Here is a 144,179-nt window from a genome sequence, read left to right as displayed (position 1 = left end):
CAGCTAAAGCAATACAGTGACTCTAAATCTAGTGTTCCAACTTTCTCCAGACTTTTTTTCTTTCCACTTTTTTTTTTTTTTTTTTTTTTTTTAACTGAAAGAACATTTTGAATATTTTAGATTAGGTAAGTGTATCAACCTTGATACTAACATGGGAAGGGCTATTTTATCTTCTCAGATAAGCCCTTTAAAAAAAAAAATAAAAAAAATATAACAACAGAAAACTGACAACACAAAGCAGAAGGTATGAAAGCCTCCATCCCCTTAGATGAAATATGGAAGCAATAACAATCCTCTGAAGAAAACTAGACTGTTGGTTGCTTTGAGGGATTTTCTGGAGGAAGATGGGAAATAGAGGTAGAGTATTTTATGGTAACTATACATCTATCACTATCTCTCAACTGATTCAGCAACAGGGTATGTTCCTCACGATAACCTGGGAAAGTATAAGCTACAGTTTATATATCTTTAATTGCTAAGCATAACATTTTACCGCTGAGGACGTTGTAATTCCAGGCATAACCAAACTCTGGCTGTTGCAGCCACCATCCAGTTCTTGTGAATCTTTATCATTTTTCTGCAATTGTATCTCGAAGAGATAATTGTTGCTCATTAGTTCATTAGGGTCAGAGGTCTTCTCAGGTAGTTTACAGGAGCTCAGTGATCTTCCCGCAGTCTTTAGTTCGATAGTGTCCTTTTGTTCTGCATTTCTTTCAAGAACATTGCAGACAACCATTTTTCCTACAAGAGTAAAAACAAAATTGTACCTTTTTTTTTTCTTAAATGGAAACTGCTATGAATTACAATCTGCAAGTCTACTATATTTTATGAGATTAGAATACGAAACCTCCATTCAAACTTTACATTTTAATTTTCATAGAGCTTTCATTATGGCATAAAATAAAAAGAACAGTTAATATTCATCAGCTTCCTGACTGATATCCTGAGATGCTAACATACCCAGAGCAGACTTACCAGCTAGTAGGACCTGTTCCATATCTAATGCATGTGTTCCCATACATCACTGTTCATGAAAAGAGTAAATCTTGATAATACTCTTAACATACTTCCAACTAGTCCACGATAATACATTATAGTTACCATTATAGTCTAGGTAGAGTCAACACAAAAACTCCAATAATAGCAATTTTGAAATATTTCTTTAAAAATTGTAATAATGGTTTGAAATACATTTTATTAGACTGTGAATAATTCTACATACTGCTTTGCTTTGTTTATACAAGACATAGCCATTTTACTTTTTATCCTGTGACAAAATAGTAATTTATATAGTAAAAATAGTTTTCAAAATTTACCATGCAAAATTTCTTCAGAAGAAACAGGATTTCTGTTAAGAGGAAGATGTAAAAGATACGGAGTGTCAGCTGTGGCAGTTAAATGACACGATGACTTTCTCATCGTGCCCACAGTTTCTTCTGGCAAAAGGTCTAGTAGTGTGTTGTTCTGACTTGCAACTGCTGGAAAACTTTGAAACAGACGAAGCAGGAAAGATCAGAAGAGCAAAAGAAAATATAGCACATCTTATCATGAATATATTGTGGCATGTCAGAAGAATCACACGTATCATTTAAAATGACAGTCAATATTAGGGCTCTAAGTTTAACTAAAATTAGTTATATGAGTATCAGTGCATAACACTGACATGTTACATATTTGCCTGTATGTAGCCCCTGCTCCTACTTAGTTAAGAGCACACAGAAGAGTAATTTTACCTTTAATTCCAAACATATGAAGGAATATATCTTAGACGGTTTAACAGGAAGGAATATATCTTAGATGGTTTAACATTTGGAGTGATCAGGTAAATAAAATAAATTTCAAAGTGATATATCTCCAGTTACAGACAGTTAATAGTATAGTCATCATATCATTGGGTCACTCAAATGACAAGAAAACTAAGAGAGAGTAGATTTAAATTAGATAATAGGAAGCAATTATTTACTATGAGGGAGGTGAGGCACTGGAATAGGTTGCCCAGAGAAGTTGTAGATGTCCCACCCCTGGAAGTGTTCAAGGCCAGGCTGGATGGGGCTTTGGGCAGCCTGATCTAGAGGAAGGTGTCCCTGTCCATGGCAGGGGATTGGAACTGGATTGGATTTAAAGTCCCTTCCAATCCAAACCAGTCTGTGATTCTGAAATGGAGGAGGAGGTGGAGAGAACAACTTTCAAGGACAACAAACAGCATTCAGAAAGTATCTTGGAAGAAATGTAAAGGAAGGGAAAGTAATAACTGACAGTGTCATGACACTGCCAAAGACTGTGTCTTGTGACGAGGATGAGCAGACATATATTTTAACTGTGCTTTAAAACAATTTACAATCAAGGATTCTCCCCATTCATATGAAGTATGATTGTCTGAAAAGAAAAGAACCTGCTACTTAGGAATATAACTAAATCAGAAGTTAGGATTACTTCCTTTCCTGTTCCAAATAATCTCTGTATTTCTCATACCTTTCAAACTCTTCAAGTGGTTCAGTTTTTCTTTGGTTATTCGTTTCTATAGCCCCAGCTTCCATCACCAAAAAGTTACATGATTCTTCCAAGTCCGTGCAATAAGACTAAGTTATAAAAATATATATTCAGCAATTGATTATGATTACAAAAAGGAATATGAACTCAAGTGATTAAAAGTGTATAGATTTTTTTTTTTATAATTTCTATACATTAAGAGTCCATGGACACAACAGGAGAAAACTATTGTAAAAGGGAACAGGTATGTATAGATAGATATATATTTTATTTAGAAATTATTTAACTGTTGTTAATTTAAGTTTTTAATAGATCACTACTTGAACAAACCATTTAAGATCACTCTGAAGATCCATGAAGTTCTTGACTACATACTTACATCATCAAGAAATTCAATTTTCAGAGTGGGCTCTGCACTTTCAGGAACAGTTTCAGGAACAGTTTTAGGTACCGGCTCTCTAAGTACAGATGTCCAATATCTCTTCACCTCTTCAACTATGAAATATAAAAATTTGATGCATTTTTTTAATTTTTTCTCACCTATGATACCCTTAAAAAAGGCAAAACTTTTATTTTTCTACTTTCTTCATTATTGTTACTCTTTTTTTTAAAGGTAGAAAGGGCTTAAGTAACTGTTCAGAAATCATACTCAAAAAAAATTCCCCCCAAAATATTTAATAGTTAGTTTCAATAAAAAAAAAAAACTATTATACCTGTTAAATCATTGACATCATCATCATCATCTCCTTTTTCGCCTCCTCCAATTACAGCCTGATGTGGCACTGTCTGTGTTTGCATAAGTTTTAAATCTTTAATGCAACTACCAGATATTTCATCAACAGCAGCTCTAAAAAAAAAAAAAAAAAAAAAAAAGAAAAGAAAAAAAAACAGATTAAAAAAAAAAGTCTTTTTATGTCATTAAAGAAAATCCACACTATTTACTGCATCGGTATTTACCACTGCTAAAAAGCAGCAACTCCTAATTTCCGTGCAATGACCTCACACCTCAGGGACTAACAAAGTAACTCTGCTATATTTATGGAAGTATCATGAAGATCTTCCTTCTTTTTCTCTATAAAACTCTTGTAGCAAAAACAGGCTTCCAAATATCATTATTGCTCTTCAAATTCTACAACACACTGATAGCAGAGAGAATCTCTCCAAATATTCCCTCTGCTGTAATTCTGATACACGAAGTCATCAACTCTGGCTATAATTATTACTTTTTAAGATCAAGTATTTTGTCACCTTCATTAACTCTTGGTAATATAGCTAATATTAAAAAGTTTCAATGCAATTTTGTTAATGCTATAAAGCGTTTCTGACCTTCACCAGCACCAGCAACTTCTACAATACCTTCTGTATTTCTTAAGCAAGAGTTTCTCCATGTAGCTCAGGCCACCCTCCTTGAATTGAATTTGGAAACGTTCTTTCACACTAGTCAGATTGGTCTGTACCTCACAAATTCCAATAGACTCTAGTAGAATTATTTAAAAAAAAAAAAAAAAAAAAAAAAAAAAAGGTTCAAATTTATAAACCTGCTATTTAGATACATTATTTTTGAATGAATGTCACATTAGTAGCTTATGCCTAGCTAAGTCTTTGCATAATTCTAAAATTTAAAGTGTCAGGATAATTCTAGTAGACAAAAAGAAACAGGGAGTTTGGAGTCACATAAATAATTTGCAAACTTGTTTGGATTTACTGGATTCAGCTGGAAAGAATTCACGGACTGTCAGAATCTGCAGAAAATATGGTCTTCGCTTAGATTTAGATAGGACTGCATATCTAAAGGTTACCCAGCTTCTCCTTTTATGACTAAAAGGTCAGTAAATAAATTTCAAGACACACATAAATATTCTACAGATAAGCAGCAACATATGCAAGCATTCCTTGCACCTAATGATATATAACACATTTCTCATTGCACCTGTAAATCCTTTGACATATACGATTGCCTTTAATTCACAGAAATCTACTTTCTAGATGCATGAGATCTTAAAAAACATATTTACACAAAATATTTAGCAGTAGCAGTAGCCAGTAAAACCTCATTCCTTGCAACTTCGCATATAAAGGGAGACTACTACAAACTGGGGAAAGCCAAAACAGTGCAGGGGGAAACAACGGTATTGTGTATTTTTGTACGAAAATCCAAGAATGAAGACAATGAACGAAGACAAATGAATGAAGACAATTTGCACAAATCCAATCGGACAAGAGTTATTTTGTATTTTTCCATGAATACTTGAAGTGATTGCATCTTTTCACTGGAACAAAGAAATATTAGGAGCCTGTGGAATGTAAACAGAAAATATACTTTGATACAACATACAAAGTCCCAAGCCACGCACGTTCTTTGTCTTAGTTAAAAACTTGGACTTTATGGTTTGGCATTACCATTCACATTAAATTCTTAAATGAGAAAAAAATGCTATAGAAAAGTATAGACACAGATTGAACAATCTGGCTAAGGTAACAGTTAATTACAAAAATTCTAATACAACAACAACATGTACATTATATATATCTAGGAAAAAAAAATAATAATAAAAAAAAATAAAACTTCAGAGGTTGATGGTAATATATAACAAAATGCAGAGAAAAAAAAAGAAAAAAAAATAAGAAGAAAAAACATTTACTACTCTAACAGAACACCTATCTTCACTAGCTGCTAACTAGCTGCTAACTCATCAAAATGGCCACTCGAGTTTTTAATGTGCAATTAAAATACAAAAATTCATACCTGATAGGACCTTGCCAGCATGCTGTTCTTTTCTGTGATCACAACTACCCTTTCTCCATTGAATCAAAGCTTCCTGAAAAGACTTTGCAGATTCCTCCTCATTAAATGTACCATTTAGTAATAACCCTTTGTCCTGATCGTCAAGGCCTGTCCAGGCTGATTCCGAGAAGAGTTCCTAAATCAGTTCCACAACATAATTAATACAGCACTTCTAATGATCCTCTCCCCAGCACCAACATTTTTATTAGCTATAGAAATGGAGCACCCTGTTTTCTGGCCTTAGTTTAGCTACCCTGGTAAACAGAGTCACTCGATTTTCAAGTGATCTTGCTCATGACTGAATTGCAATGTTCTATCAAGAGCAAAAAAAGCAAAACAAACAAACAAACAAAAAAAAAAACTGGTATAAGCACATAAAAGTATATATTTAAATACTTTTAGTAGGCAGAAAGCAGTAGTCACAGGTAGCCTACATCCTATGTATAGGATAGATATTATGCCTAGAGACATAAACAGAGGTTAACAGACTGAGCAAGTCTGATAGCCTGATCCATCATTTGGTACAATGTGAGAAACCTAAGACCACTCTGTTTAAGATGTCACAAACATTGACAATATTTTTATTTTTTGTTTCTGAACTGTGTACTACCTCAGCACTGCTCACTGACACTGGCAAAGATGAAAATCTGTTTGAAGTGACCTGATGTTTGCAGTTTACTTTCTTCTCCTCATGATTAATTTTAGATTCATTCAGATTTACTTCGTTGGTGAAGTGATGGACAACTTTCAATTTTCCAAAATGCATATTGGCTTCTGTCTGTTGATAGAATATTACAAAACCTTTAATTTAATATAAATATAATCCAACTTTCCACCAAACAGCAAAATAGAAGGTAGCAAGAGAACTGCATATTGAAAACAGAATGATGGCAATGCAAACACATACTAATTTTAATAATCCCAGTGCAAAAACGTGAACAAAAGTCAATAATCTGAATACTCCACTGGGTATGACACAGGACAAACCAACTGGAATATCAGTTCGCACTTAAAAATCCAGGAAAGTCCTAGGAAGAACTAGATAACTGACTAAAAATTGCTACAGAACAAGAGTTTTGCTCCACTGGAACTTCACTGATGTGTAACCTATAGTAGAACAAAAAAAAAAATTACTGTTAAAATGTAATGTGAAGATTTTGATTACCAACTCTTGAATGATTATCAAGCAGGAATGAAAATTATTTTATGTCAATCCTTTCTACACACAGAGAAAGGCCAAAAGGGAAGATAATTTGTCTATAAAGTCAAAGTAAAGCATGGCACATACTCTTACCACCAAAACACATGAGCAGAAGAGGTACAGGCAGAACGTTTAATCTTAAAGAGTCACAAGATGTCAAGCAGTCATTGCAAAACTAGAATTTACTCACATCTTCTCATTTCCACCTACTCTACACTATAATCGACCCAGCAACTTTGCAATTGCTGGTTACGCATTAAATGGTACTTTGACATACCAGCGAGCATGCCAGGACACTAACTGCTTCAAATAGCTGTTACTTTTTTCCTTTTGCTGTCTTACTCTGTTCCTTATACTGCACTTCTGGATTAATAAGTTTCAATGGCTACTGTATGAACATGCATGTTTTGTCATGTTCCTTAATCATGATTGTTTTTTCACCAACATGTTGCTAAAACACATAAAGATGACAAACATACACTAAAGGAGAAACAGTTAAATTTGTCTCTGTAATTGCCGTTCTCCTTGTCTCATTCTGTTTTCTAATGTACATGCATCCAAAAGTACACAGCTAAAGATTGTGTTGATTTCTTTTTCACCACATGAAGAAAATAATCTTAGACTACAGTAGAATTCAGAAGTCACGTTTGAAGGAAATAGTTTTACTGATGTAGCTTTATGCAACTACTCTCCTTGAGAAAGAACAGTTGCATTATGTATGGATCTTTTTGGTAGTCTAGCACACAGTATGTAATAATTGATCAATGTTTGTAAGACTTAGCTTGCTGCATTATTTATTTAAACAACATGGCATTTTAATTCACATACTGCTCAATTGCTTCAAAAAAGAAGCTAGATTTTGCAATTTGTAAGAATTGCAAAGCTGATTTGTTTTGGCCTCATGTTAAACTGCCCAGCAGCTGAACTCAGGTGCTAATTTTCTCCCAGTATGATGCCAAACCAACACAGGTATCAAATTCTCCCGAAGTACCAGGAGTAAGGGGACAAGAAAGAGAGGCAGCAGCAATGGGACCCATAAAGAAATTTAGAAAACACGATTCTAGATTCTCACTAGACTGACTGCCTTTAAATTTTCTGCTGTGTAATTTCTCTAAAAACATCCAATACTCCTCAATTATACAGCTAAAATTATAGATTAATAATTGCAGAATCTCACTTGGGCTGCAATAATCTTTCTCCCTACGAAAAACTGAATTATAGCTACTGTTTTCTATTCCAAATGCAAATGCAAAAAAAAAAAAAAAAAAAAAAAAAAAAAAACACTTTTTGCATCTGTGCAAAACTGCAGTGTTGTTTTGTTAGCTCCCTTTATTAATAGAAACAATTACTAATTAGTTTCAGAGTAGGATTGGAAAGAAGAGGGAAGAAGACAAGTAAAAGGGGAAAAAAAAAATCAAGACAATTAAGGTGAAACTCTCCTCACACAGATGAAGTGTTCACAGCACTCTATGACTCTCATTTTAAATCCTTGTATTCTTCCATCAAACTGCTGCATGACCTTTAATCCCCACAAATATACTTCCAACATCTCAATTCAGTTTGTTTACCGCTAAAAAATGAGATAAATAGCATTTCCTTTTAAAAACGCATCTAAAAAAGAATGCATTACAAATGTCAAGATATATCATTGTTATCTTACTACTGCTACCACCCAGTTTTCAGTTCTAGGTTCAAAAGACCTGCTACAGTAGATTAAAAATAATAATAATCCTAAAGAGCCTGCCTTTAAGTATGTGTGGTGAAATACTTTTATAACTCAGTATAACATGTCATGCCAAAAATATTATTTATTGCTGGCATTTCTATACTCAGTAGATGTTGTAACCTTCTGTAACTGCCTTAAATTCCACCTGAATTTTTTGTACCAAATGATGTCATCTTTCTTCTAAAATACTGTAAGCAAGTATCCTTTTGACAGGGATGTATTTATCAGACCAACGACTTTTATAATTTACTGCATTACTGAAAGGACTACCTCTCTAGGAAGAAGGAATAAAACAAACAAATTTTAGAGGAATAACAGGACACTATATCAAGTGATAATTGAAAAGCAAAATCTGTCTTCGTGAAAACCTCATATTGTAGAACAGAAAGAGTTAATTTGGCTTGCGCTCAGTCAAGCCCCTACCAACATTTTCTCTATTTTTGTTACTTTTATTCTCGCAATAAAGTAACCTTGATTCTTTCTAATCACAATTTTTAACTGTAAAAGTTACTAGTGGAAAAGAAACTCACATTCAATAGTGTCAAAGTAATGCCTTTGTAACCTAAGGTGTGATAAAACACCACCTTGCTATCCACCCGCTTTGTCTTCAAAGCCAGTGGTAGCACAGGAGACCTCCTGGGATCAGGAGCTGAGCGCTCTGAAGCACAGCTCCAGGTGAATTTAGGGAGGCGGGAAAAGCAAGCAGTAGTTTCACTCATCCCAGAAGCAAGGATTTCTAGCTCAGGGACAATTTCAAATATTTCTGAGGTGAAAGAGCTGCTGCCTCAGACACACACACACAACCACACTCAGGCATTCAGGGCGGGCCGGGCCGGGGCCTGCCCGGCGGCGGCAGCACCGTGGAGCCGCAGCGGCCCCTGGCGGCCCGGCCCGGCCCCGCCGCCCCTGAGGGAGCCCTGAGGGGCTGGGGGCAGCCGGAGCCGGCCGGCTCCCCACACCCAGCCGCTGAAGAGGGAGGAAAGGGGAAGGGGAAGCAGTCAAAGAATCCAAGGGAGCAAAACGCAGGTGGCTTTGGTGCGCAGGGATCTTCACGGGGATTTCAAATCCACACGTGTTTTTTTCCCAAAGGAAGCGGAAAAAAAAAAAAAAAAAAAAAAAAAGGTGTTTTCCTTTTGAGAACTAGCAGCTCCAAGTGTTCTAATTTGCCATAAAAGTGATTCAAATATATTGTAGCATGTATTACATGAAGAAAAAAAAAAATACTGCATTCTTTAAAAGAAAGTGTCATTTCCTCATTCGACAACAGATCTACTCTCTTTCCACAAACTACTTCAGAAATTAAATAACTGAATAGTAAGGGGCTATCATATTTTGGAGGCTAGGCTTTCTATGTACACTTGCTAAGAGGCAAACTCTCTTTATTAAATAAAAATAACCTCATACTCGATAATACTAATTTCCACTGTAACATAGCCAGAAAATACCAGCTCAGAAAGCAGCCAGAATTAACCACTTGCCCTGGTGCTTATCAAAGTACTTTAAATTACAGAGTGTGCACAGACTATTCAATTTGCCCTATTTGCCTGCAACCCTACAGCTTATTTTAAACACATGGTGTGGTCTTAGTCTTCTTCAGCTACATTCACATGCTGAGTTAATTAAAAAAAAAAAACAACTTAAAGAAACACCCTGTTAAAGAACAGATAACAGTTATTTATCTGTTTCTTTGCCATTCATGAGATCAGGATGTAAAACTTTCCTTTACCTCATGTGAACTAAGTAGTTATCACTGAGGAATCATAAAATTAACATGGATATAATCATATAGAACATACAAAAATATTTTGACAAACAAGTGAAAAAAAAATTACTGTAACTTCAATTCCAGCAAGGTAAGGTTATATTAAATAAAGTATGATCAAAATAGTTTCAAAAATTTTAACTATATTTTTCCTCTTTTTAAATTGCTGTGCATCTAATAGCTGAATTTGGCAGCTCAAATGGACCTTTTTAAGAGAATTAGAGAATCCTTTTAATGACTTACTTGTCCCAGCAGCTGAACAAAAGGCAAAAATAAAGTATAAAAATCTTGCATTAGCCTTACCTTCTCTGGTGAAAAGTTCAGACCAGTTCCCTGACATTATAATTTCAAAGTGGCAACACTGTCATTAAAATAATTCCTTTTAATAAAAGGGCAGGAGGCAACTAATACAACTTCCATTAACTACCATAGTACAAGCACAATGTACAAAAAAGCTAGCACACGCAACACTAACATAACATTTAGACTTGCCCTTGTGTTTTAGGTGTATACGTACATATTTTCATGAAGGAGCCTGAAAGTGAATCCCACGTCAGATGACTTGTCTCTGTAGACTACATACAGTTTGCAGCTTAGAAAAATCCAAGATAAATCATTTTGCTATACATTATAAGTACGTCTGGATACTACTACACAGCTATTATGTATACTCTGTAGCAGCAGAATATAGTGTGTAATTTACTTACCAGCAGCGTGCTCTTAGTTTCACATTGTCCACGTGCTAGCTCCTTCACTTCAGATTTCTCATGAGCTACAGAATTTGACATTTCATGCTTAAATGGTTCTTTCACTGGCTCTGGAAAAAAAATATATATATATATATTTATATATATAAAAATAAAAATGATTCCAATCTCTGATTTCCTCCTTATTATTTAATTGCAGCAACCTCCCAGAATCAAACACTATCAGAATTTTGTGAGTTTTAATTTAACAAAGATGCCTTTACCTTTCGTCTGTTCTTTCAGTATTTGCAACTTCACTTTTCCTGAAGAAACCTATATGAAAAAATATTTATGTACATTTATATAAACATTAAGGTATTAGAGTATGAATATTAAAAAGAAGCTTAAGGTGCTAATGAAAATGAATGCACGTATAACTTATAAAATCAAAAAATTACTGTTTCTAGGAAAATAGCTAGGCACGTACTAGGTACACAGCAAGTGTATTCCACATGTACAGACCTGCAGAACTTTCACAACCGTAGTGACCTAACCTCAAAATTCAACCAGTGAAGTCATTTGCACAGACTGAAAATCTGTCCAGCCATCTGCACATATACCTACCTATAGATCTTGGGGGCCGGAAGGGAGGAATTAGATGGTTTTCATTCTGCTTCCCTTCATCATCCTTCCAAGATTTTGCACCCCAGTAACTGATCATTTTCAACATTTTTTTTTTCCTTCCACAGGGTCCACACTGCACCCTCACCCCTCTACCCCCACCCCCCTGTGAATCTGCAGGCATTTTAATTTTGAAAGTTTTGCCTCTTCTCCTTTGCCAACACAGCTGAAATCTGAAGACTTTGAAGTAGTAACAGCTCTAAGCTACTTGTCTCAGAGAAGTGGAAGGAGAAAGAGGTGGGTTAAAGAAAACCCTTTCATTCCAATCCTCTCTCTTCTACTCAGAGGCAAGTAGGCAATTTTATTGAAATTGAGTGCATTGGCTGAAAAAGACCTTCACACCAAACTGCTGCTGCTTCAAAAGACTTCAAATAGCAACTGTGATGGCTTAGTCTGAAGTTGTCATTGTCTGCTTTTCTTTTAAGACTTACACAGGCTTCATTTCAGCCAGTTTTGAATGGTCTCCCTTAATTAACAGCTCCCATTTCACCACAACATACATAGCATAGCTTCCAGAAAAAAAATCATAAAGCTCTCTTTTTATGTCCCATTCAGACCTATTGTGCCTCTTCAGACACATCAATGTCTGCTAAAGGAAATAGGAAGTATCTCTAAATTGAAGTAGTTTGGATTGGAAATCTCCTACAGATTTTTCACACTAATTCAGGGAATGAGTAAAAACCATCAGTTCTGTTATCATAATTGGTATTTTAACAGCATTCATGAACATTGTTTGATCGTGGATATACCTAATGCTTGCTTCCAGGATGTATAAAGCTTCAAGGACAAAAGCCTAAGCTATTAAAGTGATGATTTTATTTCACCACAGAAGGAAATATTGAGAGTAGGTTATTGCAGTTTGAAGTGATAACACTGTCTGAAAGGCTGCTTATAAATTTGACCAACTTTACTCACTTTCAGCTCAAGTTTCTTAAGACACATCTGCTTTATGCTTAATATGTTTGGAGAGTTTCTGCAAAATTGCCCTAGCCATTTTAAAAAAGAAATAAGGAAATACCCTATTTTGTACATATAAAAAAGCAAACGTCTTTCAATGGCTGACTAGAAAAGTTCTACACCCCTCTCCAGGGCCGAGCGAGGACCTCATAGAACAAGACTCCATAGACAAATTTAATCCACATTTCAAAATATCCAGTCTTTGTTGGCCCTTGTTAAAAAGAATGCTTCAGAGATCTGGTTAGCCTGCATTTGACCCATTAGCATCAGTCCTCAAGGGACAAATGTAGGAATCCTACCATGTACTATGGACCACATGACAAGTTGTGTTCCCCTTCTGTGCTTACTGAGAAGGAAGAAATGCAGAAGCATCTTAAGACATACAGAAGTGGGGGAAAAAAAAAAAAAAAAGAAAAAAAAAGAACCACATTTCACTATGCCATTCATATGACAGTACTACTTTACACAGTGACTGAGGAAAATAAAAAGATGTACCTGTAGTATTTTTAAATATGGTGTGCCTTTCTCAGAGTTAATATCTGTGAAGATCGTAAACTTGTGCTCAAAACTTCACATGGAGTCTTTTATTACAGATTCACAATAGACACTAGACAAGGCCTAATTAATTTGAAAGACAGGCTCCCGATGACTTCCACCAGTACCAAATTAAACTCTTACAATAGCAAATAATCATTACTTCTACCAATTCAGTATCTATTACAATCAAAAAACAACAGATCACCAAACAGAACTTGATGTTCCTCCAGCTCAAAGGGAAACATAAGATTGGCATGGAAAAATAAACAGCTACAAATTCTACTCAGAATTGCTCAATCTTTTATTTTTACAGTATTTAAAATTACCGTATTTTGTGGCATTTATTTTCTAAACCTTCTTTTGTTTAAAATAGCTTTATCTGCGAATACACTGATAGCCTTTTACCTTATTCTTTCTTTCTTTGCTTTGTGACAAAACTCGGGCTTGGATGGTCATTGGTCCTGCCTGTCCAGATTTCCAGTGATAAGCGCTTGATTTCCTATGAAGCAAGGCAAGAAAGAGTTTACTCATCATGTCTTCTGGAAACAAGAGAAGCATATACATTTTCTTTGGGGATTTTAAACAAGAACAGAGCATCACAAAAAACACTGGTTTATACAGTCACCAATTACCCATAACACAAGACCCTCCCTTCCACTGAATTTTAACTGATGAATAAACATGTAACAGAAGTGCATTTTAGATAAGTCTTCATTATCCCAATTTACCCTAGGGCATTCATCCAGCACAGCTGAAACACAACATCTTTTAACAAGCCATGCATACACACCTAAAATACAGATTTCAGGGAATGTCAGTTTAGATATTAACTACTATGACTAATGTGGAAGACAGTGGGGAAGAATTTAAGACTAAGGGAGGTGAGATGGTATTTTTCAGCTTTAGCACACTGTTGCATAAAAGATGTTAGGACAGGTTCACTCACAAAGAGATTTATTAGCAGACTCCATAGCTGATGGCAGCCACCAACTCTAATAGTAAAGGTTACTTTGGGAACATATGACATATATTTATATATGTGACATATATATATTTAAAAGGGAGAAGAAAAAGGACAGGGAAAAAACTTTTTTGGGGGGCCAGCTGAGAAGAACAGTACCAAGGTCCCCAGAGGAACTGGTCGTGAGGGTGTTGATTATTTTCAGCCTGCTTTTTCCTACTGCTGTATACTTTTCATCATTCCCATTTACAGTGCTATTTGCACTGTAGTATGCTAGTTGAGCACAAGTTCTTCACATTCATGGGGTTTTAAGCTTCAATGCAGATACACTACTGCATAATATTTTTCAGGTATTTAAATGACTATAATCTACCTTGTTTTACATTGTGTTTGGTTTCCTGTAAAATAATAATAAAGCATACAAAACAAGAAGGCAAACTTATTGGAGGGGAAAGAAACAATCTTCCCAGCTGTGGTGCAAATGCCAATGATTCCTATCATTTGAACTCACCGTAACAACACCATCAGGGTTTGCAGGTACAAGGCCAGGAAAACAATATGGGGAAAAACAATGCCACACACTATCTGGAAAACATTGCTTCAACAGCAAAATTAAAAGCTAACGGAGCTGCCAAAAGCAAGTCTTTAGAATTACCAAGACTAAGGCACTAATGTATCCAAGGCACTGTGCAACAGTAGGTGTGCCTCCAGGGTCAAAATACATCAGAAAGAAATACAAAGAAGCAGAAGCAGATGTTGCAGAGATTCGCTAACATTTAGAGTGCGTCAGTAACACGGCCAACGCTTAAAACTTCCACCCTAGCACTTGCATCATTACATTATGCTTACTTTCTGAGCCATGTTTTCCATCACACAGAAAACAGCTTTCCGAGATGCATGCAAAACAGGATTAAAGCAATATTAAGAACAGGATCCTCTCCAGAAATGTCAAAAGACAGGAATAGTGCAAGAGCAACAACTTTTTGTATCCTTCTTTAAAACCAAGTTGACAAATCCAATGGCACATGGAAAAAAGAAGAAAATAAAATAGATGAGGAAAAGGGATCTCTGCCTCTGAAGGAATATCCCTGTTGGGAATTTGTTAATTTACTTCTAAAAAATCAAAGTTTCACATGGGAGTTTAAAAATAGCAAGTTTATCACTGAAAAAGAAAGATTGGAGAGAGGAGACTGAATACCATTGTGAATTCTACACTTTGCAAAAGATCCTGTCTGGGAGGGATGCAAAGGCAGCACCACATTGGATTCCATCTTTTAAACAGAAATTTCACCTACTTTCTCTCTTCTTTTTCTCTGCTCATGTTGGATTGCAGTTGCTGTAATTTCTTCTCCATCTCTTTATTCTCCATTTCTAACTGCACCTTCTCCAACCGCAATTCTCGAACAGTTCTAGAAAAGTTAAAATGATTAAATATGCAATAGAAATTATGTGAAAGACAGTAAGATAGCTGAAAGAGTTTAAAGCAGCAAGACGAAAAAAAAAAAATGTTATTAAAGGCAGGACACCTTTCTGACTGAAAACAACAAAGGAAAATGAACTGCAGGTCAGGTGCAAAATCCTTGCACCCAAGAATACCTCGTCACAGAGCGGTTTTTACAGTTCAAATGGCACAGTCATCCTATTAGACAGACAAGCTAAGTTTCTGCCAAGTTGCATGCCCTCTCACGATATAGACATAGGAACAGAAAGATTATACAGCAAAACCCACACTGCTATAAAGATATTTGTGGTTTGTTGGTGTTTGTTCTGTTTGTTTCTGGTTTAGGTTTTTTTTTTGTTTGGTTTGTTTTTCACAGTGATAATGGCTCCTCCAATATAAACTTATAGTGCCAATGTAAAGTGATGTAATTGTGTCTGTATTCAGAAAGACTTGTTGCTTAATGATGATGAAATAAACTATCCCAGTCAATGCTTTATTAGTATTTCTTTATATATGTTAGCATACAGAGTCATAAGACCTGTACCTTACTCAGAAAGTAGATTAAAACCTAAGAAAGAAGAAAGGCTCAAGCTTAAAAGCATAGGGAAAATGGCAGAAGTGAAACATAAGTGAAGGTTGTAAAGATTGCATGATCAATTTTATGTTTTAATGATAATTCTTTGTGCTCTTACACAAATAAGTTCTTCTACTTTAATGCTTCATTAAAACATATTGAAAATGCTGAAACAATATCTCTATCATATTCAGATAAAATGCACTTACTTTGCTTTTAATCTCACTGAGGTTCCACTTTTTGAACCTGGGAGTATTACGAAACCACTGCTGTTCATGATTCCCAGTACAATCTATTCTGAGAGAGAGAGAAAATTTGAATGATCTACGGTTAGCAACCTGTTGAAATGGGAATTTGATTGAAATTAAAATGGTAAAAATTTGTTACAAAGCAAAGAACTATTAATACACAGAAAGAGAGGAACAAAGAGTAGAAGTGGTTTATATGAAATTCAATAAAAACCTAAACCAACCCTAGATTAAATCTAACTGAAAGAAAAACTTTTTATTACATTTATGGTACCAGGGAAAATATTTACTTGTCTGTTTCTTTTGGGCAATTCCCTAAAGTTCAAAGAAAGCAGATTAATATTAAACAAATTTCAGCTTTCTTGAACCAGACTCATAGAAAGCACAGAGAAGGAGAAAATAGTAACAATGGCTGCAAAACCATCTCATCTGATTTGGAATGACAAATGTCTTCAATCCTATACAAATTGATTCAAAATAGCATAATAACTTGCAGAGCAGACAGAGTTATTACCTACTCTCAAAATTTCAAGACAGTGATGTTTTAAAGATTTTTTTTTCCCCAAGGTTGTAAAATACTCTTCCAACGAGCAAATCTATATAGCAAAGAGTCCAAAACAAAACTTAATATCCATACCCTCCCTGCACTTGAATGTTTGCAGTACAACTAGTACAGGCTAAATAGGCTGCTGGAAGAAACATGCCAACACTCAATTTCAAGCACAGTGCCAAAGTCCAGAGACTTCCAGCTGACAGGCCATTTGGAAACTGTTCTTCAACGGTTGGCTAACAGATTCCAGCTGAAAGCAAGACTTAAATGATGTGGAGAAGCTTAGTATTTGAAATACATCAAATGTATCTGAGCTCAAGAGCAAAAGTTCAGCAGTATGTTCACACCTAAACCTGAAAATGCCCATTAGTGGCCATGCTCACGACACCCCCATTCATGAAGCAAAATGCACATCAATAGTGTATAAACCTAAGTTGAAAGCATCTGGTGGAACCAATGATGTTTCAGCCCAGACAGAAACGTCAGATGTGCACACAAAACATGTTTCTTACTGTGCTGTAAAAAGCAAGCGCTTCCTTCTTCCCCGTCTTCCCAATAACAATTATTCTTTTATTATACTGTAAGATAAAATGAGATTCTATTACCTTAGAACAGAAGGTTCTTCCAGTGTGCTAGCGGGACTAGTGCAGCTAGACAGGCAGGATAATGCTCTGGTTTAGATGTAGCCTGAAAACTACTGAAAAGTAAAAATGGAGGTAAATGACTGGGGCCAGCTTAACAAGCTCAAGGAGGGAAAGACTTATGTCATGAACATTATTTCCATAAACTTTAACATGTTCCATTGGAAGCAAACATTTAAAGAGGTAGCTTTCAAGTTTTGATAGTGTCAGACAGAAAACAATCCACAAAGTTTCAAGAATATTGTAATATTGGTTGAAATAAAAGCATGAAGTTATTGATAGCAGGTCTCATGAACAGACAGTGGGTGATCATAAACCTGAATTGTTCCAAGAAAATACATGAACTCATTTAACCATTATTAAATATTAGTCAATTGTAATAGCAAATGCAACCCTAATGTTCATGAGAACAGCTGTTAAACATTGAATGTTATGGTCTCAATGTAAGAGTCTGAAAGTTAAACATGCACCATTTGGGGAAACACACACCCTCTTAAGCTTGTAGGATGTCCTTAAGTACCCACGCGATGGGCTGTGAGGACTGCCAGAGAACTCCACTGAAAGCAAGTTAAGTACTTCTGTGGAAAACCCAAACTGTAACTCCTCATAAACCAAGCCAGTACCTGCAAACAAAGTTGTAATTCAGAAACAGATGAGAGTTCCCTTTTTCTGAGAGGTTGTTGTCTGCCTATGGATCCCTTCTCTTTCTAACATATAAAACATTTTTTTAGTGAGGCAGAGAGTAAAGCAACTCTTCAATGCAGATAAATCAAGCAGTAAATATCACCTCCTTTCTGCCTGCTCTCGTACACACTCCAGTACTCAAATTTCATCGTTCTAGCAGATTCCTCAGTGCTGCTAATTGATATGCAGTGCAACTGAAGAAAGCAAAAACTGGTGCTTCTGCTAAATGAAGTTTAAGTCTGCAAAGCTAAATGAACACAAACACCGTCTACCCTGTATCTCAGCTTAGCTCAATTTTCTTCCTAATCAAATGATAACTTCATAACTTAAAACAGCTAAAGATTACTGCAGTTTATTTCTAAATACATGAGTTTTACTAGAGCTGATGAAATTCCTACAGCTTTTTCATATCAATAAACCCATAAAATCCAAGAGGATTTTACATGCATACAGTATATGTTATAACTTGCATCTAATTATCATTCCCATGAACACGGATTTCATGCTAGACTGAGTCCTGGCCATTTACCAATAATTCAAACGTCACTATTCTTCATTTATTTTGAAGAATTCTTAATGTAACCAAGATTTTGTCTAACATCACTCATCAGCCACCCATTTGAAGTTAATGTTATCACACACTGGAAAGGTGTCACAGGGACTGAGAAGCAAACACCTGAGAAGCGCGTACCACCTGTGGTATATCTTCACCATTTAAACAAAGAACTACGATTTCAACTTTATTCTAATTCCAAATACAGACCATGCTACCAGGATAGTTTCTCCATGCAGAATTCTCAAAAAATAAAAAATCACCGAGGACATTTCGCGATAACCACCGGCTCATCAGTGTCACAGAGCCCCAGCAAGGGCCCTGTGGGGTCCCTGCAGAGCGGGGACAGCAGGGGTGCGTGAGGGGATGGATGGAGGGCAGCACTTGCCTTGAGCAGCCTGGAGGCTCTGCCAGGCGAGGCTGTTACCCAAAACGTTACCGAACGGCCTTCTTTCTTTGCTCGTTTATTTCGCTACCGGTGGCTCTGGGGTTTGTTTGTCGTCCCACCCCCCGAAGCAAGGCAGCAGCAAACAGCCGCAGCCCTGACCCACGGGCAGGACGCCGGGCCCTGCCCCGACACGGGCTGGGCTCCCCGGCCCCCAGCTCCCTCCCCACCGACCCCCGGCGGCCCGGCCCGGCCCGGTCCCGTCCCTGTCCCCGTCCCTGTCGCCGTTGCCCTGGCAGCGGGACGCGCGGAGGAGGAGAGTCCATTCGGCTGAAGGGGATTGCGGGGAGAGCCTACTGCCTGCAGGGGGGGGCAGGCGGGGCCGCGCTGAGGTGTCCGCCCCTCGGCAAAGAGGGGCCGTGGAAGGGCTGTGGGGCCCTGGTCCTCTGCCATTCGCGATGGGGACGTGTTGGGTTTTAGATAAAGTCACACCCGGGGCCAGCGCTGTGAGCTGCCCCATTCGGCAGCCACCTGTCCGCAGGCTGCGCCATCCATCAGCCCTGCTGATATTTCTATGTGGGGCTCCAGAGCTGGAAGCCCCAGCCACTGAAGAGCGGGGCCCAGCCCTTGTGACACAGATCATAGAATTGTGGTTGGAAAAGACCTCCAAGATCAGTTGGTCCAACCATCACCGTATCACCAATGTCACCCACTAAACCATGTCCCTAAGCACTATGTCCAACCTTTCCTTGAATACCCCCAGGGACGGTGACTCTACCACCTCCCTGGGCAACCTGTTCCAATGCCTGACCACTCTTTTTGAGAATAAATGTTATAATGTCCAACCTTGGTGCCTGGGCCTCTCAGCTTCCCACCCAGGTGGATTAAATTTGGCCCTCAGGGTCCTCTCACATCAAGTAAACCCAGTGCTGGTGTTGGCACACACAGCGGCCACCAGGCCCAGGAGCCAAGAGCAAGGCCCACCAAGAACCCAGAACCACAATAATACTTTCACAGCACTTCTATCCTTTGACTTTCCGAGTTTTCAGGACGTACTTTCTTCACATTTTTTCCCCCACAAGAAGTGCAGAGGTTTCTATTCAGTAAAAACAGAATTATGTGGCAGGTGCTTTTTAGACCACTGAATGAGGTGATATTTCTATTAACTGCCTTCCTCCAAGCAGAAGTGGTAACTTTAGGTACCCTAAAAAGCTTGGCAGCACTGGGATTATCTCAAATTGTATCTGACACAGACTTTCCCTGGGGCAGGGATGCGTGTCTGTGCTGCGAAAGGAGGCCACATCCTCTTCACAACATCCATGCTGTTTATGCCACAAGTGTTCCCATCTCATTTCAGCCATGATACCCTAGGCCCCAATGAAGTATGCCTCATTTATGTTTGAATGTGGACTCTTCCATATTTTCATTCAAAATTATTGTTTATTTAGAACTTCCTCTCTAGAAGAATCAATATACACTTCTTACCGATTAGCTCCATGCTATAAGAAGCTAAACCTAAATCAACCTAGAGCTTCTAAAAACTTTTCATACAAGTTGTCCCATTAGCAGAACCCTGAGAACTATAGGGCTTGCTTGAGACATTTAACTTCTGGGGAAAGTTCTATGCACACACATCCCGTAGATATGTGTAGCCCTAACGTCACGTCTTGGATATTCCAGACCAGGAATTTATGTATCTGCCAGTAAGCAATAACCCCCGAACCATCCCCTCCAAGGATACCTAGAATATATGACAGGATAATCATGTTCTAATCAATCATGTCTTCCAGTTTATTTGCTTTGAGTCTAGCCCTTCCAATATTGGTGGCTAAACCATTATTTATAATGGATGCTCATTTAGGGGAAAAAAAAAAAAAAAACAACAGTCTTTACAGAAAAGCTGGCATTTGAGGAAAAAAAAAAAAAAACACTCTGTTTATGATCCAAGCCAAGCTTTAATAAGTGCAAACTACTATCTGTTTGAAATTTATGTACTCTGAGCTGTACTTCATCTGGAGAATTTGCATTTGTCCCATATGTAGTCAAGCTAGGAGGCACAAAATAAGTTACACAGTTTTTCTTGACTGTATAATCTGTCTGGCAGTAATTTTCCTTCATCATCTTGGTTACAGTACAGTTTTCAAGATTTTACTGTGACAGGCAATTTGTGTTGAGAGCCTGTGGAAACACATATGGATTTTTTGTTCTTGAGAAGGAATCATAGTTTGCATAATATGTGTAAATTTAAAAATATGTCCTAATGCTCTCTTCTCTGAAACAAATTTGGAGATGTTTTCTGTTTCATCAAGGATGTTTTGATGAAAAAGTACAAATAAATTGATATTCATTTTAATAAAATAATTTCAAACTATGCAAACTGTAACTAGTTTAGGCTCTGTTATGACTGCACAGAGCAGGTGTTTCCAGTGCAATATATATCGTTAGCAATAGCTGATGTGTATTCTGGACCATATTTGGAGCACATTTGTAGCATTTAAACACATTCTTTCCTGTAGGAAAATCCTAAGTAGCCACCTAAATACAGTTCTTCATATCACATCTTCTATAATGATGTCTTTCAGTAGCCTGTACATGAGACCCTTAATGTTATTCTAGATGAATTATGTCTGAATCACTGTTACAATGCTCAGGACTACTTTTAATTTCAAAGTTTCCACTCGGAAAAATGCAAAACTTTCAGTTTATATGTAAGATAACTTTCTGCAGAAAAACTGGCATCTTATTTCCAAAATTTAAGTGATTCATACTGACTTCGTGGGCTTTGGATCAAGTACTTTAGCTGGAAGAGTATCAAGAGCCTATTTTGTATGAGACTTGGACCATTAGATTTACATAGATGGGAGATGAAGTAATGCAGAATTTGATGCTGGCATTCTACACATCAACATATTTATAATTAGATTATTTATACTTCAGCCATTTTATGTGTCTTCCCCAGTGTTCAGTTCTATACTTTGTTTTACATAATTAGATCTGATTTTCATAATCAAATATCATTTCATACTTTTGCATTCAACTTTCACAAATGCAGATCACATAGAATAAAGGAGTGGATGCATAGTTTCTCTCAGAGTCACTTGTTTTGGTATTAAACATAAAGTTTATAAGGACAAAAAAACAACTGAAATTCAACTAAAATCCATCTGGTGGAGTTGTGCTATAAGTTATAAACCTTCTCTGTTTCTTAAGGCTCTGCTTGTTACCATTATCTGCCTTTGTACCCATACCGATCTTCTCAACAAGCAAAACCAGATTTGTTAACTTCATAGGTTTTGTCTATTCAATCCATGTTAAAATATTGTGGAACATAATATTTTAAACTCTGTATTTGAAGACACAGTTAGAAAGAATACCTGAGCACAGAGGCAAAATAACCTTACCAACATTTCCATGCAGGGTTTAGTACCAACCCACATTCCTATTTTGCTTTGCAATCCCTTAAATTGGTTTCGGTTTCAAACAAAATCAAATAACGTTTATTCCTGTTGTGGAATAATTGGAAGCAGCTTTAACTAGATCATTACTGAGGAACTCTGAAACTGAAGTCATTTTTAATGGATTTCCCCTGTAGTTTTAGGTAGGATACATAGGACAGCACTCTTATTGCAAAGGCAGAAAGAGCTGGAAGACACATGGTAAATAAAGTAAGGAAGTCTGTTTGGTTCAGTACTGGGCATCTTACACATTGCTAAAAACCAGTTATTTGGGCCTTCCAAGTCAGCTCTCTGCATGACATTGTCTGACCACATTTCCATACCATGAACAAGGCTCAACCCTTGAGACAAATGAATATTAAATGGTTTGTGGCCCTCAGGCTTGATTTGTCCGATTTTACTTCCACCCAGCCTCCTGCCGTTCTCGGAGGAGATGAGTCACTGCATGCAGCTGCACGCCAGTACGGAGAGGTGGGCTGCAGGGGGGAGATGCCAGAGGAGGAGAGGAGGCTCTGCTCCACGAAAGATCCCATCCTCATCCCGCCTGCGTAGCACCGTGTGCCTACAGCAGAGACTGATAAAAACATAGGAGACACTGCCTTCTGTGAAGGCAAGGTCCCAGACCCAAAATTTCAGCCCTGCTGTGCTGGGGAGCGATAAGTTAGGTTAATACTCAAAATGAAGAAAATACCCCTTTTTTTTTTCTTTTTTTTTTCTTTTTTTTTTTTTTTTTCTGAAGATCCCTTTCCACAAGCACTCTTGCAGTTCAAATCCCAGTTTCATGAACCAAAAGCTAGTTTTAAAATCTCATATACAAATATTTGCAGGAAATGAACTTTAAATTTGCTCTGGAACAGCTTGGTCTCATGACCGGGCAAAAAATAGAAATAATTTTGTTTTATTTACCTGACCACGCACTTCTAATACACTTCCAATAAAAGCAGAGTATTTTCAGTCTTCAAGAGTAGACCAGGGTAGTTATGAGTTGTGAATTACTTGTTCCACTTTGTCATACAGCAAGAACCTTGTTTTTCCCCTTCCTCCACCACTGCACCATTTGGGGCTGCAGATAGATGCACGGAATGAAAGATGCCAACCAACCAGCTGTGAAGCATGTTACACTTTTCATCACATCAGATCCCATTTAGGGAGTATTAAAGCTATTTAACTGCCAGCTGACCCCTGAACAGCATTATCCCCTTTGCTTGATGGGTAAGGGCTGGTTAAGTCTGCTGGGAAGCCCAACCAATGCAGGGTGCACATGCAAGGAAGATGGTGGGGGAAACATGCCAGTTATCCAGGGAGCTTACATGACCACTGCGGTCTGTGTGCTGAAACTCACGCTCCTTGTCATAAAATACTCATTCCAGTATTTCAGCTTGTCATTCAGTAAAAACCCTGAGATCAAAGACTATTACATGTTTGGTTTAGTGTCAAAACTGTCCTTCAGACTTCCCCGAACTCCAGGGCTACATTGTCATGTACAATAATTTTTTACCATTCTTCATAAATTGGGATTACCTTGCTTAGGCAGAGCTCCTTGTTCGTTTAAAAAACCTTGGGCTCAGCTAAGCACATTCAGAACTGAACTCAAAACAGCACAGAGGGATGCACATCAAAGCATCTGAGTTTACGTGACAAAAGGAGATATCATTCACCTTGAGGAGTGGTGCGAAGACTAGATAATTAATTTATGCTTATAAATGCCTCAGAGAAGAAAACACTAGTGCTATTATTGGCCTTGCTTCACCCGAAATTCAATCAAAACTATAAAAAACAGCAAGGCTTTGGGTTTGATGTGAGACCAGGTGAGCTTCAGGTTTCATTACAAAGTTTCAGGCAGCTCTGTAATCTGCAGCCTACACATCTGAAAGTAAAGCAGGCTGATACCTAAAAAGAAAAGCACTTTGCAATAATAAATGGAAGGGATTATCTTCAGTGCTTCCTGTGAATACAGCTGCTGGATAGTGTTTTATTTGTTCACTTTGTAAGGATAAAAAAAAAAATGAACTCGTCTTAAGCCATCCAGGTTTAAGACAGGCTTTATCTCCCTGGTTGGAGGGAAAGATTAGTAGTTATTAGAGCCTAATCTTAATCATATCCATTTATAAATAGGGCTTCAAATTGTCTAAAATATTTAAACATGATGAAATGGAAAGACTTAAGACAGCTAAGGTCTTAAGAGGAAAAAAAATCCACAAACCTGAAGATTTATCTACAAAGATTAAAGCAGCTTTCATTGCAAGGCCCTAAGAAAATAAATATATATACATATGTATATTAATAAAATAAAAGATCAAAAGAGTGAAAACAGCAGCCAAAACAGTTTCTTTAGAAGGCAAATTAAGTTATAGATGGCTTAAGAAATTATAAAGGCTTAACCATTTAGTTGCTGTTTCATAGCCAAAGACAACACAAGTGTTTTCTTTGGCTACTCCTTTATTTGTCTGTCTTTAGACAATCTTTCTTTTTCATATAAGAATATTAAAGTAATCAGGCATATTCAAGTATTACAAATAGAAACAGCATTTTTTCTCTCAAGCCATAGGAGAGAGGAAACAGAGCTTCTTGTTTGTACATTGATATTATAGTGGGAAAATCAAGAGTTACTTGCGGAACACATGGTGAGGCGCGTTGGCAGTCATCGCCTTGAAAGATTTCCAAATTTCAGCACCCTGACATTTCCACCTCTGCCTAGAAACACAGCCCCCCCTTTCACTTAAAATCTTCATGGTCAGAGAGGAAAATTCTTTCTTAGGCCCAAACCTCCAAGGAGGCTGGATGGAAAAGGCCTTTTCCTGAAGGCGTTGCAGTGGAGACTGGGTGGGCAGAGCAGGATGGCAAGGTAAGCCCAGTGATACCAGTGGTTGAATGGGGTTTGCTATCACATTCATACCAAAAAATGGCTTTTCCAGGTGTGTGCATCATGCGATGCAGCCAGCCTGGCTGAAGACTACCACGTAAGAACTGTATTCAAACAAGATAGATAGTTTTTTTAATTATTTTTTTTTATTTTCTGGCTAGACACAAAATTGGCAGTTGCATTTCTTAAGGAAGGATAGGGTGAATTTGGTTGTCTCCTTCTCCTTGGTTACTGATCTACACATTTTTTATGTAGTCATTAATACAGGTCCACCTCATGAGTTCAGAGCTGCTGTCACAGCCAAATTTCTCACTCACACAAAATTTCCACAGCCTGAAACCAATGCAACTTTCAGCAGAGGGCCCCAGAGGGTATTGGCAGGAGAGCTTTCTTTTCTCTGTTACAAGATAAGATAAGATAAGTGATAAGATCTTACCTCTTTTACAGCAGTGTTTACCTAAACTGAACTGCGCAATTTGGATGTTTGAAGTGGTTAATAACGTTTTCCTCCAAATTTCACAACTGGAGCAACTTAATTTCTCTCAGTTCTGGAATGAGCAAAACCAGAAGTCAGGAGACACCTTGCCTAAGATGAATTTTGTTTACAAGAACTTCCTAGAAGGATTCAAACTACCAAATCATCAACTGAACATTATATATTGACTTCCACTTGACACAGTTACTGAATGCTCCTCAGTTTTGTAATTTATTTCTGCAATAGTTCCGTAGAGCTTCTTCAAAGTCTTGCCAAGGTATTTCTATGTCATCATCAATATTTTATTCAAAAATTGGATATGAGAAACATTAAGTGAGCTGTATATAGATGAATAATGACTGGTTTTAACAGCAATACCAAGTTATTTCCCTTAGCCCTAGTAGAAATAGCTCCATTTTTTCATACATATAAAAAAGTGAAGGAATAAGACACAGAGGAATGCAGATCACAGTAAAGTTTTACAGCCAGAACGCCAACATATCATCTTTTAAAGAACTTACACTGTCGTTGGTAACAATTTTAAGAAAGTATATCTTATTTAGCAGGTCTGTAGAGAAAGTGAGAGATGCTTCTCTAGAAAAGAAGGTTTTTAATATAATTTTTAAGATAATGCAGTCTTGCAAAAGTTTACAGTTTTGCAATTTTTTATAGACTTTTTTCCTTTACAAGACTGTAGTCTTGCAAACTTTTGCTAGGCTTTTACTATTCACTTATTTCAGCTCCAATGTGCTCAGTACAATGTGTGCAAAATGTCGATAAGGATGGTTGGGTCTGCCTGTATTAAAGCCCTTTCACTGCACAGTCCGTGCAGTGGCATATTGAAATGGGCAAAATCAAAAGCCCAGATCCTGTTTTTCTGGGCTTGTAGGGACATGAGCTCTTAGGAACAAATGTATCTTAGGTCACATTGCTATCATTTCTCACTTGCTGAATAACTTTTAACAAGCTGTTGAGAAAGCGTTGTGATCAACAGACAAATATGACCGCTCACTGACATTGCTACTACTGTTAGGTGGGACAGGAAAGGTGATGGAGCAAAAATTCTGCATTGAGATACCAATTTTTGCATTGCCAAAGTCTTTGTTATATTAAAGGAAGAACTGGCCTGCTTCCTGTGTTTAAGTTGCTGGGAAACTTTCCATTACAAAGATTTTTAAAAAAATAAAAAAATAAAAATAAAAATCCTTGTTACTTTCCTAGTTCTGTAATTAATTCTTGAATTGTTTGCAGCCAGCCCTCAGCAATCAGAAAGCCTAGAGAAATTACTCTTATTAGTTCTCTACAGGTTTGCAAGATATAAACTTTGGAACATTTTCTCCCCTCTAACTATTTAATAACAGATATGCTTAGCTCCCTTTAGGCTCCCAGAGTGGTATCTCTCCCTGGATAAGATATCTAAATGCAGTACACAATGCATGGGAGAGGCAAGCATCTCAGGCAACCGATCTAAAGCAACAATTATCTGAATTCTTTCATTCTATACAATAATTTCTTCTCATTTTAAGAGTAAGTATATCCACCTCTAAAAATTCTCTGTTTTATATCCCTCCAAAAAAGGAGAAAAAATGTGCCTTGATAATCTCAGTCAAGGAGGTCTCAAATGAACATTTTCCCCTTCCTAAGAGCTCTTCCTTTCCATAATTAGCAATTTAGATAAAAACATTTTGCATTCTTCTATTGGTGTGTGGGTTTTCCCCAGTTTCCTTAAGGCTCTGGTTCTGTGCTTTGTTCTGAGCTGGTGTTGGTGGCTTCTTTTTAAGTGACCAGCTTTATGTTTGTCTAACTGTGCCTGCTTTAATAATGAATAAGAGATTCAGCCAAGGAAATGTTTGGATCCCAGTTATGTTAACCTGATAATGAACATCAAGCTAATCAGACTGGGACACCCCCGAGCAGAGGCTGAACTGAGAACTTTAGTATCAAAGTTAACTATTCATTTTTTGATTATTTTTTTTTAATTATTATTTATAACTTAGGCGTTTCAGTTCTGCCTAAATACCACTATAGATGCCAAAAGCATTTACTGGATAGATATTTTAGATTCATTGCTCTTCACAGAAAACTATTTACAGAATGCCGTAATTGAACATCATCATTCTAATCACCAGTACCCTACAAATGAACCCTCTCTCTGAATAAAATCCTAGCAGAGCCCACAGAAAAAGTACTTACTCATGACTAACTAAGGTCAGGATAGGGGGTGGCTGCTAGCCACACCTATGTTAAAATTACAGCTTTGGTCATGGCCCCACCAGAAACTTAATAGCAAGAAAACAGCATGTGTTAGATATTTGCCTATAAACACAGATCTCTTTATAGTGTAAATGTTGTAGTCTAATTATTGGATCGTTACTGAGAAAAGACAAGACAGAAGATCTATCAGGAAATTGCTGACAATACCACAAATAAAGAAGAAAAAGATTCAAGTGGTGTCTAAAAAAAAAATCAAAAAAATAAACATGCAAGCACAAAACGGCTGTGGTGTTAAGAACAAAAGAAAGAAAGAAAAAGAAGTTTCACTGTAGAAGATCTTCACTGGAGTCCCTTTTTGTCCCAAAAAGCAAAAGCAATAGAATTTAGTCATCTCTGCTGGCATGCCAGAGCTAGAGACTAAAACATTAGTGCTGCAAGTATATACAAGTGAAGATCTCATTGTTAGAAAATTCACAGAAAAGTCATTACAGCAGAGGAATAAGATCAGACATTTTCTTCCAATTCCAGCAAGCTGACAAAAGAAAGAATTAGATATCAAGTCGCAGTGTGCATGAATTAATCAATACAGAGTTCAAATACATCTTCTTGATAGTTGTATTAAGATGAACAAGCAGACAGTTATTGTATGGACAAAGAATAAGCTTCAAGAGAAATATCTTTTTTTATATTATTCTGAACTTCAACATTTCTTACCATTTTAGCATTAAATGAATAAAAGCAGTTCTTAACTATTAATGATCGGATTGTAATTTCAGGAAATTATATCCTTTTAGCTTTATGTGATTACCCCACTTCCCCCTTTATTATCTGGTCAGCTTTTTCAGTGTTCCCCCCAAAAACCACTCGAAGGAGAAGAAAACTTAGTTAAAAGTAAACATTACTGTGAACTTTGTTTTTTCATCAGTTATTAAATTTCCTTGGCATTACAAAATACCATAGTGAAATGTAATGTCACAGAACATTAAAAATTCCATTTCACTTACCAATTAAACTGACCTGCCCTGCCCTTGATATTTATTTGAACAAGAAAATCTAAACGTATAACACGTGTTATAGTCAAACTAGTGTTGCACATCTCTCAAGTTGATGTAAAGTTGTCTGCTTTTGTGCTACCTATTAGGGTTTTTTCAGGTTTTGTTTGGTACAGAACTGCTGTTAAGGTACAATTACTGGCATGTAATTCCTCACGTTGCTCCTTGCTTTCATTACTCCCTGAAGTTTACATTTTTACCGTGTTCTGACTCCAGTTTTCTGACACTGATCAGCATCACCAAAGGCTCTGCTCACAGATACAAGAGGAGATGGACCAACTGTACCATCTGCCTGTTATTTTCCACCCCGAAGTGTGGTGTCTGATCATCATCCTGAGCCACACTTGCATCTGTCAGAGTGCTTCACTCTTCTCTGTGAAGAACACGGAAATTTAGCATTTTGGAGCAGGAAGGTATGGCAGGAAGGAAATGACCAGCGTTGCCCCAATCCTTCAGAACAACCACGCAATGTTAGACACATTCATCTATCTGAATCTATCTGTGATGAGACACATTAGCCCTACATAGTTTCCTAAATGCCTGTCATTACCAGAGACTCTCCATAATTCATTTCTGAAGACACGCCGACAAAAATACCGATTGTGTAATCATTAAAAATAACAGTAATTTCTCTGCTTTTTATGGCAGCCATTTGCATCTCCCATGAATGATCTGTCATTGATTCAAACCCATAATTTAAGAAGTATCTTAGTTTTGACATTTTAAATCCAACGCAGATCATAAAACAGTATAAATTTTCATTAAAGGCATATTGTTAAAAATTGTAGTGTGTAAGGGTGTGGGGAATTTCCTGTTTCCCCCTCCACAGTCATTTGCTGATTGCCATCATATGGTGCTGTGCAGAAGTGCCAGAATTGCTGCCTTCTAGCAGTGAAATAAAGAAATGAAACACGATTACTGCTCCCCAGCTGAGCACTGCCAAACCCTCGCATTAGGATACTACAGTGCTAAAGTTCTTCAACTGTCTCGGGATGAAGAACAAGGAAAGCTGAGATAAGGGATTAGGATTTTTCTTCTGACAAATATTCCAGTATAAGTGCTTGTTTGTTTTAATGCTTAATTGTATTTAGAGAAGGTGAAAAATCTCAGCAGAAGGACAATTCCAAGGAAGAAAAGCTCTCTCAGTCTTTATCTGGATGCTGTGTAACTTGTTTTTTCTTTAAGACCTAGCACAAATAATCATTGATAGTAACTGCCTTAAAATAGCAAACGATTTTAACTTCTTCCACTCAAGACATGGCATTTCATTTTAAAACTTATCCACAGGGCATATTGTAACTATATTCTGCTTTAACTACAGTTATTACTTTCTCTGTAGGCATTTGGCAAATGGAAGGCTTAAAAAGGCCCATTTAAGTGATGAAGGATATGCTCAAGAACAGTGGTTTACAACTGAAAATGTGCTGGTTAAGAATTAAAATTTGATACTGGCAAACTCCATCATTAAAATAAAGTCATGTTATCTCCAGTTCCCTATTAACATCTTCGCTACGTGTAGTAAATCACTTCTCCTGCATTAAAACAAGTTCATGAGCAGCCTAAGGACCAGAAAACTAGAGCAGAAATTAATTTAAATGCAAAATTAACATTCCCAAGGTGTAATACAAAAGTAGTGGCAGCCAACAGAGCTCAGCAGCCCAGGGTTCACTGGTGCTGTGCAGTGCAGGAGAGTTCCTTGTTCCCAGGCTGCAATATTCAGAAGAAAGCAGGGTTTTCTGTGTACACAGAACAGGGGTCCTTGCCTGTCTGGGATGGATGGCAATGAGCCCAGGAGGAACTGGATCTTCTGCTTGCCAAAAACAATGGGAAAGTTCCCATTAAATTCAGAGAAGCAAGATGAGAGCTTGACACCACAAACATCCTCATCATTTCTGTATGTTAGACCTTCTATTTTTACTTACAGGAAAACCAACGAAAGGTAATGGAAAGAAGTACAATACCAAAAATACATCTGGAAGACTTACTTCCAACTCTTCCTCCAGAATTTCAGTAAGCCAGCCTCAAATCAACTGAACTGAAAAATGCGTTTATCTACTACATCTGCAGCTATAGCTGCTGCTGAAGCATTAGGGCTAAGCTGAACTCTTCTTCTTTTGTGGCAGTTCCAAACCCCAACAGCTCTCCTGACAGTCAGAAAAATAGCTAGAATAAAGGCAAAGTGGTATGCCTGGTATTCGGCAATAGTTAATATTTGATATATGTGAAGAACCCCACTTATATTAAAATAGCAGTTTTCATTCTCTGGGGAAAATGCCTCCTTGATACCTCAGCTATGAAGAATTCTTCCTTAATGAAGCTGCTCGCGGGCAGCTTCTGCTCCGACACTGCTTCACTCGCCTGTGAAGTGCACTTCACCGGGACAAGCCTAGCCAGCCCAAATTCCCCACTCAGGATGATTTTCTCATATTAATTTGCCCAGAGAAAGAAAATTTGCAGTCATCTCCTATGGAACAATCACAACAGCATCAGCCGCCGTCTTTTAATGAGAATTAACATCAAAAGCGGATAGTACACAGAGCCTGTCTGCAGGAGTCTGTCACTCCTGCCAGAAGAAAATTTCTCCTTACTCGTGTAAGTGAGCTGAAGTGTTGATACGTGTGAAGAAAACTCATTTGTGCTCATGGCAAGAATTTGCGACACTTGCCAGCACATATCCTTTCAGAGAAGCAGATGATTATCTTTGCATCAGTACCACACCATCTTCCAGAGTTTAAAAACCTTTGACTATAAAGAAAATTTCCCTCCTGAGAGTCAAATCTGGGGTTGCAGTAATGTTCTGGTGCATCCTTAGAAGTCATTTACAGCACGGGCACTCTTTGCATGGTGAGAAGTAACTGTCCCCAGTATCACAACCCCTTAAGCTCTAGGAAATATCATTGGATATAACAGTATTAAGAAATGTTTCAGGTGGCTGAGAATGAAAAGATCATCACTGGTGTTTTCAGAGCAGCTCAGGAGCTCCCCTGTCCTTTACAGATTAGCCACTCATCTGGACAGGTGATGGTGGAAAAAGAGGTGCTGACTTCCAGTCCCACCGAGCAAAGTCTTGAATCTGTCATGGATCACAAATTCATTGTAAAACAAACATTTAGGACATGGGAGAAACTGGCAAAAAATGATTCTGCAAAAGCTGTGGAGAATTTACCATCTGTTTTGTTTTCTATCCAGGTACTTCTGGGCTCTGAGCAAGCTTTTGTGTCTTGGAAATTCACCAGGTTTATAGCCGTCTGAAAAAAAAAGTCCTCGTTGCTATGGCAATGCAATCCTTTCACAATGAATCCTTCTTGAAGGTAGAGGACATTGGCAAGATGAAATGTTAATTTTTTTTAATTTTTTTGTTTGAAGTGTGACAGACAGCAGTGGCTGGAGGGGGACAGTTCCTCACCCCCAAAACATAACTGCTTTGTATCGTCTTCACTGGAACAACATAAAGCAGCTGTGTCAGGGCATTGTTAGCCATACACAAAACCCACTCCATAATCCCCTGAAACTCGCAGTACGGCACCACTAAGGCTGCTCTCAGAATGAGCAGCAACGGGCTGAACATTGCCTTTATGCCAGGAGGTCTGTTTTAATGAAACAAAGTTGAGAGCGATCAATAACGATCTCTCCTTCCAAACAGTACAATCTTTGTAAAGGTGATAGGCAAGGAAATTTGATGTCTGGGGAAACTGGCAACATCCTTGTCTGGTTCACACAAAAGAGGATGCCCTGTCGTTTTCTGGCAGCCCCAGCAGGTGGAAGCTACCTGCAGCTACAGGGAAAGCAACAAAGGCTCAGGAGTGTGAAAAGAATGAGAAAGCAAATGCTTTTTTGTTTGTTTTGCATGCGCTCTCTGCCTGCACACCACCATGCCTCCAGCTGCAAGCACACCGGCTCTGACCCTCACGATGAGCAGCATGACAGAAAGACAGAAGCGGTCAGATTAGCTTTGTCTCCTGGCCCCCACCCAGAGCCCTCCCATAAATACAATCTGATGGCTTCTGAAACCGCTATCGACCCTGCCTGTGTAGAGCGGAAAATGAAATGAAGCCACCCCTTCAGCATTAAGACCTAATCTATCCTTCTGCAACTCAGACATGTGAAGTGATTTATGGCCAAATTCATTCCTCCCCTAAAACGCACTTCACATCACAAGCAGGCGCAGGGACTACTCAGAAAATTAACACACAGCTCAGCATAGGCATGGCAAAGTCTGGCTGGTAACCTGATGAGTTTCTTCAAGGCGCAGTGCTAAATAATAATATGAATAAAACTCATTTCAAAAGCAAAACATGAAAAATGCAACTTAAAGGCAACGTGCCAATTAGATTCCTAGGTTCTGTAATAAATTGATGCTGGGAGCTGAAAATTTCAAGTGTTTGACTGTCTTTGATTGGTTTCCAGTGCATAAAGGTGATTTTTTAAGTCACTTATGTGCTTTGGCTGTCATTGTTGATAATACTTGTATTTTGAAATCCTTACCTTATTGATTACATATTTGATTCTAATTTCTATTTTTGAAGCCTGTATCAGCTGCACTTCCAAAGCACCTCTACTGATGTCACTAGCATTACGGCTAAACTGCCTTATGCCAGTAACTTGGCAGTTCAGCTTATTACAGTATTTTTTCCTCTCTTAAATTCCATCCTCATCTTCTAGTCTTCTGATGCTGTCATTTTATAAGCACACAGGATAAGAAATTCATTTAGTGTGCTGGCCACCTACTGTCAGTGCTCTGTTTGTGCCATGTTGCATCCACAGGCAGCCTGGAAAGGGACCTTCCTGCCAGGGGCTGACTGCGGGGCACTTGGCAGCAGGCGGAGAGGTGGTGTTTAATGCGACTTGTCTGCTGAAATATTTCTGATGGGAACAAGTTATAATAGCTAGTAATCATCTGTCTGAATGAGTAGACTAACATCATGGACCCGATGTCTATGAACACATGACAAAAGCCTTGGCAAGTTATTATTTTTGTGAGTCTAGAAAAGGCAACGGTAGGAAACAGTGGCACTAAACATGCCTCCGACTTTTTATTCCAAGTGCAAATCAGTGACTGTACTTGTTAAGACGGTATTAGAATGATAAAAACTAATTAAAATAGTCTTGTTGTGCTTTCCAAATTTTGAGATTCAAATAGCCCTGCTTTTAAAAACATGAATTCACCTTTTCTATACAGGTTGAAAACAGCAGATCAAGAGATCCTCACCATCATTGCTTCCCAATGTCCTTGGCATCCCAAAGCTCACTTGAAGTGCTCATCCCTCTCGCCCCATTGCCCCACGTGAAGAAGCAGAGTGGCAGGACAGGTGAAGGGCCCAACAGACACCCACAGCCAGGTGCACAGCACTCAGCATCACAGGGCCTGGGATGGTCTCTGAGCCAGGGACGTCGCAACAGCAGTGCAAGCAGAGCTTTGCGATTAAGCACTTGTCATTATAGCGCAGTTTATTGCAGCTTTTTCCCCTCTGAATGATTGAAACAAATTAAATTACTGAAAGCAGAAAAATGACTTTACAGCACTACGCCTGTCTGAGAAAATTAGATAAAATAGTACTGACTTTTCTGAAGCCTTATTGTTCAGTCTTTTTGGCTCACGTGTAAACCCAGTGATAAGGAACCTGTCCACATCTTTTGGGATCATTATCTCTGACCTGGAACAGGACCTTATGTATATCAGCATCTAAAGTAACCTTCTGAATGAAAGTCAGACTTAATCACACAAAAATCCATATAAGTGAAAGTTAAAATTCATATTTATGGCTTTCTTACAAGTATAATTTGCCTTAAGGTAACATACTTCTTCACCCCACTCACTGACACGCTGAAAATAGTCTCTCAACTGGAAGAGAGCTTCTTCCCTGTGGAGAACCGAGTTCAGTGAATGACTTGTTCCCCTGATTTGAGAAGGAAATGCTATGTACACAGATGGTGTATCATTTACATACACAAGAATACCAAGAATATGCATTATTTTAATTATTGTGGAATACTCTGCTGCTAGTGCAGAGCGTCTCCCTTGGCAAATAGGACCCCAGATTTTCAATTGTGTAGTGCTGCTTCCTTCCAGAAATTTTAAATTAAGATGACTAAAGGTTATCGGTATAAAGCTGACCTTACGTGATACTGAAAGGATAAGAATTTTTTAGTTTGGAAGCCCAAGTTAAACTTTCCTGTAGAAATGCTAGTTTCAGATATTGGTTTAGAAGCACACTTCAAAGGGATCACCAACACACCCTTTTCCTCCATTCAAAGAACTGCCTCAGCATATTTACTTTCTTTTATGGGATTCTTACTTTTCACTGGACAAGCACTATACAAAGAAATAGTATCTCTCTCCTGTGTTAACCTAGAGTATAAACTTCAATCACGTTAGGGAGCTGAAGGCAGGAATTTTAAAAGCATCTCACTTCCGCTCTTTTGAGAGTCCTGTACCAAGCCCATAATACTGTTTATCACCTGTTCGGCCCTAAAGGCATCATCTGAAAAGGAATAAAACCAATGGGACTCTTCCCATTTACTTTAATGGGCTTTGGATCAATGCCCAAACATGTTGAGTTTCAGAGATAAATATATATTTAATTCAGTCAAGTTTTCCAAAACAGCTTCTGCTGAGATCAATAGCAAACTTACTGGTCTTCAGGGAAGGCAGAGATTAAGGCTACGCTAACCACTCTGTTGTACTGCTGAAAGCTTAAGCAAAAGTAACTTGGATTTAGGCAGCGATAATACTGAAGACAATTTAAAATATTTAGCTTTCTTGTGTTAATAGCTGTCACTAACTACTGTTGCTAACACTTAAGCTGTCTCATGTGAATAACCATCACTAATACATTAACTGTTCCCAAAAGCCATTTAAAAGATTAACACGTACAACTACCTGGAAAACAGCATTACACCTGCCTACTGTTCAGGGCTGTGTTAAGTTTTAAAATAAGTTTGCCTTGGAAAACAAAGACTAAAAGAAGGACACGGCAATAGTTATCATGAAATCCTATTTGATTGGTGCACCAAGACCGATAGCAGGTGGGCACAGGCTTTGTAACAAGAGGCTGCCTTCCTGAATGCAGCAATATGAGCTGGGTGCCATGCCTTCGGTGAGAACTTAATGGAAGGAACAACATTTGGGTTCAGTGGGATGGCAAAATGGAGCCCGGGGCAAAGCTCTGGGAGCTCCCAATCGCTGGAGGGCAGGGCAGCGTGTCATGGTGCACACCAACACGAAACCACGGCTCTCTCTCCCATCCTTGCCCCCTCCACCTCTTCCCATAGCAAAAAGAACCAGAAGCAACTGCTGTAATCCTCCTTAGTCAGCACAGCAGCTGCAATTCAACTCAGGCCTTTTTACTGCAAATGAAGGAATTTTTCTGCAAATGTAGAAAAATTCCTTAACCTATCACTAGCTGAACAGGCACACATGAACAAAACAGCATTAACCTTAGAGCAATAATCTAAAATGGAGAAATATTGTGACACTAAAAGCACTGGAAATATATGATAGAGCATTTCAAAAGCTTTTAATCTGTGTGAGGTTGAGGTAAGGCTGTTGTGACTTCAAGTCGTCCCACATACATTTCAGCTCAGTAACGTTATCCAGTCTATGTGTGCTGTATCTGTACGTTTTTTGTACATCATTTGTGGATATTTTACTGTGGGAGTATTGCCATGGGGCTCGACAAGCCCCATGGTTGGTGATAACATCGGACTCCTGATGATGAAGCCATGAGGAATGTAAACAAGTCAGAAGAACCAAAGAAGAATGATTCAGGAGACAGCAAGGTGTCTTAAACTGCTTGTTCTCCAACCCTTAAGACATGGAAGTTGCAGAATGTTTGCTGTTGCCAGGCAAAGTTGTTAACCAGTTAATAGTTAGTGGAAAAGTACTGCTGTAGAGTGAATGGTATCAAAAGGGAGCCTGTCCTCAATAAAGAAGTTGAAGTGACTGTCATCAATAAAGGAGTTATTGATTCCTAAAAGAAACCCAGGTGTCCATGTGGTCCATATGCCACATTTTACAAACATTCTTTGTCACTCCACCTTTGTTAAATTCAAGCTTGCTCAAGATTTAAAGGAAGAGAGTGCCATAAGAAAGTTTTTAGAACTTCCTGGGAACGACCAAGAAGGCCTTTCTGTGGATAAAGGTGGTGCTAGTTGAAAGCCCACCATATTGTGATCTCCTAGGACTAAAAGTAGATGTTGTGGAAAGGCAGGAATCTTCTTTGTTCAAGAGTTTAAACATTTTATTTCAAGCCCAGAGGACAGACATAATCAAGCCTAAGCCACAGGTACAGCAAAACTGTTGCCCATTTGCTCCTCAGACCTGCGTAACTCCGATCAGGGGCAGGTGAGCAACAATTGCTTTCCATTTCTGGGAGGCAAGAAAGGGCACTGCTACAGCAGATCGATTTTTAAAAATTGGCCTCTGCTTGAAACTCCTCAGGTTTGAAATTAAGTTTAACTGATATGAAAAGGAAAATGTCTTGTGTGAGCATCAGGCAGTCAAAAGGGAAAGCACCCTTTGCTCCTGCCGTGCGTGCAGATACTTCTTTCTGTCGCCCTTCATAACAATCCTCCGCGCCTCTTCACACCCCTTAACCATGCGGCAGTCAGCCAAAACCTATCTGCTCCTACCCTGCATTTAAGATCCTGTTGATCTTTGCCATACCATTTACAAATCCACCTAAACACTTCTGTATGTGTACAAACTGCTTGTTTCATTTCACTCTGGTATTTGATTACTTTAATTATCTACCTTAGAATTAGAGTTTCTCATAGCAGGGATAATTTTTCACAGCTTAGAAAGCATCAAGCATCTAGTATCTGTGTAACTGAGGTCCTGAAGCCTTTAAGGTAATATTACAGGAGAATGCTAAGAAATTGTAAGAGAAATCACAGGCATGAGATCTGATACAGTTCTGGAGGGGAAGAAAAAAAAAAAAAAAGGAAAAAAAAAAAAACTTTGAAATTCTTATATTCAAGGCTTTGGTTTAATTACTTAACTTTCCTCAGCATGATTTGCTTCATGAAGCTGTCCACTGACTTTTATACCCATGCCAATAGGTGCTAAAATGGCTCTGAGTTAACGAACATATATTTGATATTAACTAGTATCATGTTACCATGTGACTGTGTTCTTGTAGGAGGTTTTATTTACTTTGAAGTTTACACAATACTGGGGAAAAAAATGATGTTGTAAACAGCTATACACTTGAGATATTTTCTTTAAACTTATCTAAATCTGTGTAGTCCTTCTGAATTCAATGCAACCTGTGTCTTAAATCTTTGAAGGATTTGGTCTGGAAAAATGCACATGCAAATTATTCAACAACAGGATATTTTGCAGATTAACTTAAACTTGAGGTTAAGCCAAAATATTAACAATATTTCAGTAAGATATGTAAATTGGTTTGAATAAGGTCCATTTTCTAGTGGGGAAAAGAAAAAAAAAAATCCAGTAGAAACAATAAGGACGAACACACAAGCATATGCTGTAGGATTTCCTGACCAGAAGCTGCAGCTGAGGTTGAAAACCAGGTAGTTGTTTTCTTCCTGTAATCCGACCTTGCTCTGCAATGAACAGCAAATCTCCCAGCGGAGAAAGAATTAGGGCTTGAGTTTAGAGCAAAAGCACCTGTTAAAACAGTTCCCTCAATGTAGCCAAGCATTTGAATAGTCAAGTACTTTCCCCACATTTATCCAGAACAGATATTAAGATAGAAAATGTAGGAAATTCGGTTGTCTACAGAGATTTCTTGGCCTTCAGATTCAAAAAGGAGATTTGAGAAAGAAAAAAAAAAAAAGTGTCAGAATATTGATGCCTTCATACCCAGAAGAAATACAAAATATTTTTTCATTTTTTAATGCAAGGGGAAAAGAGCCATGCTTGGTATGACTGATGTTTTGACACCACCTAATCCAATCAAGCATCCAGTTCAGCTGCTAATTGTCATATGCATATGCCTTCACACATACAAAGGAACGTCTGCTTAGAAGTAGGAGATGAAGTTTGAGTCAGTACTTATTCAGTCTCGATTAATGACTTTCAAACCTTGAGGACAGCACACGCTTAGCAAGAAAATCCTTGTAAACACAAGATTCTTCTGGGGCCTCACACTTTCATTTCTCTTTTTAAGGTCAGAACAGAAACCTCTTACAGAACCCTTGCAGTTGGACAGGGGTAAATAAATACCAAAAACTGTACTGGACCCAAACAGTTTGGTCTAAATCAAATCTGGATTCTGTTGCACTCAGTTTTAAAGCACTCCAAGGACATCAAAATACCTTCATCCGGACTTCAGACAGAAAAAATGATCCAAAACAGACAAAAAAGCATAAAAATAACTTCATTGATCTCAATTACTTCGATGAAGCACACAGAAGCCAGAGAGATGGGGTCCCAGTTCAGACCTAAGAGCTGCCTAAGGCTGAGGTCCCGAGTAATGGCTGGAAATGTTGCCCCTAAGAAAAAAGGGACTGCACTGTAAAAAGTAATAACAGCATGTAGCAAAGGCAATTTTGCTCTGTATGTGGCATTCTTTATACACACCTCCCTTTGTAAGAGAAGGTTTATTTTTCTTCCAGCTTTGCTTGCTTATTTCTTTTTATCTTGCCATCAACTGCACATTCACTCACAGAGTTGCCTTGCCTTTTGTTCATGATCATGAATTTCTTTTGGGAACAGGCTCTTCTCATCAAATAAAACTTTCAAGGCAACAAAACAAGTCTGAACTCCACATCAAACTCAGTTGTGCATTTGTTGAGATGCACTGTGAAAACCAGGCTGTGGGAAGGGAAAGAAATAAAAGAAGCAGACCTGAAGCACTATAATTCATAGAACAACAATGAATTTTCTGCTTCCAGTTCTGCTGACAAGTTTAGCTTTTTGGTAGTTTTCGCCCATTGGGGAAACAAGGCTTGGTCAGTCCTGAGGACTGCGCTGTGTCTGGCTCTCCCTTGCGCTTGAATTCAGGCCAGGCCTAATAAATCTGAAGAAAAAGCTAAGATCTTGGGGAGAACTTAATTCCTACAGAAAGTGAAAATAGATGGACTGGGTGGAAGAGAAAAAGGCTTTCCCCTGGAGAAGCAGAGCAAGCAGGGAGCAGGGGAGGAGGACGCTGCTCTAGGCCCTGCAGAGCCCTCAGGCCGAGCCAGCACCTCGCAAGGCACTGGACTCAGGCCCAGACAATCACAAGGGAGAAATCCCCAGAAGTGGCTTCATGGGTGCTCTTCTACTTGCTTAGTATAATGCATTCCTTCCCCACTTCAATCTGTGTATTAAAATTCAGTCAGAGATCCTGAAGCGATCAAAGGGAGAGGCCTCCCAACCTCCCTGCACACGTTGCTCATAACACCACCCTTCCAACCTGGAGACAACTTTTTACTTCCTCACAGAGGCAGTGAATCCCCCATGTTTTAAATTTATTATAGCTTCTTTCTTGCCACTAAGGACTCATAAAATATCGAATAATCCTCTGTTGAAACAAGAGCATTAAAACTGTTCATTGAACGTCTGCATGACTGAGCAGGTTTACCCTGCAACAATTTATTTACATGCATACGGCAGGCTGATCTTCAGGGATTCCTACAGTCCTGGATTAAGGACAAGGCTCTTCCTTATGCACACATATCCCTCCCACTGAAGACAGACTAGCTTATGAATAAGAATTAAATGATAGTCATGAGCTGTTACTATGACAGCTGATGGTATCTCATTTGAGTAGTGCAGACTGGAAGTCTGAGGAATTAACTTGTTAGGAATTACATACGTGTCTCCTGTTAAGAAAATGATGAGCATTAGCCCATCAGAACACAGATGAGCTGCAGAGATCAAACTTGTTGCAGCCATTTAACCCAAAAGTTTACTTACATCTAACAAGCTATGAGTCCAGTTTGCAAAGGCTGAGTGTAATTCCCAAATGACTGCCAACAGTGTGGAAACCATTAAAAAAATAAAAAAAAAATAAAATAAAAAAAATAAAAGGTTCTCCCAGAGCCCTGCTCATTACTGTGTAGGCAGGAAAGTATATCCTTCATGCAGAATAGGAAAGCAAGGAGCAAAAAATTCAAGACAAGTTTCTGTCAGACTGTGGAATCTCACCTTACAGCTATAATTGCAGGTGCTTAGCTCTTGGGGAAGCGACAGGAGTTTATCTATTGATTTCAGTAAGCTAAGGATGAAACTCTCAGTGATTTAAAGGATTAGAATTTTGAAGGTGTAAACTGCATCTCTGGCTCCAGTTAATTAAAATGTATGTTAAACTCAAAAAAAAAAAAAAAAAAAAAAAAAAAAAAAACAGGCAGCAACAACAAAAAAACAGCTACTTAATACATGAGCAATTTAAACATGCAATTAAATGTGAACACTTTTGACCATGAATTGACGTTAAAGTGAGCTGCAAAACTATTCAAACTGTGCTGTGACACGCTGGTGCGACGTGACAGGTCTGTACCAAAAGTCTGTGTGCTAGCTGTTTCCTCTCTACAGTAGTCACTGAGAAGCCAAATCCACTTAGAAATACAATGCAGATTTACTAGCCCCTGCACTTATTTAGTTTGGTAATGCTGGTGATATTCACACATAGCAATTAAAACCTCATTCGTGTTTTGCTATTAATATTGCACTGCCCACACTATTTTTATGGCATTATCTCTCACTTACCTCTCATTTTGAGCAACTCACAGTAATGTGGAAGTGTAAGACCTGTTCTTTTTTTGCTGGAAGAGAAGGAGTTTTGGATAGTTAAAGCTAAAATAATGGGAAAGTTAGGAAACATTACAAGAACGGTATTTTACACCTTGCCTTTCACAGGAGAGGCAAGAAGAGGTGGGGAGTGAGAGGTACTCTCAGCAAGGAGAGTGCTAATTAAATCCTTGCTGCGAAATAAAATCCCTTGCTCATATGAAAGTGGGCACTTGGTTAAAATAAAAAAAAAAAAAAAAAGGAAAGAAAAAAAAAAAAAAGCTTATATGACAATTAATTGAGTTTCAAAGTATTTAAAGATTGTACGTTTGACCTTGCTGACTCAGCTGCAAAATGTCTAACAATCAGGTTCTTTCACCTCATTTCTTTTCATGAACTTAGCAATTGACCTTTGCTATCTATCTCTCCAAAAGCTGATAGTATCTCACAGAAGAGCACCAAATACTGACCTTCAAATCGCTGATATTTGTATCTATAAGCCATTATCCATTGGCTATTATAAGGTGCATGGTTCAAAGTGTTGTATATTCTTCATAACATAGTCAGATTGTTAGCAGTTATGTAGGAGACTTTGTAAAGAGTAGGGAGAGACTGCAAAACAAGTTGCAAAGCCATCAGAACGTCTCATCAAGGATGCAAAGACACTAATGAATGCACAAATCAGCTACTTTAATGAATCAAATTAAGACCTTGCCGAGAGCCACTTAGACTTGAACAGTAGCAATGTTTCTCTGAACCAAGATAACACCTAGATAGCAAATACCTATTTTGAGATGGATACCATTGACATTTCTTTGGGACTAAATAGGAATGCACATAGCAGAATGTCGTAATGTGTTTGTCTGAAGGTGCTAGGAAAAGATTGATACCAGAAGTAATTGTCTTACACCCACCCTTTTAGTGCTATATTTACTTTTGAATCGTTTCCAACTTTGTTCCGTTCCATTAAAGTTTTCTCTTTAACAAGCCAATTAAGCCATCATCAGTTTGCTTACACATTCAGCACTGGTCAGTGAAAAGAGGAATTGTCCGACGTTGCTGGGTTTCAGCTGTAACTACACTACAGTGAGAATTATTTCTCAAGATTGCTGAAACAGCCTCTTGCCCAGCTATCATTCTCCTATCTTCAGTTTTTTGACAGTTGAATGAAGGTTATTTTCCCCAAATGGACTGAGGGAAGTCTATCATCTTATTAGACATCATACTTCAGCAGAAATCATCCGGTACTATATACAAATACCATTTGTCTCTCAGACTCTTGGATACATTCTTTAAAAATCTGCTTGTGAATTAAAATTCTTCTTTTCTTCTGTCCTAAATTCTGAAGTCAGGATTTCAGATTAATTTTTTCAATTAACTTGTAAAGCCTAATCCAGTGCCTGATGAAAGAAATTCTGATTTTCCAATCAAATTCAGTGGGGTATGGAACATGCCCCTACGAAGTAAGAAGTTGTTGAGATAGGATTATACGTCTTATTACTTACTTGAAGCCTCAGATCAGCAGCTAAGCAATAAATCTTGGAGTTCTCTATTACCTTCATCTCATTTTAGCACAGATGGTAAAAGCTAGTGACCTTTATTTTTTGCCTTTCTGTGCTGAGAGCTGGAGTAATGAGAGTATAATGAAGGTCTACTTATTTTCCAATAGGCTGGGAAGACTCAGGTTTTCAGCGCACCTCTCCTCTATCTTTTCCCTAAAGTGTTTCTCGGGGAGAAGAACAAAGTCAGACTTGTTTGCACCATCAATCTCCTTGAGGGCTCCAATGTTCAAGGCCCTAAACACACCTTAAAACTCCAGGTTTACCAGAAAACTAAATACAATTGTGCTTTTATGATGAGTTAACATTCCTCATCTAATCTTCATAATATTATTCCACCAGGCAGACAATATAGTTAGAGGCAAAAAGCGTTCAGAACCTCTAAACAGATGTGTGGGATAAAACCATGATAATTTTTTAGTCCCTGAGAAATAGTCAATTCCTCAACATCTTTTAGGGGGAAAAAATGCCCTTGTTTCCTAAAAACAGATTGCACTTCAGTTAAAAAGCCAAAACTCTACCTGGCATAGATAAGGTCCTTCCTAAACAAGATGAACCCAGATACTCTGAAATGGGAACATGCAGGAAATTGGGCCAGCCTCTTGAATATAACTAATAGTGTGAATTACTATGGCGTGTTATGAAAATAACTGCATGAAGAAACTTCAGGTGCTGTGCTTCTTTTGTTGAGGAAGAAAAATAAATATTGAGGTGCCATTTGAAACAACAGTCATAAGAGTCAGTTGGGAATCAGTTTGGGCCCATGCTGAAAGCAAAAAAAATGCCTGAGGCACAGCTGAAATAAATCTATACAACCCACAAGTCACATCACTCAAGGAATCCCCGACCAGGGCAAGCCAAACACAAGCATCTCCCTCAAGGTCAGGCTCACAGGAGGAATCTATAAGTATTGATCTGAGGAGCAGCTACCTACCATTTGCCTGCCAACATCTACATTTTGATGTTGTGTGTGCTGTTGTCTTCCATCTTCCCCTAAGCTATAGAAAGGTGAGATTAATCAGTATATAAAAAGATTTTTAGGGGGTAAGAGGGAGCATTTTTAATGTGTATGTACATACAGCATGAAACAGACCTCTAGGGAAGATTGCAGAATAACTTTTACTGCCTGCCAGCCAAGTAGTAAGCTCTCAACACAGCCACAAGGACGCTGCTTTTAGGCAGATACCTTTTATAACATAACCAAAGAACGAGCTTTGAAACCATCCTTCAGTAGAAAAGCTTCTTATTCGTTTGACTTTACCTTTGGTTTTTATTTTTATTTGGAAAGAAAAGTTTAACGTAAGCCCAGAATATTCTGTATTTAGATATGCAGGTGGCTAGGGGAAATTATGTCAAAATAGTTGCTTACCACATCAGAACTTTATGTACTTTTGAGGTGGAAAGCTTTTTTACTCTCGATTTTCTCCACAAAATAAAGCACTCTCTGGCTAAATACAAAATCCAAAGGGTTGCTTGTGCTCTATCATTATCCTGAGGTGGCTACCCCTTGCAGAAATAGCTGCTGCTGTACGATGCAGTGATACAGCACACAAATATATCTGCAAGTCTGCAGCTTCTCTTTCAATGAGCACAAGCAACAGAAGTAGCTGTAGCAATTTATGGTCAGATGAAAAGCCCTTTAAATGTGCTAGAAAGGATCTTTGCAATTTGGGAAGGCTTGAGATCAGGCCAGCAGCCCTTTGCAAATCAGTTGTGAAATGACCCCCTCATGTGCGAATGAATATAAGCAAAATGTTTAGCAAGTGAACCAGAAATTCAACTTATATAAGGCTCCCAATCATCTTTTTTTAATGAAATGTTAATTATGTAAAAGTTAGTAAACCAGTTTAGAGGTTTATACATTACCATAAGTGTCTCCAGAAAAAGTCCATGCTCCAAGAAATGCCTCACTGCAGGATTGGGAACTAGGACACGCTGATGTGATCCCAAAGCAATTTTTACTAAAAACACTATTTCTGAGGAATCTGGCTGTAGTGAAAGAGAGAATCCCTCACAAGGCCACTTTCTAGTAAAATATTTACCAGAACACCCAAAGGCCAGCTTCTTCTTCATGTGCTTGTAAAAATGTAGCAGAAGTGGAACAACTAGATCTATTTATCTTTAGACACTTCTAAGGCTCACACCAAACCCCTCTGCCTTTCCCTCCCTAAAGAGGCCTTCCAAGGCACCTGCCTTGCTGTGAAGTGGAAGAAGGGGCTGGCACCACTCCGTGTCAGAGGCAGCACTTGGGAATTGGCAAAAAATAGCAATTCCTCAGAAAAATGCAGACCCTGCAACCTGACAAGCACAAAGGTTTTGCTGGATGGTTCTGTGCATGACTGAGACGTGTGTGCTCTGCTCACAGAATGGTATCTGTTTAGCAATTTGCTATTTTTCTATAAAAATACTAGAAATGACAGGTGTTGGGCTCAGTTCAGGTCTGATTTGGAACTGCTTTATGAAGCGAAATATGGGGGAATGCTCTGAAATTAGAGTCTAGATCTTAATAGTGTGTTGAAAATAGTATATTAATAGTGTTTTTCACTCTAATACTGATGTTCTTTATCTGCTGCTCGGTCTTTAACAAACACTTTAACCTTTACAGAAATAACTCCAAAAACAACAAAAATCAACTTCAATTTTTATTCATTTTGGTTAGATCATTCAGAGCAAAAAGTACTGCTAAGATTAAATGTATGAATGCTATCCAAGAATTATTTTAATATCGTGCTTCAAGATTTTATGTTCATAAAGTTTCATACAAGAAACTAATTTAGTACAGTTACATCCTACTCTGCTTGTATTCTGTACAGCCTGTGATACAGAAAGTAAGAATGAGGCTCTTAAAAGCATACCAAAGTGATACAGATTAAGACATCATCTTGTCAGCAGGTCAAAGCATTATCTTTCATCATAGCTTTTAACAAACCACACCTTATTTTTGAGGAGTCCATAAATATACTAATTAAGCATTATATTATATTAGCAATGCTCTATATTAACAAGCTGTATTGTTCCCTTTCCATTTGAAGGAGACATTTCCTAGCACGTAGACAAGAAGCTCTCAGCACCTGACATGGAGGCGATGCTGGGAACTTCCATTTGCTCTTTGCACTTGGCCTGAATCCTGTTGCTTACTGGAGGATGGGGAAAGTCAAGCATGAATAAGTTTGAGAAAGTACACAAATTTAGTTTAAAAATAAATTTTATTAGGTTAACAAATATCTCAAATTGTCTCTAGTTTGAACTCTTTAGCATAAAGTATGTAAGGCTTCCAATATGCTCCAAAAAAATTGAACCTGAAGAACCCCATAGTTTTTGGCTTTTTAATCCAGATTTGACATAACGGGTTAAAGTGTACCACCGCAAAACCCCACATTTTGTAAGATACAAGAAAAAACGCTCTTCATCCTTCACAGCAAAATTAGATTTGTTGTCAAGAGAAAGTGTTTTTTCACTGAATCTTCATCCTCTTCTACCTTTTTACTTGTACATTTTTTGGTAACATCCTTCTTTTAGAAGACAATAATATTTTCAATTTGCTGATTTTCTTCTGAAAGCATTGCGCACAGAGTTGCTTGAAGCTTGAATAATTTCTTATAGTCTTCAAATAAAATAGGCAGACTCTCCTCTATATAAAGATAAATATATCAGTTGTCACCATTTTCCTGAAAGAAAAAAAAGACAAAGAAAGCAAGCACATCTCTCCCCTGAGGCACCCACGGAGCTATAGTATTTATTTCTACCTTGGCAGTTTTTAAAAGTGTTGTTTTAAAAGTGAGAGTAACTACCATGCCACAGCTGCTACTTTTTCGCTTTTTGTATTTCATATTTTTACGCAAGCACTGTCTAAGGAGGGGAAAGTCGTTCCTAAAATATTCCACCCTTCCACAGAAAGTGCTAGTACAGCGGAAAACAGAGACCCTGAACATTTCCCCGGTAATACAGAAAGGGCTGTGAAGAAGTAAGGAAGTCACTTATTAAGGAGATGGGAAGTAACCAGGCCATATTTTGCTATTAAAAAATATGTTGATGCATGCAAGTGCTCCCCACATTGTTAAAAGCAGCTCTGCAGCTGCAGAGAGAATGGGTGCAGAGAGGTCTCTCTGCACTCAGGGCTCTGGGGAATGGCAGAACTGGGGTGCCTGGGACACTCTGGGTAGGGGACGTGGCTGGCACCATCTCGCTGGGACCAAGACATCAGTCCTAGCCAAAAAAAGAAAATTTCCAGGCATCCAAATACAGACACGAGGAGTCTGAAAGCTTGCAAAGGGTCATTGCTTACTGCTTGTAATCCTGGCCCTGGAGGATTGATAAGGAAAAGTCTCCTTCTGCTAATCCCTTTTTATGGTTAGCAGGGAGGGGGAAATAGTTTTTCTTTAGCTGACTGGATGAACTCAGGAGAGTCAATAAAGGGCTCCTGTAGACTTTGCGCAGTGGCTTTGACCTGCAGCTTGAAGCATTAAAAAAATAAAAATAAAACCACAAGAAAAACCCAAATTGCTATTCACTTTTCCTATCAAATTAGAGAACAAAAAGAAAGAGTTGACTGATTTCTTGCAGTCTACCTGTATATTCTGTATTTTCACCTGCCCTGCCAGGTCTCCTGTTAGGAGATACTGATTCATTTTATCGGTGGTGAGGTGAGGATCCAGCTGTAGCACCAGCATCGCGCCCTGCTGTCAGCTGCCTCCCCAGGGTACTGCAAAGCCAGGGCTGCCACTGGAAACCAAGTTTGCTCCTCCTAAAACACGAGTGGGGCCAACTGGGCAGGCTGAGCAACTCCGCATTGAAGCAGTAGTCTCTGCTGTGCATAAACTCCTTGTTCCAGCCAATTTTTAAATATTGAAGGGGATAAATCTGCAAATAAATTCCATCCACGAGTATATATTGCAAGTTAGTTGCTAGAAGCATTCATTTCCCAGAGCAATGCAAAATACAGAAGAGTTATAGGACCAAAAATGTACTTTCAGAAATTTAACCTTTATTTTCTATTCATGGATACTGTGATCCAAACTAAATCTGTGTAAACAGTTTTCTTTATAAGAGTGAAAATAACAGTGAAAACAAATATACTTTATAGATGCGGGGAAAAAAAAAAATCAATAGTCCTTTGAAGAGACTTCTTCAATCATAATAAATAAATCCACAGCTTTTCAATTCCTTTTGTCGACGTACAATGCAGATTCAAAGAGTGCCCAGTCAAAGCAACAGGGAATGTGTTTTACATTCTCAAGACAGAAAACAGCAGAAGATACAAGCACAAAAACAAAATGTGCCATCATCTATATCCTACGCAACCTCCCTGACTTTAGAGCATTTTCATGGGCTATAAATCAGTACTTATTATGATTCTGCTTGTTGCCAGACTTTGTTTAGACTGTTTATATTCCCTGTCAGTATCAGTTATGGTCAAATCATTTCACGTAAAAGGAGAAATGGGTCTATAACAAGAATTAATGCTTTGTTGGTTAAAAAAATATTCCAACACAATTAAAAATCTCAAGGTCTCTAACTGAACCTTGCTTTTTAGGAGGAGAAAATTAAAGATCACTGCATGCTTAATAAATTAGAACCATTAATAACTCCCCTTTCCCGAATATTCATTTCATTCATTATAGACAAATTGAGCCAAGGCAGTGTACAGAAAATACTTTAAAACACCTGTCAATGAAATATTCCTTCTATTGTCTAGGAAGAAAAGGCTCATAATATCTTGTTGAAATCAGTGTCAGTCATTAAAATCACCTGCGGGCATGGTGTGCCTTCCAGCAGACATTCTTAAGCGGAGCCACAATGCTGGTTTAGCGATCGGGCACCTGTGAGAGGCATTCCCAGGTATTTTCAAGGAGCTTCTGGTTTGTACATAGGCACTACAAAAACTTTCAGCTAATTTTTCCATTTTTGCACTTATCTGCTTTACGAATCTGAATCTCCTTTTAGGAGAACTTTCACGTTTGTACAATTCTATAATAATGAGCTAAATTCTGCCGTCTTTCATCACAATAAAGAGAATCATATCCCGGAGTTTAATCACTGAATTTCAGCAGAACCATTCACTGACTAACGATCAAACTCAACAAACAAGGTGGCAGATGGTGGCCATACGAGATTATTAGTGCCTTCTTTAATGAGCACAAAACACAGCCTCTGCCTCATTTGCACATCCCAGCCACTACATCAATGAGTTGTCTACACATCAGCAGCTGTCTGAAGGGGAAAAGCATTACCTAATTACGGGGCCAGATCCTCAGCTAACACAAATTGCCCTTGCTCCTTTTAGATCAGCAGAGGTGGAGAATTTCTGCCACCTGAGGGCTGGATGGTGACTTCTGAAGGGTGGCTGTGGGACCAGAGGAACAGCAGTGGTCATGTTCTCCGGGCAGCCCAAGCACCAGCCCCACCAGCACTGGTGTTTCACTCACCCCAACAACCCCATAATGATTTACTTGGGATAACAGCACCAGGCTGAAGACTAGAGCCCTAAAAGCTGAATAATCTCATCATTCCTTTGGCATGGTGGGGATGTTCACAGTGCTATAAGTCTTCCTCATCTAAAATATTTAGCTCTGTAGAAGCAGTCCAACAGAGACGCATCAGAGCCGGTGTACGCACACAGTAGATCACTAATTTATTCCTTACAGCCCTCCTGGGTGCTGTGTGCACGGAGACAACCGCATTCCTGGAAATGGACATAAATATCTGTATTTATTTTCCCATCATACTCACTGGGGAGTCAGGGGAGAGGGAGCCAAAAGAAGAACCTTACAGAGAAAATGGCTTGACAAATACTCTCAATACACTTCATTCAGAGGAGTACTCCACGTTATTTCTCCTCTACTGTGCTATAGTGGAGTATGGGCCATAATTATGGATTTCCAGCTGGCATGAGGATTATTATATATTAGGTGTTAGTCTGGAAAGACTGTCAAACCAATGAAATTTTCAGGTTTTGAGCAGTCTCCAGGGTAGGGCTCTGCAAGGCTCAGCTTCATGAGCAGTTAGTGTTATTTATAGTCTAGGACTAAACAAGGCAGAAATTAAGGGAATGCTCCTCGCTGGAGGTGATGATATGAAAATGCTGATGTAGGTCTGTGACAGTAGACAGAAGCAATAGCCTTGAGAATATATTGAGAGTGAGGAGGTGAATAAAGTGAGCAGCATCTCAAGGCTGCTTTTTGTCACTCTGACAGGACAGCATTGTAAATAATCCCCCCAAGTCTGCACTCAATTATCAGTAATTTAGTAGCACCCAGGATATTATATGCACAGGAGAAGATAGCATGTCACCTCCAGTTCTCAACAAAATCCCTGCGATAGGTTGCTTTTTCTCCTGATTTGGATTGCAGAGGCTTTGGAGGATTGAAGCAAAGTTTAAGGCAGGCAATTTCCATATTGCTATTCCAAACAACTTGTTTACCACAGCTCCCTGGTCTAAACAACACTAACTTTTAATATATCTGCCAATCACATACCAAACTTATAGCATGAAAAAGATTTCTTACCGAAATTCATATATGGACGTGCTATATGAAAGTTCACCTTAAAAAGACGAAGGGAATTTGCATCCCTGTATGGTGCAACACTGGTGACTGCAAAAGAAACAGAGAAAAGGACTCTTTATAAAGATCAGAGTACTGGAATATTGATAAAGGTTTTCTAATGAAGTGAGAAAGGGAACCCAATGGGGCTGTTGCTGTTCTGTGTATCCCTCCCAGCTCCTACTGCCTGCTGCTTTACCCCAATCCTTGGATGGGAAGAGGTTTTATTTCAGGTTTCATCTCACAAGATGACAAGTGTGTTTGATCGAAGGGTAACGTGGAGTTGTGGCATGAACATGAAGCTCTGCATTATGAGGTTTCCATCCAGGAGCACCTCAGAAATGCAGGGTGCCTGGCAGCTTTGGACTGGTGTCCTGCCGGGACTGATTCCTTCAGTCTTTGCGGCAGGTGGATGGAAGAAGCAAGGAGGAGGGAAGCATTTCTCACCATCCCTCTGAGGCCAGAAACACAGCACATTCCCCAGGGCTTTCAGTCCTGCCTCCTCGAAACCAGTGAGAGCTGAGGCTCCTGCCTAATCTCAGTGCCTGTATAACTGCTGATTCTACTAGCAAAGATTGAACTTGCGATCTTCAATATCATAAAACATCCAAATTAAAAGCTTGAATGCTCTACCTGCTCTCTCTGCTACAACGAGCTGCTAAGGAACACATGCCAACTAAGCCAATAAATTATTTAAGCAGCTAAAACGTACAGATTCCAAACGAAACCAATAAGGAATAAAGATTACATATAGCACTATGAAATCCTTCATTTATTTTATTTTTGGGTACACGCTGTACTTTTGTGCACAATGTGCTACACAGCAAACATTATTTTGAAGCCTGTGTGATGCCCTTTCAGTCACTGCACCGTAAATCACACACGTACATACACGCTTTGGGAAAAACAATGCCTACATAAAAAGAAAAAAAATACTTGTCCACAGTGTCCAAACTCAATAGAATAGCTACAGGACGATGTGGTGGTGTCTGTATGGCCTGGACACCAGCCAGCACCGTGGTCTTGCCATCCAGGGCTGCAGCCAGCCCTCGTGCTGCTGATGGCAGGCTCAGGAGGATCTGCAGGCAGTAACCACCCTGCTACCTATACTGAGAGCACCTGGAAGTCAAATGCAGCATGGATGTGATACCAAGACCCCTCCTTTCCCTCTCTCAGCTCAGACAGAAAATCGCTTCATGTTGCTCAGGTGGAAGACTGTAATTAGCCTCATAAAAGATGCGCAAATAAGCCAGTCAGAAGCAAATTAATCTAGTCACACCTTACTACTTCAGAGAAGTGCTTTATCAGTGGTGACTTTAACAGGATTATTATTTCTAATAGGCTATTCTGAATTTTGAACAGAAATGCCATAAAAATGCTGCCTGCTGATGAATCAAAGGAGTCAGTAACTGCCACAGAGGCTGCTTTTCTATTGACATTGAGCACTGCATGTCATGCAGCTGTAATGACCTAACACGATGCGTGTTCTTCTCAGCAGACATATCGGTATTAATTGTGAATATGCCATAACATGTTACCTACAAAGCCCAGTGACATCCCAACTTCAAGTGACGTTCAGATCCACCCCATGGCTGTGCAGACCTGACCACCTGAAGAAGCGGTGTCAATGCTTTTCCAATGAGCAGTGCTCAAGCAGATGTCTGTAATTACACAGGATTTTATGAAAGACAAGGAAATTTCAGCTAAACACTTAATTGATTACATTCTTCACGTTTCTATATCCCTATTGATTAGAAGGCGACAAGCTGAACCAGGTGATAGCTAAAAGTATACCTCCCCCAAGGGGTCAAAATAGCAAAATCATAGAAAAATGGACATGACAAAGGGACTATCAGAGAAACCAGACAACTGTCTTGGTACCATACGGTGACCCATGAGGAGGTACTAGTGAGAGTATGAGGTATTTTTCCCCATTTCCAGTACATTGTATTGAGTGAATTTGTGGCCAAAACCGAAGATTTTGCTCACTCATTTTATATCTTAAAAAGCACAGAAAGACAGTATTTGTACTGAAAGTTTCAAAAAACATCATCAACAACAACAGCAACACAAAAGCAATGTAACCTTTTTTATTCCTCATTTCCCAGTGCTCTGTGTCATTCCTCTTAGGTACAACAACATCTGTATTTTTTTAGTTGCTAAGTTTACAAATGAAACTTTATCAAATTATGTTTTAGTTTTTCATAATATGGTATCAAAAATAGAAGAAAAGTGCTTTCAGATGTATTTACTCTTTCCATTCTTTGATGATCCTGAACCACAGTAAAGTGCACTTTCTCCTCTCCTACAAAACAGAGAGAACAAAGCCTCAGAAAGTCAATATTTGGGCAATCCTAAACTGTAAACACAAATCTTAGAGTAGCCTGAATATGGACTGACCCCTGGCTTGAAACAGGATTTGAGATTCATCGGTGCAGAACTGGTGCCATAGTTTGTAAGAGATATGGGAAGTCATTTCCTCTGCTGGGCTACAACTTTGCAAGCAATATTCTCTCCCCAGTGATGTGCAGCCAGACCTAAATCTTCTTCCTGAACCAAGTTGCCAACCAACCAGTGAGTTACTAAGCTTTGAGAAAATTAGACTTTGATAGATTTTATCTTAAAAAATGAAGCAAACAATACATTTCAATAATATATCTTTTCCTACTTTTTCATATAACATATATATGTACCTGTCACAACCTGCAACCAATATCAGCCCCTTTAGTAGCAGGACCTGAGAGATGACAACTGCTCCGTCCTTTCCAGCACTAAGTTTATGCCAACAGTGAAATCAAACTTCTAATTAAGAAAAAAATGATAATAATTTCCTAGTATAGGCAAAGCAGAAAAATGCTCTAGTAATCTCAGAATCAATAAGGCAATGAAGGAATGCATCTCTCATGTCTCATTTGTTATAAATTAAAGATGATGCATGAAAAACAAAAGGATTAAATGGGAAAAAAATGATACGAGCAAAAAAAAAATAGGTTGTGGGAATTACTATGTCACATCCTACAGCTATCTCGCTCTGTGGACTTTTATCCATCAAGACACAGAAGAAAGTAGTACTGACAGCATGGGCAGTTTAACCAGACAAAACTTAAATTACATGTTGCAGGTCATTAAGACAGTAACAGCGCTGCACATCAGAGGCAGGAGATGAGACAATGATATGGTAGTTAGACAATTTTATCTAAAAAAATTATCCAAATACCCATGGTTGTATTTATACAGTTTAGTGCTTTGAAAGAAACTCCTCTGTTTTTTCAGGTAATCCTATACATATTCAGCTATTCTGACACCTTCAGAATATGGCAGACATTGCTTTTATGCGGAAGCAGCTATTCCGTGTGCAGTAAAATTAATGTACTGGGATATAAGAGATTCAGCATGTGTTGCGTACCTTGTTCTGGCTGGGCACACTGTTCACCTGGGATTGCAGGATACTGCCAGCTCGGTGTGCAGTATAAAACATCATCTGATGGTATACTATTAAGTTAGGAGCCTGCCACAAAAGCAGGAGCGCCAATGGACACTCGTGACCCTTCTGGAGGGCCAATGCCTCACTGTTTTCTCAATCATTGCTCGGAGGACTTCAGAAATACGTACCAATCTCCACTGAGCCCAAGGAAATTCAGGCCATCGATACACCCCCTCCTAGATCAATGCTCAGCTATGCTCCAGCACACTCACCTTGTATGCAATGATTTTTTATTTTATTTCTTTTTCTGTAACTCAGTTCTTTCTGCACTAGCCCAACATCATTCTAAACACCAATAAAGCAGGGTTTGTATGTTGCCACACATATGTGTGTGCTTTTCTTAGCCAGGTATTTGTTAATTTACTCTCTGGCTTCTAGTAATTAGAATAGCTTTTCAAAAGATGCAGTTTGGGGAAATATTGGTAGTACATCTTATTTTAAAAGCAATATAATTCATGCAGCAACAATTTATATTGACAATAATTTCAAATAAGATGTGTTTGCCATTAAAGCTGGAATGTATTTCATCTCTTGCTGTTCCAGCTATGCATATTAAATGGCAGGAATCTATTTCAAAGGTGTTGCATACATTTATTTTATGTAAGTGAGATTCAGGGAGGCTTCATCTTCCACTTTTATTTACAAGACAGAAAATCTGAAACAAGGAATTCCCTTGCTATAATATCCCTGCTGGAAACATTTGACCTCAGCTTCAAGACACTAATTTAAAACTGTGTTCTTGAAAGGTGAACTTTGCTTAGGTTATTCTTTGAAGAACACCACCATTGCACCTGCTTTTTTCTTATCATTACCTAGTTAAAATAGGGCCACAGTTTTGTATTGTTATTTTTAAAAAAGTTAATAAAGAAGACAAAAGAGACCTAATCCTACTATGACATTCCTGCAAGTATAACTCAATCTCTTCCCATAAGGGGGTAAAATATCACGATGTAATTGTGTTGTATCCAGAGTTGTGCATAGCATTTTGGTCACTAAATCTCACTGAAGTGTCAGAATATTTGTAGTTATACAAGTCTTCGTGTAACATTAAGAGAAGCTACGTTTCCAGGAAATGCATATTATTATTATTATTAGGGTGAACTTACTTTGAAGTAACGTTCCTCTAAGAGCACCTCTTAGGCAAAGCCAAGAGTTTACTGCACATCAACCTCAGCGCCAGCATTGTGAATAATAGGGAAAGGCTTAAGGGCATAAGCTTGCCCTTAGGTTACAACAATGAGTCAAGGCAGAACATAGTAATAAAAAAAGTTTGTCATTATATATAGAAGTGGTTTTTTGTTGTTGTTGTTAGTTTGTTTTGTTGTGCCTGTGACATACCAGAAATATATGAACAGGTACGTTTGACTTGGGCTGCCACATTTCCTATAGCTACAGGATGTGCCCCCCTCTTTCAGTGAGTTTGTGGCAGACTTTCAAATCCATCCAATTTTGGTCAATCCCCAGAATAAGCCAGATAGACAGTGTTTGGAGTCAAATCTAGTGACTATCTAAAGCCCAGTAGCAAGGTTAAACATCAGCACGGTCTAGCAAGCAAGCACCGTGTTGGGAACCATCAGATTGATTCCTTGGCCAGCAGCTGCTGAATTTCTGCACTGCTTTTGTTCAGCTCTCACACTTTTCACCCTTTGTTCTGTAGCACTGTGAACTCCCTGCATATGGATATTCTGCTACCATCTCCTGATATACGATGTTTTTTATTACACAACTAGTAAACAGAATGGGATGTGTCAGAGCTGACCCCCTCTGAAGAGGTGACTTTGGTCAGTAAGTTAGAGTTGGGTGTGCCTTCAGGTTAAAAATTAGCAGTGCTGCATACTGGCCAGTTCTTTGCAAAATGTATTTTCACCTGCAGTGTGTACACTCGGGTCCAAGACTAAAGTCTCCGTATGTTGTGAGGTGACTTGCAACATGGCCAAATGTTTGAGAACATTACAGACCTGTTTAATTTTTAATACCTTTTGACACACCAGTTGAACAGACACCGGCAGTATAGAAATTAGCATGTTATCTTTGCCAGCCTAGCTCCCTTTTCAAAACATTTATCTTGTAGTTTTAGCCCTATTAACCAGTTGGTGACACATTGCTCTAAGTGATGAGTACTACAACAAGACATCCTGCTTTGGTTTTTTAAGAGCCTTGTACTACACAGGGCATGGCATATTATAGGGACTGCTGCAGAGCTGAACTAAAGGGAAGCCAGAAGCATTGAGGTCACATCCCCGCATGGTTTCTGATACAGCCTTTTTTTTTTGCTGACTGCAATACTTGAGTAAGAAAAACGGGATTTCTACTGTATATTGCACATTCCTTGGAGCAAGGATTATGTGCCATGGTTTCTGTGTTTATCTAGGGTCTTAGAAGAACGACGACACCAAACTAAACTTTCCAACAGCAGTAAGAATTCATCATCTTTCTTTGCAAGGCAGTGGAAAAATCTGCTATTGTTCTGGCATTTTGTATCAGGATGAGTAAAACTGCAAGAGAAGCCAATTCCTTGACAGGTTAAAGGAGAAGGATGAGCTTTACTACACCCTTACGTTTCCATTTGTGCTCCCAATTAAAAGCCTCATCTCACTTGCATCAGGGCCATAGTGCTAGAAAACTCAGCATTGCCATGACAACTGGTAAACTGTTGGATTTTCTGCCCACTGCCAGTCACCGGGAAGACAGCAGTGGATGCTGTGCTTGAGCTAATTACGTAGGGGAAAACAGAAACTGTGATGAAGAATTAAGTCTTACTATATACGTCTTCATTACAATAATCTTGTACATATTTGCTCCGAACTTGCAGAATTACTAACATCTGAAATGCAAATTGCAGAGCAGTTGGCATTGATTTATTTTTTTTCATTTTCGATTCATTAAAAGATGTCTGATCCCACGCTATTACGGCTCACAGAAAGACAGGTGGCTGGCCCCCTTGGATTAAATCATTAGCTGTGAAACGGCATCCCCACAACACCCACAGTTTGGGAGACACATCTAACACAAGATGTGTGGTGGTTAGACAGACCTTCCTTCTTTCTCCTAGCTAACCAACACCTTGAGCAATGAGTTACCAGCATCTGGACCATGAAATTCAAGGAAACTGAGAAGACAGCAGCAGAGCTTTAGAATTCATCAGTCAAATCAGATTTACAAGTTAGGAGAAAGTTTACATAAAATACACTATGATTGTTTCTTTTCTGTGTTTTGGCCTGTGGACATTGACCTGCTCAGAGATGACAAACTCCTGCTACCATGTGCTGTAAATGGACATCACAGTATCAGGAAATTGAAAAGGCAGTTGTTCTCCCTGTCTGTTATGAGAGAAGGAAAGGGAGAAAAACGATGAGAAAACAAGAACAAGACAGCATCACTTGTGTAATGCTGAAAAAATCAGGAATTAAAATCAGGAATTAAATGATCATACTACTGGTAAGCAGCAGAGGGTAACAGAGGAGAGCAGAGACCGTCATTCACTCATCAAGAGCAAAGTATTTCTCATTTTCTTTCACGGCAGTAAAACAGAAAGAATATATCTTGCTTTTAGCTAGACATTCTCCTAATTAGTTGTCAAGAAGAAACTATTACAGGACGGAGGCAAAGCAGATAGATAATTGTTGGAATTTATTTTTGAAGTGGGAGGGCATTACGGCATTGCAGGTCTGAAAGTGGGCAGAGGTCTGGCTCCACTCCCTCATTTCATTAACTACCTGGATGATAGAAAGAATTGGTGATGTGGACGTGGAGGTACATCCGACCTGCCATTAGAGAATGAATTAGAAATCATGATCATTTTCATACAGATCACATTGGTTATGACAGATATGCTCACATATCTGCAAGACTTCTGAAGAACTAGGAAGGCTTCCAGGGCAACCCTACATCCAGTGCTGGAGAGAGGTCCAAAAAGGATATGGATTGAGGAAATAAATAAGGCAAAGTATAGGATTATTTTAGCATCAAGGAGACCAAAGAAAGATATGATAACGATCTTCAGTTACTAAAGGCTGTTACACTGAAAGAAGGGAATAATCTGTTGTCCGTGACTAGAGGAGGATAAGGCAGGCAGTAGGGACCTTAAATTGCAGGAAGGAAAACGTAGTTAGGCTTTAGAAAAAGCTTTTTAACATTAAGGAGAAAGTAAGACTAGAATAAATCACTTGAGGAATGAAGGGAGCTTCCATTACCAGAAGTTTTTAATGTTAGAACAACTTCTAATGGCCCAGGGCTGCCTCTTGGGACCCCTCTGCTCTTCTGTGGCCTGGGACCGACACACTCAGCGTTACGATTAACTCATTGCAGTGACTTAAACAAGGACTGAGAGGCAGAAAGCCATATCTTGTGATTAAAACGAAGAATAGACACCAAGAAACATAAGCTCTGTTGCTGACTACATTGAGATTGTCAGATAAATGGCACAGCAGACCCAGAAAATGTGGTTGTACCCTAATAAAAAAGCCAGAAAGGAGAGGAAATTAGTTTAGGACCGTGCAGTTACAGGTAAAGCTCCTGACAGTATCTAGAAGCTCAGCACTGAAGTGTCTTCATTGCTCTGGGGAGACTAGATTACAAAAGCAGAAAAATTCAAGATTTACTTGGCCTCACAAGCATCTCACACTAAAGACAGCAGCCTGGCTCCTGCTGTGGAGGAGCCTCTGCAAGCTCACCCCTGATCACTGTGGGAGCAGTTTGGGATATGATCACCGCTCAGGACAGCAAAGGTGGTTTTGAATTTAACATTAAATTCCATGGCTCATTTCCTAGATTTGCAAAGAGCATTTTTCTGGGTGAGAAGTTACAGAAGGATTTTTTCCTCCTTTCTTAACGTATTTCTAATAGGTGTTTTTATTAACCCATTTACTGCTAATTGCAAACAATTTTCAGTGCGTAGCTCCAGAGTTAAATCTTCTCTTTATACCAGGCAGATGTAATATCCTAATGACACCACGCTGGTTTTGCAATACGTGCCAGTGGAAACGGAGCACGCCGTCAAGCTGTGGGGACTGGTGGGGTTGTTCCCATGTAACTGCGGTCCTGCATCTGCCAGTGGGTGATCCTGAACAGGGCACTCCCAGCAGGTGTACTCCTAGGTGCTCCCAGACACTGCTCAGTTCAAGAAAATTAGTATCTATAATTGTATTTAACCTCTGTTATCTTCATACAACACAGCACAGAAGGTATCCAAGGCCCCTACACCAGTGTAAGTGAAGACAGGTGTAAAACTCCGCAAATGCAGGTTTCACAGGTTCTATTTAGCAATAGCACACAAAAGATGCAGGGCAAGATATTAGGTTTAAATCTAAATACTAGCTACCCTCATCAGCTGAGGAAAATCAATCTAGATTACTTGCATTTCTAGATGTGAGACATTAGCTCGATGAAAGAGCCTGATGCATCTAAACAGGCTACCAGACGTGTTTTACACTTTTCTGAGATGATTCTGTTCTCCCTCACACAGGTAATATTTTATTACCAGCTTTCACAAAACGAAATGTTTAATTTCAGAAAAACGGACAACAAATGCAACATTTCCTGTCAAATCCATGATTCTTATTGCAGCCAGAAACAGCTGAGGTATTTAAGCATCAATTCCCAGATCATCATGCAGCAATGTCTTAGCTTGTTCCTCTGAGCGTCTCTAGTAGTTATGTCAAACGTATGCAGAAATAAAAGAGGGATGGGTAAATGTTACGCAGCAAGGGAAAAGTTTTCTAACAGAAAATAGTAACAACCATTTTTCATCACTTCAGATAGGGATTTTTTTCAAATTTTAAATTGAAAAGGTTGGTATCACCTTCTCAACAACAGCTTGTATCATAAATTACTGTCTGTGCTTTGGGTATTTATCTTTTCAGTGTTATCTCAGAATAAATTAATTATCCAAATTCAGACATATGCTGAACTTTTGAATACCACTACCACAAAAGGCTTGTAGATGGTTTTGTCCCTGTAATAAAAGCATCCACTGATGATTCTCTCTTACAGGAATTAGTCATCTGTTCTTTGTGATTCTGATTTTGTGGCTCACAGAGCCTTCAACTTCAACAGCTAAACTGCAAGCATATGTACATTGAAAACAACGTAACTCTAAGGAAATTTTACTAATAATAAAATTAATTTTATACTTAGCATTCCCAATCCTAATTTCTTTTGAAGTCTTTTATAGAAAACATATGGGAATTGGTCCACTGCCCAGAGAAGTTCTGCTGCTACTACGATGAATACGTACCAGTGTTTTATGGCAGCAAGGCAGTAAAGGAAGAACTCTTGGTCAATTATAAACAGAAGAGAACTTGTACAGGCAAAATCCAACAGTCATAGTTGAAAAATGGGCAGGATACCAATGCAAAAGACACTTTTTCGGTAACTTTCCCAGCTATTGCATGGGGCTCAGCTTACCTACCATGTCTGAAAGCTGTTCCCTTCAGCAGCACATTTACCCCAGCATCACGACCAAGCTCTGTACCTCCTCCTTATCAGATCAGACACTGACTTAGTCCATATGGTATAAGATCTTGCAGAATGTTGTTATTGGTTCTTTTGGCTCTAACCTTGCAGAATTGTTTTTTGTTGTGGCATGATGCATCTATACTGAGCTGGAGACAAACAATTTTCTGCTTACATGCTGGCAAGTGACATTTTGATGCAGCTTCCGAAGACAGGAAAAAAACTCTCAAGCGAGCTCGCCTTCCGAGCCCGATCCAAACACAAACAGCAATTGATGATGATGGATTTCAAGCGCACCAAAAGTTGTTGCGGAAAGACAATTCAGACTACAATTTCCCAGCACAAGCTCCAATGATTCCAAGAGCTGTTTTAGCACTGAGCAATGGACAACAAATTGTGAAGGAATAATTGTTAACCATAGGGCTTCTAGGAAGAGGCTACATTAGTGTCCCCATTAATGAAGCAGCCAAATAACTTCTCATAAACAGTTGAAAATAATCTCAAAGCTTTAAGTGAGATGTCTAAGAAGCACTTGTTTCTTTAACCTGAAAACACTCTGTCCAGAGGGAAAGGATTCTGAATATCTGAGTACTTTCAGACAGGTAGGCACAGACAGAGAGAGCTGTGACAGCAAACTAGATCACTAGATGCTTTTCTTTTCCTTTTTTATTATTATTATTATTTTTTTTTTTATTATTTTTCCCCGTTTTTAAATCAGATTGTAGCACTGCTGCCATACTATAAACATTCATTTGCATCAAACGAAGTGATGACAAAAGTCACGATACCCCATATCAGTACACAATATGCTCCAAAGTTTGCATCTCAAACAGGAGATAAAGAACGCTGTTTTGGCTGAGCTCAAGAAAATGTTATTGGAGGCGTTCCCCTGTATAGCAACCATGGCTCTTCATTGAGATGCAGGTAGTGCTTCGATACCAAAGACTGCAGTGCATCATTAAAGTACTGTGAAGACAAACAACACTCATGCTGCATACCAAGTGGTATTACATTTAACTGAATCATTTTATTATGAATACATCCAGGTCTGCCACTGGGAGCCACTTATGTAAAACGTGCTGGCAGAAATGGATCTGCGCTAATTATATTTCATGCACATTTCAGAATTAACCTCAGGGATACGGAAAGGTGGCAATAAAGACGAATTTTATAACTAAGTTCATTTGCAATTGGCAGTCACGTGAAGAGCAGCTTTCCTCAGAGATAACCCTAGAACATCTCACATCAGGGGGTTTGTTTCTGTTATCGGTGTTTCACTGAAGCACAGGACATGTGAAGATTTTGTATCTCTTTGTAACACTGAACCCTTATCATAAACTAAGCCCCATTCAGATGGGAAAGGCTGAAGGACTTCAGCTAGTGCGCCAGTTCAACTCAAATTTAGGAGAAGCAAACTACCCATATTTCCCTCGAGGGAGTGTCAAAAAGCACCACAATTAGGCTTCGTCAGTATGAGATAATTTCCTTTCTGAAGCAAAGGGTTGTTTCTTTCCATCCCTCTGAACTTTTGGAAATCTCTTCTAAGGACACACTTTCAAGCTTTTTAATCAAAGAAATGCAGAAAGGTTGGTTCACTTTCTTCCTTTACCTGCTTCACAGCTAAATCACCCAGCACACAATTAACAACTTTCTTGCTGCCTCTGACCCTTCTACTAGCTTCCTTCTCCTTTTCAGTAACATCAGTCAATTATCAAATGAGATAAAGGGGTACCTCCGAGCTTCATTAAAAGAGAGAGAAGAATGGGATTTCAGATCTCTGGGAACAAGCCAGCAATCTTCTGGATGCACAGCTGATGCTGAATGCCCCCAGATCCTCAACACCTGTGAACATAATAGAGAAATCACCAATTATCTCCAGTTTTTGCTTGAGAATGGGAATCAGAAATGAATATCTCTCTCGGCAGAAGGTCTGCCTTGCTTATTATTTTTCTCATTTACCACTAAATACATTTTGGTTTGCTTTGTAAAGAGTTGTCAATGACCATTTTCTATTATTATTTGTTTTATATCAATAGCCAGGGCCTTGTTGTACTATTTACTATTCATTGTATGAATACAAACTATATTCCAGTGATATCGTGTTCCTACTCTGGCACATTATATTTTGTGGCTTTCACATGCTTTTAGAGAAGATTTTACATTTGCCATATGGAGCAGCTGAGAGGTCTCTGCTAGGATAAATGCAGCAGAGCAGAGGGGACACTTACAACCAAAGTCCTGTTGCCCAGATGCCTGCAATTGCAAGAGAATCAACTCGATGAGCCCAGTTAGCCCTTGCAGTCATTTGTTCTTGAGGCACAGTCTTTGACTGGACAGGCTTATATACTGCGTGTTCAAAGGGCGGACAAAAAGCAAATAGGTGATTTATCCAAGGTCACACAGTAGGTAAAGGGCACGTTTGTAATCAGACCTGCTGCTGATCTCAATAGAATGCAATGTCTCAGCTAATGAATCACATGTATTTTCTTTCCCACAGTTCGTGCCTTTCTCACTTGATGCATCTGCATTGAAACATTTGTTTTATAATCAGGCAAATGAGAGGAAGCAAAATCGTTATTTCTACAAATCTCCTGCTCTTGCATACAGAAAGCAATTAAAGGCAGAGTTACCAGAGAAAACTTTAAACAATTTGCAACTGCATTTTCAGGCCTATGTTTTGCAGGGGCCTCCAGAGATCTGGAAATATTAAACATGAGCTCTGCAGCCAATAATGCAGGTTAGGAAGTGATGCGATAAAAATCTCCTGAGGAATCACACAGGGCCTGCTGCAAAAGACCGACAGCTTAGATGGAAATATCATGGTCTACTGTGCACATAAATGAATAGGTAATTCCTAAACCACTATTTACTTGGTGGGTTGTGAAGGGTTTTTATTAAGCATATGGCTATAACTGTTACAGATTACAGGCCTACTCTCTGTGGCATTCTTGGAAACCTGCAGCTCCAGTGTATCGACAGCCCAACACACTGGGCTCGTCCTGCCCAAGGCCAAAAGAGGCAGAGAATAGAAGCAGAGCTGCCAAGATGCCCAAACTATCAGAAATTCAACCCCAAAAGTCATCAAGATCACACAGAGAAGTCATCAAACAGCTTCCCCTGCGTCACTGTAAGTTCGTGGTGCTTCCACTCTGGGACCTGAGAAATTTTCAGCTGCTGGCAAGTCAGGAAGGCAGGTCACAGCACAGGCCTGTGGCTGCAGGGGCCCGGAGGACACATGTACCTGGGAGCCAGGACAGGGGCACACGCAGCACGACCGCCCACAGCAGCAAACACTTGAGGAGCCTTTTCCATCCTGAACAGCCTCTGCAGGCACTGAGCTCTCCTCTGCAGTTGAAATCCTCCGTGGTGTTTTGGCACCCATCTCCCACTTAGGCTTCTCTTACAATAAGTGGCAGAGAAGCCTTGACGCAGTCTCGACGGTCAGGGTCTGTGTTTGTTCATCCAGCCTTTTGCAGAAGCAGTAAATTCAAGTGTTAGCACACAGCTGTCACCAAGTGAAGACAAGCACATGCTGTCCTCATGTCTCACCTGTAACAAAGCATCACTGACGCCAGTAATTTCTCCCAGGCTGTCAACACCTACGCCTTCTTAGAAGCTGAACTTTGTTGGGAAAAAAGGAAGGAAAACTGTAATGCACAGAGGAAGACTTTAGATGTGGTTTCCTTCTGACAGAAGCTCAAATAACATCCTTCAGAGTGAAGAAGATTGAGACGCAGACCTAGATTCATCAAACAGGCTTGTGTTAGTGCTAAGAACATCACGTACTTGCTACAGTTCAGACAAGTAAAATCTATTAGCCCTACTCTGCTGAAAAGCAAAAAGTCTTTAATATTAGTACTACTTTAAAATGTTACACACTATTGGAAGTGTGTTTTCTTGCCTTTGCATTGGAAAAAGCCTGGATAGAAAAACTATCTGAAGCATTAAGTTTGAAAATATATTGAAATACCTCCTGGGGAGATGATTTTAAGAACACTCAATCTTTTCTGTGGCATGATGCAGTAGGTCTCTTCATATCTTAGCCACATTTGTGCCTTAGTAACCCTAAGGGTCTGCTATTTGCAGCTCTACAAGTGAGCCACTGAGGCAGCTTTTCCCTCTGTGCTGCCACACAGGTGTTCCCTAATTGTTCTCATGAGGCTACACCTGAAAATCTCCATAGTGTGACAGCAAGAAGCAGCCACAGCTGCTGGATAATCACCTCTCTTCCATCCTTCCTTTTCTCCATGTTTGTAGATTTCAGCTTATATTAAAGCAAACACTACATAAACCAGGCAGGAGTAATTTAAATACTCAATAAATATAATCTGACAATATATGTGCGCAGAAGCTGAGCAACCAAATCGAAGGGCAACATTTGCACCCAGCCAGCGTGCTCCAGTCGATGCTAATAGTGTCCTAAATGGGAACATCTATTGCATTGGCTGAGTAGTCTGAGAGCACCAGTAGGCTTTGTCATGACATAGTGGTCCCAAAGATTAATGCCAGCAGTAGCTCTTCAACATCAAAAAGCAAAAGAGATTAAACCAAAATAGATTAAACAAAGAAGGACTCAGGAACAGAGAGGAGGAATTACCTTATTTAATGAACTATCCCATTTCTCAAAAATAATAATAAATAAATATATATATATAAAATAAAATATATACACATTTGCATAGTAAGCTGTCATCCATTTTTATATTAAAATATTTTATTATATATTATATTTATTATAGTGGTAATAGTACATAATTTTTTTTTCTTTTAGTTCCATCTTCAATTACCTGAAACTTCACCAAAGATTTTCCAACCTATCTTTTCTTTTTGCAAGCTGATTTGTCTTTTGAAATCACAGACACTGTTGTAACTGATGTGATAATTCACTCTGATGGGTAATATGCATACAGGTAAAAGAAATATTGGCACAATGCATGATCCTACCCATTGTAATAAATCATGGTAAATTAGTAGAGAGAATTAATTTTGAATATTTTTACCATAAAAATTAAGATGAGTTGAGAATGGAAATTGAAAGCATGAGCTCTTTGGGCAATATTGAAACACATAGTTGTAAAAGAGAGTATTTCTCCCCACACCAGCACATTAATAACAGTGGCTACACTTGAAATAAAGGCATTTAATGAAGAACAACTATGTATTAAAAAAAAAAAAATAGATTCAAGAATCGATCCATACAGAAGTAGGCACATAATTAAGAAAGACCTGTTAAACTTCAGCTACCAAGACTATTAAAAATGTTCCCCACATTGCAAAGAAATGCATTTGTCTTGAATAAATCCCAGAGAGCTGGATCCTGCAAGCTCCCAAACTCTCATGCTGTAAGTCAAAACTGCTCACATGCTTTAGTGCATTTCTGGAGACCCTCTAGGGTTTTTACTATATACTTAATATGACTGGAGAGAACAAGCACATGTACTTGAGCACATGTTGGAAAACATATATTTAGTCCTGTGAGGCATTCAGTGGCATCAACTCTTACGGACTGATGGTTGTAGGATATCCATTGCTCTAGAATGGACCAAGAAAGGAACTGACCGTGGTGAAACACATCGCACTGCTGGGCAGTAAGCACACGTGTACAGTTATGATCCATCCAGAAAGAATGGACGGTGACAACTGACTTGCCATCAACTTGACATGAAAACCACTACCATTTCTTTCCAAACAGGGTTCTGACGTGATTTCTCTTAAATGATCTCAATTTTGTCCACACTGCTAGGCTAGTTATTCTTCACTCAGCAAAGCAAAACCAGCATCTAATGTTTACAATATACACTAATTATTCTTCCACAAATACATGGTTACTCTGCAGTATAATTATGATGGGATCAAAATGCATAAATAGCTGAGAAATCACCATCTTAGTTTTTTGAGTTAATATCCAAATGAATTTTTAATTTTTGCTCTGCAGTCCGTACAGAAAGACAAATGAGAAAGCTTAAAAGCCTCAGACTGTTGCTTGAGGACTCGAATTTGCAAGGTTGTAAGTGGCATTTACGAGAAGTTGTGTTTCACGAGCTTGGTAATTTGCAGTTTGTTACAAAGACATAAACTCGTTTCTGACTAAATTGTATTCTAAGTCATGCTCCTCAGACAATGACTGACTAAAAGGTGATGTTGAAGTAATTTCCATAACATCAAAGTACGCAACAAATTAAAAACTTCATAGAGAAGAAAACTGGGGAAAAGGAGCAGGCTGAGACAGAATTAATTTCTTTATGGCAGTGCTCAAACATCAATTATGGAGGGAAAACTCAAATATTGCTATGAAAACCACAACATCAAATCCACTTTAAAAAGCAGAGCGCTTGATATTCAGCTGTTAGGCAATGTCTTACTTCATTCTTCGAAATCATTTTTCAGAAGTGTCCGGATACTCAGCAAAACCTTCTCTAGGAGCAGACTCCTTGCAGGTATACAGCAGCAGAGCTCCAGTGACTTGCGAGTTTCATTGCGTGGGGATCTGGCCCCCAAGGTCACTGTACTATAAAAAAGCAGAAAATAAGAATAAAAATCTCCCTCGTTCACTGGCCTAGGACATGCATGCAACCTCTACATCTGTAAAATAAGACATAGATATGGCTGTACATCAGTTATATATCCAAGTAAACAGGGGTCTGGTTCAAGATCTATCAAGTTTATGGGCCCTTTCCTACTAAATCTCAGGGCACCTTTCCAAGTAAAATCAATGACAACCGAGATAAACCAGGTTTGACAATGGTTTTTCTCAACATTGCTAGTGCTTGGTTGGTATGGTTCCAGCAGCTGTCGTCTACATCCAGCAGGACCCCATTTAGTAGTACCAGTAGGGCAAAGGATTAGGATATCCATGCCACGGATCCCACACTAACACATTATCTTGGGGTTGTTTTTTTTTTTTTCAGGGGTTTTGGTTGAATTTGCATGTACTCTGGCAATCATAACTGCTCACCTCAATAATGTGACATTGTGGGTGGAAAGATCAGTTGATGACTCAATAAAAAAAAAAACTGCAGCTTTCTTCAGAAGAAGCTGATCATTTCAACGGGGAAATTGGAACTTGTACCTGCCAAAGATCTAACTTGAGGGGAAAAAAAAAAAAAAAAAAAGTTCTGTCAACCTTGACATTTCAAATCAGCACAAGGTAGTTGCACCAAGTGTAGCACGGAGATCCTACCTGATTAACAATTCCTATCTGGCAGCTCTTTACATTTTAGTATGACTGCTACGGCTGTTGTCCTTAATGAGGCAGAAGGGCTTTTGCTTAGGAGGAGAGACTGAAAGACCTAAACATATATAGCCTGGGTATGTGACAAATAAGGGGGGTGACAAAGTGTGAGAGTCATTGAAGGCAGCCAACGTAAATAGAAAAAACTGTTTAGTGTGGTACAATGATTATAAATGTGAGTAATGGCTTGCAGCTAGGATGAGGGTAATTTATCCTGAATGTTAGAAAAAAGCTCTAACAGTGAGGCTGAATTCATGTTCTGTGCTGTCAAGGAAATGGACTAAATGACATGAGAGATCTTTTCTCCTGTAATTTCCATCATCTTATGATTCAGGGAGATATTTCCTGCCTACCTTTGCATTTCATTCAGGTCATGCATAGGTACAGTAATGGAACAAACCTCCTAGGCCAGCGGGTCCAAAGCTCTGAAGCTGCAAGCAAAGTATTATTAAATCTTTTCAGAAATTTAATAATCTGACTAATGTAGTTTGGATAGTTTCTTGCTGCTTGATAGTTTATATTTTCTTTTTAGAGTTCCCAGTGGACAGCTGAACTGAAACTAGCTCCCCTAATGATAATTGCCTACCTAAATCATTCAAGACCGATTTATAAATGTTCTTGTGCCAGTACTGTCCTTTCACCCAACTGTTGTGTTTTGTTTTTTGTTTGTTTGTTTGTTTTTTACTCTTTTTATTAGCTTAAAATGTATATGAATGCAATCATAGCTTCCCTCAGCCTTCAAAGACTTATCAGATAACCTCAGGCTTATTAAAATAAATAAATAAATAAATGCCCATAAATGTGCCAGATTATGACAGCAACGAGGAGCAATGAGGAATGACTTTTAATGTAATGAGAGATTTTTTGTTTTCTTTTAAGCTGAAAAATTAAAAGCTATTACAGAATTTGTGCTGAAATGTTTTTTTATAGCTTGAGACAGAATTGATTCTTCTGGAAACATTCCTGACATTCAGGGAGGAGTTTAATTCCACAGTAAAAAGATTAAACAGACCCAACAACTTGCTAAAATCTACAACTGTGAGGGCAAGACTGAAATTCTTGCATTCTACTCAGCTCAAAAAAAAAAGTAATTCCAACACTTTTCAGTTCCCTGGGGAATGCAGTGGTATTGCCTTCTTTGTGGGCCAGACACTCTGCTGAAACTATGAAAGGTGCAAATTAATTCCAATTCTAATGAGTTTTTTTGAGCTTTGGACACCTGAGACCACAAGCTTATTTCAGATGATCTATTGAATAGCTGTCAGATGGCAGTGATTTGTGGTTGCTGGGCTCAGCCTGATCTGGTGAACTTGGCTGGAAGCTGCTGTATCTTATCAGTAATCTCCTAGGCAATTATCCAAAGCACACATTTTACCTCAATTTCTTCAATTGTCCTTTATCAACAAAAAGTATGTACTTACTCTAGGCCTGGCGGCCTGGGGGAGAGCAGTGGAGAATGAAGTTAGGAATACAATCCCATGTCTATACGACAGATCCCTGTCTAGACTAGCAAGTACTCTTTCCTATTTGTTATCAAATAAAAATAGGAGAGAAAGAAGTGAAATTCAGCTTCATAATATTTATGTAGAAAAATCAGAACTAAAGCTAAGGTCAATTTTATTAATATTTGTTATTACTATTTCTAGAAGTCCATATTTTACATTGATAGTCTAGACTACAAATTATATATTTAATGAATAGCATTTCACTCATAAGAATAAGGACCTCTGCTTCATGAAAAGTAAACAGCCTATTTTCTAAGGTGCACACTAAATGCTTTGCAGGACAATAAGAGCAGAGACAGAATAACTGATGTTGTGGCTTGGTGACTTGAACACGAAATCAAAAGGAAACAAAATCATTTTTCCATTTTGATGTATAAAAAATCCTCCAAACTGAATCATGGGTTTTCTCCTAATAGGCATATTTTAATACAGATTTTTTTTTTTTAAAAAGAAACCTAAAAATTAATTTTCTAAATGTAATTTTTTTTAAAAGGATTAAAACTTTATGTTATTTCTCCTTCAGGTCCCTTTCCAGTTCAAACCACTCTATGGCTCTATGCTTTTTAATAATAATGTTCCTCCCCACCTCCCCCCCCCTTTTTTTTTTTTATTTTTGCTGAACGACAAAACAAACAAACAAACAAACAAACAAAAAACAGGTAGTTTCAAACAATCCAAAGTGGCACGTTTTATTCAAAAAAATTTTGTGCTCTGAAGCTCACTGACCTATACAAGAGAACGGAGCTTCAGTACATCTATTCAGTAGATCACCACACACTCTAAGTCACAGCATCCTTCCTAGAAAGTCACAATTTATAAGACCTTTATAGAAAGATTAAATGGAATTGACATCATCTTATATCCCCAAAGTACATCATATACACATACAAAGTAAGTTGACATTGTCCAGGTGCTTCAATATTTATGCCAATAGGAGCGCCAGCACTACCTGGCTGGCTGCAGGCAAATTAGATAGAAAGTGAGAAAAGCCCAAATATCCCCCGTCACACAGAGACACCAAAAATAATTAAAAAGAAATGACAGCATTTGAGGAAGAGAAAAGTAAATTCCCAGCCCCAGCCAGTGACCAGCAAAAGCCTGTGATGAATGCAGTGCAAATACCGCGTGGAAAGCACTCACCCAACAACCTTTAACCCTCTTGCCTTATGTGTAGATAAGCCTCAGATATTTATAGGCTTCATCTAATTTCCTGTCCCCAGAAGCTCTCGTGCTCGGTTACACAATGTCTTCCAGGAACTCGCTAAATTCCACCTTGATTCTTTTTCCTCATAAGATGTTTGGAGGAACACAAATTCTTCCTCAAGTAAGGAGGAAGTGTTTTTTACACACTTTTAGTAGCTAATAAAACTGCTGTCATCATGTAACTGTAATTTGATCATACAATCATACCAGTTTTTAGCTTAGACTTTTTTTTTTTTATATCTATTGCAAATATTTAAGTAGGAATTCATAATCTCTCTTCTGACCTTGCTAACATTTTGAACAAGCCCAGCCCTTAATCCCTGTTCACAAAAAGATTAATCAACTCCCTCGATCTTCCTAAATACACTTTTCTGGTTCCACTTCCACTGAAGGCAATCTCTTTGAGACATGTATGGTCACCAGAGCCATACATGTACTTTTCCATCATGCATCTAATCACCGTCCCTTACAGTTATAACACACTTCTCTGAGAAAAAATATTAGAGATGCTTCCCCCACTGTTTCACAACAATAATCATGGGACCCTTTCTCAGGTCTTCCTCACGCTGGTGCCCACAGTGTTGAGGCCCACAGTGGTGCCTCAAGCAAGATATCTGCCTAAGATGTTTTGTACTCAAGTAACTCGACCTAGATCTATTAGGATATGAACAAAATCTGCTTCTCTTTCAGCACAGGACCCTCAAAATGTCACCTTCTAGTCTACAGATGGTCGAGCTGCTTAGAAATGACACACTGCAGTATAGAGTAAAAGAGCATTTGGTAGTTACCATGTGAATACTACATGAAGAAAGTATTAGAGCAATAATTTCCCAAGATGTTCACCATTTCATTTTTTATTTTCAAAAGACACAGTATACAAGCCTTTTTAAGCAAAAACATGGATAAGCAACTTGGCATATTCTAAGCACATATTTAGCCACAACGACTGTATGTGCCAAAATGTCCTCAGAATTGGGGCTGTCTGTGTAACCTACAAGGACTCTTAATGTAAAAACATTTCCTTCTGTCCCTTCTGACACTGCCAGCTTCCTCTCACTTTCCACTTTTTTCATCCCGTACTTCGTTACTTAACTTGACTCAATTTCAAAATGTATTTTTTTTTAATGAATACATACAGCAAGATCTGTGCCAGCTCCGGTGAATAGGCTCTGAGGCAGATGATCAGAAACATTGTTCTAACATAGCCAATTTGCCCTACTCTCTGCTATTTTCACCTTGTAATCAGCATGTAATGCTAAGCAAGGATTAAGAGGAGGTAGAGTGTATGACCAGACTACAACTTGAAGTCAAAGGTGAGCCTGTTCTCAACCACCGCCACCTTACATCAAGGGATTTTTATTATTTTTTAAATTTTATATTATACTGCAAATGATATTACTTTTGCATGATTTTCTGTGACTTTCTGTCCTAACAGCCTTTGTTGCTTAAATCAAGCTGTAGGACTTTTTCCCCTTAGAGAGGCAGGTTGGGCTGTAAAGAAGTGACATAATTCAATAGGACAAAAAGCCGGGGCAAAGGAAACCTGGCTTCTGCGTACATTATACCAGGGATCTTTGGCAAAACTCCTTTCTTCCCGATTCTGTGAGTCACACTGTTTTAAACTCCAAGCTCTTTTACCCTTAATTCATCTTGCGTCTCTGCACAAAATGAACCATAACAGGACCCCATTCTGAGCTGACAACTTTTGGTATTACAATACAATAAATTATGTTATATTTCTAGAATAAGTTTGAAATAGAGACCACCTAGGAGTAATTTTTCATAAAGATTAAGAGCTCCTACTGTACTCTTAAAATAGAAAAGATACAAAAGAAATAGGGAAATAAGAGGTGACATTTTAGCTCAAGACATTTTTCAAACAACCTTTGGAAAAAAAGGCGAAGCTTGGAAATTCTCGCTGCCACATAAATGAAACCCATTTAAGCACACAGGAAAGGTGGGTAAGACCATCTCTCCCATTCTCATTCCTCTCTCTCTGCCCAAAGGGTGCTGGCACCCTATAAAGCAGCCCCCCGGTGCTGTCTCAGAGGCTGGTGTGTACCAGTGCTGCCTCCTGAAGCCAGGAGGGTGCACGGGCAGCAGTGAGGTGGCTGCAAGATGCCCCCAAAATGGCACATAGCAGCCCAAAGAACCATGGATCAGTTCCTCCTGGCACCTCTGCAGGTCCTGGTGAACACTCAGCTGGAGAAGGACCAATCTAAGCTGCTGAAGTATCTTAAGTATTCCCTGGAGGAAACCAGGCAGCAGACTTTAATGAAAAAGGAAAGATTTTCATATTTCACACAACCATATTCTGCAAGCTGTGACCATTCTCCCCTAGTATTTGCTTCTCTGATATTCTCTGGCGTGCAGAAAATTATCCGAGCCCTTTAGCTGAAGGACACTAACTTCTCTATTTTACCTCAATTCTAAAATATTTAAAAGATACCATCTAGGTTTTGAATTCTCCCATACTCTAAGTGATTTGCCCTTGCTCACATTAAAATGTTTCTCATTCCAAAGACTATACAGCACTCTAAAATTGTGACAGACTCATTGGCTTGCAAAGCTTTCCTTTATGCTTGGGAAATTTTATTATTATTACAGTAATGTAGCAAAGATCAGGGCCCAATTGTGCGTGCTCCTTAAATAATGTCCAGGGAACTGAGGCACAGAGAAATGAGGCACACTGGGCGAGGTCACACAAAGGGTAGGATCGCTGGAAGCACGACCACCATTTGAAAGAAGCCCGTCCTTGTTCTGACAGTCTTTTCTGAGATGCCAACATCACAGCAAAAGTAGAGACAAAACAACTGGTCCACCACCTCTTTGAAAAGACCTGATGTCAACCATACAGCACAAATAGGAAAAGGGATGAGGTGGGTGCATGCAAGAGCCCGGTACAGAAAGGAAATTTATCTTGAGTGGCCACAGATTTGCTGGCAGGGCCAAGAACTTTGTTCCCTCTCCTCCCCAAGGCATTCAACACACTGGTTACTTTTCTGAGGCCAAGAAAACAAATGCAACAACCAAGTTTTTCATTCAGTTCTACTACACGTTCTCTGTATATTTTTCTGCAAATGTAGAAGTGACAAAAAGTTCTGCATGCAACGTGTACAAGTGGCTGAGGGAAGAGGTTTAAAATTTAGCCTTTATGAAATCGGAAACCCCACAAAGCTGCCAGCTCCGGCACTTTAATTGCAGGCACTTGATTCAGAGTGACAGACTCCAGAGATGAGCAGACATGACTGGTTTGCAGCTGGGCCATTCCCCTAGCAAAATCCATTTATTTTAGGCATTTTTGATGATGAACTTCTCCAGTTGTTCCTAAAGTTAGGCTCGAAGGACAGTGACGAATAGCCTGGAGAAGAACTGAAATTGGAGCTTGCAGGCTGAGCACACAAAAGGAAGCCCAAAGACTGCTGCTATGAAAATAAATGGCAGTATGTAGGTGTACCTTGAACAAATGAACCCCATCCGTTTCAAGCAGCCTCAAAGGCCACAAAAGAGACTGGAAAGAAGTAACAAGTGTGTGCGGAAAGGTATGACACTGAATATACCGGAGGGAGGGCCTTGCACAGCACGGCCACAGAGCGGGGATGCCGGTGCCCTCCCCAGCCTGCCTGCCCTCAGCTCTACACCCAGATAAAGTTCAGTGTTTGCTCTAAACCCAACATCTATGAGGTTGATTTGTGCCCTGTAGAAGTAAATAATGATTTTTGTGCTAAAATTGGTAAATACATGCTCTCTGGGAGTCTGAAAGGTTTGTACCCTATTCTTAGATTCCAGAATTGAAATTATACATATACATGCACGTATGTACGTATGTTTATAAAGCAGAGGAAGAAGCAGTGGCTGCTCACTGAGCATTTCAGGAGTTGGGTGAACAAAAGCAACCTCAGCATGAGGGGGCCGCTGGTTTCCTCCCCCAGTGCAGACGGCAGAAGAGGGAGCATGTCCCGCGGGCCCGGCGTCCTTGCAGATGAAGCGCTGGCACAAGGTTACCCATCACACTTGACACCTCAGTAAATGAGAATTGGCCAAATGGCAGTTTTGATCTCTAATTATTCCAGTACGTCAGCCTCGCAGTTTAATTTGTGTCTAGCAAAGACATGATTACAACAGGGTTTTTTGCACCTCAGCTGTAATTGCCATATGCATTACTCCGCTAATGCAACTTGTTTCCATATATTGGCAGAGAATTACAGCAGCATTATTGCATGTTCATGAGAAACAGCTCCAGCTAGTAAGAGGTCAACAGGCTGAACTTCACTTACTTTGGCATCATCAGCAGTTGTTATTGCTTTTATTTCACAATATACAAGCAATATTTTGCTTTCCTTCTGCTAGAAGGAAAAAAAATAACACTTAGCTTTTATGCTTCAATAATGCCGACGTTTTCTCTTTGGAAAGAACAGCTCAGTTCTCATTTGAGATGTTTCTGTGATAGAAAATATCTTCTTGCACAAGGCTTCACAGTTTGATCTTTCAATTTTTCATACTTAAAGTTTTGCAATGTGAAAAATGTAAGTAAAACTCAGCCCCAGTTTAATTTTCCTTTGCCCCTTAGAACTTGATATTTCATATCAAATAGGATTTTTTTCCCTACTTGCAGCAACCAAAGCTCCGGAAGAACTTTCCTTCGGGACTTTTCTTAAACTTGATTTTGACAAAGCTTCCTGTAAACAAAAGCCTGCTCAGTAGCTCAGAGTGGAAACTTCAGCTTGTACTCTCTACTGCATTTTTACACCTTTTTTTTTTTGCCTCCTAATAGCATTTGGGTGACTTGAGTGATGGCATCTCCAGAGAAAACAGGACCGTTATGCTAGAACCACATAACAATTTTGGAAAGTTCCTCAAGCATCTGCCTTTCCAGTTGTGGCCCATCATTGCCTTTGCAGAAGATAATAAATACCTTTATTGCATGACATCCTTGACAGGAATTTCTGATGTTCCATAACGAACCACTTCAGAAAATTCTGTTTGTCACTCTCATTAAGCAGATGCAGAAAAGCACACAAAATTATTAATACCACATGGCTATGCAAACAGCAATGAAAAATGGTTACCACACTTTCTCGATAAGCAATGCAAAATCCTTCCAATTAACATTTTAATTAGAAAATTCACTTACCATGAAACGGTCCTGCATTTTCTTAAAGGTTATACTCAGTCTGCTTTCAAATTCATCCACAGCATTTTTCACTGTGGCTCTGTCTGAGATTAGATACCCAGCAGCTGAAAGGGAGTTTAAGTGAATTATACTTGTAGCTCATACTTGATTCTCTTTATTTTAAAACTTCAGGCACTCAGGCTTCTATTTCACCCATCACTTGTCCTTGAAGACTAATACAGCTTCAGGAAAAAAGCAATTACCCACTCTGAAAAGCCTGGTAGTTACAATTATGAAATAATAAAATGTCAAAGACAAATGCCTAATTTAGATATAGTGTTTTAAACTTCTTAGTTTAGTGAAATACTACAAAATATTCTCTCCAGTCATTACATCCATCTGGTACAATGATGTCTTTGACTGGCACAGAAAGCAAATTCACAAACATTTGGTGCGGCGCATCTGAGCACGCATTAGAAATCAGCAATTGCAAACCTATTTTGCTCACCTTGTCACCAATAATGCGTTGCTTAGTGCTTTAATTCCAGCTCGTTCTTGAAGACACTCAGTAAGCAGGAACACTCGTGTCTCTAGGGGAAAAAAGTTTAACATTTGCAACAGCAGTTGCTGTGCATCCCTTGCTCTTGGTGCTCACAGGCGTCACAATCCCCAACAATCCCTAAATAAGCGAAGTTTCCTCCACGGCTACCGTTGGTTACTGGTTGAACAATAAGCACCCACGAACCTTTAATGGTGAGAAGAATTCTGGAAGAATAACAGTAGCAAAGTCTAAACAAAGACGGATTTTAAACTGGTACTTTCCAACCAAAGCGATCTTTACATGATGTACATTTCCACAAACAGCAGACTCCAAAAATTACAGATTCTCACTGCTCGTGCTTGCAGGTCAGGTCTTACTGATCTTAGCACAACTTGGGCTGCGATAAAAGCACTGCAAGGTGGCAGAAGGGAAGAGATTAAACCCTTTGTCCTGTTATCGTGTACTCTGATAGTGTCCAGGTATCGTTATCACAGTCCAAGATTTTTATGATGAGGGCAATGCAGGCACAAACAATCCTTGCACCTCAGGTTGGCAAGCTGCATTCCTCATCCTTGCAATGGGTATTAAGAAGAATCGTGTGCTTACAGGTTTTGAAAAAAAAATGTGGAGACAAACAATATGTGCAAAATTAGAGAAGAAAATCACACCTGAGCATCTAGGAGTCAGCCCCAGAGTAAATGAAGAGCTCTTCTCCCAGCACTGCCTGAGTCCTTGATGTGACTGTGCTGCCTGCAGCCCCTGCAGCACAAGTGCTCTGCCTCCTGCCCTGTTTGTAGCAGCTGTATCTGTGTGAAGGCGAAGGAGAAAAAGGCACAAAATGAGACGCTATGGAGACGCTTATGCCACCCAACCGTGTTGTACCTAGCGAGAACTGCTTTGCATTGTCTTAGAAATCAAGCACCATGCCTGCAGGTTCACAAACAAGCTGTGGGGAGGAGACACAGAGCCACTAAGGGATGTCTCAAAATAAGCCAAGCCCTCCTTCTCCACCTCGTGAGGACAAGGTGTTTAATATCAGCCAGGAAGGGGCAAATTTAGCAGGGCCTACGCCTCCACTCTTTTTAGAGAAGGCCAAAAACTTGGGATGGTGTATTTTTAATGTGAGGCCCAAGATGGGATACAATCAGACCCTCATAACACATTAAAAGGCTCAGTGAAGAAGGGGGAAAAGAACAATTGGTTGTGAACAAGGTTAGTGAATTCTTCATCATAAATTAAATTTATGATAGACATTAAGCTTCCATATTTGAAGGCTTCTTTCCCCCCCTTCCATACCATTCTAAAATGATACCTAACAAGAGGAATTAGGACAAGGAAGGTGGTTTAAAATAGAACTTGATAGATTTATGACCAACATTATACGGTAGGTACTTCTTAACTTCGGTAAGAAGCCAAGCTTGATGACCCAGGACCATCTTTCGAGCGCTATTTTTTAGCACTAAGTTTGCAACTCAGACGTGGTTCTGTTCCTGAAGTGCAGTCCCTACAAGTCTCCTCTGAAAGGAAAGCCTGCCCAGAACAGAACAAGGGAAAACCAAAACCATGGAGTGAAAAATGACAAAGTTAGCAAAGACACTGAACCACTACATGAATTGGAAGACCTCCCACAGCTCACAAGCAGGAACTGCCTGCAGTACCCATTTCAGAAGGCGCTGGTTAGCGGTGCTGCAGGGAGACACAGCCAGGCAGTGCCTGGCACAGTGATATTCTCAGGGGGAACAGCCAGCACCTTCTCCACAGGTAAGTGATCATCAGCGCTGTGCCAAATGTGGTGGTTACTATCTCACACCTTAACTGATGTTTATTTTAGCTCCCCTTTAGCTCCTTCCTTTCAGAATGAAGTTACCTAAACCTGAGATTTGTGGCAGGCTTGTCTAGACAACCTTTCCCTTCCCCACCCATTTCTCAAAGCAGCACACATGGTCTTGGCGTAAAGTATACAGACCAGATAACACTTGCAGAATAAACAAGGTGTGTTTTCCCTTGACAGGTCAAAGACCTGAAAAGAACACTAGGAGGGAACACTTCAGCGGTAACCGAGTTAAGACTGCATGAAAAGATGACGGTTAATCAAGGCCGATACTACCTGACCAACTTACTGCCTGCACGAACTGGTGTTCTGGCCTCAACCACTTCTTCCATGACATTTCACACCCACTACCTCAAGTCAGCTCCAGACAAAGCTCTGACTGAAGTTGGGCACCTGACATATCTCACACTTTTAAAGAAAGAAAATTCAGCATTACAACAGCAAGCTGCTAACCAGAAATAAGTCCATGTTTTTCTTCATTTCTTTTTAGATAAAGGACTACCAAAACAAGTGATTAAGACAATGTTGCTTTGCATTATTAACAAATACACAAAGTTTTATTCTGTACGTTAACATTATCATATCAAGTATAACCCACATTCACAGCAGAAGTTTTCTGATACCAATTTGCAACACCAGCTACTGTATTATAAATGCATTAAGAGAAACTTATCTTTAGCTATTTGGGTAACTTGAAGATAAAGTGCAAAACCATAATAAAATTCAGATAAATATATGCCCCAGCTTGTACTCAGTGGAAGATAAAGCAAAGTTTTAAGACTACTAGATATGTATTCATTGCATACAGTAGAAGAGTGTGACCTGGTATCAATTTTCAAGTTTTCCTATCACCAGGCATGGATTACAATAATTTTCCACTACTGAAAAGGTAAAAAAAAAAAAAAAAAAAAAAAAAAAAGTCATGATAAGCTTACAAACAAGACATGTTTGCCAGACTACCTGGAGCTTAGCCCTATACTAGGTAGCTTTATGCAATAAAGGATGAAGGTATAGGAAGAACTGATGGACAGAAACAGTTCATTTCCTGACAGCCTCTTTGATTTTACCATCAAGGAATCAAATAGTAGGACATAGCAAAATCCTTTTTTGAGTCCCCAAGTCATAACATATATATTTTTAAACGACACCTGCAGAACAAGTACATAAGCACAGTATCACCATTCAACTGAAAAAAGGACCGCCAACTGGTCCTCTCAATCCAAGACAAGAAAAAAACTTCAGGTCCAACTCAGAACGTAACCCAAGCTGATGTATTTCTCCTTACAGTCACTGGTACAGCTTCCCCAGTTCCAAACACTCTTTTCAAGTGAAATAAAGTTCCAAAAACTCTGCGTGACTTTCTTTTACCTAGCTAACCATCTAGTGCTACTTTGGAGGCAGCAGGTATGTATAGTTTTTCTTATGTAGAGCATTTAAGCAGATAAATGAATTTGAAGACCCAGCTGGTGTATTCTGGATAAGGCACTCACCCCAGATGAGCAGTACAGCACCAGGCCAGTGCATAAGAGAAGTCTGGCCATATTTATTCATCATTTACACACAAAGAATAGTCCTATAGCATTGTGCTCTTTCAGTTTGAAGTGATCTTCCTGCAACAGTTTCTGCAGCTTTATAAGCTGCTCCATTCTTTCCTAAATTTACTAATTTTGCCCATGTAAGTATTTATAGAACGAAATCCTAAAATTTTTCTAGATTCCTAGTATTTCAAAGTAAAATTGAGGTGCGCCTCAAAGGGGCATGCACGATATTTAGTAGAACTTGCAAAAAGCTACCATGAACTCACAGTGACAAACGTTCAATCTGCCCATCAGCAGTTCTCAACCGTCTATAGAACATTTGTCAAGCTAGGTCTCGTATGATTTAAATCCCTGGAAAAAGTTGCTTTATGGCATGCATAGTAGAGATATCACTAGTGCTTCTTGGAAGACTTCTATTTTCTCTCCTCCTCCCTCCCAAAAGGGTACCAGTTTAAATAAAAAATTGTTCGTAGTTCACCCTTTACTGCACAAAACCCTGGAATAGCAGGAGTAAAAACCTGTTAGCCTACCACCAAAAGATTAAGTTGGATTTAGTCTCTACGAAAAAGCAAAACACACACCTCACTTCTTGGGTTCTTTATTACTTTGTCAGACATTTTGATAGGATTATTCTGGTATTCTGGTCTAGTATTGGATCACAACCAAAATCTCAGTTTTAAGGAAAAACCCTCATTTCATACTGATTTGAACTGCCAGTGACTTTAAGCACCCAGTTTTATTTTTTCCATTTAATGTATGCTCTGCAGTTCTAAAAAGATGAGTTACGCTTTTTTGTTCACATACAAAAAGACAGTCTAACAGATGTAAACTATTTATTGAATATTTGCCACCAATATTGTTAAATACATAATCTTGCAGTTTTCCGCTTTCAAGTTAAAATGTCAGAAACAGAACACCAAATATTTACAATTCTTATAAGGAATGTTACATAATGACACATTAAGGCGTAAATTCTTTTGGCTTATAATTCTGAAAAGAATGATAATAGCAAAAAGTGATGCAAAAAATCTTCGTTGTGAGATTATGATTAAGCTACAATGTTTTACAAAAATATGGTGTAAGATGGCAATAATCCCATTCAAAATCCTGCATTAGGCCCCTAAAGAGGGGCTGATAATTTATACAGTCAACTTTAAAATTTACATATAAAGGTACCCTATTCACCATTGAAAAGTACAACTCTCAACATATACAGTTTTCAGGCCACAGTTTTGAAGGTCTGGAGTATCAAGTTGGTTTGATGAATTAGTCGGTTGGCACTTATGAACACATTTATTGCCCTGGTAGAAAAAACAAAGATATTAGTTGATACACTTTTCAACACTTTGTTCAATAAATACAGCATTAAATCAGGGTAACTAAACATATTGGCATCTAGGCAAATTGGAAACATACTGATGTCTTACCATATTGTGATGTACCTGAAACTTACAGCTGGCAAACAGACTTAGTTGCATAGCTTATTCTAGAAAGACTATGTTTGTTGGCAGGAACTTAAAAGACTTTGGCTCTCTATTTAGTTTTGTGGTTTTAGCTACAAAAAGGAGTAGAGCAACAATCATTAAATGCCTGTTCCTTTCACTCCATCCCCTGATAATTTCAGAATTTGCAACTCTTTCCTCAAATACTTATTATTTCAGTAATCTTTGTTACGAAAAAGTGTGGGGTCACTGAGGTTTTTAATCTCAGAAGTGACACCTGTAAGCAAGACTATTTTGGTTAGTGCTGCTCCTTTCTGGTGGGAGCTGGGTAAATGAACATGTAGTTCAGACAGATGTAAGTTACAAGGAACATGAGTCTTACCTGGGATTTCTTGCAATATTGATAATACCTAAGGCACTGTAAAGCTTATCCCTACAACACATGGCACAGCATTTGCTTCACACAGGACTGAACAGAGCTGGTATCTTTCAGTACGTTTAGGGTAAGTGAACAACATATCAGCCCTTATAACAAAAATCTTGTCTTATTTTCCCTAATCAAACTAGTTAGGCAAACAAGACCTTTTCATTATGTATAAATTTAGTACAAAAGTATACTTACTTTCCATCTTTAAAATAGGTTTTCAGAGTATCACTGAAACTTTTGGAGTATTTTACAAACTCTTTCTTTTGGTGCTCAAGTGCCTAAAAAAAACAAAAACACCAAGAAGGTTATAAGATCACAGACTGGATACAATGAGGGTCTTTACATTAAAGGCAGAAGAAAACAAGCAAACAGTATGCAGATATAGGAATTTTAGGTTAAGGGTGGTAGTATATACATTTTTTTTACATTGCATTTACTTATTTTTAAGAAAGACATGCAGAGAAGTCACCCTCTTCGTAAAAAAAATGCTAAGAATTAGCAAACAATCATGTTAAAACATTATGTCATTGACCAGTTATACTCTCCTATTCATCCTTTGAACAAATGGCTTCCTCTTCTACTATTAAAAACGGTGTATAAAAAAGTTTTCACATACCCTCCGGTTCTGGTATTGGTATTTCTTGAAGACATTATTTACTGTGTCAAGAAGTTCCTTTATTGCACTCGCGATGTCCCTGTTTAACAATGAAAAGAGTTGCAATATCAATAAGCTATACTATTTAAATACTGGAATTTAAACCCCTTTCAACAGCCCTACATCCTATCTGATATTCTTTCCATTGAGATGAAAGAGCTAGACAAGTAACATGGCAACTCAACTTGTTGATTATTTTTAATTTCTGTCTATTAACACAGGGCTCTCATTAAGAATATTCAACTCTATTCACTCATTTATAACCACAGGTCAAGCTTTTTTCCAACAGCAACATTGTGGCTAGCATCTCCCACAGCATTTCAGCATCCAGATATAAATGCAAAGTTTGATCCCCTCAAAATGCAGAAAAATATATAATGCAGCACTTACTTGATTGTCTGAAGAAACCTCACTCTGTCATTGATCTCATCTGGAATCTTACTAAGAATCTGTTTAAGTGCTCGCGCCTTTTCATTCAGATCTTGGAATTCTGGTTCTGGTCTTTCAATCATATATTCTAACAAGAAGGACATATTGAAGAAAAAATAATGGCATTTTTCAGTAAGTTCCTTGTGGCAGCTAAAAAAAAAAACTGCTTCACAAAATGCAGCAGTCTTGCCATGAAGGATTTGAAGGCTGACTGCACAAAAGATAGCCATGACCACAAACCCACAGTAAATACTCTGCATTAACAGAAACACAGCGCAGCAATAACCTTTCTAATTGCAAGTTGGAGATGTTATTTAAAAGAAATGCTGAACACGTTACACTAATTAAACGCAGTACTAAAAGAACTTTAAGCCTACTATACACTGCCCTTCTCTGACAGTGCAACACCTGCTTTTAATTTGAGGCAAACTGCAGAAGGTGAGCTACTTCTAAGTATTATTTTTCTCTTATTAGTCATGTATGTACCTCCAACAGATGTACTCAGAAAGACAACTGTTCCTACTATTCAGCATGGTAGAAGAAATCTATTAACAGAAAACTTCCTCTGAAAATGGGCATAGAGAAATTTGGCACTGTAATTAAGAAAATGCTTATTCAACGTAAGAGACTTGGTATTACCTTCTACATCATCAGCAGCCATACGCAGGAGAGACTCTGTAAAGTTTACATCCACACTTTTTTTCTCCAGAATTTTCATAATAATGTCCTGCGTGAGACCTGGATTTTCTTTTTCAGCCTGCATTGAGAGAGGATTTATTCTTAAAGATGCAATCATAATACTGCAAGGACAAAAGCAGACTTCCAAGTAATTTGCTTCACATACCACAGCAATTTGCTAGAAAATTCTAAGAAGTACAATGGTTTAAAATTAGCATATTACATTGAAAACTGCTCTTCCAGTTTTCTTTTCATAAGTAGTTTTGTATAAGCAACTTTTCCAATAAACCCTTCCACTCCCTTCAATTTGAGTAAGAGATATTTTGTAAAGAAATTCTTTGTATTGTTGTATTCCTGTAAACACTTTGCTTTGAAACAAAGATATTGCACATAACAGAATTTAATTCACTTATTCACAGGTGCAACTCCCCCATCTTCCACATGGCTTTTTTTTTTTTTTTTTTTAAAGTGTGCCTCTTACAAAACACATATGCTCAAACATCTTTGAACTGCCTTTTCACAGAAAACTCCTTTTGACTGATGACATATCTAAATTAAGCTAAGCTAGATTCTAACACTGGACATATTCACAGTACCTGTGCTGCTATCAAAAAAATATTCTGTGTTGAGTACGAATGAGCATGTGTTTTTAGCTAGCACTACCATTTCCTCCAATATCTCAGTTTCTATTATTTGCATTCAGCACAGCCCCTTACCACGAGTTGTAAATAACATTTAACTTCGAAGAGTTCTGACTGTGAGCTGTAGCTGTCTAGGTACACTTAAAGTGGAGAAACAGCAAAGCACTGCTTAGCTACCTTTTATACTACATACACAAGGTGAGATTTTGTTTGAAATTGCTCAATATACTTTAATTAATCAGATTCCAACTCACATGTGCACTCATTTCAAACTTAGTCCACGTGATCATCCACACATTTTTATTTAAGGCTACTGATTAAGGAAGATCCAATCTTCAAACATGACGACACAAGGAAGCAGTTATTTTTAACTTCACCATATCGTTTACCTTTTAAATGACCATTCCTCAATACAAGTAACTTCTCACCTTAATAAAGGCCGCTCTCAGTGTCTGAGCTGCTGATAGATTTACTCTTTCTAGCTGCAATAAAAGTTTAGACTGATTAGCAATTTGAACGTTATCCGAACAAAACAAGTAAAGTATTCATGCCTTGCCTTACATAGCATGATAAAGGTGCTTAGCAGAAGAACTGAAACAGATACAAAGTATGAAGTTTGATCCAAACAAAGGACTTCCTCCCTAAATAACCAAACATGTCACTGGACATGCTTTGCTTTTATTCAGCCTTCATCAGAAGTCTGACAGAAGACTTTAAGAACATCTCGACAGCCTCTGATACTTACAGAAAGACAAGTACCCAATTAAATTATAGCCATTAGCACTTAAAATACACATGCATCAAGCTGCTCACAGGTACATGTTAAACTGCACCTTATTTCCTGTCACAGATTGCACTAGTTCCTAATGCTGTGCTAGGATCTGTGACCATTAGAGCTGAAATAGCTTCGCAAAAAGCCTCGCAAAAAGTTATGTGCACATTTACAGTGATGAAAGGAAAATAAGAACACTGAAATAATCATCTGAAAAGGAACTGCAGCGTCAAGGAAAAAAAAAAAAATCGAATGTTACATACCATTGTTGCTAAAACCCTCTGTAAAAGCTAAGAAAAAAGACCAGGGCCAAGACAACTAGCAACCACTGACGAGCTTCAAATTGTGTTCATGGAAAGTGGGGTGAAAGAGTAAAAAAAGCATAGAAAGAAGGCTGTGTTAAACACTAGAATTTCTCCCCATCAAGCTAAGCTGGCTGTTACTGCCATCGGCTTTCCTGATATAAAAGGATTACTATGTTCTACAGCAAAAGCAGAGAGCTTACCTCGTTAAAGACAGGGTACATAACAGCATAGAGTGGCATGGAAACCATAGAAGTGGTCTCTGCTTCATTCTTCATCTCTTCCATTGTCATCCTCATTCAAAGAACCACTTCTCAAGAAAAATGCTATAGAAGCAAAAAACTCCTCATTCACTGAAACGTTTCTTCTTTTTCCTCGTTGTGCAGGAATATTTGAAGAACTTGAAATATATTGTCCTTATGTCATAGGGAAAAAAAAAAAAAAAACAAAAGAACAATTATGAGTTAGAATGACTAACGATTTCTAAAAAAATGAAAAGCACAGAACGTTATTTCCTGCCCAGAAAGCACGAATTATTTTATGACATCAGCTTAAGTAAATATAGAATTACTACTTCATGCAATTTTAAAGCCTTAATTCTAATTTATTAAGTGAGCAAATATTTTATAGTAGCATACTACCAGAAAATCTTTACTGCAAGTTCTTACATAATTAATTTTCCTGAAAGTAATTTTATTTGATACATGATAAAAAAAATGGTGAATACTACGCCTTTGTTTTTATACAAGCAAGAGTCTTCAGTCATCTTTCCACTCAGGGTGTGTCCAGGACTATGTTAACTCAATGGAAAATTATTGTTCCAGTAACTGAACCTAGCTTTTGGAAGCTCTCCACCCAGTCTAGCTCATCATACACCCAACACAGAGTGATCATTGCTCAGACCCAGGAATTAAGTGGAAAAAAGGAAGGTAGCCCTGCACTTCATAAGCAATCTCTCCAACAGTCTGTGTTTTCTGTTCAACAAGACAAGATTTTGAGAATGTTTTGTATAACATAATGGAGCTTAAAGACTTAACATCCAAAATAGAAATAAAGATGCACAAAAAAAGGTTATTATTATTTATTTAGATTTGCTCAGTATTTAATGTGCTAGAGGAGTTTTTCCATCCCCAAGAACCTTTAGACATCTGGCGTTTGTATGTTCAAGTACTGGATTTTATTGATACTTTAGTGAGAAATGAATAAAATAAAATCTTTGAAAAGAGCAGGAGCTACAACAGTAACCGATATCACTTCCCAGTAGCATCAACAGGGCAAAACATGCTAAGATGCTTCTTCGAGCTATGTTCCCCCTTTTGTTCTGCACTTGCTAGAAATCTTCCGCATTGAACTATTTAAGTAGAAAAACAGATGAACTTTTTGCCCAGGGCAAGTGTATAGTAGTATAGCTGTAATTATAGCTAAGTGAAAGTTGTTATTGATTACAGTAAGCACAAGGAGGAACTTGGATGGCTGCAAATATCACACCCGCCTCACCCGAGCGTGGGATTGGGCAGTATGAACATACCCCAAAGTGATAAACCAAGGGAGGAACCGGACACATTACAGAAATAGCCGACAGTTAAGAAAATATTATTGGAAGTTAAACATAAATATAGCAACAAGCGACAGCTATTTATACAGGCCTGCTGACATGGATTGCAGATTGCAAAATCTCATCTCTATTTCTCTTGGTGTTTGAAACTTTCAGCGTGACGTACACGAGCAGAGTCCCTTAGCCACAAAAAGGGCTTACCCTGACTTTAAATAAAAGGGGTCTGTGTAGAAACCTCAGCATGAGTAGAGCTGCAGAAGGTCAGGGCTCACCATTTTAACACCTACCGGTAGCTGTTTTATTCAAGAACTTGGAAGAATACAATCAAATATTTGTTATTTCTTAAAAAGTTGATTATCTTTAAAGAACTCGATCCAGAGTTACCCAAATTCATGCAAAATCTACTCACAGGGGGGACTCATCTGAACAAGTTTGTCTCCCCAGCACAAGCTCAAGCTGTCCCATCTATTTATTACGCTCATACTGCCTGCACCAAGGACTGTGCATGTAAGGGGCAGGGTGGAAGGCGAGCTGCCTGTTTTGCAGTTTCCTTCTGTGTTTCTGGAAGTTCAGTAAAAATAAACACTCCAGGAAGATCCTACACAAAAAAGTGTCGCTGAAGACAGTGTTCATAGATTAATTGGCTGCAAGTTTTTTTGTTTTTTGTTTTTTTATCTAAAGCACTGTGCTGTCAACATAAAAGTTTTTAAAAACAGGTAAGTGAGCGTTGCTTTAGTCTACCCAAAAGATTTTTGATCATCAGGAGAAGGGCAAAGAAGGACGAAATAACCATTAGATATAATTACTTCGGTTTTATGGGTTATCAGTATCCACAAAGAAAATAAAATACCAACTGAAATGATAGATTTTTATGATGATGAAAGCCTCACCGCTGACTATTGTGAAGAACTCATTTTCTCCTGAAGAGCCATAAGCCACTGTTACTCATCCATGGTGCGGTTAAACACCCCATATAAAAACAATCAGGCACCATCTCCTACCTCCTTACCAGGCACCGACACTCTTCAAACAAAGTAAATAAATCCTGGATGTGTACTAACACAACGTGTACAAGGGCTGTGACTGAAGACAAGGGCTGGCTTTAAATATGTTGTACACACCAAAAAAGTTAAGACTCGAAATCCTTCTGTTGCCAACATATGAAAATATACGTGGGATCTCAATCACACCGGCTGCTCCGTACTCCAGGATCTTTCCTTTGATTCATGCTAACCCCACGTTCCACCCGGTGCATCCGTTTGCTATCACTGCCCCACTCTCTCTTTGCAGCTAGGAATGACTCCACACCTTTTGGGGTAACTTGGATGTGCTGCAGTCTTGGTCAGCCCTGAATAGCAGGGTAAAGGCTTCCCCCAAAACACATTTTCAGTACAGAGACTGTACGGGCTCCAGTGCACCCATGACAAATGCTTCCTAAGAGGTCCTGATTATGACCAAATCCCCATGAAGACAGAAGTCAACTCTATCATTTAGGTGAATTATTAGATATTCTGGTAGCCTTCAAGATGGCTTGGCTAAAGCCACGGTTTAATACACATTATCATGAAGCAAACTCTGAGCTTTCAGCATTTCTTTGGTGTCTGATCAAAAGCAGCCATCTGCTTGGCTGCCAGGCTTTATGGCAACACCGTCTCCTAAAAGCATAAGTTCAGCTCACCAGAATCTCAGGTGGCTTTACTTGAGAGGAATTTACACTGGCTTCACCTGCCAATGGTTTTTTCTCTGAAGACACTCAAAAAAGCTGGAATACGATCCCATAAAGAGATGATCCACTACAACAGCACAGCATAGCCACGTGGCTCAGAAAATCCTGGCAAATTTATATTAGGTGCAAGAAAAGTGCTATTCAGCTGGCAAATTTAACTGCTCTGATGGGGGAGACAAGAAGATAGAAGGAGATACAGCACGGGAAGAGACAGACTGCCAAATATAATTTGCATGTTAGCCTGATTTTTCTTTTTAAACAGTGATCCCACAGATTCAAATGTAGCCTGTTCCCCAGCATATGGAATTAGAAGTCATGCTTCACACTGCATCAGAAGAAATCAACCATCAGGGAGAATAAACAGGACAGATATAGTGAATTTAAAGGTGATTTCAACTTGAAAACAACGCTAAGATGCCACCTAGTACAGTCCTGTCTGCTTAGTGTTAAAATCAAACACATCAAGCTCTGTTCCCTGAGAAGAACTAGCACAGAGTTGGCTACTAGTTTTTCTGTGACACTTTCACTGTCAGTACAAATCTGACATTATAACCTTCACCATTTAGGCACTAAAATACTACCCCAGGTGTTCAGCAGTCACGGAGGGGACTGGCACTTTCTGACAAGGAACAAGTTTTTGACGTGTTCTGTTACAGACCTATTTCCCCATTCCCATCCAATGATGTTTTAAATCATTCAGTTGAACTACGTCAGGGGAAAAAAGCTACATTAAGATAAACTTCCTGGAAACAAAAATGGATAAAAAAGCAAAAACCATCAGATTTCCCCAAATGTACGGCTACCATGCTATGTACCCCAGGTGAAAGCTTGCTTCTCTCTCTCTAACCTGTCACTTACTGACAGACTTTTTGGTCAAGTGCTAAGCATCAAGTAGGAGAAGAACTGAGCTACCTAGTAAGAAAACAACCAGTGAGCACAGCAATCTTCCTCAAACCCACCTCTGTTCACTGGCCAGCGTGAAGACAAGCAAGGAATCTATGAAAGAAAGGCATTTGTTTAGTATTAGCTTCTGGAAGAGTATTTCAAGAGAAGACAGCAGTGTCATGACTGCAACCTTTAAAGACTTTCAAAACAATGGAAACTCTGGCAGGATGTCAGTGGTCACTTATGTCATCAGGAGATCCACCTGCACCACCAGTGCTGTCTCTGCTCTGTTCTCCAGGCTCCATCTACATCAGATGTAGAAAGTTTTAAGCACTTCTAGATGCTCTTTCTTTAATAAAAGCACTAAAGAGGCAGTAATCTACCAGAATGATTAATTCAATGGCTGGCTTATAAGGCAGAACCAAGTCACAGCTCTGCCCCTGCTACAGAAAGGTTATCCTTACTGCCAAGAAGTTTTGTTCCACTCCTTGTGGTGAGGATTCAAGAAGACTGGATTAAAGAAAAAGCCTCCAGGACCCCTGAGTTACCAGAACAACATATTTAAGGTCAGGAAGAAAGGTTGGAGAAGAGCACTTAACATGATGCCTATCTTGATTTTAAGGGCAAAGGTCTTCTTGGCCCTTACGTGTTAAACCAATGGGCACAGCACAAGGGAGCTTAGATATTTGCTTAACTACAGATGCAAATTTTACACAAGAGAAAAAAAATTACAGAGTGTGCTATTTTAACTATACACCTACCCCTTGCACAGCTTGGTGCCTTTAAGTTTCCCTTATTAACCAGTGAAGATGGCGAGAAACTTAGAAAAAGGCACTATACTGCATCGGTTCCCTGTTCTACTAAAACTTGGCAGTTTGAAGAGGTGGCCAAAGGAATACTATCAGAAGATAAGATTGGAGTTTTAAAAGCATCTTTAAATGCCTCTTGCTAGAAGAGACATGCACTCTTCCAACATCTCCATGCACGTGTATCACAGCCACTAACGGTCGGGTTCACTCAGACAACGCATAACTGCTTATGCATTTTATTATTGTGAGGGCAATTTGCGTGACTAATTCACGTCACACGAACCACAGCAAACACAAGATGCCTATTTTTAGGCTCACATCAACTCCAAAACAATTCGAGCCCACACTGAGATCAGGCTGACAATTAATTCACATTGTGAACTTCAGGCTGGGAGTTGTTTAGTCCGCTCTAATACATAAGTGCTGGTTTTGTGTGCCTACAAGAGAAGCTACAGCACCTGGATCAGGCCCCAGTTTCAGTAGTCACCCACTGAGAGCTGTAACACAGCACAAGTGAAAGGGGACAGCGCTCTGCGTGCATATAACCACAGAAATGTTTTCTTGTTTCTTTTTCAAGCTGTTTTCCTCTTCCTTAGGAATCCAAAAGCAAAGCCAGCACAGTGGCTGCGTTACTCCACCAGGCACTAGGAGATAAGACACCAACCCCCACACACACCACCACCCCCCAACGAGCACACAAAGCCCAGGGAGCAGCCCACACCCCCCACAGGGGTCCCCATATCCCTACCTGGCCCAGCCTCAGGTCAGGACCCCCCCCCAAGCCCCCACTAACGGGCGGTCCCCACAGAGCGCCGCCGCCCGTCCCTGAAGGGCCGCCCGCTGCTTCCACCCCAGGGAAGGGCCCGGGACGGCCCTGCCAGCGCCCCTCGCCTCCAGACAGCGCTGCTGGGGGCAGGAGGCCGGGCTGGGAGCCCGAGGGGCCGGGCAGGACCCCCCAAATCCCCCCCGAGCCGCCGCGAGTCCCCCCCGGCCTCTCCCCGCCCGGCCAGGCCCGAGCCGCGCCCGCCGCCTTCCCTCAGCCCTCCGCCACCCCCCGATTCTGGAAGCAGCCTTACGCTCCTTGCGCGGCGCAGCCCCACGGGCAGAGCCAGGCCCTACGCAAACGCCCTAGTGACCCCCACCCGCCCGCCCTGCTTCTCTCATTCCCACCCCAGGCTCAGCCCGCCGCAGGGGGCAGCCCCGGCCTCAGCCCCGTACCTCGGGCGCCCCCCGCCCCGCCGGGCCCACGGAGCTCCCCGGGGGGGCTTCACCGCCGCCGCCGGAAGCGCCCGCAAGGAGGAAGCGCCCGCCGCGGTGAGCGCCCAGCAGGCGTTGTCCGGAACTACCGGGGCGGCCGCGGGGCCCCCTGGGAGTTGTAGTCCTCCGGCCGCAACCACCCGCCCCACAATGCCGCGCGGGCAGAGGGAGGGCGCGAGGAGGAGGAGGCGGCGAATGAGAGCGAGGGGCGGGGCGGGGCGGGGCGGGGCGCTGGGCATAACCCGGCGCGGGAGGCGGCGGCAGCGGCAGTGCCCGCGGCAGGGCGCGGGCGGCGGGTGAGGGGCGGTGCTGCTGGGCGGGCTCGCGCCGGTACCCAGCGGGCGGGCAGGGCGGCGGGCTGGTGAGTGCCCCCCGAAGTGGGGTTGGGCTGAGGGGGCTCCTGTGGGGCTGGGAGCGGTGGGGGGGGAGCCGCCCGGGAGCGGCCGCTGCGGGGTTAGCGTGGGGTGGGGGCGCTGAGGGGAGCCCCCGCTGCTGCCCTCGTGGTGCCCCCTGAGAGGCTCTGCCCAGCTCGGGGGCGCTGAGGGGCTCGGAAGGTGTCAGAGTTAACAACGAGCTCTGGTCTGGGCAGTGCGGCTCCGTTTTGGGTTGGTATCCGCGTTTTTGGTGCGTTGCCGTGTAACTTTTTAACAATTCTGCGTGGCGCGAGTACCTGTGAGCAGAGCTCCAGGTCCCGGCGCCAACCCGCGGGTGGGGAGGGGGAGCTCGGTGCCCACCGAACCGGGCTCCGACCTCTTGTAACGCTGGGATGCGAAGGGGAGAGGCTTTGGCATCTGCCCGAGGGCACCGTGCTCACCCCACGCGTGTTCCTGGTCGCTGTCAGCTCCCTGAGGGGAAGCCAGCACCGGGCTGGCGGTGCTCCGCTGTCCTGGCCGCCAGCCTGCCTTGTTTTGCTCGGGTCCGTGTGTGTCAGCCCCTGTGTCAGCCGCTCTGCGTGTCGTGCTGATGAAGGATTGTTCCGAACTTCCACGGTTTGTGTGTGCTGTTCGTCGCCTGCTGTCTCCGGTTCCTGATTTCTCATCTCACCGTTTCTGATGCGGTCAGTGCCTCAGCCCAGGAGGAGGTGATGCTGCCCTGCTTAGGGGAGGGAGACTTGCCAAAATGTCATAGCATGCGCCTGTATGGGGTGCTTTCACTTCTCAGTGAAACTAGCATGCTTTAAAGCTACAAAGTTGCAGTCCTTCTGCTAACACCTGAAATATCCTATCTAATGTATATTATATATAGGATATAGTATATCCTATCTGATGATACTTTATGATGCTCTTTTTCAGCACTGAGGTTTTAGACCGGTTTCATTCTTGGCTATTTTTATGTCTTTTGTATTTTTCAGTACAGTTGTAACTCTAAGCTTGGTGAGGAGTGACCCTCAGTAAGGTGAGGGAGAAAGGGGGGATGATTGTTGGCTTTGTACTTCAAGCTATGGATGCTCTACAGGACTGCACAGGGCAATTATGAGGCAGCACAGGGTGCAGGTTTGTGGTGAGGCTAAGTTTGCTGTTTGTTTTATACACATGCTGCAGAGTTTGTACTGACCCTGCAAGACTGCCCATCCTAGGTGTTAATGCTCTCATGCTGATTTTGGGCTTCTAAATTTGTTTTGACTCTGTTACGCTGTTAGCCACTTCCAGTGAATGGTTTGGTCATGTGTATGTGAAGGTATTCCTGAAGTTGTCACTCATCTGCTTACCTCTTTTTGAAACCGTACAGTACTCTGTGTCTGAACCCTCTAGCTACAGCAGTGCATCTCAATCAAGCTGCTTCCAAAACTGCCCCGGGATTAATGTACCTGTTATGTGACTTGGTTCCTACTGCAGTGTGGGGCTGTGGTGAGCTTCTGGTGCTTAATTTTAAGATGTCTCATGTAACCTCTCTTCTTCTATAAGAAGGCATGCACACAGTCTGACAGGGTTCTAGGAGTGTGTCTGACCACCTACACTGCTACACTTACTACACTGCTGTAATTGCTCAGATGACACCTGCATCTACAGGATAAATGTCATATGCTTATCTGAAGCTTAATAAGGTTAGGATTCCTCACATCAAGTTCTAGCTACTTCTAGGTCTTTAGATTATTTTTCAACTACTGTACCTAACTTTTTTTCCTCAAACTCAAATTTATTTTGTTGCTCATCTTCTATGAAGACACATTTGATGTGGTTGAGTACCTCTTAAAATAATTTCTGGCAAACCATGTTCTGAGCAGGCAAGACTTATTGTGCCTTTGTAAAACAGAGGCTGAATGTGAATAGATACAAGATGCATTTGTTCTATGCTCTGTATTTAGGTTGTTGTCATCTCCATCATTCTGTTAGTAAAATAATCTTACAAATCAAAATGTAAACATATTTTTAAAAATGAATGCCTAGTTCCCTCTATTTGTATATATAGCTGTGTATCGTTGATACTGTGGGTATTAATGGTTACATGGCAGTGTAATGGACAGATGGTAGGGAAAGACATCTACGTAGTCAACTGTGATTAGCGATAACTATTTTTGCTCATATGCACTTAAGAACAGAGTAGTTAATTTAAATTTGGAAACATCTTTAAAATTCTTGGGTTTAATTTGTGTCTTGAATACTGTTAGTCTTCTGAACTGGATGTCAGAAGGTTAGTGGAATTTTGGTAATCAGACTACACTAAATATAAACTTAGAGATAATCTATGCATTCTGTTAATAAATGGAGCTATGCTACATTGCCTTAGTAAGCTTTCATTTCTCATATTAGTCTCATACGTGTGCTGTTGCTTGTTATTTCTTCAACTAAGCCCAAATTGTGAGCTGTCTAGTGACTTGTCCCTAAAAAAACAGCCCTTCCTGGTAGGGAGGTCACTGCCTGGCTTCCCTGGCAGGGCAGTAGTGGTGTTCTCTACTGCCTCTTCACGTCTTGAGTAATTCTGAACAGCATCTCGTTTGGTGGCCTGAAATGTTTGATAAGGAGTTGTTTTTATGGGGTGTGATTAAAATATCAACTCTAAGGTCACATTCTGCTTTGTTTAATATACTTCAAAGCTAATGATTATGAAAACTGCAGAGTGTGGCTAATGTGATAAAAGCTGCGCGAGTTATCCACATCCCTTTTGGTCTTTCAGAGTCATTGCAAAGCAGCTTGTAGCTATGAGATGTAAAAAGAGGAAAATTTTATGTTGATACAAGCTAATGAGTTAAATATGTGCCTTGCTTTTAGGTTAATAAGATTTGACCTTCTGTGTTGTAGAGGATTTTTGGTTTAGCTTAGTGTTTAAATATTATGATGATTTTTTAGGAACATTTTCTTAAATCTTGAGACTATTCTTCCTGGAAGAATTAATAGTAAGTAATATTCCTGCCAGGAGGAGAAAGCTGAGCAATGTGGCTGTGCTCAGATATAACCAAATCACTAGCCTCTTAATCAGAGGGCATCTTTCTGTTTATCTGGTTGTGCTTCAACCCTGCAGCTCTTCAGTATTACCATTGCATCTGCACTAATAATCACTTAATAATGTAAAGTGTATCTAATGTGCCGTGTATGTCTGAGAAATTTAAACTCACGATGACTTGATGGGTCTAATGGACAGCTGGCTCCTGGGAAGATCTCCTGTCAAAATTGAAACTGCGCTGTGTGTGTAGTGGGATTTCTGAACTAAGCAAACAGGAGTGCTGGTTAGCTCACAGTGATCCCTCTAAGCCTTGGAAGGACTTCAGTTCCTGTGCTCATCTGCTTTCATATACTCTATGTAATAGGCTTATTTTTTCTTGTGTGGGAAGGGAGAGCTATCAATTGCTTTCTAACTTCTTCTAACAACGTATTTAAGACTGTCTTACTTCAGGAATTCTCACTGAATTCTGTGAATTTTGCTCAGACACCGCAGCAAGCACTTTATTTGCCTTTGCAGTAAAATATGCCCAGACTCTTGCTCACCAGTTGCATTTTGCATCCAGGACTTCTAAAGCACAGATGCCAGTCCAGCCCTTGGCTCTCCTGCAGAAGTTTGGAGTAAGCTAAAGACTTACAGACTTTTAAATGCTATTTTTAACTGACCTTGGCATGCCAGGGTAGTGTTAGGAGCATGGGTACTCTCCTAAAGACAGCCTGTCTGAATTCCTCATGATCACTGAGCCACTGGAGACTGCGTCCCGCCTTGACAATAGAGCAAAATGCCATTTTTCAGCAACTGCAATTTCTGTCTGAGGTAGCGTTTACTGCCCCAGTTTTTCCTGTGTACATATCAGTTATATAAGTTATCGCTAGAAAGAAAATAGGTTTAAAGATTTAAGACATCTCCTTAATTGGCACACTAAAATTGCCCTTTTGGAATGCTTTTCTTTGTACATTTAAATTAAAGCAGTTCTTGGAGCATTTAATGATTGGGTACTTCACATAGCAATTTAAGTTCACTGAAGCAACTCATGTTTTCTTTCTCAGATGTCTATTTCAAAAAAAAAAAAGGTATTTGCTCTAGTTTCTAAACAACTTAAAGATATTTAAACCTCTGACAACACAAACAGCTACTGTAATGCCGAGTCTTTGACTTGAGATCCTCTTGATGTAAAGGAAAGATGCCTGGGTCTCTACCCACAGAGTTGAGTATGTGTAAGCCTGCAGGTGAATTGTATCCTTTTCACCTGCAAAAAGAAATATGAGAAGTGGGAGGAAGATAAAAGAAAGCAGAGTTATTTTTACTGTAAATATATCAGTTTATTGACTTGTTAGTTTCAGATTTATTCAGAAAGCAGGAGGAGGAAATAGTAATGTCTGCCAAAACCAAAGTCATTAGTGGGAGTCAAAAGATGTCTAATGATTCTTACAAGTATTAAAAAGGAATAAACTAGTATCTTATTAGACTGGATATGGACTTTTAAAACACTGTAGTAATTCTGTTTTGCCTCTAAAAGCATGTGCACTTACATATGGTGACTATAAGCCTCTACTGAAGTATTCCTAATAACTTTGCTGTAATAAAAACAGCTGCTGTCTGTAAAGTTTAAAAAAAAAAAAAAGCTGATTTTGTGCTTCTAAAATAAAGATTCAGATAATATTTGTCAAAGCTGACATTTGAGTCAAAGATCACAGAATAGCCTTTTAGTTTAATGCTTAATATGCCTCTCATTCCATGGTTTGATGTGAAAAATGAGATCTTGTTTCAGCAAGTTGTTCCGTGGCTCCCTGGCAGTGCAGAATTCATTCTGTTCCCCCATTTCTCTCTATCCAGAGAACTTATTACTGGAGGTATCCCAGTTGAGTTAAGAATAACAGGACGGTTGTGCATGAGAATCTGTGAAGGCAGTTCTAAAAGAACAACCAACCCATCTTGAAATTACGATATAAACAGGAGATGCAGAGCTTTGCTCAGCACTGCTTTGGTCTTTCACTGCTGTGATCTTGCTTGTATCCTGCAGTAATGTTGACTGGTTTTCTTTCAGAGTAAACAGGAGGAATTTGTTTGCTACCAGTCCAAACAGCAAATAATAGTCTTTAAAATATAACTCCCGATGAACTTTGTCTGGAAAAAGTGTTTTAAAACGTGTTTTAGTCAGAAACAGGAGAGTGACTGATGAATAACTTCTCTACATACTCCCCCTGCCCCTCAACTGACAGGTGTGTAAAGAGCATCCCTAAATACCTATTGGAAATTCAGTGAGGCATGAGGTAACACTCCTAACAGAAGAATGATGTCTGAAGGAATAAGCAGCCCAAAACAACGCTCGTGGTGCTTTGCAGCTGTGGCTGTGCTTGTTCTTCCTCCTGGGGACAGGCTCTGAAGTCAGGTGCCATTCATGTCTGCATGCAGCTCCTCATTTCTGTCACCGGTGTGGCCACTGCATGCTGTAACTGTGCTTGTGCTCAGTCTCCTGTAGGAGAGCCTTTGATTAGTCCTCCACAACGTCTCCGAGGCACAGAAAATGTCGTGGTAGCACAAATAACATGTGGATTCGGAAACGTTTGGAGTCTCCACTTGCACAGAAGCTACTCAGCATCATCTGTAGCTGGCAATTTCCATCTGCTCTCCCCGTAGTGCATGTGTTGAAATACTAAAGGAAGCAGAATACTAGCTTTATGAGGAGATACTGAGAAGAAAAACAAGTATCAGAAAAACAAGCAAGCAGAGATGTATTATGGAGGATACAGAGCAGCAGGGCAGACACAGAGGTTATCCAGGAGATTGAGTCAAACAAATTGACTCTAAGTAGATTATTTTGAGGGGATGAAATGCATGAATCAAAATGCCATTGGTAACTTTTCACGTGTGAAGGGAGGAAAATGTACATACAATATTATGACATCATTTACAGGTTTGATAGGGACTAATACCACATCTTCATATATGAAGTGACAGCAAAATACCAACTAGCTTTGAGAGGACAAGCTCACAACAAAAATAAATTCTTGATGTGATAAGAACATATTTCCCAACAAGAACTCTATCATATTTTCCTATTCAAAAGGAAAAGCAATCAATATAAGTTCAAATCTGCACACAAGAATGTTGCAAGGAGCTAAGTCTATCTAAGATGTTATCATCTTTACCTGCAGTGAAAGCCCTGAAGAGAAAGATGTATGTGTTGTTTGTGTTCCCACTGTATGTCATGTCAGTGTTGGTAGAAATGAATTGAATTGATATTTACCATCCCTTTCTAAATGAGTTTCTTATTAATTGAAATAATCTTGTAACTATCCCATCCATGAGTTATTATTTAATTACTTATTACAATTGATAGCCTAGTTCTAAAGAAGAAGAAACTCCTTTGTCTGTGTCCTGGTTTCAGTTAGCACAGAATTAATTTTCTTCCTAGTAGCTGGTGGAATGCTGTGTTTTGGCTTAGAATGAGAAGAGTGCTGATAACACCCCGATGCTTTAATTGTTGCAGAGCAGTGCTTATACTAAGCCAAGGACATCTCAGCCTTTGCTCTGTCCTGCCAACGGGCAGGCTGGGGGGTGCAGTAAGAGCTGGGAGGGGACAGACCCAGGACAGGTGACCCAAACTAGCCAAAGGGGTATTCCATACCATCTGACGTCATGCTAAACAATATATAGGGGTGGCTAGCCGGGGGGAGGGGGCCGGACTGCTCGGGGTTAGGCTGGGCATCGGTCAGCGGGTGGTGAGCAATTGCATTGTGCATCACTTGTTTGTACATACTATTATTACTTTCGTATTATCCCCATTGTATCATCATTATTATTATTGTTATTATTATTTTTGTTATTTTTTTTTTTTCTTTTCCTGTCTTATTAAACTGTCTTTATCTCAACTCACGGGCTTCACTTTCCATTTCTCTCCCCCGTCCCAGAGAGGGAGGGGGGAGGGTGAGCGAACGGCTGCGTGGTGTTTAGCTGCCGGTCGGGTTAAACCACGACAGTCTGCTACTAAGATCTGAAAACAAGTAACTTAATCTATACTTCACCTGTATTTCTCCAGCATAAAATGAAACCAGGCTTTTCTCAAAGTAAAATCCAATAATGATTGTCAGGCATCTGGGTATTAGCTTTAAAAAGGTATAGGTCAATTAGGATGGGTTTAATACTTTAAACAACCTTCATGTGTTATACATAAGCTGGGTAAGCAACTAGGTGGCCATGACTCATCAGGCATGGTTGTCTTTGCCTTCCTAGATCATCTTGCAATAGATCTTGAGATACTAGATCATTCATGTTACTTTATGACAAATGATACCATTTGTTCTTAGACTTTCCATTATTAATTTGTGAGTCTTTCAGTACAGCAGTTGAATAATGCTGTCTGAAAGCTAAGAGTTGTAAGACCTAGGTATTGTTTGAATTGCATGTGCTTTGCACTGTCCTGATCTGTTACATAAGCCTATTCATGATACTGGGTAATGTTATGTATGTTCAAGGAGGTCATTAGAATACAGCATTCATTTAGAAAATGTTAAAGGTGATGATGCATCATTCACTTGTAGGAAAAACTCATTGTTGAGTGGAATCTTGTTCAATGGTGCGAAAATACTTGATACCCTTCTGAAACAAATTGTTCCATCCTTGAAGTTCTGCAAGGCTGTGTGTACAGCAGACACCATTAACATGAAATTCCCATCTTTCATGCTTAAATGGAGTAAATCTGAAGTCTGTTTGTTCAACTAAACAGCACTTTGGAACTACTTTACAGAGCTTAGTTGAAGCAATGTGCTCTATCCAGTTCACTTCAGTTGTGAATTATGGGGAGTACTGGAGACTTTTTGTTCAACTGCCACTCGTTTTATTTCCTTACATTTTACCTGGTTGACTACATTAATGAAAAATGTTTCTGACTGTCTTCTAGCTTATACAAAACATAGTTAATTAAGACATGTTATACTTTCTCCCCAGAGTCAAAGTATAATGTTCAGCTGGCCGACTTGCATGAATAATCCATCACTGTGAATCATTAATTTAGAAGACAAGCTATGGTAATTGACGTCCTTATGCAAGCCATGGAAATGCTTAGGGAAATCGCTTATTTTTCTTGTTGGTATATTTTTTTTAATTTGGTTTAGAATGTTTCCTGGCCTGAGTAGTACTGGGCTGTAGCCTCTAAAGCAGAATCTAACCTTGGGCTAAGCTTGTGTGTGAATATTGGATGAGCCACTGTTTTTGGAGGTTTCTAACAAAAGGGCCTGACATGGTGATGATACCAGGCAGCAGTAGCCTTATGTGATAAAAAATACTTCTCAGAAATCATGTTAGATCTGGTCATGCGAACAGGGATTACAAGAGCTAATATATACTGTGCTAGCTGGTATTTAGACCTTCCTATATCCTGGCATGGTGGAAGTGATTACCTGATGAGGTGACAACATGCTTCTGTGTGGAGGTAAGCACATCAAAGACTGACATGTATATTTGGTTGGAAGACTTGAACCTGAGGATAATTAGCACACAAGTCAAAATTCTTGTAAAAGTTAAATTATGCTATAACCATTTTTGTGTGTCAAGAAAAGCTACAAATTGTTGGCTTCAAAGGAATCCCTTCCATTCCCTCATGGAAATGTTAGGGTTTTACTAGCCTACAGCTGTACGTACCGATTTGTGATCGGTTTCTGCCTTCAAAACAAGGAAGACGTGGCTAGGTCAGTATCACAGTGGGAGCCAGCAGCTTGATGGTATTTCAGTAATGGTTCAGAAGCACAATATCAATAACCTATAACAAAGGTATTGGGCTATCTTGGTGAAAGCACCAAGCCGTAGAAGTTCTTGTATTACTGATCAAGGAGACTTCAGTGTTTGTCTTTTATTGGCTGGTCTCTTACATAAAATGTCAATTTTAGATCTATGTGACTCCTGTATCAGCAAATCCTATTTTTCATTACATAAACAGAATGCTATGAACTCATAGGAGGCTTGTATGCATGCGTACTTCCCAAATAGACCCTTTATTTTTCAGGGAGGTGGGCACAATAACATTTGTTTCTTTTCTAGAGTCTGTTTCTGTACTGTTTGGTAACAGCTATCTGATCCCTAAATGTGATGTTAGATTAGGTCTGAATATAGTCTATAATTCAGTACCATAACTGACCCATACTATTGTTGGCTTTTCCACCTATTTTGCTTTTAATCTTAATTCTAGGATTCTAACTTCAAATTCTAAGATTCTAACTTCAATTCCTTTTCTTATTCCCTCCTGCCTACATTTTAACTCTAACACCATGTATTCTCCCTCCACTGCTTTTTTTTTTTTTTTTTAACTTAATGCTTGTTTTCCAGACTGCTGTATTTTTATTTTAGCTTGTCTGCTAAGGTTGAAACTTTCAAAATCCAGAAGTGACTTGTTAGCTAAAGCCTTCTGCTTTTTTTAGTGGTTCATAGGCATGCTAGAAAATTCCACTTTGAATCTTTTTCTAAGCTCAATTATGCAAGTCTGAACAGTAACAATTCTGGTTGTTCTTCAGTTAGCTACTCAAAATATAAAGGGTGGATGGGGAAGTAGGAGGGGGAGAAAAGGACCCGGTGTGTGGGAATGGCTTGGGTGAAATAATTTTACGGCACCCTTCTGAGAGATTGTTACTGTTCTCTCAATAATTTGACTTTCCATTAAAAAAATTCTTGTAATTAAGTGACTGGTAGTTCTGCTTTAATTTCCTTCAGAACAGTTTCCTTACCCCTGTTGTAAGGGAATGGTTGAAAATAAAAATCATGGTAAGTAGCAAAATTTCTTCACATACATCCTTGTATTCTTGCTGTGTGGGTTTTGGGGTCCAGATGAATAATCTAAGGACTTGAACTAGGAAATTTTGGAGAACTCTGAATACGAATTGAATTATGTAATTATATTAATGAATTACAAATAGATTCTTGCTATGATACTTCACAAGTCACCCTCCAGCTAATAGGAGTCCAATCTATTCAGACCTTCTAAAACTTTCCCTGGATATTATAGGGGAAAACATTGTTGTCTTAGCTGCTTGTCTATGTGCAAATAGTTAATTGTTAGTAATTGTATTCTAAATGTAGCTAACCAATAAGTTCACTATGTTATATTTAATAGAATAAATAAAAAATTCTGGTATTCCAGAGTTCAGCTGTAACTGCAGACTGTTCCCACTCATGCGTGGCAGATTTGTCTGGACACTAGTTCTGCATAGATCAGCTGATAGGATCTTGAAATATGCAAAGTACTTTTTCTGTCTGGGCAAAACCACCTTTCAGTTGGCACAGTTCTGCCTGTGGGCTCAGTTCATCACTGATAACATCTCTTGGATATTGACAGTTGAATTGAGTCCATATTTATTAAATCTGTTGAAGAATGTACCAGATTTTTTAGCTAAAATTAATTGCTGTTGCTCACTTAAAGTCCAGTGAAGCTCTGGTAGCTGGTTAGAATTTGTCCTTCTTTATGTTACTGGAAACAGGTGTGTCAAAGGCTGATTTTCTCAGAATTGCTTATCTGCTGATTAGGAATAGTCCTTTTTCCTGGAATATTTCTCTCATTTAGGCAATAAGAGGCTTGCTTTCTCATGTGCTTGGCTGCTCCTGCTGCACTCTGGTGTGCTGCTCTCTGATCTCCAGCCCTGAGTGTTGACATTGTATGTAGGAACAAAAAGAGGCCATGTTCACAATAAGCTGGCATTTGAGCTAAATTCAACCATTTTGCCACTTTGGTTCAATTTCATAATGTGTGAAGCAGCGTATTGTTAATTGCTCAGTTATTTAGAAGTGGTAACTGCATCTTCTGTAAAGCAAGATGAGCTCTGTCAATGTTTCTTCTGGACATACAGTGAGTGACTTGGTGCTGGGACAATAAATGCACAATTGGGCTCTGTCATTAACTTCTTCCCCTATGGATTGAGAAACCCAACACATTCAAATTGAGTAGCTCAATATTTTGTAATAGTTCAAAGAATTATTTTTTTCATGCCTTTTAAATAGCAGTGAAGATGTGTAGTGAACAAAACTTGGTTCCTAATAGGTTTTATAAGCCAGCCATATAACTTGCAACATGGACATAGTCCCTGTTTTCATATGAGGCTCCGACCTGAGGTTGGAACCTTTCATGCCTGCCTTGCCAAAGAATTGCATAAGCATTGAACCAAGAGTTTGCAATAGACCCTTCTTGGTTTTCGCTTTCCATGGAATCATTTAGGCTGTAAAAGGCCCTGAAGTCAATGCGTATGAGGAGATGTCAGCGTGGGGATGGTGGAAATGTATGTTTGTATATGAAGAACTTCAAAACTCACTCATCCAGTTTGTCTGTCTTTCCAGTCAACCGTTTCTTGACTCCTGACGTGCTTGTCTCACCTTCTTAAATGACTCTATGGGATGTTGGGTAGATCTAGAGCCTCCCCCAGATGGTCTGTTCCAGGGCTTCACTGTCTTTGTTGTGAACTATTCACTCTAACCTGGCATTTGGTTACTGCAATTTGGGGTTGTTCTTATCCCATTTACTGTGTGCATGGAGTCAGAATAGTGTTTTGAGTGCTCTTTTCCACCTTCTTCCCTTTTTGATATCAAACAAGAAGATGGAATAAAACAACCCCAAACTGGCAGACTTTGAGCTTTTAAATCCACATTACTTTGATATTTGGCTACCTCAACTGGCATCATTGTTAGTCCAATTACAGAAATAAGCACCTGCCTTATAGAATTCATAACTGGGCTGGAGTCACAGCCAAGCTCAGGAGTAAATTACTTAGGCATAAAAAATTCTCCTGGTTTTTGAAAAGTACTACTTCAGAATACAAGGTAATATTTCACAGTAACCATCTAGCCCTCTGATTCATTAGCAACACCAGAAGACGTACACTGAGACATCCATGGTTTGATCAGGACAGCGTTAAAAGAAGTTAATAGTAAGCTTGCTTCGCCCAGGAGTGCAGAGCAATTGTTAGAGGGGTTGGTGAGCTGACAAATAGCAGGTTAATGTGGGTCCTGTCCTGTTCCCTTCCTGAAACAGTTCAGCAAAAAGGCAGTGATGAGACTTCAGCAAAACTGTGCAACCTGAGGACTTTGAGGTAGTTAATGGTCTAACTTTGTAATGTCGTGGCCTGAATCATAGAACCATTTAAGCTGGAAAAGACACAAGATCAAGTAAAAGCTTTATATAAGCATGTTAAATGAAAAGAACCATAAAGATGTTTAATAAGGCCACACTAAAGATATTTTTTTCTAATGCAGCCTTAGAGTGGGAGTTCAGATGGTGTTTGAGGTTAGGGATCAACTGTGAACATTCAGGCTTGCAATTAGAGCTCTGATAAACCTGTTTTCAAGTCTTGCTGTACTTAGTTTTCTTAATCCATTATTTTACTAGGCCTTTCTTTGCCCCTCCTATTACATGGCAACAATTCCTGAAACCCAGTGAATCACGGGAGACAAATGTAAGGCTATTAATTTCTGGATAGAGACATAAGTCTTACCTAGCCAAGTGTGTGTTTGTCTGACATCATTAACATTGTATTTGGTAGCTACAGTAAACATGGAAATACTGCAACTCCGTGTGTAACAAAGATTGGCTTGTTTAAAGGCTAGCTTTTTTAATTTAGTGTTAGAGGAAAACATGGGTGAGTTTTTATTCCGTTATTAATATGGTAGGTCACTGCAGACCGGGAGCTGGAAAAGGTGTTCTGTTCAAGGTTTGATGTTTGCACTTGGCTTCTCTATATTTTTATGGAAACAAGCACCAAGCTGATGTCTCAGCTGATTACCATTTGCTTTTTAAGCCATGCAGAAGTGCCTGCCATTGAATGTCAAACAGGATTGGACTCTTGATGCTGATAAATTGCTTCCACCTGTATGCAGGCAGCTTACTGCTTAAAGCAAGTCTTTGAGTGTGGTTCTTCATTTGGAGCTTTTATAGTCCCGTTTCCTTACTGAACAAAGGAGAAATAAGCTTGAAATTAACATCAGGTGGATAACTTCATATTGTAAGTAATACTTCTGCTTTTAATTCCACTACCATGCCTGATTTTTCTCCCTCCAATAGCCATAATTTAAAACATGTAGTGCATCAAGGTGATGAACTTCATATGATGGAGATGGCTGGAGTGTAGAACCTACAAGGTGTGCAGTTGATGTGTTTCTTCAAGGGTTAACAGCTTTTTTGTATGATCATAGGTGAACTTTTGCCCATTTACACTTTGGGGTATACTTGCAACCACCAGAATAACTGTTCTGCAGTGAGTAACTAAAAAGTCTGCGTGCTCTGGGCAGTGCTTTGCAACAGCTGCACTAACTGCAGGAGGTCTGTATGAGGCAATGTGTTCTTGCTGATTGTTGGCTAATGAGTCTGCTGCTGAGATGTATTGATTTGAAAATTAAAATATCTCTTGTGTGCTAATGGACCTGGGTGGCACAGAGTGGGGTCAAAATCCTTTGCTCTGAGGTACAGCTGTCCACCTCACCTATTTAATGTCTTCATTTAGTCTTGACCAAATAACCTGTGGTGCGCTTGAAAATTGGAATCGTATATACAGTCACAAGAATTTGGGTTAGCCTGTTTATTTTTCAAAGCCAAGCTAATTAAGATGATTAACCTAATTTTTTGGAAGGGTGTGTGTCTTACCCACCAATGTAAAATACCAGACGCGCATGAATCATAGTCTGTAATACAAAATACGGGACTAGCATTATATTCTATCAAAGGGCAGAATTAATATTAACTTGCCATAGGAAAGCTTAGAGGAAACACCTACGACTTACTGGAAAACAAGTAGTCATATTTTTGGTGAGGGGGACTGAGGTTCAACCCTGACTCTTCACTGAATGTAGGTGTTGGAAATGTGTCGGTTGCTTTTTGTAATGGATTGGAGCTCTCCAGTTATAAACTTTTATGATCTTAAATACATAGATCCGGGTGAAACCTGCCCCATGTATGTTCATATTGCCCCAGGGAGACTGTATAGGTGTGAGCCAGTGAACAACACAAGTGTTCCACATTTGCTTTTGGTCATACGAGTTACTTCAGCATTTACTTTCAGATCTAACATGATACAGGCTTCTGTGTGGGAGAGTAAGCAAGATTAAAACAAATTCAGCTCCCTGCATGTGGTCTTTTAAGTGGCTTATCATGGAGAGGATACTTGGAGCAGCATCAGTTCTCATAAACACAAGCCAATGAGGCTTGCACAGTGATCTTCAAGGCCAAATTCCACCTTCCAGACACAGCTTGAATACTGGACTCTAAACTGAGCTGTTTTGCCCATGGTGAGCCAGAAGGGATTTATTGACAGCTGTAGGTCTCAAAGGCCAGGATAAACAAAACTGTTAGAACAAAAACAGTGAGTAGTTTCTTTGTATCTTTAAGTAAAATGAGACTTATTTTTTCCTATAACTGAAGAATTTGTATTTCTTTGATGCACATCATCTATTGGGGACAAGATGCCTACACAGGTATTTTTCCTCTATAGAAAAGTTCCACAGAAAGCAGGGATTTTTTCCTCCATGGCTTTCATTCCACTTCCCACTTTGCCGTTTATCCTTTGGAAGTGCTGCTGTTCCAAATACCCTCTGAACAATTCCAATAACGCATTGCTGAATTTGTTTCTTGATTTCATACCTTGTCTCTTCACCCAGTTTGAATAGTACGAGGTTACTGTTTCATTTTTCTAAGGTGGCAACCTCGTGGATGCGGAGAGGTGAGAGGCAGGAAGCAACTGAATGATGTGGAAGAAAACGTGAGGACTTTTAGTCATAGTTCAGATTACATGAAATAGCGGACAGTTCTTTCTTCTTGCCCAGGTACTGGAAGTTGAACAGTTGTCTGTATTGGTTTCTATAACCATGATCCAGAGAGCTTCAAAGCTCCAGATGCTTTCCTTCTTTCCATGTTTGCAGATCAATACCTTGATGTATTTATCCCTCAAAAAGAAGGGGATAAACTTGGAGGTTTGAAGCTGAAGAAATCACGGAGATAAAACAGGAAAGTGAAACTTTTGAAAATACATGGAAACAACTAGCACAGCAATGATGCTGAAGCTTGAGAGATACAAAATGGTATTGGCCTTAGGGTAGGAGGAAAGGTTTGTTTGTTTTCTGCAGGTCTTCTATGTTTCTCTTTCCTTTGGGAAGTTCAGTGATCAGCACCCTTCACATCAAAAAGCCTAGTTTGGAGTTTCCTGTTGTACAAAGTCTGGGGTGGAACATCTTGCTGCCTGAAGTTTGCATCGAGATGATTCTGATTTTAGAAGTCTTTATTTTGTAACAGATGTTCTGATGTTAAATACTCCAAGTGGGGAATCTTGAATAGCATTAGTGTTAAATGTTGTTCATTGATTCAATTCTGCTGGTTCAGAAGTAAACACTAATACATTTTTTCTTGTCTTTGTCTCAGTTTTGTTGTGAGACCAGCTTTACAACTGTGTTCACTTCGGTTTTGTATCAATGGTGGCTCTGTGGTCAGGCCTGGCATGCTTGCCAGAACAGCTCTTTCAGCTGGTTTCCAAGCAGTCCTTTGGAGGTCCTGTGCAGCCTCTACCAGCAGGCTGCTGCTGGCCTGGCCTTGGTGGCATGCTCCTGAGCTGTTGTGGGCTGGCATTTAATGCCCTGCTGCTGCTGGCTGTCAGGGCCAGGGCTGTCCTGATGGCCTGTCTGGTGTGTGCAGCTGCTTCCAGGAGGAATTGCAGCTGGCTGAAAGCTCACCCATGGCTGTGGCTGCTGTTGTCTTGTCTTGTGCCTGGGAATGGACCACGAGGTGAAGCGATACCTGTGCACTGGAAATTATCATTACAAAGATGATTTGCCACTTAATTAATTGGGTGTTAGCATCTACTTTAAGGCTAGGGTTAGCTGTTATATTTTTCTAAAGCAATCTGTGTGTCTTATTTGTGTGCCATGAGAAATTTAATTCTGATCTAAGTGGTGTAACAAGTGAATAATAACTCTCTTTGCAATAGTGACATTACCTAAATGTAAATGGAGCTCAATGTTGATTGCAAGTCTGAAGCCAATATTGTTTTGTAGATTAGAAAGCTGTTTTGTGTGTCTGACTTGCATTCAGTTCATGAAGTGATAGACTACTCCTTCTGAAATCCTGATACATTTTAATTAACTTTCTTCATTTTCTTGATTTAGTTGTATCCATAACCTGATCTTTTTTGTCTGAATTCCAGTTGAAGGAAGCCGAATCAAGCAGAAGTTAATGCTTCAATACATTGAACTTCTGAAATAGTCTCACAATGAGTATATGCCTTGTCTATTTAGCTATTTTGAGGTGATTTAAAGGCAATAGCTCTTTATTAAAATGCATTTAAGAAATTCATGAACTTTTCCTCGGTTGGTAAGCTTCTGAAATGGATTCAGAAAGTTTCCTACAAAGAGAAACAATTTTAAGGTACTTTTGGTGCGATACTCACCGTTCCAATGACTTTATGGATATTGAAGGGCCCCTGCTCTGTTTATCCTTAATTAGCTGTGTCCTTCTGTCCTCCAACTCCTGAAGGTCTGATACTGGCTCTGAGAGCTTGTGTAATGCCAGATGCAGTGTGCAGTTTAATGCAGTATCTCAACTCCCATTCTGCATACAATGTTCCAAGTGCCATGCACTTTCTTGCAACTCCATATGTGTTTTCAAACTTGCAGCCTGTAGATGCTTTCACAAAATGTATTATTAATATTTTTTGGTTCTGCTGAAACTGTAATATCATAATGCATTACAGCAGTGTCTGTGACATAAGTGACAGCTTTCATCACTTATAAAACCACGCTCCAGTACATGCAGTAACATTGCCTTTAGACTTGAACTGCAGTGATTGCATCTGGCAGTTGCATATGGTGAAACTTAGCTACTGCCCTTTTAATTAAATTATAGTTGGGAGCTTGCTTCTGGGAGCTTGCTGATCAACTGAATTTCACAGTAAAATAACAGAAATGTGACTTATTGTAAGTAAGGGAATTTGCAGTACATGCAAGAGCAGGCAAGAAGCTGTTTTTGTATCTAAAATAACTCAGTGTGCCATCTCTACTGCCGACAGAAAATGACTACTACAGAATCAGACCATACCCTTCCTCTTCCTTCCTTTCCTAAACCACCCAGTGGAAATCTGAGGGAGGAAAAACAACGTTACTGTTTCATTTGGGATCCTTCCTAGATGGTTGCGTTATGAGTGGAGTAGTACATTGGTCTTGTCAAAAAAAAAAACTCCAGTAGAGCTTGTCAAAATCAGTTCCTGGGTTTAAGACCCAGCTTCCCCTCCCAGGTCAGGCACTGATCATAGCAAAATGAGTCCTAAGGGGAGGCTCCAGCTGCTGGCTTCTCAGGATCCAAGGTAAAGCAGCCTGGCACTTACACAGACCTTTCTGTTTGTCTTAACTCCTGTTCATATGAGAAACCCATCCATATCACTTACGAATGCTGGAAATGCCCAAAACCTTAAACTCACTACATCAAGACTAACGTGTGGGAGTGGTCTCATTCAGTGGTGTACAGGACTGACAGCCCCCCTGAACATAAATAGAACATCTATTAAAAATCTATGCCTGATTAAGCTGTTTCTGTGGGACTTGACAGGTAGACCCTTTTGGACTGTCAAAAGCAGATCGATGCAGTATTTGTCTCCAGCTTTGAAGCTCTCCACACTCTGGCTTTGACTTTCTCAAAAGGGCTGCTTGCAGACACCCCCCCCTTCTGAACCTTTGGGATCCCCCACTTCTGTAGTAGCACATCAGCTCTCCTACTTGAGATTTTTTTTGTATTTTTTCTTATTTATAGTTTATTCCTTGTGGGACACGTTGAAGCTGTCACAGAAAAATGCTCTGCCAAAGAACTTGAATGTTTTTCTCCTAGACAGGAAAAACAAATATAGAGATCGTATATAGGTCCTTAAAATTGCAGGCCTCATAGCAGCAGTTCCTTGGAAGAAAAAAAGACCACCCTAATTGTCTAGACTTGGATTTAGATGTTTGCTTTAGGCTATTCAAATTTAAGTATTTTGGACATAGCTTCTCAGCATCTTCTGCTATTTTTTAATTGGAGCTGAGGGATTATGCCTGAGGAAGCTCAATTAAGACAACTTTGGCTCGCATAATTGCCTCAGCAGGTTAGTGACTCAGTGCCAAGCTCCATGAAAGTTTAAAAACATTTGGGATTTAATGGTAGAAATTGTCAATATGAAAGTTTTCAGTATGTTTTCTTTTCAGATTTCCTAGAAGCTGCTGATATCATGGGGCCTTAAAACCAAGTCCTGAAGGGCTTGCCTAGCTGTGGGTTGGAAAGCAAGATTTCAGTATGGTCCAAACATTTCCTAGTTTTAGCTCCTGTATGCTAGTGGTTTAAATACCACAGTATTTGATACTTTGTTATTGTGCTGCTTTCTAATGAAATTGACCTCCAGGTTTCCTGTTCCAGAAGGCAGCGATTCCATAATTGACAGATGGTGATAAAATCCCATAACTTTATTACTAATGTCTGTGCAGATTGAAATATGAATGTAATTGCACATCTCTGAAACAAACGGAATCAAATGAGCTTAATGATTCTACATCTGTCTGTAGAATCTCCATTTGACAAGGTCATATGCTCACATGAGCGAAGGATAAATGTTTGAGGTAAACATGTTTTGTGAGACAGGAATATAAAAATGTGTGCCCTGATGTGAAGTTGACTTGTTGGCTAAAGGTAATCCCTGTCGTAGCAAGTAGTTTGGCAGGTACTGTGTAAACATGATCATGTACTGCTTGCACTGCACATGATAGCTGTATCTTAATCTCTTATGGACATCTAGTTACTCCCTGTTTCCTCGGGTACATCATCCTGCCTGGCTGTAAGCAATAACACCTCGTGAATTTCATGTCTTGTGTTCTGAAAATCAATACTACTTTTATCTTCTTCAAGAAGGCTCCCGCCTGGTTCCATGTACAAGTATGCCCAAGTGGATTGTGCACACAGACTGTAAAGCAGTTGGTAGGATGTACACTTTGTATTTAGATGCTTGATTACAGTGACATGCCCAAGCTCCTGAGTGGCTCTGTGCTGCTGTGTGCCTCCTGCTTATCCTTCAGGGTAGCTGTGTGTGGCCCTTCCAAATGTGAGCTGCTCCAGGCATCTCCTCTGATCCACTGGTGTCCTCTGGTGTCTTTGGAGGGAGAGTTGTGGCGAGTTCCTAAATGACAATTGTAGTTATGCAGCCCTCTCTCCATGGTACAGTTTGTTATGATTGCTAGCAAGAGATCAGCAAGAATAAAGAAGGGTTTCTCTGATTGTCCTGTTCGCTAACTGGCAAAGCAGTAGGCTGAATTCACTCAGCATGTCTCCTTCCATAATTTGTCACAGCTGTGATACAATTCTGTTGGCCTTGAGGGGCAGAAGAAGGCACCCAGCTCCAACCAGGATGTAACTCTGGTGTTTTCTGCCCTCCAACAAGCAGGGCTTGCTCCTGAAGTAAATGCATCCATGCTTTACAAAACCCTTCTGCCAGACATGTCTGTTCCTACAGATGCCCTTCTTTACAGGAAAGAATGCAGCCAGTCCTGTCACCATACTTGCTTTTCTTTTACGCACTGCTCAGAAGGAATCAGCAGTTTTTCCCATTTCTGCTTCCCACACTTTTGGTGTTTAGCTTACATGTAGCCAAGAGTAATCTTTAAGGCAACTAATCTTAGTTTAGTCTGTGCTGAGGAACTGAGGCAATATATCACAGTTCTATTTTGTAAAGTCTCTAGGCTTCTAAAGTGGTAAAGGATTTTCTTTATAAAACCCACAGTCTGAAGGTGTAAAAGACAAGCAAATGAGAACTTTTTTTTCCAACCTGTCTGGCATGCACAAGGTACTAGAATTCGACCCTTAATTGAATTTTTGGCACCTTCCTACTGTGAGTTCAATTCTTCTTGCCATTTCAAAATTCACGGTGCTTCATTTCTGTGAACTCGGTTTGAGTTTGTCGGTATGATGTCTCAAAATATCCTGGCTTACAGAGGATGCTTGCCCCTTTTTGCATTTTTCTGAAAGCATATGTAATGATCTGAATAGTTCACAGCTTGTGGGTGTGAGGGGGCGATGTTGTTCTACTTCCTCTTAGTCATTCCAGCCTTATGCTTGGAGGAAGGCGAGAGCTATAGTTAATCAGCACTGTATTCTAGCCTATGCATGTTTTTCTTCAAATGTTATAAAATTGGTTTCCCTTCTGCCCATGTACAGGAGTACATCTGTGCTGGCTAACGGACAAAGAACAGAAGTGCTGCCCTTCCACTGAGCTGGCAGTGATCTGTTGTGGGAATGTGGCAAGCTGAATTCCAGGAGCGATGAAACCTTTACACAAGCTTTTGGGGAATGAAACTAGCCTTCAGTGCAAACATGTGGCTGGAAGCTCTTTCTGATTATTTTAGGTAGTGTGAGAATTAATAAACAAAAATCAGAAAGAGGAGTGTCTTTCATTGAGATGGGTCCAAAGAACTCTTAAAACCTCCAAAGAGCAAAACCTAAAGAAGCCCCTAGGTGAAACAGACATGTCTCTGTACTCAGAGCAAACACCAGGAGGTACAAGTCATCAAATAACATCTCTACAACTGTGCAATAATGTTTTGTATGGAGCTGCAGGCATTTCTCAGTTTTTTGAGGCAATACTGCATCGTTTAATGTCTTGTTACTGCCTTTTTACTGGGAACTGTTACAACCAAGAACAAAACTAATGCTCTGACAAACCTGTAGGAACAGATGATTTGATACACAATTGTTTCAAGAAGAGGCTACTGCAAGAAGGGTGTGGGCTGGTTCTTTGATCACCTGGTAGTAGGAGAGAGTGGTATTCATGTACCAGTTGATTTAAGTTCTGCTTTATTTTAGCATCTGTCACTGGACCTCAGATGAGAAACTTGCATCTTTGGTCTTAATATTTGTGTGTTGAAGGGATGAAAGCAACTCTAACAACTTTAATCATATAGGTAGCTAATAAATGCGAAATGTATGCAGTAACTTTTTAACCAGCTGGCTTCGAATTTTTTAAACTGTTCAGTGTAGACTTCGTCTCTTCAGCTGATGCAGTATTTAACTGATTTCATTGTTACAGACAGACTATGACAGACTGCACTGCTGATAAACAGTCTGAAAAGGCTGCCTGGGAAGTCTGATACTCAAGAACTGTTTAACTTCCCAGCCATACGTTGCACAATGTTCAGCTTCGTTTCCTTTGCTTAAAGTATGCTTGTGAGCAGGGTACAGGCATTTTTAAAATGCTCTGTAATTCCATACTGCTGTGGGAACAAGAGTGCCCTCATCCTACTGAAGAAAGATGCTAAGAACATGCTGCACTGTAAGTGCTCAGCTGTTTGTTGGATCAAGACCTGCATAAAGAGGCATGCAAAAGCATAAAACCAAGTGTAATGTAGCCTAAAGTAAGGTGGAAGCAGAGAAGCAGTAACTTATGACTAGAATAATAATTAAGAGAGATTCCCAGTTGTCAGGAAAACAGTGTGCATGTGTACCAGCACAACAGCTGAACTAAAGAATTTACCCTGAATGTCTTGGATTAGACTGAAAACAAAACTTACAGAAAATTTACAGATAATCATTTTCACTTTGGCTAGCACAAGGGTTATTCTACAGCCTTTTCCCCACTGACATCCCTCACAGATCTTTAAGATCTTTAGTTTGCTTTAAAACACCTTCCCTCAACACCTTCCCTCATTTTGTACTTGTGCACTGAGAAAGCCCTTGCCTCACAAATAGCCTGAGAGCGCTGCCACCAAAGGACCTGAGCACATCCTCTGGCTGTGCCTGCCTGCTGCAGTCATCTAAGCCTGCCTAGCAATAGCATGTGTGGCAAGGAGCAGTGGTGGAGTGCTGGATAGCAGCCTCTGCAACTAAAAGGCTGGGGAAACCTACATTTTTAAAACTGAAAATGATCCTAGGTCTTTTGTAACCTTGTCAGCTTGGGCAGTTCAGTGCTATGGCCTTCATATAGGGTGGGAGGGGGAACCCGTAGGTGTCTGTGTAATTGCAACATCATTGAGCAACACAGGTTAAATTAGAATGTGAGATTCCCCGATTTTACAGGCTAATTTAAAAGCCACAAGGATGCTCTGTGTTCATCCTCAACATAAAAGAGAAGCTGCTGCTTCACTGTTTTTGGAATGTTTTTTTTTTTTTGGCACACAAATTCACGTGCGTGTCACACCTGGCAGGGCTTTTAGGATGAGACAAATACCCCCTGCAAAAAAAGAAAAAAAAAAAACCACAAATCAAGTTGTCTACTTTAAAAAATATTAATATCTTTGTCAGTAACTAATAAATAGATAGCTTAAAAAAACACTTATATTAAAGTGTTATTAAAAAACTATTAAGGAAGTTGATATTCAGACTATTTTGGACCACAGTTTTTCAAAGTACTTGAGGTAAATGGTGGTTGTGCCTCAGACTGAAACCTTTCCATTGGGAGGCAGGAGAATGTTAGTTTTGTAGTGTGCTGAAATACAGTCACCAAGCACAGTATGGAGCGGGAGCTGTGGGCCTGTGACTTGTTCGATGCTGTTCCTGAGGAGATTACGAGCCTTTGTGGAGGTTTTTGATATCTTGTGAAGACTCAGAAAGATCCATCCGATAGCCCAGAGATGAAGTGAAGCCAGCAGAGGGGCAGGCTCATTAGGAATTGAGAAATGGAGCGTGTTTCATAGAAATATGTACGCAGTCATCAGAAGGGAGGTGGGGAGAGGGAGGAACAGGCCTCTGGCTTGTGTCTCACTGAGATGCTGCCCTTTTCCCCTGCAGCACGTCTGCTGCACTAGTTCATCTGTTTCATTTTCTCACTGAAAAAAAAAATAAACAAAAGGCTGAGCCATGGCAAGGGACAGGAAGAATCTTAAACAGCGGCCGCATGGGTTGCTGCCAAGGCGCGTACGTGCACCCTGTTGCTTCTTGTATTTTCTCAGCTATAAAATGTGAAGAATAGTGCTTAAATTATGTATCGTTTGGTGTTATGGAAGTTAATTATCTAATGCTGCACAGTCCTCTGAAGACGAGATGAGCTATATAAATGTTGTACAAGGCTTACCAAGGGTCTCTGTGTGAGGTGCACAGAAACTCTGGTAACTGTGGTGCCAGGAGAGCTGGGAAGCACGAGGCAGAGGCCCTGGGGCTGGCTGTGTGTGGTCTTCACTTTGCAGAAAAGCAACATCCACTTGAATTTGTCCCATATTTACAGGACAACATGTAAATACTTCTGGACCAGAGCTGTCTACTCCGTTGTGGTAGAGATGCCCTAAGTGTCCAAGGTTTGTAGCTGAAATGCAGGTGATGTCAGCTGGTGTGGCTGCCTCAGGCAGCGGTGGGTTCAGTGCCACAGCAGTGGGAAGCTGAAAGGGAAAAAGGAAGATGTGCAGTCTCCCATAAGGTGGAGTTTTGGCGGTGTCACTCGCTGTGTGACAAGCCAAACTGGGCTGTAACAAGAGCTGGTGTTTACTGAAGCTTTTTAGGAAAGCCTGGGTGGGGGGTAGATCAGTCAAATGCGTTAGTACCAACCTGTTTTCCCATTCACTTTCTTGTTACACACAGTAACTTTAGCTCTCCTCTACAGATCTCTGAGCAGGGTTTCTCTCTTAGCTAGCTTACCTAGCCAACTCTTATTATTTACCAACAGGCTTTTTGGCTGCTTGCCGTGGGTTTTGCAACCAAGCAACATCAGGGTACGCTGCCTTTGTCACCAGTGTCAGCGAGCTCTCCTGCAGTGCTTGAAGCAGTTCTACCAGTTCCAGGCTTAGAGCGGCTTAGATGAATAAGTTGCATCTTACCAGAAGGTCAAATGAAAGAATTGTGTTTCTAAGACTCCTTGGTGGATAAAGTGCAGAAATATACACTGATGCAAAATCAGGATTGCTTAACAATACCCTGCTGTAAAGGGAAAAGTAGGAAAGGCGTTGCTGTGCTTTGATGTCTTTTTCTGTAGAAGTTGCATGGGGTCACATAATGAAATAGGCTATTTGGGGGAAAAATAAATGATTCCTTCAGTTCAAAGGGTATATCTATCAGTATCTCCTCCAAATAACTACTGTCTACATTTAACTAACATCAATAGATTTTTTCCAGACACCATTAAAACTGAAATACTGTTATATTTTCTGAGTGTTATGTATTGTTATTTATAAGATTAACTTATTTCCTCTATATTTCATCTTGCAGATCTTAAAATCTTACAACATGTATTTCCTTGGACTGTTGTCTTTGCTTGTTTTGCAAAGTAAAGCCTTCAAGACAAATTTTCCTGATGAAACTATTGCTGAGCTTTCTGTGAATGTTTACAATCAGCTGCGAGCTGCAAGAGAAGATGAGAATATTCTTTTCTCTCCTCTGAGCATTGCAATAGCCATGGGAATGGTAGAGCTTGGAGCCCATGGAACCACTTTGAAAGAAATTCGTCATTCATTGGGTTTTGACAGCTTAAAAAATGGTAAGGCCTTTTAATCATGTTTTCCAAGGGACTTTTTGTCTTAAAGAAACAGATAGCAATGCTTGAAAATGCTTGAACCACCATGAAAATGACCCGATGATGTTCATAGATTCTTAATAAGTAGCCTTCTTGACATCTAGTTTGGCCTGAGTCTGCTGAGGTGTGCTTGAGTGGATTCCAAGTCGAAAGATGCCAATTTGCAATCGTGACTTGGGCACCTGAATTTTAGGTGACTGCAGTTTTAGCTATTACCTTTGTTCCTTTCTTCAAAATAAAGATGCTTTTGTCTCTACAGTTGTGAAAAGACTTTTTGGAAGTATCTTTTCTTTAGGGCTTATAATGAAACCTGAAAAGGAAAGCAGTTGTTTTAAGCCATGTTGTTTAGAAGAAAGTATGAAAATGTTGGTAGTTTAACTGATGCCATTATGTCTTACTCTGACAAAACTGGCTTGGTTCCTATAGGTAGAACACATAGATTTTACCGTAAATTCTAGGTCTTAAATGCTCAGTTTGCACTGCATAATACATCATACAGGCTTGCAGGCTAAATTAGGAAATAGAAGCATTTTGGTTGTTTCAGCAACCAAACATGTTCCCCTCAGCCTTGCTGATACACAAGATGCACTTTTAGCAGAGAACAATACTTCTGTGCCATCCTGTTTGTACTATGGGATAAGCAGTCATGCATCTGGATGTAGTGCTGTGAAATGCAAGCATGTTCAATGCAAACCACTCTATTATGACTGCAAATGGAGAAGATCAGCAAAGGAGGAAAAAATTGTTCTGAGAAGTGGTTTCTATGAATTTTGATGTTGGAATGTCTGGTTTAAAACTGGAATTAAATGTCTCGTTCCTTGAACTTGTTGGACTTTAAGTCCTTAGCAAATGGATATTGGTGAAGGAATTCTGAATACAGTTTAGAAATGAATTATTTGGCAAGTTTTCTTGCACCATACCTCTCTGCAGATTATGTCTTTCTGTGGAAGTAACGGTGAATATTCAGTTCTGCAGTTTCTCTAAATGTTGATTAAACTATCCCCTAGCTGTAACTGAGGGAGTTATGCAACAGATTTGAGCCAGATCGTTCACCATTCTTGCATCAGTGCTATTCAGGGAAAGTACTCCAACAATTTGAGATTGGAACATATAATTGAATTCAAATTTTAAGCTAGAGTTTTCAGCTTCAAGTAGGCAACGCAACAGTAAAAGCCTTATGTTTTGAAGCAGACCACATTTTTTGAGTCCCATTGGCTTTTGGCTGCAGGAACAGGTAAACATCCTATGTTTTTTTTAAATCCATGTAGTACCCTGGGAAATTCTAAACCCAATCTTTGTTGAAGGAACCTTGTGGGGGTCCCTTAGCATCAGAACTTAATTTTCCTTACCAAGCTCCTAAACAGTTTTTAGGAAATAATGAAAATTCTGTTGGCTTTGTGGTGGTAAAGCACAGAAGTATGACTCATAAAAATAATTTTAAGTTACTCCTGGTGTTGAAAGGATTGCTTTTGGTAGCTTTGTCTGTAATGGAGTTCAAATGGATTGTTAATATTGCTAATTATAGGAAGTAGAAAGAATAAGCTCTAAACGTGTTCTGCCTTGCAGATTGTTTTTTCAGATCTGAAGGCGTGTTCAGGTTTCAGTCAATGAGGCTACATGTGCTGATCACTACTGGATTTAGAAACAATTTTTAAAAAAGGAATCTTTTCATAAAATGACTTTGAATTTGCAGCAGAAAAACGTGGAATGACTTTTTCTAAAACCTTCTCACCGAACTTGTTTTTCTTTCCTCAGGTGATGAGTTTACCTTTTTGAAGGACCTTTCTGATATGGCAACTAGTGAAGAAAGTCATTATGTTCTGAATATTGCTAACTCTCTTTATGTGCAGAATGGATTTCACGTCAGTGACAAATTTTTGCAGTTGGTGAAAAAATACTTTAAAGCTGAAGTAGAGAATATAGATTTCAGCCAGAGTGCAGCTGTAGCTACCCACATCAATAAGTGGGTGGAGAATCACACAAATAGTAAGTCCACGTGATTTTTATATACTTCCTGCAGTAAGCATTTGTTGTGTTTCCAGAGTTACACAACATTGTTGAATTGTTACTTTAGTCTTAAACAAAACAGATAAAAGTCAAGATATATCCTCCCATTTAAAAAAAAAAAAAAAAACAAACACATACTGGTATTAGCTCTCCATGCGTTTATATTTTTCCTGTGCAGGGATCATCTGTAATATTTACTGAAGGAGAATGTTTCAATGGTAGTCATTTTAATACTGATTTTGGTATTAAGCTATAAAAAGTAGATAGGTGGTATCGCTAAATGCTTAAAACACCTCTACAGAGGGGTAATTGACCTATGCTTTGGATGTGTGGGAGGATCACACATGCTGAGAAACTCATAGGTACAAGGTACAGAGAAATTGAATACTAATGAATGCTAAAGATAATTGTAATAAGTGCAAAATCAGACCCTGTAATTTAATCTTTTCCATGTGAGGGAACTAGATCGCATGTTGAAAGGGTATTTGATTGTAAGAATATTGTCACCAGAGTTTTACAACAAAAACGTGTAGCAGGGGAAAGGAGAAAGCATAAAATTACGGATGTAAATGTACCTATTAGATCTGTTTGGCGTGGTGCTTGTTCACATGTGGCATCCCAGAGATGTGACACTTTCTGAATGCATGTGCAGTCAAGGCACGAGGGTGAATTTAGTGCCCCCTTCTAGGGATCAAAGCATAATCTCTTTGCAGTTCATCTGGTGCCCTCTGAGGGATGGATGATATTTTGAGCAATTCAACAGAAATCCAGTTCTAATATCAGTTGTACCATTGTGAAACTGAAGGTACTGGAGCCTCCTTTAGGAACTAACACGCCGTCGTATTGTAGGAGCATTTAAGAATCCATAATGCTGTATGGAAATTTACAGTACCAAAGTGGGAAAACACCTCGTATAATGCTTCTAAACCATTTTTGAAATGATCTAGTTTTTCCAAGGGAAAACAGAGCCTATTATATTTATAATAAATTCTGCCCTTTATCTTAAGCTGCAGAAATAGAGGGAATATAAGTAACACAGCAGCTTGCACAGTGTTTTCAGAGAAGCACGGTGTCTGAGGGAAAAGTAAGACTCTTTTTATAAGAGCACCCAGATCTCATGCTTAATAGCTGCCACATCTGCTGACCAAGCTCATAACCATCATCCTGCAAGGAACTGTCGAGCTAACAAAGGCAGCTATAGGTTTCTCAGCATTAGGTTGCGATAGTAACAGTCCCTCAGCCTAATCTCTGAGCACTACATTTTATTTCTCTCCTGTCTGCCAGCTCTGACAGAAGGCTCATTTTCTCATTAGGTAAGGAGTATAAGACAGTCAGGTTTCCAGTTCCAGCATGTTTAGCATGATGGGAGGCTCAGAGCAGAAAACATAAATGAAGGTTTCTCTGGCCTGAAAAATTAACATATGTTTGTGTACTAACAAGATGTGGCTGAAAAGCACAAGAGGAAATGATGTACCAAATAAAACAGGAAAAACGTGATGTATTTTCCTTATTTTTTCCTTTTTTCCAACCATAAAGTATGGGTCATATCTCATTTTTAAGAATGTTCTAGGTAAAATGCAGTATTAACACCGAACCAAAACGAATACTGCCCTGTGGTACACAAATTTCACTCCAGTTGATAGGTGTCATATGCTCCAGAAAGCAGAATGCAATTTGTTTTAAACCATGGGTTAAGAAGTAATAATCAGACTGAGGAATGTGTTTATTTTAACACCTTACACTGCAATATCAGTTAAAAATAGGAACAAGCAAGAAAGCCATCTGACGTAGGCTGTAATTCTTCAAGAATAGTGACAAATGTGGTTGGTCAGTGCACCAAATTTAACAAACTCAAAATTGTTTTGCTGGAAAGCAAGCTATTTAAGGTGAGTTAAGGCAGGTGAGACTATTCTCATGTAAATTGCTTATTTAAGAGTAGGAGCAAAGCAGCTGCCTTGCTCAGCTGACACACTCCCTTGCACAGAGCAGATGCTGGATGTCTTTCTTTTGTATTTTTCAACAGTTGGTGTCAGTGGAACAAATGCTGAGAACTTTTTTGATGATTAGTCCTTACTAATCAGTGGGATGTTACTTGATTAGAAACTGAGCACTTCAGAATTGGCTGAAGTGAAGTTCCCATAGGTATGCTTATGCACTTGAAGCACCCATTTTAAGTGCTTCTTTGGATTGGAACCTGAGTTTGTAGATGAGCAGACCTTAAGAGCATAATGTTGAACTATATTATAGCACCTGTGTAAATATTTTTGATCCCTTTTCTGCTTGATTTCATTGTGGGCTTATATTTAAGTACTGGTAAAGGAACAGTTGACTAACATGTACTAGATGGAAAGATTTATGCACCTACACTGTGATTTTAGGTTTACAAAACACTGACAGTTTAATTTGAGATTTAATGGAACATCTGAATTGGAAATTACATGTTAGCAAAGCTTTTTATTTTCTTGCTTTTTTTTTCAAGCTGTCTTAAGTTTTGATTTAATGCTCAATTTGACATGCAGAGTGACAGTTGTTTTTCTTCTTAGATATGATCAAAGATTTTGTGTCATCAAGAGATTTTGGTGCTCTAACTCATTTGGCTCTCATCAACGCAATCTACTTTAAAGGCAACTGGAAATCACAATTCAGACCTGAAAATACAAGAACTTTTTCTTTTACTAAAGATGATGAAAGCGAAGTGCAGATTCCAATGATGTACCAGCAGGGAGAGTTTTACTATGGTGAGTTGGAGATTTAGCAATTTAAATCCAGTAAGTCTTCCCTTAATAGCTTTGTTGCAGTAATACCTATTTGTACTGTTGACTGTTCATCCACCTAGAATTTTAAATGTGGTGTTTGCCCAGTGAAGGGATGCTTATTTGATGCTTTCATAATGTGTGTGCTTCTGTATTATACTGGATAGCAACATATATAATGACATCTTTTATTACTTTTTAGATATGTTTGGTGCCACGTGGGGAATTTCAGAATGTTTATCCATTATCTCTAAACTCTTTACAACTATGGAGCTATTCCTGCTTCTTGCTAAAGTATTCTTGTGCTGTGTTAAAAAATGAATGGACTGGACATTAGGAAAAATTCCTTGACTGTGAGGGTGGTCAAACACTGGAACAGGCTTCCTAGAGCGGAGGTTGATGCCTGAAGCCTGTCAGTGTTAATGAGTCATTTGTATAATGTCCTCATTAAAATGCTTTAACTTCTGGTTAGCCCTGAAGTGGTGATCAGGTAGTTGGACTTGATGATCTTTGTAGGTATCTTCTAGCTGAACTATTCTGAATAAATATAAAGTCTTAGTTTAAGAATAACGCTTGTTCGTTAATGCTCTAACATGCTTAGGTAAAATACGAGTTCTTTGAACAGCAGAGCTAATGATTGTTTTTAGCTTAAGCTTGAGCTCCAGATGGGTTCTAAAGCACCTAGCATGGGCATTATTTCACTCATTAATAAATTCTCTTCTGAATTTAAAAAAAAAAACCAAAACCTCTACCTGTTTCCATGGAACTCTTGGCAGCTTTAACAACTGTTAGAGTTCTCTGTTCAAATAATGGAAGATAAATAAGTTCAGAGGTATGATTACCTACAAACTGTGATTGCCTAAGCTTCCCGTCTTTAAGGAAGTGGAAATTGGGCTCAAATCATATGATGGAGAAACCATTATAAATTTTATGTAGGATCGTGGGTCATCTTTAGCTCCAGTACTTAGTAAACATTGCCTAGTATTAACCTTTTATTTTTTCATTATCTCTGGTGTAGACAGAAGGAAATACTACTGATAGCATTTTTTTGTGTGTTCTCTTGTAGGAGAGTTCAGTGATGGCTCCAATGAAGCAGGTGGTATCTATCAAGTTCTGGAAATACCGTACGAGGGAGATGAAATTAGTATGATGATCGTTCTTTCCAGACAAGAAGTTCCGCTGGTCACACTGGAACCCCTCGTCAAAGCCTCGTTGATTAACGAATGGGCTAACTCAGTGAAAAAGCAAAAAGTAGAAGTATATTTACCAAGGTGAGAATATGCTCTCATGTCAATAAAGGGGAAAGACTGCATTCATTTTGGTTGAAGCAGCGGAAGAGGTAAAACCTGAACATCTTGAGCAAATCTGTAGTTATGTAGCAGCCGAATGAAGGCTGCTGTGACAAGAGAGCCCGAGGGCATTCAGGGTAGAGTGGTGGTAGTTTGAGCAACAAGTGAACGCTACATTTGTGTCCCTTCCAGGTGTGTAAGCTCCTGAAAGGATTACATCATCAGAAATATATTCGCCCTGAATGATGGCTCCCTTTTTATTGCAGAGCTCATTATGTTAACCACTCAATTTAGACGGGAGCCATAGAAATATCGCTAGCCTCTATTAACAAAAGCTAAAATGTTTCATTTGGGTACTAATTAGATTACTGTTTGCTGCTAATTTAAAAAGTTCTAATGGTGTGTCTATGTAGACACAAACAGCTGAATGTTGAGAGGTAATTCCAGTCAGTCAATTTTTGTCTTTTTTTATTTATAAGGGCTGATTTCTTTTTTCTTTAGAGCAGTAAAACTTGTTTATTTGAAGACATAAGTTATGTGTTCAGTGGTGTATTTACTCAAATACCACTTTAGTTCTCTTTCCTAGAATTGTTTCATCTGCCTCTAATTGTTTTTTTCCATGCTTACCTTATACTTGTTTACTACTGTGTTGTTGGTTCATAATACTCCTTAAGTGATTCATAATGATTTAATTGAAGCGTTGATATAACAATATGGCACAAGCTTGGTGTGGATTACCCCTACATATTAAGCTTTCTGTGGTACTGTGCAAAACAGTACATGGAAGAACTAAAATATAGTGAATTCTTTTAATCACTAAAATAGTTACTGTTTTCCTGTGATTTGGAGATTTGGGTTGGTCATATTAGACAAGTAAAGAGCAGGCCAAGAATTCCTGCTTTTTATCGACTTAGTAAAAACCATTCTCAAGGAGCTATCTGCAGCGGAGCACCATAAACCAAGTGCAGCCAGGATAAATTAGGTTGAGATGGACTGGTGCTGTTGGCATGCCCTGATTCCAGCTCAAGATAGAATTCTGCTTCTCTTTAAAGCCATTATGCTTGGAGTCACCGTGAGGGATCAGCAGCATTTTGGGGCTCTGTATCTTTGTCCTGCAGTAAGTGCTCCTTTTTTTTTTTAGTAGTATTTCATTTGAAGAAGGCACAGCAGCAGAGATGCACCGCAGATTTTGTACAGGCTGAGCCTAATGCACAGTCTTGGTGTCTTGTGGTTGTTTTTCACCTGGAGTTTCATTTCCCAGGAGCTGTGAGCAGAGACTCCAGGTTTCTCTGCAGCCAGAATCTCAGACATGAGTTGGAGGTTGAGGTTTTGTGTGGTCATATAACTTCCTTATTTATTCTGTGCCCAACAATTCTTTCCTCAGGCTAGTTTTCATGCATGTCACTCATTTAAGAACCTCAAAGAACTTGGTAAATGTTTTCAAACTGAGGCTATACAGAGGTAAAACAGGTACAACCAGGTGCTGATTACCTTCAGTGTTTTCTGATTATAAGATAGCTTTCATGAGCTTGAAACACCATGCGGTAATACTGCAATTTCCTTATAAAAATTAAAGATTGATTGCATGTTCCCAAGGTGTTGGATTTCCATTAGGGGTTTGGAGGGTATCTGCAGGATTTTTATCAATGCTCTAAATAAAAACTTCATAAATATTTTATTCTCTGACTCAGGAAGGCATGTTATGAAATGTGGCCTGCAGGCTCTGTCCACTGAGAAACTGAAAGCAGCAGTGGAATAAAATTAAATTTTTATATCCTGGAAGATGCTATCCAATTATAAAGTGAACATTTTTTAAACTTATACACTTGTAATAGGGCCTGAACAACTAGCCAAAGCAGAGTTAATCACAACTTCCCAGTTTCTGTCTGCATTATCTGTGTGCAAATGAAATTGCATATTACGCCTCTTAATAGCAAACGAGAGATTTGTACAGAATTGTTAAATTATACTTTCTCATTTTCATTTTCAAATCATTGTTTCCAGCTTAACTCAGACTAAAGTGATCAACAATTTAATCCGTTTTTTCCATAGAAGTGAAACAGACCATGAATCTAATTTACAAAACTAACAATTTATTTGAAGAACACAGGAGGAACTGCTACCTAGTGACAGTACCACAGTCTGCAGATCGCCTCCTAAAGACTGTCCTAGCACGCTTGGCTTTCCACAATGACCTTCCTGCTTTTGTGTTCATTGAAAGAGTCTTAAAAATGCCTGAGATGGTGTTGAAATAAGTTTCTTTGTGTGATTTTTTTTCTATTTCTATCAAAAAATCCAGCCATTATCCCTTTTTAACATGCTGTCTTGAGTTCCCTTCTTATGAGGCCATTCTTACTGTTCTTGGGATGCGATCACAGGAGGTGTAGAACTGCACTGCTGAAATAAATACACACTTAGTCAACGTCTGCAGCTTATCTTTAGCCCTGGACAGAAGGACTTTGCCTGAGAAAGAGCCATAACCTGCCTTGCTCTGCTTGGTTAGAACAGCAGCGTGGTAGGATTATTGTTGTTTGATGTCAGTCTATTAAATTATGCAAGCTAGTTCTAGCACCTCAGGACAGCCTTGCTGAAATTCCAGCTGAAAAGTTGGAATTGATGTCAGCTAGCAGCTTGGTGTTATAGGCCGCTTACTAAGCTGAAATAGTGGTTCAGATCCTGAGGGCCTCTTTTCCAAGTAAGAAATTGTTGATTTCTTGAAATGGAGCTATTCCTCTGCTTCTTGTTCTGCAGAATACAAGGTATCAGAACAAAACTGAGAACCTGGAATTTCTTGTGCTTTCTCACTCAGAATTTATAGTAATTTTTGAAATTCTAGCCTCTGGGATGAATTGCATTAGACTGTAGTTCACTTCTGCTGTGTAACTAGAAAGTGTGCTCAGTCCCACATGATCCTGAACACCTAAGGACTTCAGTAAAAATTCAGCATTTCAGAAGGGCTGCACAGCCTCGTACAAGATGAAGCTGTCTTTTTCTGCCTTGAAAGTCTATAAACTAGAAGAAAGCCTGAAACAGTAAGTGCTTTATATAAACCTAAAGCTTCAGGTACACAACAAAGGAGACTGTCAATGACATAAACGTGTAATTTGAATCTCATGCTGATGTAAGTTTTAAATTTGAAAAACATGAAAATATCTTTCTCTGCTCAACTCTCCAGAGAGCTGCTTTAGTTTCTCAATCTAATACTACTTCCAAAGCATCTTTCTGTCCTTCATTTCATGTGGGAGTGACCCAAAGATAATGGAAATGAAGGAAAACATTTTTTGGATCAGCTTTTTGGACTGCATTTTACATATAGGAAATGCTTCACAAAGGAACATTGGGGTGGGGAGCTGAATTCCCATCTTCATTTCTTGTTGTCTTGACTAATAGCGAATGGGCAGTCACTATCCCTTACTACTATTCCTGCTGAGTGCTTCCTAAGGAGGCCTGTGGGAGCTTGTAGCCATGTACGTGTGTGTTGGTGAACCTTCCGGAACTGCTTAGCTCTGAAAGCTCTCCTTTTGACTCAATAAAGCAGTCTTTCCATTTCTTTTCTAGCCCTATGGTGAAAATGTTCCTCGCTTTCCCTTCGGTGGCTGTGCTTTCTTACTTCCATTCAGTCTTTAATGCTCCCAGTTGCAACTTGACTTCTGATACCGAAGTACTGAAATTCACTTCTCATGCTATTTTCAGCATCAGAAACACCTGAAAGATTGTAGGAAAAAGGCCATCTGTTTTGTTACAGGGAACAGATACTGCAGATAACCATGGGCTGGGGCTAGTATCGTGTAGGTCAGCATTGCCAAAGTCTGGCCATACAGCAAATACCTGGCTTGGGAAATGAGGCTGGGTTGTAGATATTTGAAACGAAAACTGACATCACTGGCTATAAGAAATACGTGGAAATCTAAATCTTATTAGAGCTTGTCTATAACTCATTTTAGTATCTGTGAGAAAATAGGGGAGATACTATTTTTGAGTGGTGGCTCATTTAGATTGCTTTTTTGACCACATGAAACTTCTTAATTGTCACAATTCTGGGCAATCATTCATTAAGAAAAGCTTTCTATTTTTATTTACCTATAAAAATGCTGCTGTGCTGATGCATTCCATGCCAGAACACCTGAGAAGCTTCCTCTTGGACATAAATCTTTTGATCTCCTCTGATTCTTTTGAGAACTGCCAAAACAATAAAACCACAAGTATCAGTTCTGTTTTATTCCAGGCACAGACTGGAATTCATCTGGACAGGTTACATGACCACATGCAGTGCAATCAGTGATTTGTCAAACCCGAACTCCCTCCGGATCTTACTTTAGCTTGCATAAAATCCTTCTCTGAGTAATGATTAACATTTATTCTATCGCGGATCATTATGAATGCACTTGGTGTAAGGAAGAAAGATCCACTTGACTCTTACTGAGTCATCTTTTGATGTCCAGGTTATTCTTTTTCAAGCTGCCAGGGTTTGTACATGCAGAGATATCACTCATCCAGCTTTTCATCCGCTGTTCACTGCTCAGATTTCTGGATTATACTTTCTCCTGGAAAGAACATGTTCCTACATGTAATTGAGGAAGCTTAGTCCTGGAGAAAATAAAAAAATATATATAGGAAATTGCACAGCAGAATATTTTATTTTCTTTGGATCTAGCGCAGACAAGACCCTTCACTAAAGAGTACAGTGTAATTGCAGAGTTGTTTGTGACTAAAAGGTTTGCTGGAGAAACTAACAATACTGTATGTACTATATATTTTGCTGTACACTTGCTCTAACCAGTCATTGTCAACGTAATTTAAATCTTTAATGCTGTCATTCTACAAAGAACTCACAACTCTGCTCAATTTGTCTCTTGTGTCTGTAGACTTCTGGCACCTTCAGGGCAGGGCTGCCGTTGTATTTTGACACATTTCATTGTTTCTGTAGCTGCCCAGTCTGTTTCTGCCCATCTACAAACCTTGCGTCCGTTCATTTTATGAATACCAGGCATAAGTTTTTAGAATGTTTGAAAAGTCTTTGCAAATGGAACAAGCTCTTGGTTGAAATCTTGCCCTCAGGATAAATCTCAATTTGTGCTGCCTGCCAGAATAGCAATGTAACCTAGAGCACAGGTTTGCAAGCTAACCCCGAAGTCCCCAAAGTCTTGGCAGGTGATCATCACAAGTGCATTTGCACTAGCAATTATTTTTGTTTTGCATTCATATTCAAAACCCAATTAGAACTTTGCTACAGCAGTAGTTAGACGCAAAGTCAGCAGTGCTTTTGTGTTCGTGGTGTTCTATTAGTGTTCATAATTGTTGGTCTTTGCTTAATCTGACTAAATAAAAATGGAGCATCCTTTCCTATTCTTTCTTTGCCAACAGCTGCCTGTGAAGTTTTTACAGTCCTTTGTCTTATTTATTCCATTCTACTGTGTCTACAATTAAATTCAGCTCTTACAGTAAACCTGTTGTGTAAGACGCGAGCGTTTTGCATTTAGCTGCTGCATAATTTTGTTCTGAGGTTTTATGGTCAGGGACTGTATGTACCATCAGCATGTTTTTAACTGCTCCTGCATTAGAAAATATTTTTGCTGTGAAAGTAAACTAACTTATTTGTAAGCATTTTTATACAAAGTGTCACTGCTACACAACTAGTGCTGAATCTCCTGCTTTACGTTATTTACCTCAGTCCTTTAATCATCATTAGCTAGAAATTTTAATCTTTAGTTTAGGTACTGTTTCCATTCTGATTTTTGCAATTTTCTGTTATGTTCTCCAGGTTCACAGTGGAACAGGAAATTGATCTGAAAGATGTCTTGAAAGGTCTTGGAATTACAGAACTGTTCAGCCATAGCGCTGACCTCACTGCGATGTCGGGTAAGAGGTTCTTGTTTTGTCTTCCAAGATATATGAGGAAGTACTAAAATCATCCGCCTAAAGATAACATTCTATAGAGTTTATCAGTTGTTTTGTTTCTTAAATAAAAACTACAAAAAAGCTGTTAGCAAGTTCTTGATCTCTTGGGATTTGGGGATGATGTATGAGTACTTTCACTGTAGGAGCCGCTGGGGCAGGGAAGCAATCCATCAAGGTGGGAAGGAGTATTTTGACCTGGGAAAGTTAATTCGTGGTGTTTTACAATTGAGTCTTACTAGAAATTTAGAGAGTTCAGTACTATGCAAGAAGCAGATCCACGTTAAAGCAATGTGTGGCTTCAGTGTCTTGATGGCAGATGGGGTTCATGCACCACAGGGGTTGTCATCTTTCATCTCCAGAGGCTATTTGTTCATGGCAATAAGAGCTTTCAGTTCTTGTACAATTAGTCATCTCCCCAGACACCTTCTGTATAGGAGCAGCACAGGAAAGAAAATTCTGAGATAAACAAATGTATGCTGCTTGTTTTCATTATGTTGTCAAGACTATTTTCAGAAGTTGAAATATCCAATACATGTAAAAAAGAAAAAATAGTTGGACAGGATATTTTTATGCATTTAATACCTTCTAAAAGGTATGGAAGTGTTTAAAAAAATGTAATTGAGTGACCTTCATATAAAGTTTCTTCCTTTGTTTGTAAGACAAGTAGCCACACAAGCGGTACATTTAGCATGGTCTGTCCAGACCGGAGGTGTGGCAGACCAGGTCGTTCTCTGTCTAGAAACATGCTACCAGTGTGGGATGATGATGATGGTTCTTGTAATTGATGCTTGTAGACACCTCCCTGTATGTGTTCCTGCCCTATGGGTTGCTTTCTAATCAGCCAGACATTTGCTTAGCTGATGGGAAATAACTGCTGCTAATGGGCTGATCCTGGAAGCAAACACACTGGTGTGGCTTTTTCAAGGTGGTGCTAATGAAGGGGAACCTTCCTATAAAACTGGCAGAAAAATGGTTAACACTTTCATCTCCTTTTCACTTTTAAGTTTGAAATGCTGTTTATAGGCTGTCGTGTAGCCTATCCTGCTGTTTTGCTGCTTTGACTTTTCCTGCAAAATGATGGGAAAAGCTAGAGTTAGCTCATGCAAAAGCAATTTGCATAAATGAATAATGCTTCCCTAAAATCAGTTTTCTGAAGAGAAATACTTCTGATTTCTCTGTTGCCCCAAAGAAAAGTAAGCTTTACAATAACTTCTGGTCTGTGTATGGGAAAAAAAATTATTTGAGGAAAAGTACCAAGGAGAATAGAAAATGCACAGTGCAGGTTTAACTGCAAAGGCAGCTCTTGGCTCTTATTTCATTTAAAATATGCCTAAATATCAGTGAAATATCAACTGTAGCTGAGGTAAGCAGAAAGATTGGAACTTGCTCATGCTTTAATCCATGTGACTAATGGCTTGTTTAAAGTTTTATATTTTTTACAATTGTGCCATATAAAATCAAAATACCATGTTTTGCATAAATGAATTAACTCCTCTACCATTTAAAGAGTAACTTCTTTATTAAATGTAGAGCAGTGTATGGAGAGAAATCATGAGTTTTACTGTAACATTCTTACCTGTCACTTAATAGAGCACGTGCCACCAGGTAACAAAAAAGGTCTTTGATAAATTAAGAATAAGAATGTTTTTGAAATAATCCTTAATGAAAACCCTACTGTTCATGCTACAGAGACGAATTTTCAAGTAATTAAAATATGGACGATGCTCCGCACTTCTAATTTCCCCAATGTAAAATGGGGATGGGGAAGAAGGAAAGAAATTGATGAAGGAAAATGTTATAAGCTTGCTTTTGCAACTACCTGAATAATGTGTCAGCTAATAAGGAGGTTGAAGCCAGAAATTTACATGCAGTTCAGTGTCAGCCCTCTGGAAAACTTGCCACTTCATGAAACCTTAAATGAAAATATTTGAAGAAAATGTTTGTCTCAACACTTTTTTAATTTGGGAAGAAAATGAGACTTTTTGAGAAATAGTTGCATTTAAAAATACTCTCCTCCCCCTCTCTTGTTGCTGTTGCCTTTGGATTGTTGTCAAGGAAAGCCTTCTGCAGTTTCAACAGCCCTAATCCTGTAATCAGATCCAGGCACAGATTGTTGACTTCAGTGAAACTCTATGTGGGTTTAGTGGATATAAATCAAATTGCAGGATTAGACTGATTTTTCAATATTTATTTTACTTTTTACACTCAATCTGAAAAATGGAAATAGCTGAGTCAGTTTTACCTTCCAGGATGTCTGGATTGTGAGCAACCAAGTAAAGTATTAATCTAGATGCATGCTGTAGATACAGCTCTTGCAGAAATTATTTGTCAATATACGCAGGTGAGTAGGAGGACATTCAAATATCTAGTTTCATGTATTCTGACTCACTTTCAGTAAAAAAAAAATTCTTTAACAGATTTGATTTCAATCTCTGATTTTATCAGGTGTTCAAAATAACCAAACCTGGAATTCAGGAATAAACAAATCTGGAAACAGCTTCTTGTATTTTGGCGTTTATAACTTACACAGCATGTGATCTTGCAGCTTGAGTATCTTGGCACCTCTTGGGGCTTACACTTGAACTTGCAAAGTTCCCCTTCTCTTTCAAATGATTACAATATTTTACTGTTATATAATGCCTTAAATGGCAAATGCTTTTAAACCTCAAGGTGTCGTGCACTGTGGGGACCAGTGAAGTGATTTTAATGACTTGCTCTCCCAGTACAATGTAGTTGGAAGGGAACCATCCCAGTAAATGGTTCTTCAAAGTCTTGGCTGAGGAAGGTATCATTTTTCTGGGGCAACCTAAGCTGAAAAAGCCAATAAATATGCATGCTTAAAAATGAGACTTGCAGAGCAACCAGTTGGCAACTCTGAGTAGGAGTTTGCAAGCATATGGAGTGTAGTGACAAATGAAATGTGATGCTAACAGAGTCATGTACATTAGAAGTCAGCCTCCTACACATTAATGGGTATCTAGGCTAGGGTCCTGCAGAAGGCTTACCCTGACACCAAATCTGCATGGGTCTTTTCTGAGGTGATAGCGGTCAAATCACCTCTGTGAAAATCTGTATTCAAAGAAGGTGCTGGAGAAAAATGGCATGATAGTAGATACTCAGGTAAGCCCCACCTCTTCCACAGCTGAAATCATAAGGGAAAGATATAATGTTGTATATGATAAAGTACTGCAGGCAGTGACTTGACAATCACAGAGTACAGCAAGGAAGGATGTCTGAATACCAGGTGACAACATTATCCTCCCATATGGAAACAGATTCGCTTCAGGGAGAGATAAATGAGAGGGATGAGATGGTGGCAATATAAAGAAAATAGTCTAGAGAAGGTAAACTGGATGTGGAATTGCTATTTTCACCATCCAAGGACAAAGATATCTATTGGAGTGAAAGACAAGAAATTGAAACCAAATAAAGTACCCCTCTTGTGGAAAATTTAACCACGGAGATCTTTGGATATAGTTTGAGGTCATGAGGTTGATAGGATTAAAAAAAAAAAATGCTTCAGGGCAATCAAAACTATTCATACTATGTTGATTAGGCACCCTATACATCCTGTGGATTAGAAACTTGGTTTAGGTTATAAGGCATGTGCTGAGTAAGAGGAGGTTTTTCTCTCGGGGTAAATTATGCAGTAGCTTTTGTCTGAGACTTTTATCAGGTACTGAAGCAACAAAAAGACTATAGCTGGAGTAGTGCACTAGATCAGGTGGAGATATCAGTCTCATCTTCCATGGAACTTGTATTCCTGTTAGCAATATATTACATTTCTATCCGCAGATCCAGAATACCCTTATAACTAGGCTTGTTTTTATAGCTGATGGTAAATATTAGCAATGTTTGTGTTGGCTGAGTTAAGGCCCTATTTCGTAACACTCAATAAGCTCATTAGATGGAGACCGATCTCATAAGGTGCTAAGTGTTCTGCTTAGAAATATACCTCAGAGTAACGTAAGTGCCATGCTATGTGGAGTCAAACATACAGGACGAAAATGGGGAGTGTTGCTGTGAATATTACAGGCCACAGGAACAGGCTAAGTACTGTAATAAAAACCATGATTGAAATGGGTGATTAGGGTAAGTGTCAAAGTCTTTGTCTAATAAACATAAATATTTATTTGGGTTGAAGATAAGCTCTGAAACAGCATTTTTCTCCGAAGGTTGCAGAGTTTGTTTTCTTCTGGTATGTGTTGTATATAAGCTTAAGTGCTCAATAGAGCAGCGGAATGGTCTTGAGCAAGGATAGCAAAATGCAGCTGCCTGGAATGAAGAAATGGGCAGAACTGACCAACACACTTACCAGGAATCCTGTTAACTGACATGTTCACAAAGTCAGTGCACACAATGCAAGATGTGCAATAGAAATCAGATTTGCAGGGGTCTGTCACCCTCTTTTGCCTGGTCTATCTGGAAATGTTCTTGCACATCCAGGGCTTGTTCTAAAATGGTTTGGGGAAACTTTGGTCTTAATGCATTTGTAAGAATGGAAGCTTTAGAGGATGGCAATTAAGTACCTGATCCGAGTGTTCAGCTGTTTTTACAGATAGCACTCAGGGCTTGGAAGGGCTGTTAGTGTTGGGATGTAAGCACAGTTTTCAGGTGGTGTTTCCCTTAACAGAAATGAGTTAAGGAGAGTTACAGACACAAATGCTGGGGGGATTGTGCTTAGTTTTCAAGATAATTGGACGCTGCACGTCCCACGTTTTACAGCAGCAATGGAAATTTTATCCTAGCTCTCAATATCTGAAGGCTTGGATCTGATGCCTAGAATTGCTAATATTTAGCAATCTAGTGTGTTTTACTAGATACAGTCTCAAAGGGGATCATCTGGGGCTTTTGGTGGAGAGTTTTAAGTTAAGCAGCTGAACTATGAGGTCTAGTTCACTCTTATGTATGTAGCAGAAGTGAGACCTGCCAGGAGAGACATTTTAAACTGTTGTCTCTTGTGGTTTTGGTTCGTGTTAGTATTACATCTGCCGGCTGTAGCTGTGCAAGCCAAAAAAAATGAATAACAATTAGAAGAAAATAGTCCTAGCCTTTCCCCTCTTACTCAGTCTTCAGCTCGAATTCTGGCATTGAAGGATCAGAAATGCAAAATGGCATCGCTGTCTCACTGGGGTGGTTAGATTAGATTTTCATGGCTGTGTAACTCCCTGTTGAGAAAGCTTTTATTCCTTTCCTAACTGCCAGTTGTGCTCTGTCATTACTGTGCGTTTTATGCAGGTACAATAAATGTATATCTAATCCTCATTATGTCGTACTGATGAAACTTAGTCAAACTGATTAAATGGTGTAATGTATTGCTTCCTGCAAGGTGCTGACTATTTCAATAGGTCTGATCACTTAGACACCGAAGAAAAGTAATGAAACATCCACTGACTTAAGCAGGAGTAGGCTTGGACCTGAATTAAAATACTGGGAAAGAAGGATGGAAAACAAGACTGAAAAAAATCATTTTTCTGGTGATTTTTATTGCAGTAAATAAATTTAAAAGAAACTGAAGATTTGTAATGGCAAGAAAGAAAATACCTGTTTTTTTCCCCCAGACAAAGTCTTTCTCTATAATTATTTGTATTACAGTGTCATAAACCCTTCCCCCAGTAATTACATTCAAAATCTTGAATGCAAGGATTGTCTTTTACTCTGTTTTGTTCGTGCTCTAGGTATTGCCATGCTATTCTAATACATATAGGGTAGAAGAGCACTAGGGTCTTGAACAAGGTAAAGGGGCCTGTTAAAGGCGATGGCAGAAGGTATTGTAATGCAAGTCCTACATACAACGTTCTTATCGTTCCCTACTTGGTATAGAGGGTGGATAATAGTGCTAGGGTTTGGGGCTGTGTTTTTTCCTAAATGCTTCATTTTTATTGAGCTGCTTGAAATATATTTCTTTTTCCTCTCCAGATAACAAAGAACTTTACCTGGCAAAGGCATTTCACAAGGCTTTCCTAGAAGTTAATGAGGAAGGATCAGAAGCTGCTGCTGCCTCAGGTACCTGACTGAAAAGCAGAACGAATTCAAATGCTGAGTTATTCTGTGTTAATTAATATTTTAAAACTGACTTGCTGGAAAGCCAGGAAAGCTAAATAGCATGTAGCATGGAGGCAGAGCACAGCAACTATATTCCTCATCAGAAGAGAAATTTGGAAACAAGTGTTAGCGTTTTCTTATCATGGTGTGTTTCACAAAGTTTGGAGCATCCTGTGAAAAACCTTCAGTATTTTGCTTATGAGTGTTGGGGGTAGGGGAGACAGACTGCAGATTGTATCTTCATGGAACTTGAGCATTCATAAACATTCATAAATTTTGATCTGCTAATTGAGAATGGTTGAAAGCATTTGATCTAGAGTAGTTAGGAGCTGAGAGTTGTTGCAATTGCATTTTGAGCTCATTTACAGAGAAGCAAGATGGGAAGTGATGAATGAAAAAAAAAAAAAAAAAGCTCTCCAGTATTACTCCTAGGAGGCCAGGTTGTTAGTTTACGTGAAAATAAGTTCCATTTCATATCATTACCTGGTTTCTAATTGCCTCAACTCCTACCTTTCTTTGAGGAAGGGAAAAATGACTGACTTGCTGATGAATATTAGAAACTGTTCTAGATTGTAACATTAATATGGACAGGGATTACTGTCATGCATGAGTCTTCATTGTCAGTGCAGTGAAACTGTAAAAATAAATGAAACATTGGGAGATAATGCCCTGGAGAAATCCATGCATCACCAAATAAAAATAACGAAGAGCAAAATTCTGTACAACTCCCACTTAATTTTACCCTCAACCTTTGCATTGTTTAAAGATTCAAGTGAAGCTAGAAGCTGCAAGATCAGCCTGTTTAGTTTTATTCTCTGTAGCTGTTAAGGGTTACCTTTTCCTATCAAAGGCAGGCTAGAAGCTGTTTAAAAGAGGTCAGGAGTGCTGTCTAACATAATGCATTTTCTTTCTACAAGTAAGCAGGTTTCATAATTTCTCTTAAGGTTCTGCATCTTAAATCATAAACTGTTCCCTCAGCCTGGGAAATTGTACCACTTCATTCCTAACATTTCTTAAAGCACAACTAGGCATGCAATTATTATGGAGGTCGTTTTAATTTTGGGTTAGATTGCACAATTTCTTGGTGACATTCAGTGCTGGGGTTTGGTACTTCAGTGTCTCCTCATCAGCCTTACAAGTATCTTTCATGAAGAGCAGGAGAGAATGTGCAGTGATGCTTCAGTTGACTATGTCCTTTCTCCTTTAGGAATGATTGCAATTAGCAGAATGGCAGTGCTGTATCCCCAAGTCATAGTTGATCATCCCTTTTTCTTTTTGGTCAGGAACAGAAGAACAGGTGAGATTTTTTTCACTCTTCTACATCTTTCACCAGTGTATCACCAGGGTTACAAAAGCAAATAACATATTTTGATCAACAAATTGTCCTTGTATTACAAATTTTCCTCAAATTGTATTGGAATTCCTAACATTGAAAGATCGAGTCTACGTCCACTTCATGTCTCTCCAAATACAAAACTGAAATTTGGATCATGAAAAATACTCAGCTCAGTGATTAAAAGCCCCAGGGAATAAAAATTCACCATTTTTACCAGAATGCAATGTTACTGCCCTGAATAACCATAATCACTGTATTCCGTAAGAGCTTCGCTGTGGGAAGAGCTGTGCTCCTAGTACTGAGTGTTTTACATAATGGACATATATTACAGCTATGAATAATTCTGTTGTGCTCTTGAAATATTCTGTGGCAGGCAAGAGATGAGAACAGCATTCACTAGCAAAATGGGCAACGATTAAGTTAATTCCTTAGTTTCATATTTGTAAGTTGTCTTAATGCTGTGGTTGTGGCTGGGTGTCAAAATGTTACTGTGCAGCAGCTGACTGTCAGATGGATCTGTGTTCAGTGCCTGCTCTGCAAGCAAGCCAGGGAACTCTGTAATGGTTACCCTGATTCTCAAGAACATCCAAAGTGTTTGTGATTGATTGCTGTTTTTAAAAATTGTGGACCAGAAATCTAGAAGTCAGTATCAGTAAATTACCATTGTGTAACGTCAACATTTCCTTTTAGTTCTAACATCTTTCCTTCCCCTCTCTTTTTCCCTTTTCCAGGTACTGTGTTATTCATGGGGAGGGTAATGCACCCTGAAGCAATGAATACGAGTGGCCACGACTTTGAAGAGCTTTAACTACTGCCAGCTACCAAAATGAGGAAAAAAGCACATGAAGTTTGAAGCTAATGTATTTAAGGTTTGCTGTGTTTTCCCCCAAGATACTGTTTAAAATGCTTTCAGATCTGTGTGCAAGTCAAGTTTCCAGAGGAAAGTTCACAGTATTAAAATAATGGTTCTGTTTGTCATTGTGATTGCTGTGTCCTTAAAATAAAACTGTGTACATGTCAACAACTGTTTCTTGTTCTAGTGAATTGTAAAGCAACAAACTTGCAAATCCATAATTCCTAAATTTTTCACAGTCCAAAGACTGACTGGATCAATGATAAAGGAGCAGAATGTGTGCAGCTCTGAATAATGAAATGGCAAACCTTGATGATAACTTACAGTTGAAGAACTACATCTGGAAAATGTAATCTCTTCTTGTAATAGTAAACAGACTGCGGTATGCTGTCTCATCAAAGTTAATGGGAAAAAATTAAGCCTAATGGATTCTAAGATAACTGTGGTTGACTTTTTGTGTGAACTCCCACATGTGATTCTGAAATGTTGCTTTTATGAATGCTCCTGCATGCGATTCTGCGATTCACCTTCCATAAATGTTGATGCCAATAAAATTTGATCGCATGATTATTTGAGCCTAGTCAGTATAGAATAGCTATGTATGTGACTGAAGTAAAAATAGGTGAAGTCATGTTATTTGTGTGAACACATTTTTTTTTCCACAAAAGTAGATGTTCTACTTTTAACCTGAGCTTTACAGTATCTCACTTCAGTGATCTAGAACAATCTTTCTCAATACTTATTTTCTTAATTTTAAGTGTATAAAGATGTCTAAAGATGTTCAGTTCATGAATGTCTAAAGGAACAGCATAGTCCTTATCGTTCCCTAACTTTTTATTGAGGACAAACAGTCAGAGGAAAATGACACATACCACAAGTAAATGTTAGCCTGGAATTAGCTGCTCTTTCCATTTGCAAGAAGTACCAGCGATCACTAGACAGGCATGTAATTATTTCTTCCCTTATTGCAAAAAATATGAGATGAACAGAAGTTATTAAAAAGGTGAGAGAATAGGAGAAAAGGGAGGAGCTCTCGAAACAGATGATAAATACAGACTTGTAGATAAATGGGGTTTTCAGACAATAGAAGTTTTATTTTGAATTCTATGGGAACAAATGCACATTGGCTGATTTTAACTTACAGGCCTCTTAGGCATGCATTCAGTTTAAAACAGCATAGATACTGCTCATAAAGTTACTCATGCAAGGAGAACTTCCCAAGTTTGGCACATGGTTCACTTTTTTTACCCTGCTGGTGCAAATCCCACAGGTCAGGCTGCGAAGTGATGTGTGCAATCCACAGAGGCTGGGTGTGCTGCCTTAGAGGGCGTTTGAGCACACCAAGTCCTGCCTTCTTGGACTGTTTTGTTCTATTGCAAAGAGGAAAAATGAAAAATAAAATGAAGCTCCTGCTTCTTCTGCACTGTTCTCCCGTTTGGTATAGCCCTTAGTGTCTTATAGTCTAGACTTGATAAGAATTTTTTTGTATTAAAATTTAGACAAATTATAATCTTAGTTCTGTATAGTTAAAAATGTACCTAGAAGCATTCCTTCTTCCTCCGAAGAAAGAGAAGGCTAATTTTACCAAGGTGTAGAACTAGTCTCAATGCACTTAAATCCAGCTCCTTTGACACTGTTAGAGAAGGGCTGGATCTTCATGTTTAGATGATTTCACAGAAACCACCTAACGTCTGTAAAAGTGACCCCACGTGGTAAAGATCCGTGTTTTTAACCTCAGCGGGAGCCTGAGTTTTATGCTGTTACATTTTTTCAGGCTAATTTTTGAGGTGCTCACTGAAGTGGAAAAACATGAGAAAGATAACTCAGTGAAGTTTATTCCCAGTGCAGTGAAAGATCTTTCTGACCAATTCTGTGTTGTTTTTTTTTTTTTTTCTGCATTAGTTCCTTGCAGTGTAGATGCTCCTTACCAAGGGAAAGACTTTGAAGATAGACTTGAACTAAAGCTATGGAATTATGGAAGGACAACTGCCAGTCAGAAGTATTTATAGAGGATATCAGGCAAGTGCACAGACTTCCCTAGCAGTTAGAAGACCATAGGTACTGAGAGGAATTATGTTTCTCATGTGCTAAGTCTTATTCTGAGAACTGTCTCTGTGGGCATATTGGAAAGCAAGCAGAAACAGAGGTGCAAGCACTAGTTATTTCACTTGATACTCACCTAGTCCTTACAGGTGCAAAACAGCCATTTCATGTTTCTTGAGAATCAAGAATTATCTGGTTTTCAGTAACAAGAGTGGGTTTTTCACCAAGTTATGCACAATTGTTAGTCGTACACCACAAGAGCAGCTCTCAAACAATACTGTTTTTCAGTAGTAATATCTTAAGTATTGTTACCAGTTTACTGAGGTGTATGAATACTATTACATTGTGGTTTTAATCTAGATTTTGTATGTTCTTTTCAAAGATGCTATTGCTTCTGAGACGAAATTAGCAAAATACTTTGTCTTTCTGTTTTTATGGTAAGGGGAATTCCACGATAGTATTTCATATGTTGAGTTTAGGTGTGTGATCTTCTTAAAAAAATAAATTTGTATTTTGTGTTGGGGGCTATATCAGAAAATAAATTACTGAAACTTCTGTAGTTGTGCTGTGTAAGTGACCCATGACGTGAGTGTCTACTGAGATCCTTCTGTGAAACACATCGAGTTTAAACACAAGATGCGGTTCCCTAATGTTGTTGTCATCTGTCCTTCTTGCATACATTTACTGGAGTCCAGCTGGAAATGTTTTTCAGAGCTTCAGTTCAAGAGACTATTTTTCCTGCAAGTCCTTTTAGTAGCGGTGCTGTGACCTGAGAATGACTGAAAAAAACACCAAACACAACCACCACTTCCCAGGTGCACAGAAGAGACTGAAAGGTTATTGAAAATGGCAGAGCAAGTTGTTGCTTAGTACAATCACACATGTACTTAATGGGGGGCTAGACTGACATTTTTTGAAAGCCAGTCAGTTTCTGGCTGTGGTTTTCTATTAGATGCTAAGCGCTTTTCATTTGCTGTAGTCTCAAAGTCTGTAGTTAAATTACAGTAAGGATCATGGCTTGCATTTTTTGCTTGATTCACCCCACTGCAGTCTCACAGCAAATGCACAAGTATAAAACTGGACTTATGTGGTACTGAGAGAAGTACATGATACTACTCAAATGAGATCTTTGTGTTGTACAGGTAACAGCAAAAGATTTGGTCAAAGCTTTTGTGGGTAATTCTTCAATGATGGACAGGAGAAACCACAAGATGTCACTCTATCCTAAGAAGCCAACAAGTACTTTCTCATAGGGCAGTAATCCTAGGGGAATGTTGGAAAGCTGAATACATCCTGAATGAGGTTCGAGTATATGTAGGTCTTGGTAAAATCAATGGGTTGTGTTTGAGAGCGTAATTAACCACTGCCTGAGGTTAATGATTGGAAGAAAAAGCAACTTAGAAGCTCTTCTCTGATTCTTGATAAAAGATTGCTAGATAAAATCCATTCTTCATAGGGGTATTTTTGTCCTGTTCATAGTCTGGATGATAAATGTTTTTCAACCCATTTTGATGAACCACAGTAGAGCTGTACTGTGCTTACTTCCGAGCCTTAAGTGCTACAATAGGAGACATTTCCTTAACTATGGAATTTTCTTAACTAGAGGAATGGCAGGGTTGAAGTCATTGATGCACGGATCCTACTATTCCGTTGTTTTCATTTGCTTACCTCTGTTATCTCCCCTTTCCTTTGCTGCCTTGTGTACCACCACTAGAATTTCCATGTGAGCAGATTCCCGGTGTATGCTCCCGTTGTACAGTGAAATTGCACCAGTGTAAGGTGTTGTCCTCTCTTCCTGGGGAGGAAGCAATATTTTCCCTACAAGAATTTTCTAAAAAAGAATACCAGGCATACTCCAAAAGCTGCGTTTACAAGCTAATTCTCATGTTGTTTCCATCCATTTTAATGAACAATCTTTGCATTTGTCCCCGCTGCGGGAAATGGAAATAGATTTTATTAAAAGCACAGTGCCAAGGAGGAAGAAAACCATACCTTAGTAATTCAGCTAGTACCAGCAAGAAGTGAATTCGCTTCCCCCGTGAACTCTGCATCCACTGATGTGGTTGATGAGGAATTGTAGATTATTTTAGCTTGTGAAACTGTCTGCAGTCTCTGAGCATTTTGGATCAAGCTGCAGTAGTTACAGGGGTCCAGACAAAATGAAAACTGTTTGCTTACTGGGGACCTTTAGTAATTGGTTCAATAGTTTGTCTTCAGCTTCCAGCTGGCATTGGTTAAGGAATATAAAACAAAGTTAGACATGGAAAACCATTTGCAATACACAAACACAGCAGTACTATGTAACTTGTGAACAACACTATATATGTTACCCCCAGCTACTGGGGCGTCTGAAGTGACATTCTCTAAATAGGGCTGCTCTTCCAACCACACCGATATGAACATTTTTCATTTCACAGCAGTAATTAGAAGTTGTGGACCAATTGTTTGAGGCAGTAGTCAAACAAAACAAAATATAGACACAAGTCCTGTAACAAAATGCATTTTAAATTGCAGTTTGTAGACACCAGGACATTATAGTAGTCAAGGCTGTAAGGCTAGTGAGGGATAGCAAACTTAACTCACAGCCACCCTGGCAGGTAGGTAAAGGGAGAAAGGCAGTGAAGATAAATGTTATCCAAGCAATAGGTGACACACTCACTATTTTAAAAACTGTTTAGACGTTTTCAAAGCACTTTACAAATGCAGCCTCAAGATTCTGTTAATGACTGCATCTGGAAGTCAGGCAGCTAATCATTCAAAAGCAGAAGCAGAGCAAAGCTTAAGATGTTGGCAGCTGTTGCTAAAAAGTGAAGTATGCAAACGTCTTCACAGCACTGTCCACTCTCCACTATGATAAAATAGTCTGAAAGATTTTTTCTTAATGATGTGTTTGCAGTGCTGTGTTCTGGAAACTAATCTGGCAAATAGTAGTGAAATTCTAGGTCTACGAGGACCTGGCTGAGGAAAAAGATTGAAATCATTCCTGCAGCTGGGGAATTTAGCCTGAGTTGCCTGAGTTTTTATCTTTGCAGCCACACTGAATCTTGACATAAACGACTTTTCAGATCTGACCAGTGCTTTGCTGCTGAGAAGTTGTTTTACCATCTAGCTCTCATAAACACACATCTTCTGTTCCTTATGGAAGAGACATCTTTTGGACAAACTGAAGGAAAAATGGTTTTGAATTTGTGTAGAAGTGCTTTTAAGTAAAGAAGAAAAAATATACGAATAAAATCTGGTTTGTATCTAAATCACATTTTTCATGCTTTCATTAGGTGATTGGAATTGGCCATGGAAAAATCCTGTTTTTTCTTTCAAAAGTATTTGTTTAGATGGGCTTCAACCATTAATTCAACTACTCAAATGCTACCAAATGCACTTCCATCCAATCATAGTTCAACATTTTTATTTTATTTGCATGTATTTGTTAAGATCGGTGTTTTAGAACCAAGCAACTTGTAACAACACACTGCTTACGAGTGGTAACTGTATGAAAGAAGTATGCCAAAACATGCCAAGAAATACAAGATATCAAAGTCCATCTTTCCCTGAGTCATGTAAGGATCATGGGCTAGACAATGCCAGGTATTACCAGTCACCAACCATCCTACACAAGAAGTCTCTCTGAGGCTTTTTATGTATGCTTTGTAAATAGCATATTTCTAAAAGTAACATTGAGAAAGCTGCTCTAGTTCGACAAATTAACAGAATTTCTCTGTTTCATTACAAGAGAAATATTGGTCTGAAAAATTCATTAGGTCTTCTGGGAAATGGTCTCTTTGGGCCAAGCTGCAGCTTGGAATTAGCAGAGTGTGGAGGCGGTTCCATCCTCCAGGAGCAGGACTGCCTAAAACTCTTCTGCCAGCTCTGAACCAAGGATACGTCTTCATCATCTGAGCTGCTGTTAAAAACCTCATTGAAATTCACAGGTTAAAGCAACCACCTCTAATGTTGCTCCCACCAGCCTTGCATATGTCCCTCCATTGATTTTTTCCTCTACAGAATTTTCACCTTGGTCTAATCAGTGTAGCGTTTATAGGCTCGATTCAGAGTTTTTGAACAGGAATTATTTGTCAATCATCGCGATATTTTAGTGCTATAGTGCTACAGTTATGCAAGCAGAACAGGCCAATCTTGAATACTTTTAATTCATTTATTTTCCAGTTTTTTCAACTGTAATGTATATATATCTATGGAACAAAGTGTTCTGCAGAAGTGATGTGTTGATTTGTGACCTTCTGAATTGTGATACACGGACAGAGAGCTTGGAACCATGAGTAAACTAGCCTTGTATCAAGCACTTTAAAAGCTGAGGACATTACCAGCTTTCCCCTTCACTGTGATCATTACAACAAGGTAGGTAAAACAATCCCAAGAGACAATGTGCAGTTAGCTCTGAGCAGAAATTAAGGAACGTCTAGTTCCATGATATTATTTAAATCAAGTAAACAGTTGCGTACTGTCCAAAACAACAACAACAACAAAAAGCATCATAGAAAGCTAACTTTAAACAAAGCCATCTGGAGATCCAAATCCTTCTGTAGTCCATTAAAAAAAGAAATGCCATTAGTTTCAGTCAGTTTGGGATCACGTGCAGGTTTCTGTCAGGCCCTGATGTATGAGTACAGAGAACCAGGTGGGAAGTGATAGAGCTCTAATTTTGAATAATTAGTAAGAACGTGATTTTTGACCAATTATTGCAAATATGACTTCAGGCCACATACCTGAAAATGCAAAATGGACTTGTAATCAGTGTTTCTACCAAAAATAAATAAATAAATAAATAAAAAGACTATAAGCATGAAAGTTTTAGAATTTATAAAAGTATATTTTGGGTGCAAATACTGTTGCTATTATTATACTATTATGTTATAATAAGTAATCAAAACCTAACCTAAGTATATTTACATGAAACCGTAAGATAATACAGCACAAAATAGTCAAGCTATTCTGCGCTTTTTGGAGGACTTCTTTTTGGTTCAGGGTGCATGTAATAGAATAAAAATAGGTTGTTTGCCTCTCCTCCTTTCTCATTAACTGTTCAGGGAGCCTAACTTAGCTAGATGCCTTTCCTTGGGTCCCTGAAATTAAATGAGATAAATTCAGGCCTCTTGGGACTCCTGGCAGTGCATTCTTGTTGCTACAGCCATTGCACAGAGAATTCGCAAGTCATAATAAATAGACAAATGAAGGCAAAGGGTGCTGGGGAAACAAAGGGATATCAGTGCTTATGTTGGGCAGTGGCAAAGCTCAGCAGCCACCCAGCCACTCTCAGTGCAGAGAGCCCTGGAGAGGAGTCGTGACCCTCATTTGAGGAGCTGGCAGCAATCACTCCTTCATATGCTGCCTGTGTATTATTTTGCATGTATTTTCTGGATACAGCAACTTGTAAGTAGATTTATTGGCAGTGCACTGAGAAGTAGCTTTAGGACAAGTTAATTTGGGCTCTCTTGGCCTTGATAACACCTGCTTAAAATATGATTCCTTCTATGAATGACAAGAATACAGAGATTGTATTATGATAGCTCCCTGACAAGTGACTTCAAAAAACAACATAGAAGGCTATTTTTCAGGAGGGCCATTAACCATCTGGCAGCCCATTTTCCACCCTCCTTCATTGTAAGCATAATAATCTGAGCAGCATTCAAGAACAAGACAGATCAAAGTCTGTTGTTTCCACGGAGGATGCATCCTGGCAACTCTGTAAACAAAGTTTTTCAAGTGGGAAACACGCTTTACCTTTATTTTTCCTTCAGTGCTGTAAGGCCAGCTTATTCTTTAGGTTTTCTGTATGAAACATTTTTTTTTTAAATGGCTTTGGTATAATGTCCTGGGGGCTGGAAAGGAAGAACCCTACTGGTTTGGCACATGGGTTAAGATCCCTGCCCTTTTTAACTCCCGTGGTGTCTTCCTAAGACTGCAAATGGGAACAATAACGATGC

At 39.3% G+C, this 144,179-nt stretch overlaps 3 protein-coding genes across 4 annotated transcripts in view; 1 reads left to right on the top strand and 2 right to left on the bottom strand.

Moving 5' to 3' along the window:
- ZBBX (zinc finger B-box domain containing) overlaps window positions 1-16,078 on the bottom strand; it is a gene marked incomplete at both ends in the record, with an annotated part of 20,332 nt that extends 4,254 nt beyond the window's left edge. Inside the window, 13 exons of the mRNA XM_084292378.1 lie at window positions 494-741; window positions 1,317-1,486; window positions 2,434-2,579; window positions 2,870-2,985; window positions 3,204-3,337; window positions 3,847-3,967; window positions 5,237-5,411; window positions 5,886-6,053; window positions 10,672-10,781; window positions 10,935-10,983; window positions 13,231-13,324; window positions 15,082-15,195; window positions 16,011-16,078. Of these exons, the coding sequence (XP_084148504.1) occupies window positions 494-741; window positions 1,317-1,486; window positions 2,434-2,579; window positions 2,870-2,985; window positions 3,204-3,337; window positions 3,847-3,967; window positions 5,237-5,411; window positions 5,886-6,053; window positions 10,672-10,781; window positions 10,935-10,983; window positions 13,231-13,324; window positions 15,082-15,195; window positions 16,011-16,078 (1,713 nt within the window). The remainder of the gene's footprint in view (window positions 1-493; window positions 742-1,316; window positions 1,487-2,433; window positions 2,580-2,869; window positions 2,986-3,203; window positions 3,338-3,846; window positions 3,968-5,236; window positions 5,412-5,885; window positions 6,054-10,671; window positions 10,782-10,934; window positions 10,984-13,230; window positions 13,325-15,081; window positions 15,196-16,010) is intronic.
- A 62,968-nt stretch (window positions 16,079-79,046) lies between these two features.
- On the bottom strand, window positions 79,047-91,259 carry PDCD10 (programmed cell death 10). Its single transcript, XM_084291753.1, has 8 exons — window positions 91,139-91,259; window positions 85,149-85,361; window positions 84,300-84,353; window positions 83,192-83,309; window positions 82,514-82,640; window positions 82,085-82,163; window positions 81,664-81,746; window positions 79,047-80,900 (listed from the first exon to the last, which is right to left on the bottom strand). The coding sequence occupies exons 2-8, from the start codon at window positions 85,242-85,244 to the stop codon at window positions 80,819-80,821; spliced, it is 639 nt and encodes a 212-aa protein (XP_084147879.1). The 5' UTR covers window positions 85,245-85,361; window positions 91,139-91,259; the 3' UTR covers window positions 79,047-80,818.
- A 186-nt stretch (window positions 91,260-91,445) lies between these two features.
- LOC311212754 (neuroserpin) lies at window positions 91,446-138,792 on the top strand. 2 transcript variants are annotated; one of them, XM_084292358.1, is made up of 9 exons: window positions 91,446-91,473; window positions 115,710-115,977; window positions 117,769-117,999; window positions 120,564-120,758; window positions 121,840-122,044; window positions 127,824-127,921; window positions 133,880-133,966; window positions 135,213-135,302; window positions 136,073-138,792. In XM_084292358.1, exons 2-9 carry the CDS (start codon window positions 115,728-115,730, stop codon window positions 136,147-136,149), a joined length of 1,233 nt encoding a protein of 410 aa, XP_084148484.1. In that variant the 5' UTR covers window positions 91,446-91,473; window positions 115,710-115,727; the 3' UTR covers window positions 136,150-138,792. The 2 variants fall into 2 exon arrangements, with proteins under 2 accessions (XP_084148484.1, XP_084148483.1); XM_084292357.1 differs by having other exon boundaries at window positions 91,466-91,538.
- The last annotated feature ends 5,387 nt before the right edge of the window (window positions 138,793-144,179 follow it).

Source organism: Netta rufina (assembly GCF_964035555.1).
Source record: "Netta rufina genome assembly, chromosome: 9".
NCBI lineage: Eukaryota > Metazoa > Chordata > Aves > Anseriformes > Anatidae > Netta > Netta rufina.
Note: the sequence above shows the minus strand (reverse complement) of the source record. Positions and strands in the feature narration are given on the sequence as shown.

Coding starts and splice junctions, on each gene's coding strand:
- PDCD10 (XM_084291753.1), bottom strand. CDS start 85,244: ATGAGGATGACAATGGAAGAGATGAAGAATGAAGCAGAGACCACTTCT. Junction 84,354..85,148: donor TGTACCCTGTCTTTAACGAG/GTAAGCTCTCTG, acceptor CTTTTATTGCAG/CTAGAAAGAGTAAATCTATC. Junction 82,164..82,513: donor AGGTTTCTTCAGACAATCAA/GTAAGTGCTGCA, acceptor ATTGTTAAACAG/GGACATCGCGAGTGCAATAA.
- LOC311212754 (XM_084292358.1), top strand. CDS start 115,728: ATGTATTTCCTTGGACTGTTGTCTTTGCTTGTTTTGCAAAGTAAAGCC. Junction 118,000..120,563: donor GGTGGAGAATCACACAAATA/GTAAGTCCACGT, acceptor TTTTCTTCTTAG/ATATGATCAAAGATTTTGTG. Junction 133,967..135,212: donor AGAAGCTGCTGCTGCCTCAG/GTACCTGACTGA, acceptor TTTCTCCTTTAG/GAATGATTGCAATTAGCAGA.